The sequence below is a fragment of the Bufo gargarizans genome, chromosome 1 (genome assembly GCF_014858855.1).
Source record: "Bufo gargarizans isolate SCDJY-AF-19 chromosome 1, ASM1485885v1, whole genome shotgun sequence".
Taxonomy (NCBI): Eukaryota; Metazoa; Chordata; class Amphibia; order Anura; family Bufonidae; genus Bufo; species Bufo gargarizans.
The window spans coordinates 754,840,546-754,984,724 of NC_058080.1; the positions used below are offsets into that span (position 1 = coordinate 754,840,546).

At 47.4% G+C, this 144,179-nt stretch overlaps 2 protein-coding genes across 7 annotated transcripts in view; both read right to left on the reverse strand.

The window, feature by feature from the left end:
- Positions 1-4,200, reverse strand: part of IL6ST (interleukin 6 cytokine family signal transducer) — a 32,670-nt gene extending 28,470 nt beyond the window's left edge. For both annotated transcript variants that reach the window (XM_044276690.1, XM_044276689.1), the window contains exon 1: positions 4,066-4,200. The gene's annotated coding sequence lies outside the window, so the exon portion shown is untranslated. The remainder of the gene's footprint in view (positions 1-4,065) is intronic.
- A 38,420-nt stretch (positions 4,201-42,620) lies between these two features.
- ANKRD55 (ankyrin repeat domain 55) lies at positions 42,621-103,981 on the reverse strand. Of its 5 annotated transcripts, none has more exons than XM_044293587.1 (13): positions 103,678-103,981; positions 82,141-82,263; positions 76,982-77,112; positions 71,741-71,850; positions 71,096-71,156; positions 70,728-70,856; positions 69,672-69,856; positions 63,532-63,699; positions 60,452-60,592; positions 59,683-59,823; positions 59,168-59,391; positions 54,701-54,802; positions 42,621-43,118 (listed from the first exon to the last, which is right to left on the reverse strand). In XM_044293587.1, the coding sequence occupies exons 1-13, from the start codon at positions 103,715-103,717 to the stop codon at positions 42,859-42,861; spliced, it is 1,815 nt and encodes a 604-aa protein (XP_044149522.1). In that variant the 5' UTR covers positions 103,718-103,981; the 3' UTR covers positions 42,621-42,858. The 5 variants fall into 5 exon arrangements, with proteins under 5 accessions (XP_044149522.1, XP_044149514.1, XP_044149491.1 ...); XM_044293579.1 differs by adding an exon at positions 100,934-101,054 and having other exon boundaries at positions 59,168-59,823; XM_044293556.1 differs by having other exon boundaries at positions 59,168-59,823.
- Between the last annotated feature and the right edge of the window lie 40,198 nt (positions 103,982-144,179).

Genomic DNA, 144,179 nt, shown 5'->3' on the forward strand with positions numbered 1-144,179 from the left:
TCAAAGCTACGGGGGGTGACGGCGGCCATACTGGTGGTCTCCCGGCCAACGCAACAGATGTGTGGCCATGAGCGAGGAAAAAAATTATAATAATTCTGTGTAAATTACCACGCGGTTTTTCCATTGTAATCAATAGAGAAGATCTGCAAACGTTTACGGTGCGGAATAAATTCTGTGTGAACATACCCTTAAAGTGCCTTTTACGCGAACGATACGGATTAGGTTCGGACGCGTTCAGAAAAACGCGCACCATTTCGCAAGCAATTTCAGTCTGCGATTGCGTTTAGTTTTTTCCACGCGGGTGCAATGCGCATTGATGCGTTTTTCACGCGCGTGATAAAAAAAAAAAACGTAATGCTTACAAACAACATCTCTTAGCAACCATCAGTGAAAAACGCATCGTACCCGCACTTGCTTGTGGATGCTTTGTGTTTTTCACGCAGCATCATTCACTTCTATGAAGCCTGCATTGCGCGAAAAACGCAGAATATAAAACATGCTGCGATTTTCACGCAACGCACAAACAAGGCTCATGTACGCATCACGCGTTGCACCCGCGCGGGAAAACTCGCTAGTGTGAAACGGGCCTAAGGGTACGTCCCCACAGGACGGCTACGCTGCAGAACGGCAAGTATAGGGTTTTACCGCAGCAGTCAAGTGAGCGAGCTCATGCGAAATTTTATCCAGAAATTGCATAAAAACCTCTCAAGAATTCAGTGAGTCAGCGTTACAATGTGTCAGCGCAGCACTGGACAGCAGGACTACAGATCAGGGGCGGATAGGGAACCTAAAGTGGTCCTGGAAAAAAAAAAATAATAAAAATAAAATAAAAGAGGCCTCATTTTGTAGGAGGTGGGTCAACAAAAGTAGGGGGGGGGGGGGGGAGAGAGAGAAAGCAACACCATCGCCCAAAATACCACAATTCCACACAATATTTTACCCCAAAAGCTGTCCCTCTGAGTTGGCCATAACTGGAGGCCATTTTTTCTCTTCCTCTTCCAGTAGTTAAGATAAGGAGCAGGGGGCTTAGGAGGCGAGATGTGGGACATAGTTGAATTCGGGAAGGCATGTCGCTGGCGGGTACATGACAGAGATAATTACCACTGATAGCTTAGTATATACACAGCCAGCAGCAGAGATGGGGGGCTTGGGCGGCCCCCAGGGCATCGGCCCACCGGGAAACTTCCCTGTAAGGTCTATGGGAAGGGATGAGCAATGCAAAGAACAGTCCGACATAAGGAGATCAGCGCAGAGCCTTAAAGGGGTATCCCCATCTATAAGGCAATACCACTGCTTGCTTTCTCTTGGTTTATAGTTGTGCCTGGTTACAGAGCTCCCACAATGCACTGCTCTGTGGCCCCCAGTAATCAGGACACCCCCAGCGGTGAGGACCCGTGTCAGTCTCCCAGTAATCAGGACACCCCCAGCGGTGAGGACCCGTGTCAGTCTCCCAGTAATCAGGACACCCCCAGCGGTGAGGACCCGTGTCAGTCTCCCAGTAATCAGGACACCCCCAGCGGTGAGGACCCGTGTCAGTCTCCCAGTAATCAGGACACCCCCAGCGGTGAGGACCCGTGTCAGTCTCCCAGTAATCAGGACACCCCCCAGCGGTGAGGACCCGTGTCAGTCTCCCAGTAATCAGGACACTCCCCAGCGGTGAGGACCCGTGTCAGTCTCCCAGTAATCAGGACACCCCCAGCGGTGAGGACCCGTGTCAGTCTCCCAGTAATCAGGACACCCCCAGCGGTGAGGACCCGTGTCAGTCTCCCAGTAATCAGGACACTCCCCAGCAGTGAGGACCCGTGTCAGTCTCCCAGTAATCAGGACACTCCCCAGCGGTGAGGACCCGTGTCAGTCTCCCAGTACTCAGGACACCCCCAGCGGTGAGGACCCGTGTCCGTCTCCCAGTAATCAGGACACTCCCCAGCGGTGAGGACCCGTGTCAGTCTCCCAGTAATCAGGACACCCCCAGCGGTGAGGACCCGTGTCAGTCTCCCAGTACTCAGGACACCCCCAGCGGTGAGGACCCGTGTCAGTCTCCCAGTAATCAGGACACCCCCAGCAGTGAGGACCCGTGTCCGTCTCCTAGTAATCAGGACACCCCCAGCAGTGAGGACCCGTGTCCGTCTCCCAGTAATCATGACCTGTGCCCAACTGCTGCAAATGGTAGCCCATAGCAACTGATCAGGCCTCAGAGATAATAGCTGGAATCTTATTGGTTGCTAGGGGCAGCTACGCCTATGTTTATCACCGTGACCAATCACAGAACAGCTCGCATTAATTCATTACAGTTAAAAAATAAAATAAGTTATCTGATTGGTTACAACAGATGATCACTGCTGTGTTTTTGCATTAATTTATATACAGATTACTGAAGGTTATATATTGTGTTCCGCCTGCTGAGAGTAGTAGTACATCTACTAGAATTACAACAGAGCCAAACTTAAAAACGAGTACTAACAATACTACCACCATCATCACTACTGAGAGAACTGCCACCATCACTACCACCACTAAGTAGCACTGTTGCCAACACCACTACTCCTGCAACAGCACCGCTGGGGGGCGACCCCCCAACACGCTGACGCCGCCTCTCCGCTGGGGGGCGACCCCCCAACACGCTGACGCCGCCTCTCCGCTGGGGGGCGACCCCCCAACACGCTGACGCCGCCTCTCCGCTGGGGGGCGACCCCCCAACACGCTGACGCCGCCTCTCCGCTGGGGGGCGACCCCCCAACACGCTGACGCCGCCTCTCCGCTGGGGGGCGACCCCCCAACACGCTGACGCCGCCTCTCCGCTGGGGGGCGACCCCCCAACACGCTGACGCCGCCTCTCCGCTGGGGGGCGACCCCCCAACACGCTGACGCCGCCTCTCCGCTGGGGGGCGACCCCCCAACACGCTGACGCCGCCTCTCCGCTGGGGGGCGACCCCCCAACACGCTGACGCCGCCTCTCCGCTGGGGGGCGACCCCCCAACACGCTGACGCCGCCTCTCCGCTGGGGGGCAACCCCCAACACGCTGACGCCGCCTCTCCGCTGGAGGAGACCCCCTGACACGCTGACGCCGCCTCTCCGCTGGGGGCGACCCCCTGACACCGCCTCTCCGCTGGGGGCGACCCCCAACACGCTGACGTCGCCTCTCCGCTGGGGCAACCCCCAACACGCTGACGTCACCTCTCCTCTGGAGGAGACCCCCAACACGCTGACGTCACCTCTCCTCTGGAGGAGACCCCCAACACGCTGACGTCACCTCTCCTCTGGAGGAGACCCCCCAACACGCTGACGTCACCTCTCCTCTGGAGGAGACCCCCCAACACACTGACGTCACCTCTCCTCTGGAGGAGACCCCCCAACACGCTGACATCACCTCTCCTCTGGAGGAGACCCCCCAACACGCTGACATCACCTCTCCTCTGGAGGAGACCCCCAACACGCTGACATCACCTCTCCGCTGGAGGAGACCCCCAACACGCTGACATCACCTCTCCGCTGGGGGAGACCCCCAACACGCTGACATCACCTCTCCTCTGGAGGAGACCCCCAACACGCTGACATCACCTCTCCTCTGGAGGAGACCCCCCAACACGCTGACATCACCTCTCCTCTGGAGGAGACCCCCCAACACACTGACATCACCTCTCCTCTGGAGGAGACCCCCCAACACGCTGACATCACCTCTCCTCTGGAGGAGACCCCCCAACACGCTGACGTCACCTCTCCTCTGGAGGAGACCCCCAACACGTTGACGTCACCTCTCCTCTGGAGGAGACCCCCAACACACTGACGTCACCTCTCCTCTGGAGGAGACCCCCAACACGCTGACATCACCTCTCCGCTGGGGCGACCCCCAACATGCTCAGCTGGGGGTGTCACCTCTCTGATATCAGGGCCTGTGCCATACGGTCACTCAGCTTTCCCAGGAACTAATGAGACAGTAGTACACAACAGTCCGCGCTGGGAGTTGTAGCCCCACAGCACTGTATAGAAAGCCAGCCCCTCTAATTCCCTATGACCAGCAGCACCAGTAACGGTTACTTTCCGTGATGGAGACGGCGTTCACTTACCGGACTAGTACCCAGAGAAGAGCGCGGCCCCTAGCACCGAGCAGCCGCTCTCCGGGTCTCCTCCACCGAGCAGCCCCTCACCACCGTCTATAACAGAGCAGCGGAGATCGGCACCACGTGACTTCCCAAAGACCCCTCCCCCCACCCGCTGTGCGCGTCACTGTCTGCCGGGAGGGGGGCGTGTGCTTCGCGCTGATTGGCTGCTTCCTCCCTCACAACACACTTCCAGTAAACACGGCCTGGGAATTGGCAGGAGCTCCCGGGATCACAACCTTCACCTGTGGACACTACAGGGCGCCCTGTCAGCAATGGTGTCTACTCACCATCTCTCCCTCCCCGTCGAGGAGTGGAACAGTCCATTCTATCGGCCAATGAGAATGCCGCTTCCATTATTACTGGGGAGGTTAGAAAATGTAAGAAGCGATCTGATTGGTTGTTTGATAACCAGTCCTTAGGAGGCCAACCACTGAGGAGCATACGGAAGAGCCCAAACAGGGCACAGGGGGGTCCTGTCAGCAACTGTGCAGCTAATCCCATGGAGCCTGTCATCAGAGGCCCCAGGCTGCCTGAGAACTGAAATGGTGCCACAATAAATAATACTGCCATACTGTACCCCATCTGGTAGTACTGGGCAGATGGGACCCCCATTCTCATGATTGTTGGGGGTGCCAGCATAGGGTTGCCACCTTTCCCAACAAAATATACCGGCCAAGTTGAAGGGGACATTGGTGTAATAGTAATAGAGTGGGGACATTGGTGTAATAGTAATAGAGTGGGGACATTCTATTGGGGACATTGGTGTAATAGTACTAGAGTGACATACATATTACATACATCCATGTCCTACCTTTGCCACATATTTCTGAAGCCCCTTTTTCTTATAGGATATTCTTCGCCGGAAGAGACTGTTTTCTTACACTCGGTGACGTACCGGGTCCCTTGCAGGAGCGCTGAGGCCTCTTCTTCCGGCAGTGTGTTCGGTGACATCACCGGCACTGATGGGCGGGCTTTAGCGCTGCTCTAGTCAGTAAAACGGCTAGGGCAGCGCTAAAGCCCGCCCCCATCAGAGCCGGTGACGTCACCGAACACACTGCCGGGAGGAAGCTTCTGCTCGGCAATGTGTGTTATTATAAACCAGGCATCCTCAAACTGCGGCCCTCCAGCTGTTGTAAAACTACAACTTCCACAAGGCCCTGCTGTAGGCTGATACCTGTAGGCTGTTCGGGCATGCTGGGAGTTGTAGTTTTGCAACAGCTGGAGGACCGCAGTTTGAGGATGGCCGTTGTAAACAAAAGAGCCCTTTCCCTGGGCGATTTAGCTGAACTGCTCCGAAGCTCAAGTCAGGGGGGCTGCCTGGGTCAAAATGGAGGTATGTCCGGGTTCAGCTCTGAACCCGGACAACCCCTTTAAGCCACACTCCAAAGGAAGGGCTTAACAGCGGGTGTTAAGTCGCTGTCATACTGTGGCTCCCAATAATATTAAAGGAAACCTGTCACCTCAAAAACGCATATAAAACCACCAGCACATTACCTCCTAGTAGCCCCCAGCCTGGGAATAATCATATGTTTGATCGGCTAGTCTGATGCTCCGTAGATTTTAAAAACAATGTTTTAAGCGCCATCAGCGCTATCTTGCCAGTCAGCTTAAAGTCAAGGAGGCAGCGGCTTCAAGTCAAGGTAAGCCCCCTAACCATCCCCTCTTTTGTTAGATTGATAGCCTGCAGTGTGGCCAGGATCGCATAAGTCTCGCGCATGCGCAGTGCGCAGCTGAATCCTGGCTAACAGAGGCAGTCAGAGACAGGATCGCGCTTAACCAAGGAGCGCACTGCGCATGCGAGAGACTTATGCGATCCCACCCTCACTGCAGGCTGTCAATCTAACAAAAGAGAGGACGGTTAGGGGGCTTACCTTGACTTGAAGCCACTGCCCCCTTGACTTCAAGCTGACTGGCAAGATGGCGCTTAAAACATTGTTTTTAAAATCTACGGAGCATCAGACTAACCGATCAAACATATGATTATTAACAGACTGGGGGCTACTAGGAGGTAATGCTGGCGGTTTTATATGTGTTTTTGAGGTGACAGATTCCCTTTAATGCCACCATTAGTGCCCCCAGTAAGATTAATGCCTCCATCAGTACCCCCCCAGTAAGAATAATGCCCCCATTAGTGCCCCCCAGTAAGAATAATGCCCCCATTGGTGCCCCCAGTAAGAATAATGCCCCCATTAGTGCCCCCCAGTAAGAATAATGCCCTCCCATTAGTGCCTCCAGTAAGAATAATGCCCCCATTAGTGCCCCCCAGTAAGAATAATGCCCCCATTAGTGCCCCCAGTAAAAATAATGCCCCCATTAGTGCCCCCCAGTAAGAATAATGCCCCCCATTGGTGCCCCCAGTAAGAATAATGCCCCCATTAGTGCCCCCCCGTATGAATAATGCCCCCATTAGTGCCCCCCAGTAAGAATAATGCCCCCATTAGTGCCCCCCAGTAAGAATAATGCCCCCATTAGTGCCCCCAGTAAGAATAATGCCCCCATTAGTGCCCCCCAGTCAGAATAATGCCCCCCCATTAGTGCCTCCAGTAAGAATAATGCCCCCATTAGTGCCCCCAGTAAGAATAATGCCCCCATTAGTGCCCCCCAGTTAGAATAATTCCCCCCATTGGTGCCCCCAGTAAGAATAATGCCCCCATTAGTGCCCCCAGTAAGAATAATGCCCCCATTAGTGCCCCCCAGTAAGAATAATGCCCCCATTAGTGCTCCCAGCAATTGCGGACAAGAATAGGACATGTTCTATAGGCTCTACAAAAACTAAAAACGCAGTGTTCGCCCGATCAGGCCTGATCTTGTGCGCACACTTGCGTTCAGTCCGCCCCATCGCAGTGACCGATTTTTTTTTTCTGATCACTGCAAAAACACCGTAAAATCGCTGCGGCGCTATAAAGATCACTTTTGAGGGGCATGGCGAGTTTATAGAAGATTTTTTTTGGCACAAGTAAGCAGAATTTAGGAAACACCACTATACAGGGACTATAGAAAATACCACCATACAGGGATTATAGAAAACACCACTATACAGGGACTATAGAAAATACCACTATACAGAGACTATAGAAAATACCACTATACAGGGACTATAGAAAATACCACCATACAGGGACTATAGAAAATACCACCATACAGGGACTATAGAAAATACCACCATACAGGGACTATAGAAAATACCACCATACAGGGACTATAGAAAATACGACTATACAGGGACTATAGAAAATACCACCATACAGGGACTATAGAAAATACCACCATACAGGGACTATAGAAAATACCACCATACTGGGACTTTAGAAAATACCACCATACAGGGACTATAGAAAATACCACCATACAGGGACTATAGAAAATACCACCATACAGGGACTATAGAAAATACCACCATACAGGGACTATAGAAAATACCACCATACAGGGACTATAGAAAAGACCACTATACAGGGACTATAGAGAAATACCACCATACAAGGACTATAGAAAAATACCACCATAAAGGGACTATAGAAATTACTCCCATACAGTAACTATAAAATACCACCATAGAGTAATACTTCTGGGATCTATGGAGTATCTGACTGGTCTGCTTTACAGATCTCAGGGGGGTGATGCCAGCATCATCATGGTAAGGGAGGCCGGGCAAACCCTGCATCAAGTTATGGTAGAGGTGGGAAATCGGGATAAATCATGAGGGTCTGGGGAGTCCATAGTCTACGAGTTTTATAGATTCCCACCAACCACATTTGCACCTAGCTACAAGAAGCTGTCAGTGTGCGATTCCCACCAGTCACTAAGTCGATGTCTCAGGTATGTACTTCTAGAGGTAAGTGATTCACTTTCTTAGCTGAGTGGGTCTGTTTGGTGTACGCGCCCCAGAAATTCACAGGCTCAGTCTGGATATTTTCCCTTGTCACGTTCCAGGCTATGTTGAAAAATTGCCACATGGTGACCCCTTCCAGTAGGTGGCACTAGCAAGACGACTGACTTTCCTGGGGGGAGATACCTTCCCATGGAGCATTGCCACTAAGCCTCCACATACATTGGTTTTCCTTAAAGGGGTTCTCTGGGCTTTTAATATTTATTACCTATCCTCAGGATAGGTCATGAATATCAGATTGGCGAGGATCCTCAGATATCCCGAGGATAGGTCATCAATATTAAAAGCCCCGAGAACCCCTTTAAAAGGGACTTTTTATCAGTTTGTACTTTCTAAAATCAGTACCTGGCACTGTAGGCCAACATTATGAGATGTGATAGCGCTATTTTTTTCTCATACACTGCTCCGTTGCACCGCTGTGCCCCCCTTCTGTTTTGCTGCCCTGTACGCTAATCTATAGCAGGAAGGAGGACACGGCCGCGTTTCTCAGGGGGCGTCTCCTGCTCCCTGGCTGTGGCATGTTGTGCCTTTTCATAGGTAAATACATTGATATCCAATTCATTTTAGTCAAGATGGATGTTTATTACCTTTAAGAGCCATGCTCGACTATAGTTACAATTTTGTATGTCTTGAGAAGGCCAAAGTAAGGTCACTACGAAGGTTTCTGCTCTTTAGTGTTATTCTTCTCATGAATGTACCAGTCTGAGAAGAGGCCTCCTTATCTACTGATAAATTTATGACGGGAGGTAAAGATAAGCTCTATGCAGCTGGTGATAATTACCTATACAATTAGGCATTTATCAATGAAGCAAATATTTAATATTCATGTATTCATTTAATGAGCCTTAGTCCTTAGCATAAGACAATCAGTAGAACATATAGTATATATTATATTATACTGTTATATATTATGAAGACAACATGTATCCAGTATATTATATATATTTCTCATTAGGAGAATCTTTGTCTCTAAAAGAGTGTCTGTGAAGATGTGTGTTTTGTAACAATTATTCACATCTTTGGTGTAACAGGAGATACTGGTATCTCTGTGAGAAAACAAGGAGGTTCAAGTTATTTATGATCCACAAATAAACAGTGTGAGAAACATTCAGAGAGACGCCTAGAGGTCTGTCTCTAATTGCTACAAGTGTCAAATCTAATCCCTATAGCTTTGAATTAAAGCTTTTAAGGTCAAAATGTATATTATACCTTTATTCAGACTTACAGAAGTTAACCCTTTATACTAGGATGCAAATAGCTTACACAGCAGTGCCACCTAGGTATGAGTAGGTGACATTACAACAGTAGCAAAAGTGCATTCTGGGTAAGGTTATGATGTCATTTCTTATCAATAGTCACGCCCATCCGATTATGATTGGAAACTTCCAAACTAGGAAGGTGTGTCTAACTGATAAGTTTGTGTTCATAAACCATACACAGGGGGGAGAAAAGGACAGAAAAGACACACACAAGAAAGAGAGGAAAGAGAAGTTAAGCTCTTTAGAGGGGTCTATCAAGATGAAAGCCATGGTGAGATGCGCTATGATGGACCACCCAGCTTTCCTAGGAGCAGAAGTGAGATTTCTACTAGGAATTGGTAAGAGACACAGAAAATGATATTTCATTTTATTAAGACTAATTTGATAGTGTGGGTGAAATTATACCATCTAGATTGGCGAATAAATACATTAATTAATTGATCATCTCCATATTGAGATGTAGTCTTAGGATATTGTGAGACTTCATTCTACCTGCAGAAGAATCAAGACTCATAATCTAGCAAAGTATACAATAATTGCTTAGATATATATATATATATATATATATATATTTATTGATAGAACATTCTTCGCCAAGCTAATTGATGGATTCCCACAGGAAAGACATATTTAAAAGTCCTTCCCATTTAAGATATGATCTAGCAATGATCCTAGATCCCTGTTATTTGTCTAAATAGTCTTACCAAAGTTATATGTGTGAAAATAGTCCAGGTTGGGGTGGAAGGATACAGTTATCTCTTCTAAGTTATATCCTTGAATGGATTTTCCCATCCTGAAGTCATGTGACGTGTAGTTGGTTAGAGGGGGGCAGAATGTATTTAGCATTCCATATTGATGTCTAGGATTAGACATGCCCGTCCTGATATCATGAGGTTTCCTCTGAACAGCAGTAATGTATATAACTTATGTTCCTATTTGATATCCTAACCTAATAATAGCTTGGTTATAATGTGACAAGTTATTTCCACTCACATGTATTGTTAAGCTTGTAATGCTTTATATTAACGCTATATATATTGTGGGGGATTAGCTCTTCTTAGGGGGTCATTCTCACAGGTTACTTCACCAGACACGGATATAATGTCCAAACAGTGCATTTATTGTGCAACACCAGCAACAACAAAATAATAAACACTCGCCCGTCCAGGCTCTAACTAAACAAATGGATCCCTGACTCACCTAAGTCCCTGTTCACACCCTGTGAACACGTGCGGCTTTCTGAGCCAATGTCCCACAGCCTCCTGGCTGTACAGAGCGCAGTACGCCCACTGCCTCCAGTCCAGTGTCTCTTGGGGAATAGTGGTCTGTCAGCCCTCCTGGCTTGGACCACACAGAGCCTCCAGGCCTCTGTCCACAGGCAACACACTCCCCCTTTTCTGACACTCTGGGAGGTGCCTTATGCCAGGCTGATTACCTCCAGCTTCTCTCACCTGAGGTGGAACAGGGGTGTGGACCGCACTATCCACCCCTTCCTTACCTCCAACCTGCGTGAGACCTGTCACTGTCTCACATATCCCCCCCCTTTGTTCAAGCCTGTGAGGGTGAACACCTGCATAACCACGGGAGGCTGGCGAGAGGGCATCCAGGCCTGGACGTGGGGAACAGCCACCCACCCTGCTCTTTGGCTGCTCCCAATAAGAACCGGCCCAGCTTGGCTTTACAGCCACACTAAGTAACCCAGTGTCAGCGAGCACTAGCTGCCGCTGACATATAAATTTACCGGTTCTTATTTCACCGAGACCAGGAACCTCGGTGACACGTACCTTCCCTTTGTTCTGCCAGACCCAGGACAACAGCGCTTGGTTTATCACCCAAACCATCCTCTTGCCCAATCTAATCTGCCTAAAGGCCTCATGTCCTTTCTTGGACTGCTGCAGTTCTTGCCTGAACCGTTCCCAGTCATGGTCATGTCCCGACACTTTCTCCTTTGCTTCTTTTACGTGCATCTGGGTCACTTCTTCCTTCTTTCCAGCAGTAGTTACCCCAGCTACGATGGCAGTTTCAGAGACCTCTGCTTCTCTAGCGGCTTTTTCCACTTTGGCCGCGGCTCCCTTTGGCTTAACTTTGGTCTCTGCAGCACCTGGGGACTTCATGTCAACCAACACATCGGCCTTAACTTTTTCAGCCTTTGTCTTCTCGAAGTCTCCAGTCTCTTTGACCGCCTTCTCAGACATGGCACCATACACTTGCCCTGTTAACTCCTGCCCCTCTTTCTCACCAAGGCAGGAGGCACCAGGGTCTTCAGCAGACTCCTCGTCTTCTGTCATTTTCTCCAGAGGCTCACCCAGGACACTGTTCTCCTTTTGGGGAGGAGTCAGGACATACAGCCCATCGTAATAGCCCGGATCCAAAAACTGATCGTTCACCTCCTCGTATTTCTTCCCCAGCATGCTGCTGGCTATTTGGAAGGCCTTGTATGCAGAGGGGACATCTTCCAGGCCTGGGCTACACGCTCCCATGGGTCTGTGGTCTTCGGCATCCACATCAGCCCCATCAACTGGTTCAGCAGAAGCATCTTCCATCTTCTCTGCCACAGCCAGCACCACAGCGCCACCATCTCCAGTACCATTTTTAACAGGCTCTGGCTTCATGACGTCTTGCAGAGAACTCTCCTCTTCAGGTTTCTCACCTTCTCCCTCCTGCTCGAGAGTACCCTTAGATTTCTCAAACTCATCTTTTAAGCTCATGAGATTTTCAGTCTCTGCTCGGAGTTGCTTGTTCAGCCTCTCAAATTCAGCATGCTCCTCAAGCGCTTCTTCCAGGGCTCTAGCCAAGGAGAGGGCCATGGTCTCTTTTTCCCAAGCATCAGTCTCTGTTTGGTCACGTTTTTCACCATATCGAGCCGAAATGTATTTCTCTTCAGCTAGGAGCCAGTCACACTTCTCCTGTTTGCAGCTGTACTGTCGGGTCAGGTCATCTATAACTGCCTGGACATGGGCCTCAGACACTAGGCTGATGTCACCCGACATTTTTCCCATCTCGTCAGATATAACTGTCTGGTTGCTACTAGTAACCACCTTTGTTTCACTCTCTGGGTTGCTATCAGTCACAGCACATACGTCACCTATACCGCTCGTGTCATTATTAATTCTGACCTCTAGGGGCACTGCTGAGCTATTCCCCACCTGGGACACTTCCTTCGTAACCAACCAACATTGTGGAGACTGCATTTCCACCTCTGGTCCGTGCGGTACACCCTCTAACCCCATCCTATTTTCCTGCACCTTCAAACACTGAGCTGGAGCTGGGCTTTGCTCCACACTACTTATATGCATGTCTTCAAACCTTTTGATCAAGTCATATAGCACTTCATGAAACATAGCAGATGCAGAAAATAAAGTTTCATTATCATTTACCTTCTTGTCACCATCACTTTGCACTTTACCAGCACCATTGTTTTCAATGGTCAATATTCTTTCCCCATGCAGGTCAAAGTGCAGCTCCCTTAGACCTTCACTTAAAGGGACAAGTACAGGTTCTGCAGGAGTTTCCTCACTATCTGCAGAAGTGTCTACCTTACCCCACAACAACGACACAATATCCCAGCCCAACATCACATCATATATGAACATATTTATAACATCAGGTCCACAATACCCAGTTCTCACTGGAGTCTCACACTGAGTGAGAACCACCGGATAGTCCTTATTATCCGCATGACTGTCCCACACATCTATCATTTGCGGCTCAGTCTCCAGAACCGTGCTCACTGTCACTTTGTCTTTTACACCAGAAAAACACGGAACAGTCTTACCCACAGACGTCACTTGTTCGGCAGCCTTAGGCGATGAGGGAGAGCCAGGAACATCTTCCCCGAGGTCACCGTCCTTCTCCTGGACATTAGGAACCTCCCGCCTTTGATTCCTGGTTACCTGACTTCTGACCATAGGACAATCAGGTTCACACTTTGTGACTTGACGGCATCTCCCGCAGCGCTCTCTTTGTTGCAGGACAGCTGCCTGCCGTCGTGGTTGGTTGCACCTAGCACCCGCATCACGACTCCTCCGGACATCCTTTTCTTCCCGACGGTTGCCCTTGGCAACGGCACACATCACCTTTTTGACTGCTTTTTCAGCCGCATCACCGACACTTTGGACTTTTACAAATTGTTCACTCAGCTTTTCAGGTTTTTTCTCCAGGGCCCACTGCAATGGCGTCCTCAAAGCATCAGCACAGCTGTTACCCTGGGAAACGCTTTGGGTTAGGAGTTCTCTTTGCCTTTCATAATCCTCCATGAGTTTTTCATGCTCCTGCTGCCACTTCAAGTGCCTTTGGGTAGCCTCCAGATTGGCCTGCCTCAGCTGCTCGGTGAGATCCTCCATCCACCCCATAGCAACAGACAGCCCAGGCACCAGAAAAATTTTCAGCAACAAGTCCACTAACAGAGAGCCGGCCTCCAGGTGTCTCACTCTCAAGAGACAATTTCAGCATTCAGTCTCTTTTGCATTGCAGACATTAAAGTTTCTTTCCCAGGGCTGCTGGCCCTTTAAATCCACACAGCAATTTCCTTTGCAACATAGCAGAATTCAGCAGCACCTGCTCTTGCCGTTGCCCCTAGCAACCAGTTATCTCCTTTCAGCAGGGACGCTTGCCCGCATCCGACACCATTTGTGGGGGATTAGCTCTTCTTAGGGGGTCATTCTCACAGGTTACTTCACCAGACACGGATATAATGTCCAAACAGTGCATTTATTGTGCAACACCAGCAACAACAAAATAATAAACACTCGCCCGTCCAGGCTCTAACTAAACAAATGGATCCCTGACTCACCTAAGTCCCTGTTCACACCCTGTGAACACGTGCGGCTTTCTGAGCCAATGTCCCACAGCCTCCTGGCTGTACAGAGCGCAGTACGCCCACTGCCTCCAGTCCAGTGTCTCTTGGGGAATAGTGGTCTGTCATGGTCTTACCTCCTTGCTGTTCCCTTCGTTTGACATGTGCTGGCGGCCATCTTGGTTTCTGGGTTTTCTTGTAGCCTCCCACCCTGCGGCTCCTCCTTCCCACTGGGAGGAGCTGGATGCCTAGCTCATATATATAGGAGGTCTGTGGCTACAGTTCCTTGCTTGGTCCTCCTGTGTTCACATGCTTCCAAGACTGCTGCTGCTTCTGGTTCCTGATCCTGGCCTCGTCTGACTACCCCGTTGGTTCCTGATTCCGGCTTCGTCTGACTACCCCGTTGGTTCCTGATTCCGGCTTCGTCTGACTACCCCGTTGGTTCCTGTTCCTGGCTTCGTCTGACTACCCTTCTGGTTCCTGACCTCTGTCTCCGCAAGACCCTGCTTCGGTTTAGCCATCCGTTCGGACTTTGCTTACGGCTTGCTCTTCAATAAAACCTTCTTATTTTCCACTTATCTCTTGTTGTACGTCTGGTTCATGGTTCCATGACATTAGGACCAAGCCATGAATTCTGACGGTACAGGGCCACCCTCGCTACCTACGCTGGTTGCCAGACTTGATCAGCAGGATCACCTGTTGGGTCGGTTCGCTGTGGCGTTGCAAACCCTGCTTGAACGCACGGCTCATTTAGCTTCCGTTGCCGATGGGTCGGTTGTCGCTCCTGGGCCCGCTCCTACTGCCGCTCCGGTTGTTGCGCCAGAGTCTACCCTGACACCTGTTGCTGCGCCTGTGGTGTTTCAGGGTATGACCGGTTCTGCCCCCCTTCCACAGCGCTTTGGGGGAGAGCCAACTCAGTGCCGAGGTTTCCTTAACCAGGTGGGCATTTACTTCGAGTTGCTGCCACATGCCTTTCCTACTGAGAGATCAAGGGTGGGCTTCTTGATCTCGCTGCTCTCGGACAAGGCCTTGGCCTGGGCCAGCCCTTTATGGGAGAACAACAATCCGGTGGTTGCCGAGTTTTCCGGTTTTGTTGCTTCTCTTCGGAAGGTATTCGATGTGCCGGCTCGTGCTGCCTCTGCTGCGAAGCTCCTTATGTCCATCAGACAGGGTTCACGATCCGTAGCTGAATACGCCATTGAGTTTCGTACCCTGGCAGCAGAGGTGGGCTGGAATAATGAGGCTCTGGTCGCTGCTTTCTCTCATGGTCTCTCGGATGCCTTGAAGGATGAGGTTGCAGCTAAGGACCTACCAGTGGAGCTCGAGTCTCTTATTTCTTTCCTGATTTTGATTGACACCAGACTCAGGGAGAGACCTTCCTTTAAGGAGAGCCTGCGGAGGTCTCCTAACAGATTGGCGCCTACGTTTGCTGTCCCACCCGTGCCTCCCTCTCCTCCCACGCCTCCTGGGGATGACTTGTCTGGGGGTGAACCCATGCAGCGGGGGTTTGCTCGCCTGTCTGAGGGGGAGAGGGTACTCCGGAGACGCGAGGGCCGATGCATGTACTGTGGTCTCGGTGGGCATTTTCGGTTGGCATGTCCGAACCGTCCGGGAGAACGCTCGCACCTGAGGTCCTGTCGGGGGCAGATCTTGGGTGGAGTCTCCTCGTCCCCGGTTTCCCGTGTTGACAAACCACTGATCACGGTTGTCCTCTCCTGGGTCGGGGGCTCGGTGACGACCCAGGCGTTGGTGGACTCTGGTGCTGGTGGTTTGTTCATTGATAGAGTGTTCGTTGCCGCCAATTCCATTCCTCTGCAGCCTCGAGGTTCCCCACTGGCTCTTGAGGCGATAGACGGCAGACCCCTTCTGCCGCCACACGTGACTCATGAGACCCTTCCAGTGGGGATAGCCATTGGTGCCGTTCACAGAGAGTCGGTCTGTCTCCAGGTTATTTCGTCTCCACACTACTCGGTGGTCTTGGGGTACCCCTGGCTCCAGAAGCATAATCCGACTTTCGATTGGAGATCGGTCGAGATCCTCTCGTGGTCACCGCAGTGTGGGGCTAGTTGCATCCATGGGCCTGTCAAGTTGCTGTGTACTTCCTCGGACTCTCTGTTGCCTCCTGAATACGAAGAGTACCGGGATGTATTCGATAAGGTGCGCGCGGTTGCCCTACCTCCGCACCGCCCATACGATTGTGCCATAGAGTTACAATCCGGTGCCGTTCCTCCTCGTGGCAAAGTCTATCCACTGTCGGTAGCGGAGAATGAGGCCATGGAGGAGTACGTGAGGGAGGCGCTTTCACGCGGACACATTCGCAAATCCTCGTCCCCGGCAGGGGCTGGATTTTTCTTTGTGAAAAAGAAGGGCGGCGAGTTGAGGCCTTGCATCGATTACAGGGGTCTCAATCGCATCACGATCAAGAACGCTTACCCGATACCCTTGATTTCCGAGCTGTTCGATCGCCTCAAAGGGGCCACGGTCTTTACCAAACTCGACCTGAGGGCGGCATATAACCTGGTAAGGATCAAGGCGGGCGATGAGTGGAAGACCGCGTTTAACACCAGGACCGGTCATTATGAATCCTTGGTTATGCCCTTTGGGTTGTGCAATGCGCCCGCAGTCTTCCAGGAATTCATCAACGATGTTTTCCGTGACCTGTTGCAGCAGTGTGTGGTGGTCTATTTGGATGACATCTTGGTATATTCTGCATCCATGGAGGCCCACATTCTGGATGTCAGACGAGTGTTGCAACGCTTACGAGAGAACAAGCTGTTCGGTAAGCTTGAGAAATGCGAATTTCACCGATCCCAGGTAACCTTCTTAGGTTACATCATTTCCGCTGAGGGGTTCTCCATGGATCCTGAGAAGGTTTCGGCTGTCTTACAGTGGCCCCAGCCCAGTGGGCTTCGTGCCCTGCAGCGCTTTTTGGGCTTCGCCAATTATTATCGGAAGTTCATCAGGGACTTTTCCATGCTAGCCAAGCCTCTCACGGATCTGACCAGGAAGGGCAGTAATCCTCAGGTCTGGCCGCTCGAGGCCATCCGAGCTTTTGAGGCTCTAAAGTCCGCCTTTGTGTCGGCTCCGATTCTGTCGCATCCCAACCCTGGGTTGCCTTTTGTCCTCGAGGTGGACGCGTCTGAGACGGGAGTAGGCGCCCTCCTGTCTCAGCGTAGAACACCAGAGGGTCCTCTGCTTCCTTGTGGGTTTTACTCCCGGAAACTGTCTTCCGCGGAGTGCAACTATCAGATTGGTGACAGGGAGTTATTGGCCATCGTGCAGGCCCTTAAAGAATGGAGGCACTTGCTCGAGGGCTCGGTGGTTCCGGTTCTCATCCTGACGGACCACAAGAATCTGACCTACCTCTCTGAGGCCAAGAGATTGACACCACGTCAGGCCAGATGGGCTCTGTTCTTGTCACGTTTTAATTACGTGGTCTCCTACCTACCCGGCTCCAAGAACATCAGAGCGGATGCCTTATCACGGCAGTACTCCGAGCTGTCCGGGGAGGAGTCGATTCCGACTACGGTCATACCCCCGAATCAGATCCTGGCCGCTATTCGCACCAGCCTGACTTCTCCTCTGGGTGAGCAGATTTTGGCGGCTCAATCTGGTGCTCCCTCTGGGAGACCCAACGGCAGATGTTTTGTGCCTGAGGAGTTGCGCACTCGGTTGTTGCGAACCTACCATAACTCCAAGGCCGCGGGGCACCCTGGAAAGAATCAGCTGTCCTGGGCGGTTTCACGTCTGTTCTGGTGGCCTTCTCTACGTTCCGACATCGCCGCATATGTAGCGGCATGCTCCGTTTGTGCCCAGAGTAAGTCCCCTCGGCACCTTCCGTTGGGCCTTTTGCAACCCATAGCCACCGGGGAGCGTCCATGGTCACACCTGGGGATGGATTTCATTGTGGACCTCCCTGCATCCCGAGGCCATACGGTCATTCTCATGATTGTGGATCGGTTTTCCAAAATGTGCCACTGTGTTCCTCTCAAGAAGTTACCCTCTGCACAAGAGTTGGCCTCGATTTTTGCCAGGGAGGTCTTCCGGTTGCACGGTTTGCCCAAGGAGATTGTGTCGGATCGGGGGAGTCAGTTTGTGTCCAGGTTCTGGCGCGCCTTTTGCTCCCAGTTGGGGATTCATCTCTCTTTCTCCTCGGCCTACCACCCTCAGTCCAATGGGGCCGCAGAACGATCCAATCAGGCCTTGGAGCAATTCCTTCGTTGCTATGTCTCCGATCACCAAGACAATTGGGTTGACCTCCTGCCTTGGGCTGAGTTTGCCAGGAACACGGCGGTGAACTCTTCCTCTGGGACGTCTCCCTTCATGGCCAATTATGGGTTCCAACCTGCCGTGTTACCGGAGGTATTCTCTCCCCAGGATATTCCGGCTGTGGAGGATCACCTTTCCGTCCTACGTGCTTCTTGGGTACAGATCCAGAGGTCCCTTGAGGTCTCTGCGCAGCGCCAGAAACTCCAGGCTGATCGCAGACGAGCGCCCGCTCCTTCCTACCAGGTCGGAGACCGCGTATGGTTGTCCACCCGCAACCTCAACCTTCGAGTGCCCACTCCCAAGCTGGCGCCTCGCTTTGTTGGTCCCTTCCGAGTGCTTCGCAGGGTAAACCCGGTAGCCTATGCCCTTGCGCTTCCTCCTGGCATGCGGATCTCCAACGTGTTTCATGTCTCCCTGTTGAAGCCACTGGTGTGTAATCGTTTCACTTCCTCGATTCCTCGGCCTCGTCCGGTCCAAGTGGGCAATCGTGAGGAGTATGAGGTGAGCAATATCCTGGACTCACGCCTGGTCCGCGGCCGGGTGCAGTTTTTGGTCCATTGGCGTGGTTATGGTCCAGAGGAGCGTTCCTGGGTTCCCTCCGCAGATGTCCATGCTCCTGCTTTGCTCCGAGCCTTCCACGCACGCTTCCCTCAGAAACCGTTCCTTACTCCGCGGAGGAGGGGCCCTTGAGGGGGAGGTACTGTCATGGTCTTACCTCCTTGCTGTTCCCTTCGTTTGACATGTGCTGGCGGCCATCTTGGTTTCTGGGTTTTCTTGTAGCCTCCCACCCTGCGGCTCCTCCTTCCCACTGGGAGGAGCTGGATGCCTAGCTCATATATATAGGAGGTCTGTGGCTTCAGTTCCTTGCTTGGTCCTCCTGTGTTCACATGCTTCCAAGACTGCTGCTGCTTCTGGTTCCTGATCCTGGCCTCGTCTGACTACCCCGTTGGTTCCTGATTCCGGCTTCGTCTGACTACCCCGTTGGTTCCTGATTCCGGCTTCGTCTGACTACCCCGTTGGTTCCTGTTCCTGGCTTCGTCTGACTACCCTTCTGGTTCCTGACCTCTGTCTCCGCAAGACCCTGCTTCGGTTTAGCCATCCGTTCGGACTTTGCTTACGGCTTGCTCTTCAATAAAACCTTCTTATTTTCCACTTATCTCTTGTTGTACGTCTGGTTCATGGTTCCATGACATGGTCTGTCAGCCCTCCTGGCTTGGACCACACAGAGCCTCCAGGCCTCTGTCCACAGGCAACACACTCCCCCTTTTCTGACACTCTGGGAGGTGCCTTATGCCAGGCTGATTACCTCCAGCTTCTCTCACCTGAGGTGGAACAGGGGTGTGGACCGCACTATCCACCCCTTCCTTACCTCCAACCTGCGTGAGACCTGTCACTGTCTCACAATATTCATTTGCATGTATCATTGTGTTTATTTACTTATATATGTTTATAACCTTGTAACCAATAAATCTGCATATTTTTATAAACCTGTGTATTATTGTATAATGCAGAACTACATGTTTTATCATTAACGTCATCTCACGTCAAAAAGAACTTATTTATCTGAGGAAATAGTCGGACTCAGATGTGAATTGTATCAATTAGTTTGTCTACAATTCACCAGGTCATGATTTTAAAAATTTATGACAAATTTAATAAAAAATTTTTTTTATGGTTAATTATTTTTATGACCATAAATAATAATTCTTAATTGAATTATTACAACCCGACAGGCACACTCTAATTGTAGCGGAGAGCATCACAGCCAAGGAGAAAAAACAGCTCACCTTCTCCCATGGTGTAACGCTCTTAGTATACTGGGCGGCAAAACAGAACAGGGGGCACAGCAGGGCAGTGGAGCTAAAAAAATAAAAATAAATTGCAATATCACATCTCCTAGTCTTGGTCTACAGTGCCAGGTACTGATTTCAGAAAGTACAAACGGATGAAAAGTCTTCCTTAAAGGCTATGTACAATTTGGGACCACTGTCTCTGTGCAGTCTTGAGTTTCTCTGGTAGCAGGATCTGAATTTTCCCTCTGTTCTGTCAGGCAGCTCAGCTGACGGCTCCTTATCTCTGCTCCCTGCCATTTTAAACACTCATTATAGCTCAGTTCTTATCTTACTGATAACAAAGTGTCTTAAATAAGTGTTTAGGACGTCTTAGTAAGGTATTAAATAGTACGACTCACCCAGCTAGATGGGGGATATGCGGATGACACATTGTTATGAGGATAATTGGGAGATCGGTGGATGATGCACTGTTGTGTGACTATAACCCCCCTCATCCTAAAGAATACAACCATGTACTGTAGTACATGGGTTCATTCCTATGGCTGAGGGGGTTATAGTCATATTCAACAGACAGTTAATATTTAAGTTGGCCCTGAGCTGTCAATCACCCAGGGCCTTTAGGTGACAGTGCAGGGGATAGCACAGGGCGACAGAGGCCACTGAAACGTCTTCCTTCCTCCTAGATCATATCAGCGGCGCTCTGTAGCAACATCGCTCATAGCTGGGCTGGAGGGAGGGAGTAGGCTTATTCCCGCCTGCGCTCACCACCAGGGCCGTCTTTAATATTGATTGGACCCTGGGCAAAAAATTAACTTGGGCCCCGTGGATCCTGCCTTCCCACACCTTAGCAGGCAATCACGCCCTCCACCACAACACACACACAAAAAATCCACACCCCTGGTAGAGTACAGTGAATGACTGTAAATACTTCCAGTTCTGAAGACTCCAGCGGCTCAGGATCAGTGCTCTGGGCAGCTGGGCTCAGGCTGGAAGTGGGCACCGCTCTGCAGGAAGGAGACCAGGGCTCGGCTCACCCTAGTGTTACAGTGCACCCCAGCACCCCACAGTATGCAGTATAGCACCCTATAGTATACAGCACCACACAGTATGCAGTATAGCACCCCACACTATACAGTACCCCACAGTATATAGTAGAGCAGTATAGCAGCCCACAGTATACAGCACCCCACAGTATACAACACCTCACAGTATAGCACATCACCGTATACAGCACCCCAAACTATACACGATACAGCCCCCACACTATACAGTACAGCAGTATAGCACTCCACACTATACAGCACCCACAGTATACAGTATACAGACCCCCACAGTATACAGTACAGCAGTATAGCACTCCACAATATACAGCCCCCCCACACTATACAGGCCCCCTACACTATACAGGCCCCCACAGTATACAGGCCCCCCACACTATACAGGCCCCCACACTATACAGGCCCCCACAGTATACAGCCCCCCACAGTATACAGCTCCCCCACAGTATACAGCCCCCCACACAGTATTCAGCCCCCCACAGTATACAGCCCCCCACACTATACAGCCCCCCCCCCACAGTATACATCCCCCCACAGTATACAGGCCCCCCCCCCGTAGACAGGCCCCCCCAGCATACAGGCCCCCACATAGTATACAGCCCCCCACACAGTATACAGCCCCCCACACAGTATACAGCCCCCCACACAGTATACAGACCCCCCACAGTATACAGTCCCACACAGTATACAGACCCCCACAGTATACAGCCCCCCACAGTATACAGGCCCCCACACAGTATACAGGCCCCCCCACAGTATACAGGCCCCCACAGTATACAGCCCACCACACAGTATACAGCCCCCCCACAGTATACAGTCCCACACAGTATACAGGCCTCCCACAGTATACAGGCCCCCACACAGTATACAGCATCCCACTATACAGTAGTTTACAGTATATTAACATAACAGCCTCTGTCACCTTTTTCTGATGTAATCTTCACACAAAAAAGCTCCACAGTTGACTTCTGCAACACTCCTGCTAGGACCTGTGATGACCTCATAGCCATATGACCAGTAATATTGCTAGGTTACTGGTCACATGGTTATGATGTCATCTAAGGTCCTAGATCACAGCTCGATGACTAGACATGCAGGCATGGCATGGCAGCACCCCCTGTGTAGCTGACAGCCTGACACCCGGGGCAGTGGCTAGCAGGGCTCAAGAGGCAGCTGCCTTGGGCCCCCCAGGAGCAACTGGGCCCGGGGAAGCTGCCCCTTTTGCCCCTTGGTAAAGACGGCCCTGATCACCACCAATCAGTAGTATATGTGGGCAGCAGAGGAGAGGGAGAACTGCTCTACTCTCTCCTTCTCTTCTATGGAGTGGACCCAGGCGGCAGCTACGTATTAGGGACGTGCGGGCTGGCAGCATTCAGTTTCACTGAATGTTTAACTGCCGCCGCACTTAAATCGCATGTTCAGGAGTAGGCTAAGTAAAAGCTCCTGCGATTCTGCAATACTGCTGGCCAGCTTGATTTTCTGCACTATCCCTTTATAAGACGCACTGACTTTTTCCTCCCACTTTGGGGGGGAAAAGTGCATCTTATAAAGTGAAAAATATGGTATAGAGCAGCAGCAGGATCACTGGTTGTAGGCTTCTCTGAAGAGGCGGGTTTTCAGGTTTCTTTTGAAGGATTCCACAATAGGTGTGCGTCTGATATGTTGGAGTAGAGAATTCCAGGGTATGAGGGATGCACGGGAGGAATCTTGGAGACGATTGTGAGGAGAGGAGAGCAGAGAAGGAGGTTTTGTGAGGATCGGAGATTGTGTGCAGGAAGGTGCTGAGAGATGAGGTCACAGGTGTACAGAGGCTGTGGCTCCCGGCACAGGTGGTACAGGAAGGACTTGTGCTCCCGGCACAGGTGGTACAGGAAGGACTTGTGCTCCCGGCACAGGTGGTACAAGAAGGACTTTTGCTCCCGACACAGGCGGTACAGGAAGGACTTGTGCTCCCCGCACAGGTGGTACAGGAAGGACTTGTGCTCCCGGCACAGGTTATATAGGAAGGACTTGTGCTCCTGGCACAGGCTGTACAGGAAGTACTTGTCGCCCACATTAAAATGAACCCACTGTCACAGTCTCTCCTGTGACAGGGGTCAGAAGATCTAAGAGACTGGCTGCACGTGATATGATCTGACAGCCTCTATGGTTTCACTTGTTTCTGTGTTTTTGCTGGTTATGACCACACCTCTTGTCTTAGGTGTAGCTTAAGTGGTCAATCCCACTCCTCTATTTAGTCTGGTCGCACCCATCATGCTGTGCAGTTGATAGCTCCTTCTGGTTGTGGAAGTGATAGTGTTTGGTTCTTCTCTGAGTTCCTGCTCGTCCGCGTACTTCGGAGTTAGATGTCTTTTCCCTATTTCTAGATTGTTGTATTCCCCTGTCTTTTGGTGTTGGGCTTGAGGGCTTAAAGGGGACGTTCAGTCTTGGGCTTTTTCTCTACCAACCGGACCACAGTCCCTCCGGTTGGTAGATGAATTTTTCAGAGCTCTAGGTCTTAGCTACGATGACCCGGATTGGATCTCCCTGGCCGAGACCAAGTTACATGGTTTACAGCAGGGAGAGCTTTCTGCTGAGACCTATTGCTCAGAATTTAAGAGATGGGCTATAAATACGGAGTGGAATGATCCAGCTCTTCGTAGCCAATTCTGTCAAGGATTATCCGATAGGCTAAAGGACACGTTGGTCTTTAACAAAAATCCTGAGTCATTGGAAGCGGCTTTGTCCCTTGCTGTACGTATGGATAGACACCTAAGGCCTCTTTCACACGGGCGTCAGTTTTTTGGGCCGGATAAGAGCCGGGTGCGTTGCGGGAAAATGCGCGATTTTTTCTGCGCAAGTGCAAAACATTGTCATGCGTTGCACTCGCGTGAGAAAAATCGCGCATGTTTGGTACCCAAACCCGAACTTCTTCATAGAAGTTCGGGCTTGTGATTGATGTTCTGAAGATTGTATTATTTTCCCTTATAACATGGTTATAAGGGAAAATAATAGCATTCTGAATACAGAATGCATAGTAAACCAGCGCTAGAGGGGTTAAAAAAAATAAAAAATAATTTAACTCACCTTAGTCCACTTGCTCGCGAAGCCCGGCATCTCCTTGTGTATCCTCTGCGCTGAAGTTGAACAGGACCTGGGGTGAGCTGCTCCATTAAATATCGGTTAAGGACCTTCGCTGACGTCACTCCGGTCATCACATGGTACGTCACATGATCTTTTACCATGGTGATTCACCATGGTAAAAGACCATGTGATGACCGGAGTGACGTCATCGAAGGTCCTTAACCGATATTTAATGGAGCAGCTCACCCCAGGTCCTGTTCAACTTCAGCGCAGAGGATACACAAGGAGATGCCGGGCTTCGCGAGCAAGTGGACTAAGGTGAGTTAAATTATTTTTGATTTTTTTTAACCCCTCTAGCGCTGGTTTACTATGCATTCTGTATTCAGAATGCTATTATTTTCCCTTATAACCATGTTATAAGGGAAAATAATAATGATCGGGTCTCCATCCCGATCGTCTCCTAGCAACCGTGCGTGCAAATCGCACGGCATCCGTACTTGCTTGCGGATGCCATCCGATTTTCACACACCCCATTCACTTCTATGGGGCCTGCGTCACGTCAGAATCGGACAATATAGAGCATGCTGCGATTTCAACTGAACGCACAAGTGATGCGTTAAAAACATCGCTCATGTGCACAGCCCCATAGAAATGAATGGGTCAGGATTTAGTGCGGGTGCCATACGTTCGCCGCACGGATCGCACCCGCACGGAAAACTCGCCCGTGTGAAAGGGGCCTAAGAGAGAGATTTAAGGTCCCTCACTCTCGAGACGAACTATTATGTAACATGGTGGCTTCTTCTGACACCTTGGGTGGAGAGATTCCTGAGTTTATGCCTGGTGATGAACCTATGCAGTTAGGGGGAGCTACCACTGAGCCTGCTTCCAAAAGTCTTAGTCATAAGAAGGGCGTATGTTTTTTCTGTGGAAAAGGGGACATTTTGTTAATGTTTGTCCTTACGTTCAGCGTCAAGGTGAAAAAAAATAAGTTTAATTTCCATCTTACTCTTGGTGGTGTGGGTGGGGAGTCAAAAAACTTACTTTTGTCATTTACTGGTACTACCTGATTTCTCCTGTCTGACGAGGAGTCCAAAACTGTGGGAATTGAGGTGTTTATTGACAGTGGGGCAGGGGTTAACCTGGTTGATGGTCAGTTCATCCGTTTGCATGGGTTGACTACAAGTGCTTTAGAGAAAAATATTTCGGTGTTTGCAATAGACTACACACCATTTACTCAGAAATCTTTGTCACAGACGGTGCAGGACATCCGTTTAAGAGTGGGTGATTTTTATCAGGAATCCATTTCGTGTTTTGTGCTGGAGGGTCTGCCTGCTCTGTTGGTTCTGGGTTTACCATGGTTGAGCAAACATAATCCTAGCATTGACTGGCAAACGAGACAGATTCTCAATTGCAGTGATTATTGCATGGACACCTGTCTAAATACATCTCTTTCTGTCTTGACCACTAAAGCTGTTCCCTCTTTCATTTCAGATTTTTTTTATGTATTTTCTGAGAGTGGTTGCCAGAGTTTACCCCCTGAGGGGTTTCGCTCTGGTAGATAGGGTAAGCGGACGCAGTACAGAGGCAAAAGACAAGTTCTTAACACAAAACTTCAGTGTTTTATTCACACTTGAGGAAAATGCACAAAACAATGCATTACTTTGCAGCCTTGGTGTTTACTTCACAAACAATGGAAAGTACATCTTGGTGTTACTTCACACAAATTGGAAAGTTTATATAAGACAAGTCACCTTGATGTCAGTTCTGCCTCTAGCAGTCCACGCCAGGCTTTAGGGGGCCTGTTTCCTCGGCTCATGGGTCTCAGCCCTCCAACCTTGCACCTAACCTCAGATCCCAACACAGAGATCCTGATGCTGAGCCCAGCTGCCTATTTAAGGACAGCCAGGTGCTGCCAAAAATCCGGACTGGCAATTAAAATCCAGTCTGGTATTTGACCCCACCTGGCTGCAAATCATCCCCCCAGCAGCACACGCTGGAAGGAAAATACCTGTTTTCCCAAACCATTTCCCTCACTGTGTCACACCCCACACCGGGAATATGATTGTCCTATCAATATTGGGCAAAGTTGCCCAAATGTAGGTTATATAACCTTTCTGAACCTGAAAAAGCAGCTATGCGAGAATATATTGCCAACAGTTTGGCTAAGGGACATATTAGACCTCCCAAGTTCCCAGTGGCAGAAGGGTTTTTCTTTGTAAAGAAAAAAGACGGAACTCTTAGACCATGTCAAATCAGATTACAGTCTGGGATCCGTACCCCCTTCTTTGTCATCTATTTGGCGGAGAATTCAAAGTAAACAAAAAAAAAAGTGCAACAAGTATAAATGTATGGCTGACAAGAGACGTATGAATGGTCCGGACCTGAGAGTGGTTGATTCTGTGTGGCTGTCTACAAGAAACATTAACTTGAAAGTACCTTTTTGGAAGTTGGGTCCAAGGTTTATTGGTCCATATAAGATCACTGCCATTATTAACCCGGTAGTCATTCGTCTTGAACTTCCTCTGGCTTTGAAGATTCATAATGTGTTCCATAAGTCGTTGTTGAAGAGATATGTCAAACCAGTTGAACCGTCCTCCTTGCCTCCCGCTTCTGTCATGGTGGCCGGTAATCTGGAATTTCAGATTGCCAGGATAGTGGACTCCCGAATTCTCCGTAGATTCCTCCAGTATCTCGTCCACTGGAAGGGTTATGGACCAGAGGAGAGGATGTGGGTTCCAGCGGTCGACGTTAAGGCTAGGTCGGTCCTGGGTGTCCAGAGGCCACACTTAGAAGGGGGGGTACTGCCACGGTCTCTTCCGCGAAAGGGGTCAGAAGATCTAAGAGACTGGCTGCATGTGATGTGATCTGACAGCCTCTTTGGTTTCACTTGTTTCTGTGTTGTTGCTGGTTATGACCACACCTCTTGTCTCAGGTGTAGCTTAAGTGGTCATTTCCACTCCTCTATTTAGTCTGGCCTCACCCATCATGCTATGCTGTTGATAGCTCCTTCTGGTTGGAAGTGCTGGTGTTTGGTTCTCCTCTGAGTTCCTGCTCGTTCGCGTACTTCGGAGTTAGGTGTCTTTTCCTTTTCTAGTTTGTTGTATTCCCCTGTCTTTTGTTGTTGGGCCTGAGGGGGTCTCCTGTTCCTTCAGCTGGAAAGGAGCATGTTGTCTTTTGTCCTGGCACTGTTTCAAGGGTCCTTTGGGGTCGGATTGGGCTCTGGGTTCCTGCCTGTGAGCGTTCCTGCCATCGGAGTCTGTTCGTGCTGATGGTGGTTGGGGCTCAGTTTGGGGATTCTCTAGGTGGTGACCTTTCCCCTTTTCCTGGTTTCCGGGCCTAGTGCCTCTTCCCTTCCCTCCTGTGTTTGGTGTGGAGTTTACCACCCATACCGCACCGTGACACCCACTTTCCTCCCATTCTGCCTGCATTCTCTTGCTGACTAGGGTTGCGGCGGCTTCCAGGGGCAGAACAGAAGAGGCTGAGTCTCGGGTTTGCTGCAAGCAGTAAGGATGGTCAGGCTGTGCTGGGTCACCCGGGCTCCCACAGGCAGGTTCCTTCTGGTTCTGACTCCCCCTCAGCTTTTTCATTGGTAGCAGTGGCCACTCTCTCTAATAGGAACTGATACTAAGCATGGAAAAAATGTGTAATTCCAGTATCGAACCAAACTGGGTATCAAAGTATTGGAAAAGTATTAAGACTTTGATTCCCGATGCAATCCTAATAGCAATGGGTCTCAGAGATTAAGTCTGCACCGATCAGACATTTATGGTCTATCCAGCAGATATGTCATAAATGACCAGATGGGACAATTGCTCTAAGGAGAGCCAGTACCTCTCGTAAACTCGGTTGAGCAGATCTCTTCTACCAAGTACTAGTGGTGCCTGCCTTACCTACTTATGTTCTATGTCTTTATGTCTGGAAACCACCCAAGGTGCTGAGCGTCCATCATTGTGTCACATGCGGTAACGTTAGACCTGTACACATTAACTCATGCTTCGAGAGATTCACCAAGGAGGTGTCTCAAGACTTGGCGTCTGTGGTTGGATGCATATACCACATAACACATTGATTTAGAAATTTTTCTGAGGCTTTCTTAGGTGCTTGACAGAAGAAGACCTGGTTGTGATTCCAGACCACCTTGGAGATGTGTATTGAGGCTATTTGCTTACAGGCAAAGTGCCAAGAAACCTAAATTAGGTCCACCAGACGTGACAAAAGCTGCTGCCCCAAGGATGGCCCAGAACTCCGTCCCCATGTATGGCAGCTCATGTTTTCTTAGTTGCCTGCTTGAGATGTTGACTTTCTACAGCACTCTTCCACCCGCTGAGCAGCAAAAGTCCCCCATTTAAGACAATGGTGCCAAGAGATACATATAACAAGATGTCTCACAAGAACTGCGGGATCCTAAGTGTCCTCTGAGGGGATTTCCAGCAATCTCCACTCCTGTCAGCCATAAGTAAGTTGAGATGCCAGGATGCGGGCTTCAAACTTTCATTTACAGGAATGTATTTCCACACGTCAATTATGTTTGAATCACGGGGTCACTCATTAAGAAGATTACATGTCACTGTTCCTCAGCCTCAGAGCTCAGCCCAGACTAATCGGTTTTGGAAGGCTGCATTATTCCTTTAATTCAATCCTCAGCTTCTGCAGAACTTCATTTTGAATGTGAGGAGGAAGCTCCATCATTGAATGAAGAAGGTGAGGTTCTGCAGCAGGTGAGGTGCGTATCCCATGCCGACCAGAGCATGCCTCCCTTCCATACTTCACCAGCCACAGTGTTTACCAAAGTCTGTCCCCCCAAAACCATCCACAGTGATTCCTCGCCTCCCTGCGCCAGCCACACTTCATACACACACAGCCCCAGGAGCTGTACTTCCTCTTTCTGGTGGTTAGCAAAAAAGGAAGAACTCCTAGCAGAAGCAATGAATAGGAGATAAGCGGCGCCTGTGTAAGGGTGCATTCACATCACCGTTTAGCTTTCCATTCTTCTGATCCGTCAGTACTGCTGCATGCAGTACTTTTTTTCCCGTCTACAAAAACGGATCTCAGACGGAAATGGCTCAAACTAATGACAACTGATGCAACAGGATCCATTTTTTTTCTCTCTTTCTTCTTCTGACGGATCAGAAGAACAGAAAGCAGTGATGTGAACTCAGCCTAAGGGCTCATGTACACGACCGTGTGCCGGCTGGGCCCGTGCTGCGGTCCGCAATGCACAGGCACCAACCATGGGGCCGCTGCATGCAGATAGCGGACCTATTCACTTAAATGGGGTCCGTGATCCGCATCCGACTGTCCGCACCGCAAGAAAGTAGTGCATGCACTACTTTTTTGCTGTGCGGAGACACGGACAGAAAACCCTCGGAAGCACTCCGTAGTGCTTCCGTGGGCTTCCGATCCGTGCCTCCGTTCCGTACCGCATCTCCCGGATTGCGGACCCATTTTCCCTTATGACCAGTGAATACACTTTAATGGGGTTCGGGGTTGCTTTCATCCCTATTATCTCCTAGCAACCATGCGTGAAAATTGCTCCGCATCTGCACTTGCTTCATTTCTATGGGCCTGTGTTGCACGAAAAACGCAGAATATAGAACATGCTGCGATTTTCACGCAACGCACAAGTGATGCGTGAAACTCACCGCTCATGTGCACAGCCCCATTGAAGTGAATGGGTCCGGATTCAGTGCGGGTGCAATGCGTTCACCTCACGCATTGCACCCACACGGAATTTTCGCCCGTGTGAAAGGGGCCTAACAGAAGAGAGTTATGATCTGTAAGAGAACAGAGAGGGAGAAGAAGAGGAAAGAATGAGGAATAGACGGGTATACCCCTGTTCCTGTATACAGCCCCAGACTAGAGCCGATCACCCAGCGCTGCCAGAGGAGACATGTCATGTATGATGAGTGCAGGCCTCCATAAATTACCTGTCTCCTCCGGCTCTTCATGCGCCAGAGTGAAATCTAGGGCAGCTCTAATTATAACTGGTGTGTGCATGCGCGTACGCGAAAATGATATTGCCGATATTTCGCATTGAAAAAAATAATTATGGAGATCGCAAATTCAAATATTACATCTAGTATGTCACTGTCCATGTTGTGGGACTATTTGTGCACTTCTAGTAATTATTTCTTGGCTGCAAATATGAGCTGAAGGTTTTTCAGGTTCGCCTGCCATTAAAATGAATGGGACCCGCCGAAAAACTTGCGGTTTGTGAACATTTGATCGCGTTCGAGAACCGTCCCGACAGATGTTCGTCCATCACTATTCCCCACAAAAGGGGCACCATTGTGTTGGGGAGGCACATAAAGGGCACTTAAGAGGCCACCTGTCACGGGCCTCAAAAACTAAGGAAGAGGGATGGTGACCTCCTAGTAATCCCTAGACCTTTCCCTAACTCCTGCCAGTATGAGCAGATCCTGATGGTGGAAATGCTCATACGCTGGATACCTATGAGAATGCTCGGACTGGGAGAAAACGTCTGTATGTGGGTAAGTAACTGGCTGAGTGATAGAAAACAGAGGGTGGTTATTAGTGGTACACACTCAGATTGGGTCACTGTCACTAGTGGGGTACCTCAGGGGTCAGTATTGGGCCATATTCTCTTCAATATCTTTATTAATCTTGTAGAAGGCTTGCATAGTAAAATATCAATTTTCGCAGATGACACTAAACTTGTTGGAGATTGGAAGCTTGGGGAGAGAAGTGGCAGATGAGGTTTAACACTGACAAATGTAAGGTTATGCACATGGAAAGGAATAATGCAAGTCACCCGTACATACTAAATGGTAAAACACTCGGTAACACTGACATGGAAAAGTATCTAGTAATTTTAACAAACAGCAAACTATGCTTCAAAAACCAGTGTCAGGCAGCTGCTGCCAAGGCCAATAAGATAATGGGTTGCATCAAAAGGGGCATAGATGCCCGTGATGAGAACATAGTCCTACCACTTTACAAATCGCTAGTCAGACCACACATGGAGGACTGTGTACAGTTCTGGGCTCCTGTGAACAAGGCAGACATAGCAGAGCTGGAGAGGGTCCAGAGGAGGGCAACTAAAGTAATAACTGGAATGGGGCAACTACAGTACCCTGAAAGATTATCAAAATTAGGGTTATTCACTTTAGAAAAAAGACGACTGAGGGGAGATCTAATTACTATGTATAAATATATCAGGGGTCAGTACAGAGATCTCTCCCATCATCTATTTATCCCCAGGACTGTGACTGTGACGAGGGGACATCCTCTGCGTCTGGAGGAAAGAAGGTTTGTACACAAACATAGAAGAGGGTTCTTTACGGTAAGAGCAGTGAGACTATGGAGCTCTCTGCCTGAGGAGGTGGTGATGGTGAGTACAATAAAGGAATTCAAGAGGGGCCTGGATGTATTTCTGGAGTGTAATAATATTACAGGCTATAGCTACTAGAGAGGGGTCATTGATCCAGGGAGTTATTTTGATTGCCTCATTGGAGTCGGGAAGGAATTTTTAATTGGCTTCTACCTCACAGTTTTTTTTTTTGCCTTCCTCTGGATCAACTTGCAGGATAACAGGCCGGACTGGATGGACAAATGTCTTTTTTCGGCCTTATGTACTATGTTACTATGCCCTGCAGAAACTGACGAGCCCTAGGATAGCTAGCAGTAGTTGAGATAGCTGGTTCCTTCCCAGATGAAGAAACCCACGTCTCCCTGAGGTCTAGAACCAAAACACACCAGAGAACAATAAACAGTACAGGCAACTAGCACTTAGCTTTGAGATGAATGGAGAAGCAGGAGATCCAAGACAAACAAGCTCTAGCAACTCCAAGAGGAAATATCAACCGCATGGTCAGCAGTGTGAGGCGGACCTAAATAGAGCCTCATCACTGATAGCAAGCAGAACCTGAGGAGAGGTGAGATCCTGCCAAACAACAACATACAAAGAGGAAAACAGAGAGACCTGTCAGATAGCCTCACGTGCAGCAAGTCTATCCGATCTTCTCACCTCTGTCGCGGGAGGGACCGTGACACCACCATATTGTGCTGGGGACATATAAGAGGCCACCATATTGTGCTGGGGACATATAAGAGGCTAACCTATAAGCGGTGTGATGGAGGGGTGCTACAAGGTGGAGCTTAGCGATGCGACTGGTACCACCCACGCATAACTTTTCTGGGGCCCCAGAAATGCTAAATCCTCCTTTGACTACAGTAGCTATTACTGCAGCGACCATGCCGCAGGGGACAGTGAGTGTTACGGTTATGTGCCGAATGAGGGTAGTAGTTGTACTCACAGTTAGCAGAGCCTCCCTCGGCCGGCGTGCAGTGAAGGGGAAGACAGCACTAAATCCTCCGGGGCAATCTCTATTGAAGGGAACACCAGCCAGATGGAAGTTGAGGTGCCCTTGATGGTAATGGGTGTAAGGTGCTTTTGCGGCTGGGCCCCTGTGTTTGTGACGCCAGCACCATAAGGTGCAAATGTTGAGAGTAATAGTAAGGATGAGGAGTCAATTGTAGTAAAACAGTGGAACGTTTACTGAATCAATAGTCTCAGGACAGTTGGTACAGTTCATTTAGATGGTAAAGTTGATAATCCCAATAATATTGTCACGGTCATATTGGTGTTTGACAGTGATGCGGTTGCCATGCAGACTCATTGCTTGTCTCAACGTGTGGTTTGTGGTTTGCATGTGCGCTTCCCCTTTAAGTTGTGTCTCCCTGCTGTGTGGTGTGCATGGGGTTAATATCCTGACTTGGTTAGATCAGGGTGTGGTCTCTTCTAGATATTTAGCCTTTGCTTGTAGCTTGGAGGTGAGTTGTGCTATTCTATCTGCCCAGTCATTGAGGGCCACCTTGTTGGACATTGAGATCTCTTAGCAATGTCATTCCTTTGTCTTCCTTGTATCCTCTATGTACCCAACCTCATTTGTTGTATGTTTGGTGTGGGTTTATGTTCAGGGTTTGTTGTATGTCTTGTTTGTTGTTACATGTCTGGGATGTTGTTGGTGTTTTTCCCTGCATGAGTGCAAGATGTTTCCCTGTGTGTGTTGTCCCTCCGGAAGGGGGTTGGTTTCCCGGAGGGGTGAACCATTTTCCTAGGATGTGCAGTTGCTGGGGTCCTGGTTCCTGTGTGTCAGTACGGACTGCATCTGAAAGGTGTTTGGATGGCAACGCGTCTGTTTGGGTTCTAGGTTACTTCAGCTGTGTTCTTCTTTGGTGTCTTCCAGCAGCTGCAGCAGGTAAGTGGCCACTGGTTACTTACCTGTCATTTCCTTGGTGTTGTTGTCTTTTGTTGCTAGGCCTGTGGGAGACTCTGGTTCATCCGTGTCGTGGATGAACCAGTTGGTCTCTTGTCCCTTTCTCCTTACCTCAGGGTAATTTAGGGATTTCAGGGTTCTGAGGTTCCGGCATATGGGCCCTCCTACCATCTGGGTCGGCTCATACAGAAAGGAGACTAGGGCCAGATTTAGGGATGCTTTAGGAGGTGACCTGCTCCCTGATCCCAACATCCAGGCTTAGTTGCTACGGTATATCTCTGACATTGTACGGTGGGGGGATTTTCCCCACTCCCCACCATGACAAATATCCACTGCAATCCTATGATAGGCTTGGTAATTGTACTTTAAGAAGTTTTCTTCTCTCTATATCTAGTCTTTGCTTTAGCACTCAGGTACTGAATATAATAGTTTCTTTACTTAGGTTGAGCAATCCAATAAGAGTGTTCTCCTGGTGGCAGGCATCAGTCTTCTGCTACATTATTTGATGCAGGATGCTCTCCTGAAATATTCAGGTTCACCATGTCCCGGAAGGCATTCAGTAAAATGGGATAATTATGGCCTTTAATCATCCAGTTGTGTCCAGGTACCTTTAAGTTCTTCCTGGTCACTGGTGCTTGTGAAGTCCCTTGGCTAGACTCAGCTCTAATCTTCACTAGACTTGCTTCATATTCATACACAAAGACTACTTGGTCTGTCATCTCCAGACTTGATCAGGGCCCAGAGGAAAGATAGGTAGCTACATCTTAGAGTGAGCCTGCTCTGCTCCTCCATACACTTGCTTCTCCTCTTTCTCACTCAGACTGACTAACTACTTCCTTCCTGTTCTGTCTAAGTATGACAGCACCACCTAGGGGTGAAGGGTTAGAATAACACCCTAACAGCCTGTTATTGGGATATACAAGGTAAATACATCAATACCGTACATTGCAAATGTCAAATACACAGTTTAAAGTGCCCACACATCTCACTAAGTGGGACACTGCATCACTAAGTAATCCAGCTTCTCGACCAGTCTATGGCAGGCATTGCACAAGCAGAGCCGGTCATGTGCAGAAGTTTCCATGAACACCTCTCCAACCAAATTCTCAGCATGCAGATTCCACTCTAAACTTACCTCTCTGGTGGATTGTCACCAACTTATCTCCTGGCATTGACTGTGGCATTATTAGTAGTGTTGATCACGAATATTTGAATTGTGAATTTTTATCGCAAATATAGGTACTTTGAAATTTCGCAAATATTTAGAATATACTGTAGTGATATATATTTGTAATTTCAAATATTCGAGATTTTTTTATTGCGAATTTTCGTAATGCAAATTTTTATCGAGAATTTTTCAATTGCCAAGTAAAAACATGATTCCTCCCTGCTTCTTGCTTGTGGGCCAATGACGCAAAAAAATGGGAACAATTATGAATATTCTAAAAAAACAAATATATAGCACTATATCGAATATATAAGTTTTTTTGAATATTCGTAATATTCTAAAACAAGAATATATAGCAATATAACGAATATTCGAAAAAAACTAATATATAGAGCAATTTAGCTAATATAGTGCTATAATCTTCTTTGTCTAATAGTTGTAATTTTTTTCCCATCTGAAGTTCAGATTGGAAAAAAATTACAACTATTAAAAAAACATTATATCACTATATTAGCTAAATTGCTCTACATTCGTTTTTTTTTTCGAATATTCGCTGTATTGCTATATATTCTTGTTTTAGAATATTACGAATATTTGAAAAAAACAAATATATTCGATATAGTGCTATGACTCATTCGCCCACAAGCAAGAAGCAGGGAGGAATCCTGTTTTTGCTCAGCAATTGAAAATATTAGCGATAAAAAATTAGCATTACAAAATTCGCATTATGAAAATTTGCATATTGCGTGATTATTACCTTGTCGATTTTTCGAGAGAAAAAATCTTAGAATATAATGAATATTCAAATTTGCCGAATATTCTACCAAATATTCGCGAAATATCGCCAATTTGAATATGACCCCTGCCGCTCATCACTAATTATTAGGCACTGCATTAATTCTGTTCATTGTGTGGCAGTGCACACACATGTAAACACAATATGGCGGTATTATTAGGTACAGTCTAATGCCAGACATTTAAAGATGGCACCCACTCAGTAGCTGAGCGAGCTCCATAGCCACCAGGTGCCTGCTGTTTTATACAGCAGACACCCAGAGACAGAGTACATGATCAGGTGATGATGCTGATCATGGACCCTTTACCCCTCAGATGCCACGACATCTGAGAGGTTGTTTCCCCAGAGAGCTGTGCTTCCAGGGCCCAATTGGCTCCCCCTCACCGAGATGTTCAGCTGTTGTGGCAGCTTCGGGCCCTCTGAAGGCCTACCACAGTAGTGTTCCTATAAAGCCATGCTGGTGACAGGAACTTAGTGATTCTCCCATAGATTGCAATGGTAATTGATTACAGTCTGTGGGAAAAGTGATTAGATGATTGCATGTTCAAGTCCCCTAGGGGGACTAAAAATAAAGGTAAAAAAAATAAACAAAATTAAAAATATAAAAATTCAAATCACCCACCTCTCCCCGTTTTAGAAAATTCGCAGTGTACCAAATGGACGATTGGCTGTTTTTTAGTTCTCCCCAAAAAACTGGAAAAAAATATATATTGCCCCACAAAAATGAGCCCCTACACAGCTGCGTTGACATAATTATAGAAACATTACAGGGATAAGAATATGGTGATGCAAAGAGGAAAAAAATAATTTTTTTCAAAGTTTTTTTTTTTTTTTTAAAGTATTAAACCGCAAGAAAAACTGTATAAAATGTGGTATCGCTGGAATTGTACTGACCCAGAGAATGAAGGGCACAGGTCAGTTTTCTCACATAAGGAACACTGTAAAAATGAAACCCATAAAACAGTGGTGGAATTGCGTTGTATTCCCAATTCCACTCCATATGGATTTTTTTTCTGGCTACTCACTGCATTGTCCTGCAAAACAGAATGGAAAAATAAAAAAGTTATGGCTCCGGGAAGGCAGGGATTGAAAAATGAAAACCAAAAAATGGAAAATCGTTGAAGTAGCTAAAGTAAAATCCCATGTGTCAAATTTGTTGCAGAAACTTTGGTGAAGAATCCCTTCCCTGCATCTGAATGGGGTTGTTTCTGCAGAACATGCGTGATTTTTTTTTTCTGCTGCATGTGATTATACCCTTATTCACACGTCCGCAAGAGTTTTGTGGTCCGCAAATTGCGGAACTGCAAAACACAGACACCGGCCATATGCGTTCCGCATTTTGCGGACCACACTTGGCCGGCACTAGAATAGAAATGCCTATTCTTGTCCGTGGCTGCAGACAAGAAAAGGACATGCTCTAGCTTTTTTGCAGCGGCCACGGAACGGAAGTGCGGCCCCATTGAAATGAATGGGCCTGCACCGGTTCTGCAAAATTGCGGAACGGATGCGGACCCATTCATGCGGACATGTAATTGGTCCCTTAGGGCTCATGCACACAAATGTATTTTCTTTCCGTGTCCATTCTGTTCTTTCAATGGGTCCGCAAAAAAAAAACGGAAGGAACTCTGTGTGCATTTCATTTCCGTATGTCCGTTCCACAAAAAAACAGAGCATGTCCTATTATTGTCTGCATTACGGACAAGGATAGGACTGTTCTATTAGGGGCCAGCTGTTCCGTTCCGCAAAATAAGGAATACACATGGACCTCATCCGTATTTTTTGTAGATCCGTTTTTTACAGACTGCAAAACACATAAGGTCGTGGGCATGAGCCCTTATCCGGGTCCTCCCAGATGGTGCCCACGGCAGGTAATTTTTGTGTTCGGCTGATGTAAGAGTATGGCCTCTTGCACACAAACTTTTTTTTTTCCCGTTTACGTTCCGTTTTTTGCGTTCCATATATGGAACCATTCATTTCAATGGATCCGCAAAAAAAAAACCGGAAGGTACTCCGTATGCCTTCCGTTTCCGTATTTCCGTTCAAAGATAGAACATGTCCTATTATTGTCCGCATAGCGGACAAGGATATAACTGTTCTATCAGGAGCCAGCTGTTCCGTTCTGCGGACCGCAAAATACTGAAAAAGCCATACAGTCGTGTGCAAGAGGCCTATGACGGTTGTATATCACACGATGGCGGGCCGGGGGTTTATCAGCACATCCTGCATCTCAGTTTGTTATGAATTAAGGACATTTTTTGAAATTTTCTAATTATTTTACAAACAAAACACAATTTCCTGGAATCAGCACCCCTCCCCCACTGAATGGGTGACATACATTTTACGATCCATCCCAGAAGGGCTGTAGAAGCAGAGGTTTGATGAGGTTTCTGCAAATGACCATCAGAGGCATGGATTTTTCTTAGGAAGGACTTTCCAGAAATCACAGCCCCCCTCCCCCTTCTCGCTGCCTGGAATTGCCGAAGCAGTTGGTTCACAGACAGCAGAGGTTCCAAGTAAGACCCCTGTCAGGAATACAACCGCAAGCTGTATGCAATATATTGGCAGTGCAACCACCTACCTGACACCTACCGACAAGACCTGATGGGAGCTGCCAGGACCTGAGTATATACAGCTGAATCGTTCTATCTGCTGCTTTGTTATTCCTTACTAAAGCTAGGATCTCTTCTTACTGTCAGTGAATAGAAATGTCAAAGAAAGCACTTGTCTTTGTATTTTTCTAACATGCATTACATGGCCAAAAGTATGTGAACCCACTGCAAACAAATTGTGTAAGGTCACGACTCAACGACGGCAGCCACTAGCCACAGGATTTTGCCACCACAAAATCCAGCCGTGCCGTCAGTCAATACCCCAAGGCTGGGGCTACACCGCCATCTTGTGCAACCAAAGATCATGGTGTAGCGGTGCAGCCATTGATCTGAACGGAGTTGCAGCACGTCTCGCAGGTTGCCACAACACCAGGATCGCAAAAAAAAAAAAAATCCAACACAAATTTTTTGTAATTCTGGGGTCACGGTCGCAGTGGAGTTCAATGGTTGCAGTGCCACGCATGACAAGATTGCCGTCTAGCCGCAGCCTTAGGCCTCTTGCACACGAACGTGCCGTGTTTTGCGGTCCGCAAATTGCAGATCCGCAAAACACGGATGCCGCCCGTGTACCTTCCGCAAATTTGCGGAACGGAGCAGACGGCCCATTATAGAAATGCCTATTCTTGTCCTCAAAACGGACAAGAATAGGACATGATCTATAATTTTTGCGGGGCCACGGAACGGAGCAACGGATACGGACAGCACACAGAGTGCTGTCCGATTCTTTTGCGGCCCCATTAAAGTGAATGGGTCCGCACCCGAGCCGCAAAAAATCCGGCTTGGATGCAGAACCAAAACACGGTCGTGTGCAAGAGGCCTAAGAGCACCGCAGGGAAGAGTTACATCCAGGCCCTGAGCGGCCCAAAGGTCTTCCTGCCACATAAGTAGACAGTTATTTTCGGTAGCACATAGTGGGTCGGGGCCCTGTCATAGATGTTGCATTGGTGCCCGGGAGCTTCACGTCTCTGGCCGATGGTCACTTGGTTAGAATTCCTTCTGTCCCCGGAGGTTTTGAGGATAAGAATAACTTCTTACTACGGATATTGTATCAGGAAATGGCACATCCTGACTTCTCTGTGGAACGCTCGGTTTTCGTGCTACTGATAATTAATGTGATTGTTGTAGGAGACATGGGCCTCATCAGCCCTGAGTGATAGAAAATCTATTAAAGGGGCAGTAAAGAGAAAGGAAACCAATGGTCGTCAAGTTTTATGGCGTAGAGGTTGTTCACACAATATTTTTATTTATTTTTTTGCAATAATTTCAAAAATGTTACCAAAAACAACAAAAACATCTCATGTAAATACACCCCCAAAAAAATAAAATCTGGGTTAAAAATTGGGATCTAGCTCTGTTAAACCCCCTTAGGGGGCTTAATGGGGGGGGGGGGGGTAACAATTTATGTTATCTGTTGCAGGCAGTTTTAGCTTTAACCCTTGTGGGGATTCGCTCTGCAGTATAGAGGCAAAGTACACAGTTCATGAATCAAACAGCGGTGTTTATTCACATATTGGTGTATCACAAAACACAGGTGGCTTGGTGTTTGTTCACACACAAGGAAAGTCCATAAACAATAAAAGTCACCTTTTCCCCTGGGTGTTAATTCACACCCTGTTAGCCATTCAGCCTCAATAAGTCCATAGGCGGCCTGTTCACCTTTAGAGGGGCCTGAGTCCTCCAGCCCGGCTCAAACCTCAAATCCCAGCACAGCCCCCAGTTCACAGCACACAGACTCCTGAGCTCCACTGTCAGAGGGAGGTAAATCCACCACACCTGGCAGTGCTGGCTGGGTTTTATGCCTGGCAAAACCCGGCCTGGAACATGGGGAGTAGTAACCCACCCAGCACTTTGACTACTCCTAGTAAGAGACGTCCCACATCAGCTATGACAACCATGCTAAATCTCAAGGTGTCAATTAGCACTAGCTGCTGCTGACACATAAAATACCGGCTCTTACTTCACCGAGGCCAGGAACCTCGGTGACAAATCCACAATGATTCCAGGTACCTTCTTACACCCTCCAAAGTGGTTGTCCCATCACAAGGCTAGGACGCATCATTTCCTGATCGGTGGGAGGTCTGCCGGAGAATAAGAGGGGCACCTCGGGTGCTGTGTTGCAGTCACGGGGCCACAGTGCTAAACCAGTATTGTGGATCCTACACCTTAAGGATTTATGAAGGTCTCGGCAGTCGGATCCCCTCCAATCAGAGAATTCGTTGGCTTACAATGTAGGTTTTTCCATGAAGAGTACTGTAGGGCTGTTTTTTTATAATATTATTTTTCTTTTTTTTTGTCTTTCTTCGCATACAAATTTGCTCTGGTATTTTAGTTTTTTTACTACTGGAAATCACTTACTCTATGTGTTTTTTTAGTGGCCTTTTTCTTTTCAAGACAAAGGTGTGGATGGCGTGTTTTCTCCAATAGAAAAGGAAATAGAAAAAAAAACCAGTGAAAACCGTCATTGCTAAAAAAGTGACGGACACAAAAAGTGCTGCCAAACTGAAAAAAAAGGGCCGTAGCCAAAAAAAGTTTGTCCTGCATTTTATATTTCCTATAGACTTTCAGCTAACATCTAGAGCTGGGTTTTTGATGCAAGGAATGCCATAAACCTTTGTACGTGTATTGTCTAAAGGGGTTCTCTGGATGCTTAAAGGGGTTGTGCTAGAATGAGTTTTGGCAAACCCCCCCACTTGGTCGGACCTGTAAAGGGAAGCTTAGTTACCCGCTTCCCGGTGCCGGCTCTCCGCTCCTTCTCCTCCAGGCCTGCGATGCTCCGCTGGGCTCCCTCGCTGTAAACATCCGGTTTGACATCACTCCAGCCAATCACTGGCCACGGCAGAGACCGGATTCCCTTGTGTCACGTGACCATTTGTCACAACCTTGCACAGCCCCTTTAATATTGATGGCTTATCCTCAGTATAGGTCATCAATATCCTATCAGTGGGGGTCCGACTCCTGGCAACTGCCGATCAGCTCTAAAGGTGAAAGTGACTGCTGATAAAGAGGGAATTTCTGGCGCTGCAGCTCGGGGACAGAGTTCTTCTTTAACTCATAGGAAAACAAAAGGAAGCTCTTCATAATAAAAGGGGATATTGAGAGGATGGAGACAGATGAGAGGTGAACACCGTCTCGTGCTGAGTGCAAGAAATGCATTGTGTTCTGCTTCCTCTTGGCTTTCCTAGCACCACATTGATGTTGAGGTGACTTACTTAAAGGAATATGGCTGAGCCGGGTCCTCCAGAGCAGAGCTATGGCTCATAGGTGATGGGACACCCATGTTGATTGTCCCTGATAGGACATTATAGGGGAGGTAAAAAAAATATCAATGTTAGGTCATAACTAGAAAAGGATGGGCCCCAAAGAAAATGTTTGAATGCCCCCCTGTGCAACTTATGCAAACCCACCCCCGCATAGCTAGTCAAGATTGCCCATGCTCACCATCCCCCCCACTTGCTCAGTAGTTATGTCCCCTTAGTGCCCCCACACAGTAGAATGCCCCTTTTGTGTCCCCAAGCAGTAGTTATGCCCCTTTAGTGTCCTTACAGTAGGGCTTCCCCCTTAATGCCCCCACATACAGTAGATATGCACCCTTATTGCCCCCTTCACAGTAGTTATGACCCCTTAGGGGTTATCCAATCCCTGTGATGCCCCCAAAATGTCTGGTCACCTCATACAGGTTATACTTACCCTGTTTCCCAGCACCCGAGTTGCTCCTGATGCCGGTATGGCCGCCGCTGCATCTCCCCGTCGCGTGAATCAAAATAGCCGGGTGCCGCTAGGGAGGCTCGTTCCTGTAGCAGCCTGCTATTGGCTGTACCCCTTCCCCCGTCGCTGGATGTTTTGATCCACATGACCGGGAGATGCAGTGCCGGCCGGCAGAGTAAGTATAACCTGTATGAGGTGCCCAAGCATTTTGGGGGGGATTATAGGTGTTGGATAACCCCTTTAAGCCCCCTTGCAGTAGTTAGTTCTTCTGCACAGTTAAAGCTCCCACACACAGTAGATATACCCACTTAGTGCCCCCCCCCCCCCTCACATTAGTGAAGCTCCTGTGGTGTTAATAATATCAAAAACAGTAATACTCACCTAGCCCCATTCCCCTGATGAACAAAGCACACCCTGCTCTCCCCGGCAGTAATGAAGCAGTAATGTCTCAGTGAGCTGAGAGTGCACAGGCTGAGGACAGGCTGGGGAATGATCCTCATCCCAATGCACTTTTCTACTCAGCCCAGCAGGCACCATGATGTCAGTGCATCACTCCTGTAGTGGAGAGCACAGGCCGGGGAATGAGACCTGGGCCACAATAGATGTCTTGGCCCCCCTACCACCACGGTACCCGTAACAGCCACTACAGCGGTTGTTTTACCTCCAGTCCTGAGAGGCAGCTTGCTGTAGCAGAAAACAACCCTCCCCACCCCGACCCCCAAAGCCCTGTCTGCAGAGGAGCCCAGGCAAGTGAAACTCCGTCCTTTAGTTCCAATGCAAAACTCAAAAAGGAATAAGGCAAATATTAGGAACAGAGGGAAAATCTTCTTTGCATATTTCCATTTTATTTAACATTTTTAGAGCAAATATCGGATAGAAAACGGTAACAGTGAAGAACATAAAGAACGTAACGATTTCTTGTAAATCTCTCCAACAATTTCTCATGGAAGATCACAAAAGAGACAACGTAGAAAATGATCCTTTAAAAAAATAGCAAAAAAACCCAAAGTCACGTCCGTCCTCATCCAGGTTACAAATGACTCACACAACGCTTATCTCACAAATCCGACTACAGGGGGCAGACATGGTACGCATGGATGGGGGGGGGGGGGGGCTAGTCGCTGGTGTCAGACTTATTCGGGGAGGACTTAAGGCTTTCTGTTGTGCTCTGCCCCCTCTGACTTGGGATGGCTGGGAGGACACGTGTTGTCCTCAGGGGTTCTCGTCTCAGGACGGGGAGGAAGGAATACAAAGAGTGACTCTGGGGTTTGGAAATGATTAATGGAGATAAGCTGTTTCCAGTTCGTAACGAGTTCGAAGGCAAAGACATTGACTTCTTCACGCCATGAAAGACTGGACCAGTTGGCAGCTGGACTGGAGGAGAAGAAAGAAAGAAATAAAGACAATAAAGTTACATTAGTTACAATCAAACTTTGGTGAATTCTCTTAATGGGGTTGTTCATCTGGGAATGTTTTTTTTTTTTAAAGGGTTAGAAGTAGTGACACTCGCCTCACCAATCCTTGCCACTACTGTTCTGAACTGTTCCAATGCTTCCCAATCCTTACTGGTCTTTACATTCTGGTCCCTCTTGACAAACAGGAATTGACTGCTCAGCCAATCACTAGCTGAAGGTGTGACGGCTGTGGCCAGTGATTGGCTAAGTAGTCACTTCCTCTGTGTCGAGAAGGAGAAAGGAGCAGTGACAGTCAGAAATACAAGATGGGATTGGTAAGGTGTTTTGTAGTGTTGATCAAGCACCAAAAGTGCTCGGGTGCTCGGGCCGAACACATAGGGATGCTCGGGTGCTCTACCGAGCACCCGAGTCTAATGGAAGTCAATAGGAGAACCCGAGCATTAAACCAGGCACCCCCTGCTCTGAAGAGGGGAGGGTGCCTGGTTCATAGGAAAAGGTCAGAAATTGATGGGAACACCACAAAAATGGTTCGGGAACAGCATGGGGAGGATGTCTGGATGCATCTTGGACTCCCAGGTCGCTGCTGGGAACGATGTTGTCCGAATAGTACGTCACTTTTACAGACTGACAATAATACGCACAAAACCAAAGAAAAAAAATCGATTTTAGAGGAAAAATTGTTAGGAAACATTCTTTCCTGTATATTTACTTGTATATAAAGTGCAAGTGCTGCCAACAATTACAAGGAAGAGGCACTCCGATACAACCTGTATATCACATAAAGGAGGGCCTCATTCACATTGTGGTTCAATTGTTCAGGTAGTGGGACTCCGACACTCATAAAGCCTATGCACTAAGTGAAAGGGCTGCCAAAAATTACAAGGAACTGGGATTACAATATACCCTTTGTTACACATAAAGGAGGACATTATATACAGCCTTGAAAAATTATGATTGATGACCTGCTGGTGACCCTCAAAAACATTTGGAGCAAGGGCCTGCTGATCTGACTATCTAAAATATTATGGGAGAGGGCCTGCTGCCGCTTTGGTGACTCTAGATAACCTAGGGCCGATCGCACGTCCCCGTGACGGCAACGATCTATTCGGATGTCTGCCCTATCAACTTTCGATGTTATTTTCAGAGGAAACCTTGGTGACCATGGGTAACGGGGAATCATGGTTCGATTCGGGAGAGGGAGCCTGAGAAACATCTACGGCTACCACATCCAAGCAAGGCAGCATGCGCACAAATTACCTATTAGGTATAATTAGGTGAGGGCCTGCAGGTGAGCTGACCCTAAAAAAGATTTTAGGTGCGGGCCTGAAGGTGAGCTGACCCTGTAAAAGATTTTAGGTGCGGGCCTGCAGGTGAGCTGACCCTGTAAAAGATTGTAGGTGAAGGCCTGCTGGTGAGCTGACCCTCTAAAAAATTATATGCAAGGGCCTGCTGGTGAGCTGACCCTGTAAAAGATTTTTGGTGCAGGCCTGCTGGTGAGCTGACTCTCTAAAAAATTATATGCGCGGGTCTGCTGGTGAGCTGACCCTGTAAAACATTGTAGGTGAGGGCCTGCTGGTGAGCTGACCCTGTAAAAAATTATATGCGAGGGCCTTCAGGTGAGCTTACCCTGTAAAAGATTGTAGGTGAAGGCCTGCTGGTGAGCTGACCCTGTAAAACATTGTAGGTGAGGGCCTGCTGGTGAGCTGACCCTCTAAAAAAGTATATACGAGGGCCTGCAGCTAAGCTGACCCTGTAAAACATTATATGCGACGAATAAGTATGTTGATATGATGGAAGAGGAGAAGGAGGATAAGAAAAGGAAGATTCAACCATATAGCCTTGTTTGTGGTGGAAGGGGTGCATGGGAATACAGTGTGTTTAGTACATTATAAACAACATATTTAAAGTGCCTTTATGTTCATCATCAGCTCAGCTCTCCTCTGGTGGAGTCGAGAAGTGACGATCAATCCAGGCCTTGTTCATTTTTATAAGAGTCAACCTGTCAGCATTTTCAGTTGACAGGCGGATACGCTTATCTGTTATAATGCCACCAGCAGCACTAAATACCCGCTCAGACAAAACGCTGGACGGCAGGGCAGGCCAGCACCTCCAAGGCATAGACCACCAGTTCGTGCCACGTGTCGAGCTTGGACACCCAGTAGTTGTGAGGCACTGAGGGATCACTGAGAACGCTGACACGGTCTGCTATGTACTCCTTCACCATCTTCCAAAATTTTTCCCTCCTTGTGACACTAGGCCGTGCATCAGGGTGAGGCTGCTGGCGGGGTGTCATGAAACTGTCCCAGGCTTTGGAGAGTGTTGCTCTGCCTCTGCTTGAACTTCTGTGTGTTCCCCTTGTCTCCCCTCCTTGGTTGGCCAAGGAACTACGGACTCTGCCGCCAGCGTTGTCAGATGGAAATTTTTGGAGCAATTTTTCAACAAGGACCTTCTGGTATTGCATCGTTTTGCTTGTCCTCTCCACCGGAGTAATGAGAGATGAAAAGTTCTCTTTGTAGCGGGATTCGAGAAGGGTGAACACCCCCGTATTGTCTAAAATGCGTATAACGCACGGGTTGCGGGAAAGGCAGCCTAACCTGAAGTCAGCCATGTGTGCCAGAGTCCCAAAAGACAAGACTTTGCTGTCCTCATCAGGAGGATCACTCTCAATCTCCTCATCCTCTTCCTCCTCTTCTGCCCACCTACGCTGAACAGATGGAATTAAACTTCCATGGGTACTACCCTCTGTAGCGGAGGCAACCCATTTCAAGTGCTGCTGCAGCGTTGAAAGACCGGCTGAAGCTGTCGATGACTTGCAGAAATGTGCACACACGCGGCGCACCTTCACCAGTAGCTCAGGCAAATTGGGGTAGGTTTTGAGAAACCGCTGAACCACTTCTAAGTTTAAGACGTGGGCTAGGCATGGGATGTGTGTGAGCTTGCCAAGCTTCAAAGCCGCCACCAAGCTCCGGCCATTATCAGACACAACCATGCCTGGTTCTAGGTTGAGTGGCGAGACCCAAATCTCAGTCTGGTCTCTTATCCCCTGCCACAGCTCTGCGGCGGTGTGCTGTTTGTCCCCTAAGCATATCAGCTTCAGCACGGCCTGTTGCTGCTTCCCCACTGCAGTGCTACACTGCTTCCAGTTACCGACTGATGACTGACTGGTGCTGCACGTGGATAATTCGGAGGTGGAAGTGGAGGAGGAAAAGTGGTGGTTGGAGCCACTAATGTAGGTGCTGGCGGAAACCCTGATCGACATAGGGACCGCAATCCTTGGCGTCGGTAGCACCTGTGACATCCCAGCACCTTGTGGACACTGTGACAGCCTCAGTGTCCATAAGGCTAAATGGCAACATTTCCAGGGCCAGTAATTTGGAAAGCTGCGCATTTAGTGCTATGGCCTGTGGGTGGGTGACTGCGTATTTGCACTTTCGTTCAAATGCCTGGGGTAGGGAGGGACACGGAAGTGGATGTGACACGGAAGTGGATGTGGTTGCTGATGGTGCATGTGAAGGTCCATGTGCAGGGCAGGAGTCATCTGGGCCTGCGTCTTGGACAGGGGATTGGCCAGCACGTAACACAGGGGAAGAGGAGGCAGTGGTGTGACCCGCAGACACAGATTGTGGACCCAGGCATTCGGCCCACCTATTACGGTGCTTTGATGCCATGTGGCGGATCATGCTGGTGGTGGTGAGGTTGCTAGTGTTCCTGTCCCTGCTCATTTTCGTATGGCACAGGTTGCAAATTACAAATATTTTGTCGTCTGCACTTTCCTCAAAAAAGCGCCATACTGTGGAACACCTACCCCTTGGCAAGGGAGATTTTCGCAAGGGGGTGCTCCGTGGAACTGTTGAGGGCCTGTTTGGTGTGGCCCGCCTTCTCCCTTTTGCCACCCCACTGCCTCTTCTAGCCTGTTGCGGTTCTGCAGATCCCTCCCCTCTGTACTGCTGTCCTTGCTCGACTTTCCACCTTCCCAGGTTGGGTCAGTGACTTTATCGTCCACCACCTCCTCTTTCACTTCCTCACTGTGCTCATCCTCCTGACTTGTTGACCTAACCACTACCTCAGTGATTGACAACTGTGTCTCATCCTCTTCCTCAATTTCTTGAGACAGTAATTGCTGTTGAGTTATTAGCAACTGTGTCTCATCATCATCCACCTCATTAAACAGTAATTGCCATTCCCCACCGTCTTCTTCTTGTGACTGTGGATGCTCAAGAGTTTGGGAATCAGGGCACAAGATCTGTCCCTCTTCAAGATTGCTTGGCGAGAGGGCCAAATCAAGGAATGTCGAGGAAAAGAGGTCATAGGAATATCCGAGTGTGGGATCACTTGTTTAGCCAGACTCTCCATGGTAGGAGGAAGGAGTATCAAGACTGGACTTGGTGGAAGAGAGGGTGGTGCTTAACCGACTGGAAGCATTATCTGCTGTAATCCAACCGACCACCTGGTCGCACTGGTCTGACTTCAAGAATGGTGTCCTGCGCCGCCCTGCAAACTGGAACATGAAGCTAGTTATCGTGGATGACTGTTTTACTTGTGCTCTGGCAGCAGGCACAGTTTCAACGCACCGAGGGCCACGGTCTCTGCGTGCACCATCAGCATCACACCCACTTCCTCATCCCTTACTGCTCGCCTTCTTCATTTTAAATGTGATATGTGCTTGAAAGTCTGTCACACGTACAGTAGTGTAGGATTTGGAAGTGTATGCGTAAAAAAATTTAAAAAGGTATTTGGGATGTGGAAACGTCACACAGGAGATATCCCGCAGATAATGTCAATGCTGTCACCAGCGGCTAATAAAAAATTACAGGGAAGGTCACAGGAATTTGGGATGAGGAAACGTTATACAGGAGAGGTACCACCGGTTAATGTCACTGTCCAAAGCGTCTACGTAAAAAGTACACTGTATGTTACAGATAAAAAATTTAAGCGCACATGTTACACTGGAGATGTGGCACTGGTAATATCACTGTCCGCAGCAGACACCGTCTATTGAAAAAGTACACCGGATGTCACAGATATTTTTGGGATGCGCACACTTTACACAGGAGATGTGGCACGGATAATTTAAGTGTCCGCAGTGGACACCATCTACGGAAAAAGTACACCGAATGTCACTGATATTTTAGGGATGCGCACACTTTACACAGGAGATGTGGCGTGGATAATTTAACTGTCCGCAGCGGCCTATTAGACGCTAGGTCTCTGAAAAGATTTTCTAATAAAAATTTTCCAATAACACTCCCTATACTCTGTCCTTACCTATGCACAGCTCTCCCTAAGACTGAGCAATTTAGCGCAGGTTGCGCTACAAGCATATATTGCTGCTTTCACACACAATAGTCCTTAAAAGGACTTTTGGGTCTCTGAAAAGTTTTTGTAATAAAAATCTTCCAATAACACTCCCTACACTGTCTTTCCCTTCCTATGCTCAGCTCTCCCTAAGACTAAGCCGAACACGTGTCATTGGGTGCTTTATAGCACCCGATGACACGTTCCGGCCAGCCAATCACTGTGATGCCAGTAGCCAACGTGGCTACGGCATTACAGTGCGTGCCAGTACCTCCCTGCATGTTTATTGGCACGTAGCAGCCAAGGAACGTGCGGGGAGGAGACTTGAGCATTGCGCTCGGGCAAATGTGGTACTCGGCTGCTTATGCCGAACTAGTGTTCTGCCCCTTTTTTATATTTATTTCCCACCAGAGAAACCCTTTAACTTTATAATTAAGATTTGATGTTGATGGGATCAATACAACAGAAATGTTGCACATATTCGTGACTGCATTGGAGGAATGTGTAGGAAGTGGTCACCTAGTGTTAGAAGCCGCTTCGAGGATTTTGTTGATTTAGCTGTTTTTGCATTTCTTTATTAGATCTGCTCAGGTGGAATATTAAAAAAAGCTCAATGCTTTAACCCCTTAGTGACCACCCATACGTGTTTTTACGGCGGTCACTAAGGGGCCTTAGGCTGGGCCGCCGTGTTTTTACGGCGGCCCAGTCTAAGCGCTGCACGGCTCCCCCGTGCAGCGGGGAGCGCAGACCAGGCTCTCACATGAGAGCCGGGGCCCTGGCTTTAACAGCCCGGACCGGCAGAAGTGCCGATCCGGGCTGTTTAACCCTTTACATGCCGGGCGCAATGGACGCCCGCTGCATGTAAAGTAATGACAGAGGGAGCGGACTCCCTCTGTCTCCCATCAGCACCCCGAAAATGCGATCGCGGGGTGCTGATGTGTTGGGAAGCTTACCTCGCTTCCAATCAGGGCCCCGAGCCTTGTCTTCATTTCTCTCCAGCAGGCTGTTCCTCTCTGGCGCAGCCTGCTGGTCAATCTTTGAATAACATTGCTATTGAAATGTAATGCATTATAGAGATAATGCATTACATTTTAAAAGCTATTTAAAATACTGTATATTATAGTCCCCTTGTGGGACTTTTAAGTAGTAAAAAAAATAGAAAAAAAATACACATTTATTAAATACAAAAATTCCATAAAATAAAAAAATATGCTTTTTTTCCATTGAAAATCCGCTTTTCAATGAAAAAAATTGCAAAAAGAAAATATCCCCCATATGTTTGGTATTGCCGCGTCCGTAACGACCCGGACTACATAAATATTACATAAATTATCCCCTATGGTGAACGCCGTAAAAATAAAATAAAATAAAAAAGACAGAATTTCTAATTTATTCTTAGTTTCCACCGAAAAATCCGTACTAACAAGCGATCAAAAAGCGGCATTTACTCCAAAATGATACCAATGAAAAATACAAGTTGTCCCTCAAAAATCAAGCCCTCACACAACTCCATAGAAAAAGAAAAAAAAAAGTTATGGGTCTTGTGAAGTGGCAATGCAAAATCATTTTTTGGGTTAATAAAAGTGGTTTTATTGGGAAAAAAAGTTGTAAAACTTAAAAAAAATGATAAGTATTTAGTATCACTGTAATCGTACTGACCCAGAGAATAAAGATATTATGTTATTTGTACCGAAAAATGAACGCCGTAAAATTTATAATGTAAAAACGCAGTGGCAGTATTGCTATTTTTCCCCATCTCCCTCCCAGAAAGAGTTAATAAAAGTTAATCAGAAAGTTATGTGTACCCCAAAATGGTGCTATTAAAAACTACAACTTGTCCCGTAAAAAACAAGCCCTCATAAAGCTATATAGACGAAAAAAAAAAAAAGTTATAGCTCTTGGAACGAGACCATGAAAAAAGGAAGAAAAACGGGGTTAAGGTACAAACCAAGGAGCAAATCAGATCTGATCGGCCTAAGCCATAGTGGACTGGAAGAAAACAGCAGAATTACCAGGTGCAAGACCATCGAGAATATTTGCATCTGTCAAGGACGTTCCCGCGACAGGTGGCAGGAGATCGGTGAGACTGGCAACACGTGGTTTGATCTGCAATGTTTTCCGTTTGGATCATATGACGTCTGTGTTGTTTCTGGTGCTTGCCGCACCTTCTTTCCCCAGGTGTGGCTATTATCGTCATTTAACCTTCTCTATTTATTGTTGTTTCTCCCACCATGCTATGCGGTTCATAGCTTCTGTTGGAGTTGTGGATAGCTGGTGTGTGGATCTCAACTGAGTTCCTGGTGCTGCCATAGCCACTAGAAGTTAAGTGTTTTCTTTCCCTTTTGTATTTTGTTTGGGTTATTTTGTGTGTTGCATTTCCCTGTCATTAGTATTAAGGCCTAAAGGGAGACTCCTGTTCGTCCTTCCTTTTGGAGGAACAGGTTGTCTCAGTCCTGACATTAGTACCAGGCTCCTATAGGGTGAGTTAGACATGGTATGCTATCCTTTGAATAAACCTGTATATCTATGGAATACATTTTATATGTTCAGTGCTAGTACGAGGTAAGCACTTAAGCTCCCCTTAATGGTGGCTATATATATCTGTATGCAATAATCTCCTAAACTCCCTCTGGTATTGGCTGTATATATCTGTATGCAGAAATCTCCTGAGCTCCCTCTAGTGGTGGCCGTATATATCTGTATGTAGTAATCTCCTGAGCTCCCTCTAGTGGTGGCTGCATATATCTGTATGTAGTAATCTCCTGAGCTCCCTCTAGTGGAGGCTGTATATATCTGTATGCAGTAATCTCCTGAGCTCCCTCTAGTGGTGGCTGTATATATCTGTATGTAGTAATCTCCTGAGCTCCCTCTAGTGGTGGCTGCATATATCTGTATGTAGTAATCTCCTGAGTTCCCTCTAGTGGTGGCTGTATATATCTGTATGCAGTAATCTCCTGAGCTCCCTCTGTTAGTGGCTGTATATATCTGTATGCATTAACCTCCTGAGCTCCCTCTAGTGGTGGCTGTATATACCTGTATGCAGTAATCTCCTGAGCTCCCTCTAGTGGTGGCTGTAGATATCTGTGTATGTAGTAATCTCCTGAGCTCCCTCTAGTGGTGGCTGTATATATCTGTATACAGTAATCTCCTGGGCTCCCTCTAGTGGTGACTGTATATATCTGTATGCAGTAATCTCCTGAGTTCCCTCTAGTGGTGGCTGTATATATCTGTATGTAGTAATCTCCTGAGCTCCCCCTATTAGTGACTGTATATATCTGTATGCAGTAATCTCCTGAGATCCCTCTGTTAGTGGCTGTATATATCTTTATGCATTAACCTCCTGAGCTCCCTGTAGTGGTGGCTGTATATACCTGTATGCAGTATTCTCCTGAGCTCCCTCTAGTGGTGGCTGTATATACATCTGTATGCAGTAATCTCCTGAGCTCCCTCTAGTGGTGGCTGTATATATCTGTATGCAGTAATCTCCTGAGCTCCCTCTAGTGGTGGCTGTATATATCTGTATGCAGTAATCTCCTGAGCTCCCTCTAGTGGTGGCTGTATATATCTGTATGCAGTAATCTCCTGAGCTCCCTCTAGTGGAGGCTGTATATATCTGTATGCAGTAATCTCCTGAGCTCCCTCTAGTGGTGGCTGTATATATCTGTATGCAGTAATCTCCTGAGCTCCCTCTAGTGGTGGCTGTATATATCTGTATGCAGTATGCTTCTATGCTCCCATTAGTGGTGACTGTACACAATGATCCCTCAAGTTACAATGGCCTTAGGATGCAATATTTTCAACATACAATGGTCTTTCCTGGGCCATCATAAGTTGAAACCACACTCAGCATACAATGTTTCAGACTCAGATCCAAGCAATTAACATGGCCATGTTTCTGGTAACACACCTCTATTGTTTAGCTTGAAGCTCCTCTTTACAGTACAGTGCGGTACTACATCTCCTGTACTGCCCTATGTCTATGCCAGGATGAGCTACTCATTTGAACACCAGGTGAAGGCAGCTCCATTTTATTCTTCTGGTACACTGTGTATTATACAGGACCCTGAAGAAGTCCCTTTCCTCATCATAAAAAGCAACTTACAGCTTCCAGCGCCTGTTCCTATTATATGTAAGGACTTGCTTTATTGTTTTTAGTTATTGGCTTATTTTTGAAAGTGTAACTGACACTTATTTTCTTTTTCTTCTAATGTTTAGGGACAGTGAAAGGGAATATTTGTCAAATGTACTTTAGGCCTCATACATACGACCGTTTTTTGGGTCCGCATCCGAGCCGCATTTTTTGCGGCTCGGGTGCGGACCCATTCACTTTGGGTCAGCAAAAGATACGGATAGCACTCCGTGTGCTGTCCGCATCCGTTGCACCGTTCCGTAGCCCCGCAAAAAAAATATAGCATGTCCTATTCTTGTCCGTTTTGCAGACAAGAATACGCATTTCTACAATGGGCCGCCCGTTCTGTTCTGCAAATTGCGGAAGGCACACGGGTGGATCCACGTTTGCGGACCGCAAAAAAAGGCACAGTCGTGTGCATGAGCACTTTCTAAAGGACAGTACAAAGCAGCGCTCACTGGAAAGATGGCTGGGGTTAATTCTTTTTCCCTCCCTCCTGTCTCCTATATGTTTTTAGAAATTAACATCTTTATTATGCATACGTATTTGCTCTTCCCTCCTGCTATATTGACACTGATCAGCGCGGCCAGTGCTGACTAAATAATTCTGTATCCCCGGCGCGCTGAGTAACTAACCACCCGCCGAGAGGTGCAAGGCAGATGGTGCAGTCAGCACTGGCTATTAAGGAGGACGCCCCCCCCTTCCCCTCCAGTTTTGTCCCTGGTTGCAACATTTAACTTATAAATAATGAAAAGAAAGTTATTTTGTTTCCTTTCAGCAGATACCGTTGCAGCGTGTTACCGTCTGAGGAGACAGGATTTCCTGAGCCCGCCATGCACTGCTCCTCCATTCTCTGCTCTGCTCTTGATGTTGATTTCTCTCACCCTGAGAATCACCTTCATTGTGTTTGTTTTACTCTTGATAATGCGCTAACCTTGTAAAATGTCACTTCTCCGATGCTGGAGCGATAAAGGGAAAATACGTGAGGGTTTCATATCTGTTCCTAATTTTTACTGCATCTATTTATTATCAGGGACGCTCAACCTGCGACCCTCCAGCCGTTGCAAAACTACAACTCCCAGCATGCCCTAATAGCTGTAGGCTGTCCAAGCATGCTGGGAGTCGGAGTTTTGCAATAGCTGGAGGGCCGCAGGTTGGGCATCCCTGATTTAAATAATTCAGACATAAATCTAAATGATGGTGAATATGAGGAAAGTAAAGTTCCTCTTATCAATACTTGACTTGTTAGAGCAGCGTTTAGTGCTCCAGAGCTGCTGTGTTTACTACAGGATGAGAATTTGTAAGTACGGTCAGCCCTATTGGAGCTATGTAGCTACGTTTTCTGGTCAACCTGTCACTCACCTTTATACCCGTACAGCCCTACCCGATTGCTTGGAGTGTAGCTATAGAGGGACACAACCCCTTTAAATCGTTCCACCACTCATCTCTTAGGATCTTCACCTTCATATTTTGAAGGCTACTAATCTAGCATGAAACACTGATCTGTCCAAGCTGGTTATAAGCTTTATTCCTTCCATTCATTTCATTATGGGGCAGAGTAAGAAGAGATTTATATTACTGCAGTCCTGTAATTTCTCCCTGCTGTGTATGAAAAATGGAGCTCTGATATATTAAAGGGGTTATCTGTGAAAGTATAGTTCATCATTATCTTCGGGATAGGTCATTCATTATGACATCAGTGGGGGTCCAAGTCCCGGCATCCATGGACAGCACCATACATTGTATAGTGACAGTCCTTGGTATTGCAGCTCAGCCCCATTGACTTTAATAGGGTTGAGCTGCAACTAGGCCATGTGACCAATGTACAGTGATGTCACTGGCCTAGGAAAAAGCTGCGGCGCTCACTGCCTCTTCTAATAGCTGATCAGGTGTCACACCCCCAAGGTACCACTTGGAACCGAACCCGAGTTTGAGAAATTGTTTTTTACAGTACTTGGCAAAGTAATAACTTCGGCTCATCGGAGCTCCTGCTCCGTAAAGTATTGGAACAAAGTTTTATGCGAATCGACTTCGGACGTTTCATCCGAAGTCGATTCGCTCATTCCTACTGAGGATACTGAGACATGGCAGACTTTGTCTATTCCCCTCCTACTTACTTCTCTTAACACAGTGATCCGGTAAAGGGGCCAAGCTATTCCGCGTCAGACGCGGTTCTTTAACTCTTGGCTTTTCCTGGGAGAGATGTGCGGAATCATAACCTAAGAATGGAGACAAACAGCAGCTGAAATATCAAATATTAACCAGCAAAACAAACACTGAAGAACGTGAATAATGAGCGCATCCGATGTGGACCGGAGAGACACACAGGCCTAGTGAGCAAACACAGAACTAGCAATCGCACACAGGCCTAGCAATCGCACACAGGCCTGGTAATCAAACACAGGCCTGGTAATTAAACACAGGCCTGGTAATCAAACACAGGCCTGGTAATTAAACACAGGCCTGGTAATCACGCACAGGCCTAGTAATCGCGCACAGGCCTAGTAATCGCGCACAGGCTTAGTAATCTCGCACAGACTTAGTAATCTCGCACAGGCTTAGTAATCTCGCACAGGCTTAGTAATCTCACACAGGCCTAGTAATCACACACAGGTTGTGAGTGCACACAGCCCTACTATTTACACACAGGCCTAATGATCGCACACAGGCCCCCTCAAAATACGGTCAGGTCCCAGTAATCACACACAGGCCTAGTAATCAAACACAGGCCTAGTGATAAAACACATGCTTAGTAATCAAACACAGGCTTAGTAATCAAACACAGGCTTAGTAATCAAACACAGGCCTAGCGATGACACACAGGCCTAGCGATGACACACAGGCCTAGCGATGACACACAGGCCTAGCAATCGCACACAGGCCTAGTGATCACACAGAGGCTTAGCGATCACACACAGGCTTAGTGATAACACCCAGATCATCCACAGATCCCCCATAACAGTGTGTCATCCACAGATCCCCCATAACAGTGTGTCATCCACTGATCCCCCATAACAGTGTGTTATCCACAGATCCCCCCATAACAGTGTGTCATCCACAGATCCCCCATAACAGTGCATCATCCACAGATCCTCCATAAATGTGTGTCATTCACAGATCCCCATAACAGTGTGTCATCCACAGATCCTCCATAACAGTGTGTCATTCACAGATCCCCCCATAACATTGTGTCATTCACATATCCCCCATAACAGTGTCATCCACAGATCCCCTATAACAGTGTGTCATCCACAGATCCCCCATAAGTGTGTCATCCACAGATCCCCCATAACAGTGTCATCCACAGATCCCCCATAACAGTGTGTCATCCACAGATCCCCTATAACAGTAACATCTGCAGCGCCCCCATAAAAGTGTCATCCACAGATCCCCCATAACAGTGTGTTATCCACAGATCCCCCCATAACAGTGTGTCACCCACAGATCCCCCATAACAGTGTGTCATTCACAGATCCTCCATAAATGTGTGTCATTCACAGATCCCCATAACAGTGTGTCATCCACAGATCCTCCATAACAGTGTGTCATTCACAGATCCCCCCATAACAGTGTGTCATTCACATATCCCCATAACAGTGTCATCCACAGATCCCCCATAACAGTGTGTCATCCACAGATCCCCCATAACAGTGTCATCCACAGATCCCCTATAACAGTAACATCTGCAGCGCCCCCATAAAAGTGTCATCCACAGATCCTCCATAACAGTGTGTCATCCACAGATCTCCCATAACAGTATGTCATCCACAGATCTCCATAATAGTGTCATCCACAGATCCCCCATAACAGTATGTCATCCACAGATCCCCATAATAGTGTCATCCACAGATCCCCCATAACAGTATGTCATCCACAGATCCCCCCATAACAGTATGTCATCCACAGATCCCCCCATAACAGTGTGTCATCCACAGATCCCCCATAACAGTGTGTCATCCACAGATCCTCCATAAATGTGTGTCATTCACAGATCCCCATAACAGTGTGTCACCCACAGATCCCCATAACAGTGTGTCATCCACAGATTCCCCATAACAGTATGTCATCCACAGATCCCCCCATAACAGTGTGTCATCCACAGATCCCCCATAACAGTATGTCATCCACAGATCCCCCCATAACAGTGTGTCATCCACAGATCCCCCATAACAGTGTCATTCCCAGATCCCCCAAACCAGTGTGTCATCCACAGATCCCCCACAACAGTGTGTCATCCACAGATCGCCCATAATAGTGTGTCATCCACAGATCCCCTATAACAGTGTGTCATCCACAGATCCCCTATAACAGTGTCATCCACAGATCCCCCCATAACAGTGTGTCATCCACAGATCCCCTATAACAGTGTGTCATCCACAGATCCCCCATAACAGTGTGTCATCCACAGATCCCCCATAACAGTGCGTAGTCCACAGCTCCTTCATGGCACATATAAATGGAACACAAATTTCACATGTAGCTTTTTTATAGCAACAGAAAAGGAAATATTGGCATGTTAATTGGACTTCGTATGTACACAGGCAGTGGCATAGCTATAGGGGTCGCAGCGGTCGCAGTTGCGACCGGGCCCCTAAGCCAGGGGTTCCAGAGGGCCCCTCTTGCCAGTGGTACTGTACTTTTCCTTTTATAAGATGCAGTGCACTCATTAAAGGAAATACTAGTGAGCGAAGCACTCACTAGTATGCAGGAGGAGGAGGTGGGGGTGAAGCTCTGTGAGCGCTGTACTTACCCTCTCCTCCTGCTTACTCTTCTCAGGGCCCGCGCTGCTGTGTCCTGGCTGCCTGCAGCGTCAGGACGTACAGAGCGCACTCGGACTTGACGCTGCAGGAGGTCAGGTGACTGTGCAGCGCGGGACCTGAGAAGAGAACCAGGACAGGGAGAGTGGCGGCAGGAGAGGTAAGTTATTTTATTATTTTACAGTCTGATCTGATGTCTGATATAGAGGTCTTATTGGGGGTCTGGAGAGGTTTAATGGGGAGTCTGGAGGTCTTACTGGGGGTCTGAAGTGGTCTGACTGGGGGTCTGGAGATGTCTCACAGGGGGTCTGGAGAGGTCTAATGGGGGTTCTGGAGGTCTCATTGGGGGTCTGGAGTGGTCTCACTGGGGGGTCTGGAGTGGTCTGACTGGGGGGTCTGGAGGTCTGACTAGGGGTCTGGAGAGGTCTAATGGGGGGGTCTAGAGGTCTGGAGAGGTCTAATGGGGGTATAGACATATGATTGGGGGTCTGGAGAGGTCTAATGTGGGTCTGGAGGTCTGAGTGGGGGTCTGGAGAGGTCTAATGGGGGTATAGACATCTTATTGGGGTCTGGAGGTCTAATGGGGGTCAGAGGTCTAATGGGGGTCTCATCTGAGGTCTGATATTGGGTCGGGGTCTTACATGGAGGTCTAACCGGGGGGGGGGGGTCTGATCTGAGGTCTAAAACTGGGGTCTGACATAGAGGTCTAAAGGGGGTTTGGTCTGAGATGGGGGGTCTCATTTAGGGTTTTATATGGGGGTTTGATCTGAAAGAGGTATTTTTTGTACTGGCGCACAATATAAAGGGGTGTTTTTGTACTGACGCACTATCTGTGTGGTACCAGTATTTTCAGGGGGGCTGTTTCTCCAGGATAACATTGGGGGAACAGCGGACACCGTATTGGAGGTGGCAGGATGGGGTGTTGAGAAGGTGTGAGGATGATGGAAAAGTAGGAAAGTAAGATGTCTGCAGAGACGAGGTGCGGCTGAAAGAAGTCACCATGGTGGTCTGGTCTGACAGGAGAAGAAGAGGAAAGAGAATATCTACATCAGAGAAGTCACTGGATGTAAGAGGTACATATGTGGGGCTGTATTCTCCTGTATGTTCTGTATGTAATGTTTTCCAAGTATGTCTTTAAAGGGATTGTCTGCTTTTTTTTTTGTATGAGCTCTGCTGCCTTCTCTGCTCTAGTTTACCGGCTCATCACTGCAAACGCTACGGCAAGCAGGTGAACAGAGCAGAGAAAGCAGCTCTCATATGAGCGCTGCCCTCTCTTCAAACAGCTGATCGGCGGGGGTGCTGGGGGACCCTTCCGATCTGATATTGATGACCTGAGGATAGGTCATCAGTAGTAAAAAGAGGACAACCCCTTTAACAGTAGGACTGGAGGGAAGGGGTTAGGTTGAGAATTTGGCAATAGGGGGGGGGGCGTTTCAATTTTTGCCTCGGGCAGCAGAAAAGCTACTGTAGGTGCACCAGCACTGAGTGAAGGGGGGGGGGGGGGCCCAAGCTGAACTCTTGCACCAGGGCCCATGAGCCTTTAGCTACGCCCCTGTCAGGTATAACGAAGTATGGCCACTATGAGAGAATAATATGCTATTATGGAGCCATATGGAGCCCCATGTGGGAGAACACAGTTCCTAGCTTCCTACATACAACTCTACTGTTTGCAGGAGGCCTAAGTGTAATGAGACCTCATTAGATACCAGATCCCATAATACCCACCAAGAGATGACTTCCATGTGCATGATATCCTTTCAGGATCAGTGTAATATATGAGACTATATTAGCCAGAATGTTCTGTATTACAGTCATCGATTGCATTACCTGAATGTACATTGTCCATATGAGGAAGGTGAGGAGGACAGAGGCCATCAATATGATTTGACTTTTTGGACAGTACACAATGTTTGGACTTCTCTGGTTGAGGTGAAGTCCATGCCTTATGGGGGGGAATTTGGTTAGCAGCTATATTCCAGGGATTGTCTTGCAAAGCATGACCACTATTTCTGTGGTCGAACAAGTCATGCTCACTCTTGCTCTTCTGAGATCTGTGTGCAAAATGGAATGGGTTACTCTGGGGGATATCCGTCGTCATTTGTGAAGTTGTTAAAAAAGTGTTTCCAAGAGTGATGGGAGGGAGACTCTGCGTTCTTATGGGTGGAAGACCTTTGCAGTTCTGCTTGTTGTCTGGCAGCAGATACTTCTGTGACTCCACCGTCCTTTTTTTGCAGTTGACCAAGCTCACGTGATCGTCTTGGGGATCTTTGCAGTTTGTGTCCAGGATACAGTCAAAGGTGGTGATGATATCATCCACCTCCGAGGTCTCCTCTCCATTATACCTGAGTTTGTCTTTCTGGTGGGCTTTCTGGTCCACCCTCTTCTTCTTACACAAAAAGATTTGATTTAGCACAGTTAGACGTCCTTCTTTCCTCATGGCTTTAGTGCCTGGTGAAGTCAATGGCTGGAAGGGATCTGGTCTACTGCAAGCAGAAAGAACATGTTATGTTAAAGGGATGTCTCATGAAGACGCTCAAGCCCTATTTAGGACATATGGTCGTCAGAGAGGGGAGATCCACCACTTGGGACCTGCCAGGATGGAGGAGTTCCTGTGGCTGGTCATGGCTTTTCCTAGCAAACTACTGTGCATGGAGGAGAGGGAAGATCTGAATCTAAAAAAGTGAAATTGGTGGTAAGCGATGGAACAACCCGAAAAATAGGTGCCTGGTTTATTAAAAAAAATAGCAAAATACTCTGAGGTTGGTCTCCTATTCAGGAACCTCATCTATCATTCAGTGGAGAGAATGGCTAAAAAGAGTGTCTGGAGGATCTGGCACTTCTATGCATGAAATTGATTTCACTGAGAACTGTGTGTAATACTTCATTTCTCCTGTGGTGGTGCTGCAGGAAAACTGAACACTTGCTGCTTCACAGATGATTGCTGGTGATCCCAGCAGCACAGCACCCTGTGACCAGGTTGTCATTAGAGGATCCTTCTAACAAAAAGAGATTGTCCAAAAATGTAGCAGCCTAGCCCTTTAAATTACGAATTAGACTTTCCATTTGTACATCTAATGTAATGCTCAGAGTACTCCAGGTATGTTGCTTTACTTATCTTGTAGCAATCTTAGCTCGATCCTTCCAGAGCTGTCTTTATAATTCTGCTGGCTACTAAGTTCACATCTCCCAGCAACCTCTACTGGTCTAGTGTCTGTATACACAGTGGAGCAGGGTGTGTGCACTTTATGACAGCTGCAATGAATGAGAGCCAGTATAAAGAGAAATGCCATAGATTATAACAGATTTGAGATGGTGATGGGACACTGCCCCTCCCCCAGAGACCAGAGAGTGACAGGGAGCCTTATCTCTGTGTATAAGTTAGTATTCTGGCTTCCAGTAGTACAGTAGAGCTGTCTTTATATTACCCTCTCTCTAACAATAATGAGATAACTGTGCTCATCTGTCCTAGTCTATACAGCAAAGCTGAAGAGTTAGCTGCAGAAAACAGCTTATTGTGACCTCTAGTGGCCAACGACTGTACTGTAGGACTCCAGACAAAAACATAAAAATAACTTAAAGGGCTTCTGTCACCCCACTACAGTGGCGACTCTAGGAACAATATATAGGGGGGGCACAAAGATACCACAGTCAAAAATGGGGGGGCAAAAACAAAATAAGTATATAGAAATAAGATTACAAAATACGAGAGAGTTGCGGTCTGCAGGGATACAGTTATAATAAAACAATTTACTTACAAAAGAAGCTATTGAGTCATCTGCTGTGCCATCCTCTGCTTGCTTCCACGGATTCGTTCCCCTTCTTTCTGTCTCTCGTCAGTGCACAGGCGCACTGTTATGGTGGATCTGTGGAAGACACACTGTTATGGGGGATCTGTGGATGGCACATTATGCCTCTCATTAGCCCTCATTATGCCTCTCATCACTCCCATATCAGCCCCCATATCAGCCCTTATGCCTCATTAGCCCCCATTATAAGCCCTTATGCCCCATTAGCCCCCATTATGCCTCATTAGCCCCCATTATGCCTCATTAGCCCACATTATGCCTCTAATTAGCCCCATTATGCCTATAATTAGCCCCCATTATGCCTATAATTAGCTCCATATGCCTCCAATTAGCCCCCATATGCCTTCAATTAGCCCCCATATGCCTCCTATTAGCCCCCATATGCCTCCTATTAGCCCCATATGCCTCCTATTAGCCCCCATATGCCTCCAATTAACCCCATATGCCTCCAATTAGCCCCATAGACCCCATATGCCTCCAATTAGCCCCCATATGCCTCCAATTAGCCCCCATATGCCTCCAATTAGCCCCCATATGCCTCCTATTAGCCCCCAATTAGCCCCTATATGCCTCCAATTAGCCCCCATATGCCTCCTATTAGCCCCCATATGCCTCCAATTAACCCCATATGCCTCCAATTGGCCCCATAGACCCCATATGCCTCCAATTAGCCCCCATATGTCTCCATTTAGCCCCCATATGCCTCCAATTAGCCCCCATATGCCTCCTATTAGCCCCCATATGCCTCAAATTAACCCCATATGCCTCCAATTAGCCCCATAGACCCCATATGCCTCCAATTAGCCCCCAAATGCCTCCAATTAGCCCCCAATTAGCCCCATATGCCTTCAACTAGCCCCATAGACCCAATATGCCTCCAATTAGCCCCCATATGCCTCCTATTAGCCCCATATGCCTCCTATTAGCCCCCATATGCCTCCTATTATCCCCATATGCCTCCTATTAGCCCCCAAATATGCCTCCAAATGCCCCCATATGCCTCCAATTAGCCCCCAAATATGCCTCCAATTAGCCCCCAAATATGCCTCCAATTAGCCCCATATGCCTCCAAATGCCCCCATATGCCTCCTATTAGCCCCCATATGCCTCCTATTAGCCCCCATAATGCCCCCAGCAGCCACATTTTTTATAAAATAAAATAAAAAAACACTTACCTCTCCTGCTCCTGGACGGACGCCGCCTGCCATTTTCTTCTCAGTCGACTGTGCTCTAAACTGGCGCGCACAGCGTGAGGTCACAGAGCGCCCTCACGCTGTGCGCAGCCCTGCACAGCCGACAGCCGAGGACCAGGAAGTGGTGAGTATAGAGCGTTCACCACTTCCTGGTCCTTCTGTACTAATGAGCGCTTCCATAATGGAAGCGCTCATTAGTATTCACTCAGGGGAATCAGCGGGGGGGCACCTGGGGGGGCAAGGAACAACATAGGGGGGGCAATTGCCCCCCCTCGCCCCCCTCTAGCGACGCCACTACCCCACTAAGCCTTTTTTTTTTGCTTACTTATAATCCCTACACTGCGATTTATGCCTACATAATCTAATTAATCATTTTGGTCCAGTAGATTTTGTTTAAAACATGCTTTTAAAATATGCAAATTACTTTGCTACCAGCAAGTAGGGCGGCTACTTGCTGGTAGCAGCCGCATCCTCTGATCCTAAAGACGCCCCCTCCGCATTGTAATTGACAGGGCCAGGGAACGGGATCGTTCTCTGCTGGCCCTGCCTGTTTGCATTCAAAATCTGGTGCCTGCGCCGCGGCCGTACCTGTCTTCAATCGGCGCAGGCGCACTGAGAGGCGGCCGCTCGCTCGTCCGCTCCATCCTCAATACGCCTCCGTCGGGTGTAGATGTGACGTCATCGGCGCAGGCGCATTGAGGATGGAGCGGCCGAGCGAGCAGCTGCCTCTCAGTGCGCCTGCGCCGATTGAAGACAGGTACGGCCGTGGCGCAGGCGCCAGTTTTTGAATGCAAACAGGCAGGGCCAGCAGAGAACGATCCCGTTCCCTGGCCCTGTCAATCACAATGCGGAGGGGGCGTCTTTAGGATCGGAGGATGCAGCTGCTACCAGCAAGTAGCCGCCCTACTTGCTGGTAGCAAGGTAATTTGCATATTTTAAAAGCATGTTTTAAACAAAATCTACTGGACCAAAATGATTAATTAGATTATGTAGCCATAAATCGCTATGTAGGGATTATAAGTAAGCAGAAAAAAAAAAAAAAGGTTTAGTGGGGTGACAGAAGCCCTTTAAATTAAATGTCTATAATAAAATCCTGATTTTTATAATCTGTCGTTTTCTGAGGATACACACACTTGCGCCAAATAACATATGAATGTTTTTCTGCGGATGGTTGGTATTCAGAGGATGTTACCTGTTTTCCTGAGAAAGCAGCTTGATGCAAGCGGTGTGCCCGCAGTACATGGCATAGGTCAGGGGCGTATTTTCATTGATGTCCCTGGGGTTCATATCTACTCCTAATTTCAGCAGCATCTGCACACAATCTGCTTTTCCGGCGGCTGCAGCCCAATGCAGCGGAGTTCTGCAGCAGAAAATGACAAATACATATGATAAGGAGGAGATATCTCGGCAGTACCGCAGGTGGCAGGCACAGTCCAGACCCATCCCTGTATTTCATGGGTGGCATTCAGAGTGGTGTCTGCAAATATATGAAATACCCTTTCATTCAGAGGTCTCATAGAAGCCCAAGTGCAGGGTACACTTTCAGGGGTGTCCTATATATTACATTCAGTCCTAGCAAGTTATTTGAAGGAAAAGTAACTGTTATTAAGTAAGTGTAAAACATGACCATGTGTGCACTGAGTAAACCATTAAGGAATTAATTAAGGAACTGAGTAAACCATTATATGTACAGTGTGGAATAATCCACCATGTATAATCAGTTCAATGTATAACCAGTATACAGTAATCTCCTGAGCTCCATCTAGTGGTGGTTGTATATATCTGTATGAAGTAATCTCCTGAGCTCCCTCTAGTGGTGTCTGTATATATCTGTATGTAGTAATCTCCTGAGCTCCCTCTAGTGGTGGCTGTATATATCTGTATGCAGAAATCTCCTGAGCTCCCTCTAGTGGTGGCTGTATATATCTGTATGCAGTAATCTCCTGAGCTCCCTCTAGTGGTGGCTGTATATATCTGTATGCAGTAATCTCCTGAGCTCCCTCTAGTGGTGGCTGTATATATCTGTATGCAGTAATCTCCTGAGCTCCCTCTAGTGGTGGTTGTAAATATCTGTATGAAGTAATCTCCTGAGCTCCCTCTAGTGGTGGCTGTATATATATATATGTATGTAGTAATCTCCTGAGCTCCCTCTAGTGGTGGCTGTATATATCTGTATGTAGTAATCTCCTGAGCTCCCTCTAGTGGTGGCTGTATATATCTGTATGCAGTAATCTCCTGAGCTCCCTCTAGTGGTGGCTGTATATATATGTATGTAGTAATCTCCTGAGCTCCCTCTAGTGGTGGCTGTATATATCTGTATACAGTAATCTCCTGAGCTCCCTCTAGTGGTGGTTGTATATATCTGTATGAAGTAATCTCCTGAGCTCCCTCTAGTGGTGGCTGTATATATCTGTATGTAGTAATCTCCTGAGCTCCCTCTAGTGGTGACTGTATATATCTGTATGCAGTAATCTCCTGACCTCCCTCTAGTGGTGGCTGTATATATCTGTATGTAGTAATCTCCTGAGCTCCCTCTAGTGGTGGTTGTAAATATCTGTATGAAGTAATCTCCTGAGCTCCCTCTAGTGGTGGCCGTATATATCTGTATGTAGTAATCTCCTGAGCTCCCTCTAGTGGTGGCTGTATATATCTGTATGCAGTAATCTCCTGACCTCCCTCTAGTGGTGGCTGTATATATCTGTATGCAGTAATCTCCTGAGCTCCTTCTAGTGATGACTATATATATTTGAATTCAGTAAACTTATGAGTTCCTTCTAGTGGTGGTTGTATATATCTGTCATATACAGGTCCTTCTAAAAAAATTAGCATATTGTGATTTTCTGTAATGTACTGATAAACATTAGACTTTCATATATTTTAGATTCATTACACACAACTGAAGTAGTTCAAGCCTTTTATTGTTTTAATATTGATGATTTTGGCATACAGCTCATGAAAACCCAAATTTCCTATCTAAAAAAATTAGCATATTTCATCCGACCAATAAAAGAAAAGTGTTTTTAATACAAAAAAAAGTCAACCTTCAAATAATTATGTTCAGTTCTGCACTCAATACTTGGTGGGGAATCCTTTTGCAGAAATGACAGCTTCAATGCGGCGTGGCATGGAGGCAATCAGCCTGTGGCACTGCTGAGGTGTTATGGAGGCCCAGGAGGCTTCGATAGCGGCCTTAAGCTTATCCAGAGTGTTGGGTCTTGCGTCTCTCAACTTTCTCTTCCCAATATCCCTCAGATTCTCTATGGGGTTCAGGTCAGGAGAGTTGGCAGGCCAATTGAGCCCAGTAATACCATGGTCAGTAAACCATTTACCAGTGGTTTTGGCACTGTGAGCAGGTGCCAGGTCGTGCTGAAAAATGACATCTTCATCTCCATAAAGCTTTTCAGCAGATGGAAGCATGAAGTGCTCCAAAATCTCCTGATAGCGGCTGCATTGCCCCTGCCCTTGATAAAACACAGTGGACCAACACCAGCAGCTGACATGGCACCCCAGACCATCACTGACTGTGGGTACTTGACACTGGACTTCAGGCATTTTGGCATTTCCCTCTCCCCAGTCTTCCTCCAGACTCTGGCACCTTGATTTCCGAATGACATGCAACAGTCCAGTGCTGCTTCTCTGTAGCCCAGGTCAGGCGCTTCTGCCGCTGTTTCTGGGGAATGCGGCACCTGTAGCCCATTTCCTGCACACGCCTGTACACGGGGGCTCTGGATGTTTCTACTCCAGACTCAGTCCACTGCTTCCGCAGGTCCCCCAAGGTCTGGAATCGGTCCTTCTCCACAATCTTCCTCAGGGTCCGGTCACCTCTTCTCGTGCAGCGTTTTCTGCCACACTTTTTCCTTCCCACAGACTTCCCACTGAGGTGCCTTGATACAGGACTCTGGGAACAGCCTATTCCTTCAGAAATTTCTTTCTGTGTCTTACCCTCTTGCTTGAGGCAGGGGCGTAGCTAGAAATGACTGGGCCCCATAGCAAAAAAAATTATGGGCCCCCCCCTCCCGGATCTCCCACCCCCACATACCTATCGGACCTCCCACCCCTTCCAGAGCTCCCACCCAAACACCCCTCCAGGACCTCCCACCCGAACATCCCCCTAAGTGTCGTCCACAGACCCCCCCCCTTCAGTGTCGTCCACAGACCCCCCCCCTTCAGTGTCGTCCACAGACCCCCCCCTTCAGTGTCGTCCACAGACCCCCCCTTCAGTGTCCTCCACAGATCCCCCCCCTTCAGTGTCCTCCACAGACCCCCCCTTCAGTGTCGTCCACAGACCCCCCCTTCAGTGTCCTCCACAGACCCCCCCTTCAGTGTCCTCCACAGATCCCCCCCTTCAGTGTCCTCCACAGATCCCCCCCTTCAGTGTCCTCCACAGATCTCCCCTTCAGTGTCCTCCACAGACCCCCCCTTCAGTGTCCTCCACAGATCCCCCCCTTCAGTGTCCTCCACAGATCCCCCTTCAGTGTCCTCCACAGATCCCCCCCTTCAGTGTCCTCCACAGATCCCCCCTTCAGTGTCCTCCACAGATCCCCCCCTTCAGTGTCCTCCACAGAATCCCCCCCTTCAGTGTCCTCCACAGATCCCCCCTTCAGTGTCCTCCACAGATCCCCCCCTTCAGTGTCCTCCACAGATCCCCCCCTTCAGAGTCCTCCACAGATCCCCCCTTCAGTGTCATTCACAGACCCCCCCTTCAGAGTCCTCCACAGATCCCCCCCTTCAGTGTCCTCCACAGACCCCCCCTTCAGTGTCCTCCACAGATCCCCCCTTCAGTGTCCTCCACAGATCCCCCCCTTCAGTGTCCTCCACAGATCTCCCCTTCAGTGTCCTCCACAGACCCCCCCTTCAGTGTCCTCCACAGATCCCCCCCTTCAGTGTCCTCCACAGATCCCCCTTCAGTGTCCTCCACAGATCCCCCCCTTCAGTGTCCTCCACAGATCCCCCCTTCAGTGTCCTCCACAGATCCCCCCCTTCAGTGTCCTCCACAGAATCCCCCCCTTCAGTGTCCTCCACAGATCCCCCCTTCAGTGTCCTCCACAGATCCCCCCCTTCAGTGTCCTCCACAGATCCCCCCCTTCAGAGTCCTCCACAGATCCCCCCCTTCAGTGTCCTCCACAGATCCCCCCTTCAGTGTCCTCCACAGATCCCCCCCCCTTCAGTGTCATTCACAGATCCCCCCTTCAGTGTCATTCACAGATCCCCCTCCCCTTCAGTGTCATTCACAGATCCCCCTCCCCTTCAGTGTCCTCCACAGATCCCCCCTTCAGTGTCCTCCACAGACCCCCCCTTCAGTGTCCTCCACAGACCCCCCCTTCAGTGTCCTCCACAGATCCCCCCCTTCAGTGTCCTCCACAGATCCCCCCCTTCAGTGTCCTCCACAGATCTCCCCTTCAGTGTCCTCCACAGACCCCCCCTTCAGTGTCCTCCACAGATCCCCCCCTTCAGTGTCCTCCACAGATCCCCCTTCAGTGTCCTCCACAGATCCCCCCCTTCAGTGTCCTCCACAGATCCCCCCTTCAGTGTCCTCCACAGATCCCCCCCTTCATCCCCCCCTTCAGTGTCCTCCACAGATCCCCCCTTCAGTGTCCTCCACAGATCCCCCCCCTTCAGTGTCCTCCACAGATCCCCCCCTTCAGAGTCCTCCACAGATCCCCCCCTTCAGTGTCCTCCACAGATCCCCCCTTCAGTGTCCTCCACAGATCCCCCCCCCTTCAGTGTCATTCACAGATCCCCCCCTTCAGTGTCATTCACAGATCCCCCTCCCCTTCAGTGTCATTCACAGATCCCCCTCCCCTTCAGTGTCCTCCACAGATCCCCCCTTCAGTGTCCTCCACAGATCCCCCCCCTTCAGTGTCCTCCACAGATACCCCCCTTCAGTGTCCTCCACAGATCCCCCCCCCTTCAGTGTCATTCACAGATCCCCCCCTTCAGTGTCCTCCACAGATCCCCCCCCTTCAGTGTCCTTCCACAGATCCCCCCCTTCAGTGTCCTCCACAGATCCCCCCCTTCAGTGTCATTCACAGATCCCCCCCCTTCAGTGTCCTCCACAGATCCCCCCCTTCAGTGTCCTCCACAGATCCCCCCTTCAGTGTCATTCACAGATCCCCCTCCCCTTCAGTGTCCTCCACAGATCCCCCCCTTCAGTGTCCTCCACAGATCCCCCCTTCAGTGTCATTCACAGACCCCCCCTTCAGTGTCCTCCACAGATCCCCCCTTCAGTGTCCTCCACAGATCCCCCCTTCAGTGTCATTCACAGATCCCCCTCCCCTTCAGTGTCCTCCACAGATCCCCCCCCCCCCACCAAGAGCCGCTTCCTACCTAATTTATTAACTGCACTTACTTGCCTCTGTGGAAATTGAAGAGAAGCGCCGTAATCTCGCACAGGCGCACTGGCAGAGGCCAGGAAGATGCCTCTGCCAGTGCGCCTGTGCGAGATTACGGCACTTCTCTTCAATTTCCACAGAGGCAAGTGCAGTGCGGTCTGCGGCGCTGGTGCCAGCCTGGCTCCACCTCCGCTACGCCCCCGTTCCGGCCCCCTCCACCGCGTCCGCCTACCTCATGTTCCGGCAGTGCCACTCACTGTCCTCTCCTGTCTCCTCCTTCCTTAGCTTCCGCCTTCCCCCCAGCCAGGCTCGAGCCGCGGACCGCCCGCGCCCCGCCCACTACACTGTTGGCTGCCTGTGTCAGTGTATTAATAAAAAAAAAAAAGGATGCGGTCCGGACGGGCCCCCAGTGGCGTAGGGCCCCATAGCCACTGCTATGGTTGCTATGGCGATCCCTACGCCACTGGCTTGAGGGTGACAATGATGGCCTTCTGGACAGCAGTCAGGTCGGCAGTCTTACCCATGATTGCGGTTTGGAGTAATGAACCAGGCTAGGAGTTTTTAAAAGCCTCAGGAATCTTTTGCAGGTGTTTAGAGTTAATTAGTTGATTCAGATGATTAGGTTAATGGCTCGTTTAGAGAACCTTTTCATGATATGCTAATTTTTTTAGATAAGAATTTTGGGTTTTCATGAGCTGTATGCCAAAATCATCAATATTAAAACAATAAAAGGCTTGAACTACTTCAGTTGTGTGTAATGAATCTAAAATATATGAAAGTCTAATGTTTATCAGTACATTACAGAAAATAATGAACTTTATCACAATATGCTAATTTTTTTAGAAGGACCTGTATGTATATATATATATATATATATATATATATAAAAATAAATAATAATAATAATAAATTGATCAGACAAGAGTTTGGGACCCCAATACTACACAATGCACCCCTCCAGATCCGTTGACATGCGTGAACGTTCTCATTATCACAGTACCTGTCATCCACATCGAGGGCCTGCAGATTGCATTCTGCTACTCTGGCCAGCTCGCAGATGATGTCACTGTATCCTGCAGCAGCGGCTATGTGCATGCATGTCTTCCCATTTTCATCATCATAGTTGATGGTGGATTGCCCCTGCTCATGATCCAGGATTATAGAGCACAGAACTCTGTTTCCACTCTGAAATCACAGCTGTCAATAATCATTTTGCATGTCGTTACCAGGTTAAAACAAAAATGACCTATTAGAACATAAGGACGTGATTCTTGGGGGTCCCTCACTCAGGACCACCCACTATTACCCAGTTTGTTTTCTGAAAGCATGCACAATTTGTTGCGCAGTCTCCTCATGGGGGGTCTGACAAGTTTGTGTATGAGTTGCTATTTTTCCAATAGATGCATTGCTCTGAGGCCACTGTAGCCAAACATGTGGGTACCATAGAGGGGGCCCACGGAGAAAGGGTTCCAGCCCTGGTTGGACTCATCCACTTTGCTATTGGGTGGCGTGAGGGTTGAAAATACTTTTGAACTAATTAATGCTGCATCCTCTTGCATACAGAGGGCCAGGCACACTGCACCTGCATGGTAGTTAGCTAGCAAGTGGGGGTGAGTGCACTACCCTAGGCCCTAAGGAAAGAGGCTGGAGGAGCAACACCCACATCAGTGGAGGGTTGAACAGGAGCAGCCAAACATAGCACTTCCTAGCTGTCCTTGCATGTTGAGATCATGTACACCATTCACTAGCCAAAAATATTCCCCCTTACTAGAAAGTAGGAATTCATCCAACGGTCATGGAAAGGGGACGAATGGGAAACAAACATGAGGCCCACGGTCCTGGGTGGCAAAACCAAGCAACAGAAGGAAGCTCAATTTAATCTTTGCTATGGAGCCTCCTCTCTATGCCTTTGCTCATAACCATATCTAATAAATTGGTGGTTACTCGGACAGGAAGTCTGGGCAACCTGAACTGACAGGAGTATATAGCTACTGCAATGAAGTTCACCATTCAGTGTTGCACCTTCTGCAGGTAGATAAACCCCCTTTCGCTGTACCTGGACCGCCCAGTGAAGAGCTGTTTTAAAATCTTTGTCCACCAACGTCGGATCGGCTCCTTTTTGCAGCAAGTTCTGCACATGTTGTTGCCGGTTGTGAAATGCTGCCCAGTGCAGTGACGTCATCCCCTGTCATAGATGAGAGGAACATCAAGAACGTTCACAGGATTTCAGTGATGAATGTCCTTCTCCGAAACACTTCTAATGTAATATCGGCTAATGAGATGCATTTCATCATTGTGATCATGGAAATGATATAATTACTGCACATATTTCACCTGCTTCCATCCCTCACCATTTACTATTACAGAAAAAAACATAATCAGGACATCTTTTAGGTCTAAAAAAAAAAAAATAAGTCCCCGTACCTCGTTGTCCTGGTGGTTAATCTCACTCAGAGTCGACTGCTGGAGGAGAACTGATAAAAGTCTGCAGAAGAAAAAGACAAAAGTAGTTCCCTATGTCCAACAGTCATACACATAGGGGATCTGCTCTGGGGTCTTTATACAAGGGAGCCTATATAAAGGTCTGGGGTCTGTATACAGAGGGTTCAAGCCCCGGATCTGTATAAAGGACTGTCTGGTCTGGGGTCTGTATTTGGGACAGGTTATGGTCTTGGGTCTATATTTTTACTGTTCTTGCACAGGAGCCCCCCTGTACATGACTAGGAACATGGAGCATGAACAGACCTAGACAAACACTAAGGGAGACCCCTGGACAAATATTGTAAGGGGTCAGCCTCTCCTTTCTAAAGTTAGGGTCCCTTCTTTTTTATACATAGTGGATTATGTTAGTCAAGATAATAATAAAAACATTGCACGGTCTGCCGGCTACCCTCAGACATCTGGTCAGCTGGTGGAGGCCCATGAGCGATTGCCCCATTTACCCTTCCTGTGATCAGTCCATGAGTAAGAATCGTGGTATCTCAGGGTGTATTGTGGCCCAAAGATTTGCCCCAGGCTCGCTTAGTCTTGCGGGGCTCATTGTGTGGCTGGATGTATCATGTGTCTTACCTGACATCGGCCTCCGCAGTGGCGGCATGTAGAGGAAGTCTGCCATTTTTATCAGGGATGTTCTGCTTGGCTCCGTTCCTGAGCAAACTCATGCAGCCCTCCAGCCACCCCTGCAAGGAGAAGACATGAAGTATGGAAAATACTGTTGGATAACAGGGTCTTGTCTGAGAATTCTCAGTGTTGTTGCGTACCCGCTTCCCAGAATTCCAGAGGAGCGTTGCCTGGTCTGTAAGACTCCTCATGCCACTTAGGCGCTCTCCATAATGCAGTATTGTATTTCCCAATGTTGTTTGAGTCAGACATCTTGCCTGATCTCCATTCTAACCCTTAGCTGCCTGCCCTGATCTCGGACTGTTTCACGGATTGCACAAACTCTGCCAGCCCTGATCTCGGCCTGTTCCTTGGGGCTCTGAACCAGTGTCTCTTGACCCCTGTGGATTAGCAGTCACTGGAACAGAGAACCTTCAGTTCTACACTTATTTTCTGCACTACATGTAGAAGAGCTTTTAAAACCTTAATTTTAGCATCATTGGGCCTGGCAGCAAGCATTCACTTCCCTGCAGTGCCCCCACTGGAGAATGTAAGAATTACACCATTCCCATTGAAATCGGTAGGCTCCTCATGAACTGCACAGATGTGTCGGGTCCTCCATGGAGACGCGTTTCCATTGTAGCTGCTTTTTGGACAAGAGCACTACCCTTTCCCCCTATTTTTACACAGACTCCAAATAGGGTCTGTAAAAATGAGTTTTCTACACTAGACAGTCATGCTTAGAAAAGCTATTAGCAAGAAATTAGCGCTCATTAAGCCTCACATGCACAGGAGTGTAGCACGGGAAGTTTTGGTGATCGCCATGCACACCCTGCCCCCAATGCCAGTTTTGCAATTCAGATGGCAGAGCGGGCACTCTGTGTCACTGGAGTTGCACTTTGTACTAAGCACTTTGAACATCAACATTTCATCGTATACAAGATCTGCGGGCCCTTGGAGACTCCTCGTCTGCAGCAAAGAGAATGAATTGCATTGCATGGTCTTTAGAAGCCGCCACCTTTGCATTAAATATATGAATATGTTATATAGACACCCCCGAGGGACCTATTCATGTGTAACGTATGAACTAAATCAGTGGTCTCCATCATGGGGTCTCTAGCTCAGTGGCGTAGCATGGGGGGCAGAGGGGAGGTTGCCCCAGGCACCAGACTAGAGGGGGGCGTCCGGCCAAAGAGTTAACGTTGGGTGAACAGAACCCCCAGAATCAGTATGGTGTCATAAGCAATCACTATGAGGTGGTATTATGTGTTCATAGTCTTGGCGGTATTATTTGTCTCTTACAGTGTTTAGTGTTATTATTGATAATGCTGGTTTTGGTATGGTGTTTTTTTTATTCAGTATGGTGGTAATACTGTGATCCTATGTGGTCATGGTGTAGCGGTATTATTTAGTCTTTATATAGTGTTATCATTGGTAATGTTGGTCTTGTGGGATGTGTCCACAGATTAGGGGTTGCAATAATTGGCTTGCCCTGGGAGTCGGCAACCCACGCTGTGCCACAGCTCCAGTTGGAACAAGGCTACAACTCCCAGCATGCGAGGAATTGTAGGTTCGTTATAGCTGGAGAGCCGCATTGCAGTAGATAATAATTGACGCTGTACACCTATGTGCCTGCGCTGTAAGGATAAAGTTGCGGCGAGAGGAAGGTCTAATTATGTCCCCTCATGTTCTCCCCTAGTGACAGCCATGCACTGCAAACAGCCATTGATCACTGAGCTTCTTGCTTACTTTACCACGCTTGTTTTCGCCAGGTGTCTAGGTAACGTTATCATAGAGCTAAGTGCCTATCAGCACACGGCAGCTGTCTCAGCCATACACCTGGGCATGCTACACACATTTCTGAATGCATCAGCAAAGCGAATTCTGCAGCAAACACTATTTAGTTTTCTTTTTTTTTATAGGTATATTCTGTGCTGCATAATATGTATTTACTTCTGAATATACACAGTTCAAACTCTGTGCTGATCACATTCTATTATAGCGTTATGGCAGTTGGAGCTTCGTTTTTTTCTAAAACAGAGCTCTAAATCCCCTGTAAAGCGGCATAATAAAATCTTGCTGCCTGCAGCCACCACTAGGGGGAGCGTGATCGCTTACCGCATACAGATATATACAGCAACAACTAGGGGGAGCTCAGGAGATTACTACAGATATGTGCATGACCACCAAAGGGAGCTCAGGAGATTACTGCATACAGATATATACAGCCACCACTAGGGGAGAGCTCAGGAGATTACTGCATACAGATATATACAGCCACCACTAGAGGGAGCTCAGGAGATTATTGCATACAGATATATACAACCACCACTAGAGGGAGCTCAGGAGATTACTACATACAGATATATACAGCCACCACTAGAGGGAGCTCAGGAGATTATTGCATACAGATATATACAACCACCACTAGAGGGAGCTCAGGAGATTACTACATACAGATATATACAGCCACCACTAGAGGGAGCTCAGGAGATTACTACATATAGATATATACAGCCACCACTAGAGGGAGCTCAGGAGATTATCACATATAGATATATACAGCCACCACTAGAGGGAGCTCAGGAGATTATCACATATAGATATATACAGTCACCACTAGAGGGAGCTCAGGAGATTTTACATACAGATATATACAGCCACCACTAGAGGGAGCTCAGGAGATTATCACATATAGATATATACAGTCACGACTAGAGGGATCTCAGGACATTACTACATACAGATATATACAGCCAACACTGGAGGGAGCTCAGGAGATTACTACATATAGATATACACAGCTACCACTAGAGGGAGCACAGGAGATTACTGCATACAGGTATATACAGCCACCACTAGAGGGAGCTCAGGAGATTACTACATACAGATATATACAGCCACCACTAGAGGGAGCTCAGGAGATTACTGCATACAGATATATACAGCCACCACTAGTGGGAGCTCAGGAGATTACTACATACAGATATATACAGCCACCACTAGAGGGAGCTCAGGAGATTACTACATACAGATATATACAGCCACCACTAGAGGAAGCGCAGGAGATTACTACATACAGATTTATACAGCCACCACTAGAGAGAGCTCAGAAACTTATGGTATACAGATTTATGCAAACACCACTAGAGGGATCTTAGGAGATTAATGCATACAGATATATACAGCAACCGCAAGGGGGAGCTCAGGAGATTACTACATACAGATATATACAGCCACCACTAGAGGGAGCTCAGGAGATTACTACATACAGATATATACAGCCACCACTAGAGGGAGCTCAGGCACTTACAGCATACAGATATATACAGCCACCACTAGAGGGAGCAGGAGATTATGCATACAGATATATACAGCCACCACTAGAGGGAGCTCAGGAGATTACCATACAGATATATACAGCCACCACTAGAGGGAGCTCAGGAGATTACCATACAGATATACAGCCACCACTAGAGGGAGCTCAGGAGATTACTACATACAGATATATACAGCCACCACTAGAGGGAGCTCAGGAGATTACTATACAGATATATACAGCCACCACTAGAGGGAGCTCAGGAGATTACCATACAGATATATACAGCCACCACTAGAGGGAGCTCAGGAGATTACTACATACAGGTATATACAGCCACCACTAGAGGGAGCTCTGGAGATTACTGCATACAGATATATACTGTACAACCACCAAGGGGAGTTCAGGAGATTACTACATACAGATATATACAGCCACCACTAGAGGGAGCTCTGGAAATTACTGCATACAGATATATACAGCCACCACTAGAGGGAGCTCAGGAGGTTACTGTATACAGATATATACAGCGCCCACTAGAAAGAGCTCATTAGATTACTGCATATAGGTATATACAGCCACCACTAGAGGGAGCTCAGGAGATTACTGCATACAGCCACCACTAGAGGGAGTTCAGGAGATTACTACATACAGGTATTTACAGCCACCACTAGAGGGAGCTCAGGAGATTACTGCATACAAATATATACAGTCACCACTAGAGGAATGTCAGGAGATTACTACATACAGATATATACAGCCACCACTAGAGGGATCTCAGGAGCTTACTACATAGAGATATATACACAGGAACCACTAGAGGGAGCTCCGGAGATCGCTGCATACAGATATATACAGCCACCACTAGAGGGAGCTCAAGAGATTACTTCATACAGATGTATTCAGCCACCACTAAAGGGAGCTCAGGAGATTACTGCATACAGGTATATACAGCCACCACTAGAGGAAGCTCAAGGAGATTACTTCCTACAGATATATTACAGCCACCACTAAGACGGAAGACTCAGGAGATTACTGCATACAGGTATATACAGCCACCACTAGAGGGAGCTCAGGAGATTACTGCATACAGGTATATACAGCCACCACTAGAGGGAGCTCAGGAGATTACTACATACAGATATATGAAGCCACCACTAGAGGGAGCTCGGAGATTACTACATACAGATATATACAGTCACTACTAGAGGGAGGTCAGGAGATTACTGCACTACAGATATATACAGCCACCACTAGACGGTAGCTCAGGAGATTACTGACATACAGGTATATACAGCCACACTAGGGGGAGCTCAGGAGATTACTGCATACAGATATATACAGCCACCACTAGACATACGCTCAGGAGATTACTGCATACAGATATATACAGCCACCACTAGAGGGAGCTCAGATTACTGCATACAGATATATACAGTCATTACTAGAGGGAGGTCAGGAGATTACTGCATACAGATATATACAGCCACCACTAGAGGGAGCTCAGGAGATTACTACATGCAGATATATACAGCCACCACTAGAGGGAGCTCAGGAGATTACTGCATACAGATATATACAGCCACCACTAGAGGGAGCCCAGGAGATTACTGCATACAGATATATACAGCCACCACTAGAGGGAGGTCAGGAGATTACTGCATGCAGATATATACAGGCACCACTAGAGGGAGCTCAGGAGATTACTACATACAGATATATACAGCCACCACTAGAGGGAGCTCAGGAGATTACTGCATACAGATATATACAGTCACCACTAGAGGGAGTTCAGGTGAGGTGGCTACAACTGGGGGTAGCGGTGTCCCATTGCAGAAACAAGGTGCACCCATTACATCTTTTTACTGTTTCTAAGTTCAATGTTGTTCTACCAGATACGTTGCTAAGGACAGGCTTGTTCTCCCACAGGCGTCTTGTGTATTGATATTCGCTCCCATTTTCAGCAGCAGCTTCACAGTATCAACCTGGCGTCCGGACACAGCGTGCATCAAAGGAGTGCAACCTGTGGAAACAGCAGCACAGTGTATTTAAGGAATACAATCACCATGTGCAAGGTTTATCTAGGAGCTTGTTGAATGCTTCTATTCACTGACAGTAAGCAGAAATCAAGTGTTGGGGAACTGAAACACAAAGCATGGTAGAAAATTGCAGAACTTTTCATTTAACAATAATTGAAGGTCTTTTCTGGTTTTACATCGATGTCTGTGAGAAGCGGCGCCTCTGTAGACTCAATGGACCCCTGTTCTACAAATAGGCGCTTATCTCCCAGAGGCTTCCATAGGCACAGCGGGAGTTTGTTATTGGAGAATATTTGAAGATATTGTCTGCGCTGACGTAAGTTGCACATCGTTTGATAAATTTGATGCATCTTTAAACCTAACACTTTTGTCTATAGATTTTACTCCAGTTTCTTTACGAGAATAAGATTGTTCCTTTTTATGCAACTTTTTGCTGTTGATAAATCTTGTGTACTCCTAATTAACATAGCTAACCATGCCTTCTTTTTAAAATAGGCAAGAACAGCATAAAATCTTCAACAGTGGTAAATTTTTGGTTTGCACCAAGATTTGCAGCTTTTTTCCTCACAGAATCCTACAGGAAATGCAATGATAAATTCCCCTCATAGGGCAGAAAAGTGTTTCTATGCCAGTCTAAGTACAAAGTCGGCTAGTGTAAGATGCGCCAAATTATTAAGAGACTTATTAAAAATCATGATGGGTCAGGCATACAGAAATATGCAGCCACCACTAGGGGGAGCTCAGAAGATTACTGCATACAGATGTATACAGCCACCACTAGGGAGAGCTCAAGAGATTACTGTATACAGATATATACAGCCACCACTAGGGGGAGCTCAGGGGATTACTGCATACAGATATATACAGCCACCACTAGAGGGCGCTCAGGAGGTTACTGCATACAGGTATATACAGCCACCACTAGAGAGAGATCAGGAGCTTACTGAGTACAGATATATTCTGCCACCACTAGACGGAATTTATGATTTTACTGCATACAGATATATACAGCAACTACTAGGGGAAGCTCAGAAGCTTACTGCATACAAATATATACAGCCACCACTAGAGGGAGCTCAGAAGATTACCGTATACAGATATAAATAGCTGCCATTAGAGGGAGCTGAGGAGATTACTGCATACAGATATATACAGCCACCACTAGAGGGAGCTCAGGAGATTACTACATACAGATATATACAGCCACCACTAGAGGGAGCTCAGGAGATTACTGCATAGAGATATATACAGCCACCACTAGAGGGAGCTCAGGAGATTACTACATACAGATATATACAGCCACCATTAGAGGGAGCTCAGGAGATTACTGCATACAGATATATACAGCCACCACTAGAGGGCGCTCAGGAGGTTACTGCATACAGGTATATACAGCCACCACTAGAGAGAGATCAGGAGCTTACTGAGTACAGATATATTCTGCCACCACTAGACGGAATTTATGATTTTACTGCATACAGATATATACAGCAACTACTAGGGGAAGCTCAGAAGCTTACTGCATACAAATATATACAGCCACCACTAGAGGGAGCTCAGAAGATTACCGTATACAGATATAAATAGCTGCCATTAGAGGGAGCTGAGGAGATTACTGCATACAGATATATACAGCCACCACTAGAGGGAGCCCAGGAGATTACTACATACAGATATATACAGCCACCACTAGAGGGAGCTCAGGAAATTACTGCATACAGATATATACAGCCACCAGTAGAGGGAGCTCAGGAGATTACTGCATACAGACATACACAGCCACCACTAGAGGGAGCTCAGGAGATTACTGTATACAGATATATACAGCCACCACTAAAGGGAGCTCAGGAGATTACTGCATACAGATATATACAGCCACCACTAGAGGGAGCTCAGGAGATTATTGTATACAGATATATATAGCCACCACTAGAGGGAGCTCAGGAGATTACTACATACAGATATCTACAGCCACCACTAGAGGGAGCTCAGGAGATTACAGCATACAGATATCTACAGCCACCACTAGAGGGAGCTCAGGAGATTACTACATACAGATATATACAGCCACCACTAGAGGGAGCTCATGATATTACTTCATACAGACATACACAGCCACCACTAGAGGGAGCTCAGGAGATTATTGCATACAGATATCTACAGCCACCACTAGAGGGAGCTCAGGAGATTACTACATACAGATATATACAGCCACCACTAGGGGGAGCTCAGGAGATTACTGCATACAGATATATACAGCCACCACTAGAGGGAGGTCAGGAGATTACTGCATACAGATATATACAGCCACCACTAGAGGGAGCTCAGGAGATTACTGCATACAGATATATACAGCCACCACTAGAGGGAGCTCAGGAGATTACAGCATACAGATATATACAGCCACCACTAGAGGGAGCTCAGGAGATTACTGCATACAGATATATACAGCCACCACTAGAGGGAGCTCAGGAGATTACTGCATACAGATATATACAGCCACCACTAGAGGGAGCTCAGGAGATTACAGCATACAGATATATACAGCCACCACTAGAGGGAGCTCAGGAGATTACAGCATACAGATATATACAGCCACCATTAAGGGGAGCTTAAGTGCTTACCTTGTACTAGCACTGAACATATAAATTGTATTCAAAAAGCTCCCCCTAGTGGTGACTGCAGACAGAAGAATGCTATATTTTATCTCTATGCAGGGGATTTGGAGCTCTGTATCCGTAACATTGAGCTCTGACTGCTATAAAAATATAACAGGAAATAAATCAGGGCGTCATTTTGAACCTATGCAGATTATAAAAGGTAAATGGTGTTGAAATGTGGACATTCACTTTACGCTGCAGTCACTGATCATCGGTGCAGAACCAAAATGCGGGCGACATTGCAGGTGAGCGCAACCGTAATGCTTTACATAAGAGGCCACAAGCGCGTTTCTGCTAGGAGGTGATACTAATATTCCAGGACCTGCCTTATACCAGGGCCAGTCACATGCTGAATCTGCAATCTGGGCAATGACACCCTGACAACTGTGCATACAGCACTCTAGTGCCATGATGTACTCTGTGTCTGTTAAGGCATGCTGGGAGTTGTAGTTTTATAACAGCTGGAGAACCACTGTCCTATAGACTCTCTACCAGATGCATCTACACTAAGACGGCATCATGGAGAATAGATGTAGACATTTGGACTCCCAGCTACTTAACCAGCCGCTCAAGATGTTAGCTCCTTGGCCTGAGATGCCAAATTCCATTTGTTCTCACCCAACATAAAGCCTCATGCAGACGTCCGTGGAACACGATCCGTGAGATACCGGACTGGCATTGCAGGAGCGCACGGCGTCACTGTTTGCTATGGCGCCGTGCATTCCTGCAATGCCAGTCACGTATCTCACGGACCGTGTTCCACGGACGTCTACATGAGGCTTATGTCTGACTAAATGCCCTAAGGCGATGCTCTCTGGCCTTGGGGGTGAGTGTCACTTTATGGCTTTATCACTCAGAACGCTGTGATATATTGAATCTCCTTGTGTAATGCAGAGATGGAGACGTTCCCTGTAGTGATGTATCTGGTGCATCATCCTCTGCTGTCCTGCACTGGTTTTCAGGAGGCCAATTAGAACTAAGCCTCTTCTGTTCACGGGCCCCACAGCACCTGCTTGGCCTGCCTCTATATTATGCACAGCCTTGGTGTCTCTTTCATAATTTTTGCATTTCTTCCATCCCATCATAGATCCCGACGACCCTAGTATAAATCCTCGCACATACTGCTGTAGCCTGCCCTCCCCACAGCCAAGCCTATGGTTTGATAGTCCCTCCTGCCCTCTCCAGGTATCCTGTCTTACTATTGTACCACTCACCTGTCCCAGATCCAGTGCCATGCGTTGCCCCACAGCCTCAGGCTGGCTCAGTCTTTTCTCCATGTGCACTGGCATGCATCGATGACTATGGGACGTCACCTCATTGGCTTATTCTCTAGTGTTCCTGCTATCTGCCACCAGCTGATCTGCATCAGCCATCCCCAACTCTGCTACAATACTCTGCTATAGCAGTCTTCAGTTCTACTGCATTATCAAGTCTACTATACCAGTCTTTAACTCTGCTCATCAACAAATCTACTACACCCATCGTTAACTCTGATGCATTGTCAACTCTGCTATACAGGACTTCAACTCCACTGCATCATCATCAACCCTGCTATACCTTGTCTTCAACTCTGCTGCATGATCAGCATTGGCAGTCTCCAGTACACTGCTTCATGCTGAACTCCAACTCTACTGTATCATTAGCTTGTCTATACTGGTGCTCAACTCTGCATCATCAACTCTGTTATAACTCTATGCTATAACTATCTCAAGTATACTGCTACAACTCTGCTATACTGGACCTCAATACACTGCTACAACTCTGCTACCTCACTCTACATTGGTCTCCCGTTGAACTTTCATACACTTGTCTTTAGAGTAAGTCTGTTTCTCAGGTCTTCAGTCAATTTTGCTGCATCAACCCTGCTACATCAGTCTTCTGATTAACTCTGCTGCATCAGGTCTACAGCTCCACTATATCAGTTTTGCTGCTCTGCTGCAGCAGTGCCCCCTGTGGGACATCTGCTCCACCTCACCAGGTGAAAACCTAAGACTTACCACTGCCCTTATTCTTGTTGCCCCCTTTTACCCCCCGGGTGGTCCTAGGAGGTGCAGCTCTGGAGCACAAACTGCTTCTTTAGCAGATACTATGCAGCCCTGGTGTTGTCCTCTCCAGTCATGTTTTTAAACAACATGTTCAGTAAAGTTATATCTATCGGGGAAAAATGAGTGTCAAAAAGGAGAGTATCTTCACTGACTGGGAAATGCGAATTATTCATGGACGCCAATGAGTGCCGGACTGCAGGGGGTACCGGACTATTGGTAGCTGGCTGATGTTAAGGTATTTTACAGTGTCTCTGGATCTATAGGAATGATTGTGCCCCACCCCCACAATGATGTCTGACTCACATACCTTCATTATCGCAGTATTCTAGGATTGAAGGGTCTTCGCGGATGATTGCCGTCAATGTATTGACATCGCCATTAGCTGACGCTTGATAGACCACAGACAAGTCAATCTCTTCTGATGAGTCACCTGCAAACACAGAGGACAAAACCCTGACACAAAGCATCCGTGATCAGCCTGCAGATCATCTCAGCCTGCAGAAGGTAAAGAATATTTTTCTATTATTAAAACTTTCAGTGGGGCGGCCATATTGGAGGCACATCTTTCTGTATTGTCTCTGTAGGGGCAGCCATATTGGAGACACACTTTCATCCTGTATTGTCTGTATATACAGGGCAGCAGGGTCTGTCCATTTTTAGCAGCCGCACTAAATGAGAGTTAATGGACGGTGAAATGTCTATAGACTATTACAGGATGTAGGATGTAGGATAGAGAGATGATGGATGGAGGATAGAGGGACTATGGAGGTAGGATAGAGAGATGATGGAGGATAGAGGGATTATGGATGTAGGATAGAGAGATGATGGAGGCAGAATAGAAGGACGATGTGTACAGGATGGAGGGACCATGGATGTAACATAGAAGGACTATGGATGTAGGATAGAGGGACTATGTATGTAGGATAGAGAGATGATGGATGGAGGATAGAGGGACTATGGAGGTAGGATAGAGAGATGATGGAGGATAGAGGGATTATGGATGTAGGATAGAGGGACTATGGACGTAGGATAGAGGGATGATGGATGGAGGATAGATGAACTATGGATGGAGGATAGAGGGATGATGGATGAAGGATAGAGGGATGATGGATGAAGGATTGAGGGATAATGGATGTAGAATAGAGGGACTTTGGATGTAGGATACAGGGACTATGGAGGCAGAGGAAAGCATGATGGGTACAGGATGGATGGACCATGGATGTAAGATAGAAGGACTATGGATGTAGGATAGAGGGACTATGGATGTAGGATACAGGGACTATGGATGTAGGATAGAGGGAATATGGATGTGGGATAGAGGGACGATGGAGGCAGAATAGAAGGACGATGTGTACAGGATGGAGGGACCATGGATGTAGGATAGAGGGAATATGGATGTAGGATAGAGGGAATATGGATGTAGGATAGAGAGAATATGGATGTAGGATAGAGAGACTATGGATGGAGGATAGACGGACTATAGATATAGGATAGAGAAATGATGGATGAAGGATAGAGGGACTATGGATATAGGATAGAGGGATAATGGATGGAGAATAGAGGGATGATGGATGGAGGATAGAGGGAATATGGATGTAGGATAGAGGGACTATGGATTTAGGATAGAGGGACTATGGATGTAGGATAGAGGGATAAAGGATGTAGGATAGAGGGGCAATGGATGGGAGATAAACGGTCAATGAATGGGTGATAGTCTCAATAGCTCCATTATCTTCAGTCTCAATAGATGGATGGGGTATAAAGGGATGATGGATATGAGATAGAGGGATGAGGGATTGGGGATAGAGAGAAGATGAATACAAGATAGAGCAGTAATGGCGAACCTTTTAGAGACCGAGTGCCCAAACTGTAACCTAAAACCCACTTATTTATCGCAAAGTGCCGACACAGTAATTTACCCTGAATACTACAGTCCAGTATAGTATACAGTATGTTCCATGTACTTTATCATTTAGCTATAATCGCCTGCCTGCATTCAGTGCGCTGCCTGCGCTGTTCATAGTGCGCCTGCGCTGATGAATGGCAGGAAAGGTCTAAGGCATATTGGTACACCATAGACTTCCAGGGCGCAGGTGCCCACAGAGAGGGCTCTGAGTGCTGCCACTGGGATAGAAGGAGGATGAAGTGGGATAGAGGGGATGAAGGATGGTGATAAAGGAACAATGGATGGGGATGGAGGAATAATCAATGTGGGATAGAGGGATGAAGGATTTGGGATAGAGGGACGATGGATGGATGATAGAGGGACTATGCATGTGTGAAAGAAGGACGATGGGTGCAGGACAGAGGGATGATGGATGTGAGATAGAAGGATGATGGATGTAGAATGGAGGGACTATGGATGTAAGATGGAGGGATGATGGAAGTGGGATAGAAGGATGATGGATGTAGAATGGAGGGACTATGGATGTGGGATAGAGGGATGATGGATGCTGGATAAAGGGACGATAGATGCAGAATGGAGGGATGATGGATGCAGAATGGAGGGATAATGGATGCAGGACAGAAAGGTGACATTTTCATAGTCAGGTGTTTCAGATGACCTGATTCTTCTGTCTAGGGGAGGATTGTACAGCAGACCGCCGGGACCAGCATGTAGCCGCCCCTCCGCTGCTCATCCTCCTGATCTGAGCTGCATTCAAGTGTTGTTACAGGAAAGACACAATCAACCACTTCTAAGAATTTCTCATCAGCTTTCACAGATGTGAGAGTCACAAACGGAGTTTCATAATTGAATAAAACTGTGAATGCTGTGAAACTGACGACGCAGAAAACTGACCTCATTATACATAAGAGGCGAACAAATGCTAAACTAAGCACAAAAATAACAAGATGGCCTCCACAGCAGTAAGAAGATATCGACAAGAGGACGATCAAGTGCCTGGTGTCAGATAACCGTATTCTCACAGAAGTCACAACAAGTCATTAAAAATCCTACCGCTCCAAGATATAAAAAAGTAATACATTATAATTATAGCAAATAAAAAAGTCAAAACAGTCCTCCGAACGTATGCATCAATCGTCCCATGTACATTTTTGTCATATGGTTGTTCTTCCCAAGAAGGATCAGGCAAAGTGAATATTTTTCCTGATTTCCCAAACTTTTCGTTCTCCAGAAGTGTCTGTCAGTGGCTTTATTACCCTCTCCCCCATTGAATACACACAGGGAGCATTAATACAACAGCAGAAAAAAAACAAAACAATTAAAAACGGATGCGCTGTCAATTTTTTGCATCAGTGTGTGCATCCATTTTCTGGCCATCTATCAGTTTTTATCACCCGATTTGCAGCCGTTTTTAATGCCCCCCCCCCCCCCACTGTGCCCCCAGACATCAAATGGCCCCCATAGTGCCCCCCAGTATGATGAATTCCCTCTCCTAGTATGATTAAAGGGTTATCCCATCTTAGACAATGGGGGCATATCGCTAGGATATGCCCCCATTGTCTGATAGGTGCAGGTCCCACCTCTGGGACCCGCACCTACAAGTTGAACAGAGCCGGGGAGAGTTGTGGCTGGAGGACCCCGGGTTTCCCTGGGTCTGTCCACCACCAGGCGCAGCTTCCATTGAAGTGAATGGGAGCGCACCGCGCATGCGTGGCCGCCGCTCCCATTCATTTCTATTGGACCGACGGAAATAGCCGAGGCTATTTTCGGTGGCTCCATAGAAATGAATTTAGGGCGGCTGCGCAGTGCGCTCTCCTCCACTTTCTCCACTCCGTTCTCCTTGTAGGTGCGGGTCCTAGCGGTGGGACCCGCACCTATCAGACAATGGGTGCATATCCTAGCAATATGCCCCCATTGTCTAAGATGGGATAACCCCTTTAATGCCCTCATTAGGGGCCCCCACTATGATTAAAGACCTCCATAGCTTCCCCTGTATTATTAATGGCCCCCGTGGTGCCCTCCAGTATGATTTATGCTCCCAGTATGATTAATGCCCCCATTAGTGACCCCCATTATGATTAATGTCCACTTTAGTGTCCCCCAGTAGGAATAATGCTCCCATTGGTGGCCCATATTCAGCTGGTGCGTGGGAAAAAATATGACCTCATTCACTTGCACGAGTGGGAACACTTACTGCAGGCAGCAGGACCTGACGCTTAGGTCCTGCTGCCTCCAGTGAGGAGCGAGTGCCCCCAGGCATGCAAGTGGATGAGGTCATTTTTTCCTCCATGTATATATACCTGTATGTATTTTTTTTATTTTAACCCCTGAAAGACCCTTTGCACCCATATTTAATGGCCTTTAGCCTCTTTCACATGAGCGGGTTTTCTGTCCGGACCAAGTCCTGACCCATTCATTTTGATGGGTCTGTGCACATGAGCACTGTTTATCACTGATCATCTCTGCGTTCAGGAAAAATCGCAGCGGGTTCTATATTGGGTGTTTTTGACACAGCTCTGGCCCCATAGAAGTGAATGGGACACCCGCATGCAATGCGTTTTTTCACTGATGGTTGCTTGGAGATGCTGAGGGTTATTGTTTTCCACTGACCAGACCCTGACTCCGTACCGCTTGTGTGAGATAAGCCGGGTGCAGTCCTGTCTAAACGGCCGTTAAAAATGGTCCCATTGATTTCAACGGAGTCCGCCTGGCTGTGAACATGGCCAAAAATAGAGACGATTTTTTACTGTCCGTGAAAAAAAACATCTATGTGAATAGCCCCAAGAACAAAATTGCTTCTGAAAATGGCAGTTACAAGGCCATTAGTTTATACATTCATGTGAATTTGGCCGGTCCGAAGGCATATATGTAAGGTGGAGCCAAGAGGGTGTCGGTAGAGATGGCGGTCTTTCGGCTGACCGCTATCAGATATGTATGGCTGCCCTAAGACCTGTAAGATCAAATCTAGCTGACCTGTCTGCATTATAACCCTAGGATACATTATATTAGATGTCTCCATTTAAGTCTCTAGACAACGGTGCTTCAGATGGTTTTGGTGTAGAGGCCAAAGAAGAAGACAAGACTAAAGCAATCTGTCAGGAAGCAGATGTCAAGACCTATGGAGGTACGAGGCTTTCTAGTAACGCACAATTCATTACCTTATCTATTCCAGGAAAATCTAATCTGTTGTCATTGGTGACTTCCCCCAGCAGCTGACGTCTCCAGATTTAATTAGGTCCTTGTTACAGCGCCGGTCCCTGAGGTTTGACTGCCTCTGTTCTCTCTGTATATTACAGTCTATAGGTCTGCCCTCTTGACACCTTATTATAACAGTAAAAGGGAGTCAGTCACCATGAAAATGTAGCGCAATCTGACAGCACCATGTTGTAGAGCAGGAGGTAATACCCCAGAGTTGCGGGTATTACTATTTTGTGCTTTGGTTACTGTATTTTACATATTTCTGATGCACTGTGAATGTAATGACATGTTATGCACTTGGTTCACCAACAGATGGCGTATGGTTAGCAATGTTCGGAAACAGAAATGGAACTGATCATTCCATTCCTCCCCCTCTTGGTAGGGGTGGGCTAGTCCGACTTCCTGCCAAGGGTGGGGCTGAGCTTGGGAGTCGTTAAGGCGGAGAGGGGATGTGTGAGGACCTTCTACTGCCTGGGAGTAGGGAAGCAGCTCTTAGAGCACCCTCTTCCAAGAGTTAGAGAGGACCTTTCACTAGAATAAAAAATCTAAACTAACTATACAGACATGTAGAGCGGCGCCCAGGGATCTCCCTGCACCTACTGTTATACCTGGGCGCCGCTCCGTTCTCCCGGTATAGCCTCCGGTATCTTCATAGTTAGGCTCCACCCAGTTGAACCTGCCGGCGTCTCATTCTCCCATGCTGTAGCGCTGGCCAATCGCAGCGCTCAGCTCATAGCCTGAGAGAGAAAAAAAGCCTCTCAGGCTATGAGCTGAGCGCTGCGATTGGCCAGCACTACAGCATGGGAGAAGGAGACGCCGGCAGGTTTCACTGGGTGGAGCCTAACTATGAAGATACCGGAGGCTATACCGGGAGAATGGAGCGGCGCCCAGGTATAACAGTAGGTGCAGGGAGATCCCTGGGCGCCGCTCTCCATGTCTGTATAGTTAGTTTAGATTTTTTATTCTAGTGAAAGGTCCTCTTTAAGTGGGGTGCAGCGCAGTGACTTGCTACAACCAGCTTCTGCTGACTCTGCTGTGAAGTGAGGGAAAACAGGCTGAAGACTCATCATCGAACAACTATCGCTAGGTCAGTGTCAACTAAGTGCCGAATCATCACCAACCAACCTGCCACCCTACCTCCTCAGTTGGTGTCAGAAGAGAATTGCACTAAAGCTGGCTGCTACCATTTGTACTTTCAAGTTCTAAGTTGCACTTAATAAAATAACTTTGTTACGTTCAAGTCTGGCCTCATTCTTCAGTGCTACAACTTTGGCTACTTTCACACTGGCGTTTCTGGGTCCGCTTGTGAGATCCGTTTTTAAGGCTCTCACAAGCGGCCCAAAATGGATCAGTTCAGCCCCAATGCATTCTGAATGGATAAGGATCCGTTCAGAATGCATCAGTTTGGCTCCAATCAGTCTCCATTCCGCTTTGGAGGCGGACACCAAAACGCTGGTGTCCGCCTGACGATGCGGAGCCAAACGGATCCGTCCTGACTTACAATGTATCCGTTTTGACTTAGACTTTTTTTAAAAAGAATAATGCAAATGGATCCGTTCTGAACGGATACAAGCGTTTGCATTATAGGTGCGGATCCGTCTGTGAAGATACAAGATGGATCCGCACCAAACGCAGGTGTGAAAGAAGCCTTTCTCTGCAACGGACCCCAGAGAGCGACGGTCTGAAGTAGGACACCGTGACACAACTACAGTACATCAGGGCCGCTACCACTCCCATCGTCTAACCAGCTCCAACCGGGACTGTCATAGAGGGAAGCCTGTCAATCACTGATAGGACCGCCTTCTCATAGAGGGAAGCCTGTCAATCACTGATAGGATCGCCTCCTCACAGAGGGAAGGCTCTCAGTCATTGATAGGACCGCCTCCTCAGAGGGAAGCCTGTCAGTCATTGATAGGACCGCCTCCTCATAGAGGGAAGGCTGTCAATCACTGATAGGACCGCCTCCTCATAGAGGGAAGCCTGTCAGTCATTGATAGGACCGCCTCCTCATAGAGAGAAGCCTGTCAGTCATTGATAGGACCGCCTCCTCATAGAGAGAAGCCTGTCAGTCATTGATAGGACCGCCTCCTCATAGAGGGAAGGTTGTCAATCATTGATAGGACCGCCTCCTCATAAAGGGAAGCCTGTCAATCACTGATAGGACCGCCTCCTCATAGAAGGAAGCCTGTCAGTCATTGATAGGACCACCTCCTCATAGAGGGAAGCCTGTCAATCACTGATAGGACCGCCTCCTCATAGAGGGAAGCCTGTCAGTCATTGATAGGACCGCCTCCTTATAGAGGGAAGCCTGTCAATCACTGATAGGACCGCCTCCTCATAGAGGGAAGCCTGTCAATCACTGATAGGACCGCCTCCTCAGAGGGAAGCCTTTCAATCACTGATAGGACCACCTCCTCATAGAGGGAAGCCTGTCAGTCATTGATAGGACCGCCTCCTCATAGAGGGAAGCCTGTCAGTCATTGATAGGACCGCCTCCTCATAGAGGGAAGCCTGTCAATCACTGATAGGACCGCCTCCTCAGAGGGAAGCCTTTCAACCAGTGATAGGACCACCTCCTCATAGAGGGAAGCCTGTCAGTCATTGATAGGACCGCCTCCTCATAGAGGGAAGCCTGTCAGTCATTGATAGGACCGCCTCCTCATAGAGGGAAGGCTGTCAATCTCTGATAGGACCACCTCCTCATAGACCGAAGGCTGTCAATCACTGATAGGACCAACTTCTAATAGAGTACTCCCCTACATAACGGAAACAGGACGGATCTGTTTTGCAGTCCATAGACTTCTATTATGCCGCTAAAGGCATTGAGTTTTGCATAACGTCATAGAATTAGGTTATGGTCCGTGGTAACGGAATCCATAACGCAATTTACCTTTTACCACCAAACCAAGTGTAAACGAATTTCATAAGAGGAAATTTGCTCATCTCTTATGCTGACTAATATTTCTGCCCTCCCTGTTCATACAGAGACAGTTCAGATTCCCTTCCCTCTATGATAGCGGTCCCCAACCGCCGTCTTTAACGCGGTACTAATGAAGCGCTTCCATTATGGAAGCGCTTCATTAGTACACGAGGACCAGGAAGCGGTGAAGGATCTGTACTCACCGCTTCCTGGTCCTTGGCTCGGCTATCGCCTGTGCAGGGCTGCGCACAGCGTGAGGTCGCTGTGTGACCTCACACTGTGCGCCGCGATACACAGCCGACAGCAGAATGAAGAGGATCGCGATGGTGACCAAGAGCAGGAGAGGTAATTGTTTTATTTTATTTTATTTGCACTGGGGGCTGACATGGGGGGCTGATAGATGGCTAAAGGTTGGGGGGTTGATCTGAGGCATTGGGGGTCTGATCTGAGGTCTGATTAACATTGGGGGTCTGATTGCTGGTCTGACCTGAGGTGTAATGAAAAATATTTTTTTCTTATTGTTCTACTCTAAAACCTAGGTGCATCTTATAGGGTGAAAAATACGGTACAGTGCAGCACAGACCAGTGCAGCATAGACCCTAGTCAGTTTATATAGTCGTTATATCGTGTTATATATTTTAATATGCACCTTGTGTTTTGTTATGCGAGTGAATCAGTCAGTGCCAACTAGCACCAGCTAAGCCCCGCCCACCCCTAAGCCCCCCCCCCCAGAACTCCCCCACCCGGTCCCTGGGAAAGTTGTCTAGCATGAAACTGGTCCTTGGTGCAAAAAAGGTTGAGGACCACTGCTCTATGAGGTATTTGTCACGTTCAGCTACAACAATTGTCTTAAAGGTTAACTCCATCAAAAATGTATATATTTTTTTGTGACCATTTAAAGCTATTTTTACATGTCAAATGAATTTCGCAAAAACTCTGTAGTACAGAGTGAATCATGTGAAGACAAAGCGGGTAGAGCAGGGATCAGCAACCTCCATCACTCCAGCTGTTAGGAAACTACAACTCCCAGAATGCTTCATTCACTTCAATAGGAGTAAGAAGAACAGTCAAGCATGCTTTCATGCTGAGAGTTGTAGTTTTACAGCAGCTGGAGTGCCGAAGGTTGCTGATCCCTGTGCTAGAGGAAGAGAGAGAGCTGTTTCTAAAAAGATTAATCTTCTAGAGGAAGAGACAGCCGCTAGTGAAGGACTAATCTGCTAGAGGAGGAGACAGCCGCTAGTGAAGGACTAATCTGCCAGAGGAGGAGACAGCCGCTAGTGAAGGATTAATCTGCCAGAGGAGGAGACAGCCGCTAGTGAAGGATTAATCTGCCAGAGGAGGAGACAGCCGCTAGTGAAGGATTAATCTGCCAGAGGAGGAGACAGCCGCTAGTGAAGGATTAATCTGCCAGAGGAGGAGACAGCCGCTAGTGAAGGATTAATCTGCCAGAGAAGGAGACAGACACTAGTGAAGGATTAATCTGCCAGAGGAGGAGACAGACGCTAGTGAAGGATTAATCTGCCAGAGGAGGAGACAGCCGCTAGTGAAGGATTAATCTGCCAGAGGAGGAGACAGCCGCTAGTGAAGGATTAATCTGCCAGAGGAGGAGACAGCCGCTAGTGAAGGATTAATCTGCCAGAGGAGGAGACAGCCGCTAGTGAAGGATTAATCTGCCAGAGAACGAGACAGCCGCTAGTGAAGGATTAATCTGCTAGAGGAGGAGACAGCCGCTAGTGAAGGATTAATCTGCTAGAGGAGGAGACAGCCGCTAGTGAAGGATTAATCTGCCAGAGGAGGAGACAGCCGCTAGTGAAGGATTAATCTGCCAGAGGAGGAGACAGCCGCTAGTGAAGGATTAATCTGCTAGAGGAGGAGACAGCCGCTAGTGAAGGATTAATCTGCTAGAGGAGGAGACAGCCGCTAGTGAAGGATTAATCTGCCAGAGGAGGAGACAGCCGCTAGTGAAGGATTAATCTGCCAGAGGAGGAGACAGCCGCTAGTGAAGGATTAATCTGCCAGAGGAGGAGACAGCCGCTAGTGAAGGATTAATCTGCCAGAGGAGGAGACAGACGCTAGTGAAGGATTAATCTGCCAGAGGAGGAGACAGCCGCTAGTGAAGGATTAATCTGCCAGAGGAGGAGACAGACGCTAGTGAAGGATTAATCTGCCAGAGGAGGAGACAGACGCTAGTGAAGGATTAATCTGCCAGAGGAGGAGACAGCCGCTAGTGAAGGATTAATCTGCCAGAGGAGGAGACAGCCGCTAGTGAAGGATTAATCTGCCAGAGGAGGAGACAGCCGCTAGTGAAGGATTAATCTGCCAGAGGAGGAGACAGCCGCTAGTGAAGGATTAATCTGCCAGAGAACGAGACAGCCGCTAGTGAAGGATTAATCTGCTAGAGGAGGAGACAGCCGCTAGTGAAGGATTAATCTGCCAGAGGAGGAGACAGCCGCTAGTGAAGGATTAATCTGCCAGAGGAGGAGACAGCCGCTAGTGAAGGATTAATCTGCTAGAGGAGGAGACAGCCGCTAGTGAAGGATTAATCTGCTAGCGGAGGAGACAGCCGCTAGTGAAGGATTAATCTGCCAGAGGAGGAGACAGCCGCTAGTGAAGGATTAATCTGCCAGAGGAGGAGACAGCCGCTAGTGAAGGATTAATCTGCCAGAGAAGGAGACAGCCGCTAGTGAAGGATTAATCTGCTAGAGGAGGAGACAGCCACTAGTGAAGGATTAATCTGCTAGAGGAGGAGACAGCCGCTAGTGAAGGGTTAATCTGCTAGAGGAGGAGACAGCCGCTAGTGAAGGATTAATCTGCTAGAGGAGGAGACAGTCGCTAGTGAAGGATTAATCTGCTAGAGGAGGAGAAAGTTAGTTATAAATAGTTAAGGTGGGTTTAGACAGGCTGATGGAGCGGGAAGTGTTCCTTCCTGACATTCGGCTGCTTGTTCAGTGAAGGAGACCGGTGCATTCGAATGCAGCTATCTCCCTCCCAGTATAAGGACGAGGGATCGCTAGGCTGCACTACTGAATCATCCTAAAACAACAGGAGATGGATGACTTGTCATTCCCCTTGCACCTGTTCTCCCCAAAAGGGGTCATTGACCTGCAGAGGAGGTTGTCTCCCCCTAAAGTGAAGATGGATCAGAGACAACAACCCAGCTGACCTATTAGGTGTGCATATGCACATAACCAGTTTGCCTCATCATCTTGTAGTAGGAGCGTTACCTTGCATAGTAGACAGATGTAGAATGTAGTGGACATGTAAGGGACAATGTAGAAGGTCGCCGTGTCCTTGTGTTACAGTGATACCAAGTGTTACTGCACATGCTGTGACTGTGGCTGGGATTGATCCTGGTGCTGAGCTGTGAGATTACATTGTAACGTACTGAATGTGTCTGTAGAAGTCTATAATTGACTCGATGATGATAACAACACAGAAGACTAGAAGTGAGTTTCATTCTCCTGGAATTAATTCATTGAGGTTTCCTCCTACGATCATTTTATTAGATTATTTTCATCGATAAACTGACACAATGTTAATGAAGCAGCGAGTAAGCAGCATAATGTGGGCAATGGCAATCGTATCCAGTCTAGACAATGCTGTGTGAGCCAAACCCATCAGCAGCAGCTGCACCAATGTCTCTGCTGGTTTGTTACAATGTATCAGTCTGGAGTCCGGGCTGTTTAGCTCACAGAGCATTGTCTAGACTGGAAAGAACTGTGCTAGTTTGTTACAATGTATCAGTCTGGAGTCCGGGCTGTTTAGCTCACAGAGCATTGTCTAGGCTGGGTACAACTGTGCTAGTTTGTTACAATGTATCAGTCTGGGGTCCGGGCTGTTTAGCTCACAGAACATTGTCTAGACTGGATACAACTGTGCTAGTTTGTTACAATGTATCAGTCTGGGGTCCGGGCTGTTTAGCTCACAGAACATTGTCTAGACTGGATACAACTCTGCTAGTTTGTTACAATGTATCAGTCTGGAGTCCAGGCTGTTTAGCTCACAGAGCATTGTCTAGACTGGATACAACTCTGCTAGTTTGTTACAATGTATCAGTCTGGAGTCTGGGCTGTTTAGCTCACAGAGCATTGTCTAGACTGGATACAACTGTGCTAGTTTGTTACAATGTATCAGTCTGGGGTCCGGGCTGTTTAGCTCACAGAACATTGTCTAGACTGGATACAACTGTGCAAGTTTGTTACAATGTATCAGTCTGGAGTCCAGGCTGTTAAGGGTACTTTCAAATTAGCGGCAGAGGAGTCAGGCAGGACAACAGCCTGTTAGATCCGTCCTGCCCCATTGACTATATGGGGACGGGGGCAGAGTTCCGGCGGCAGCACAGCAGCGCACAGCGAGAGGCAGTCGGACTTTTAGTCCAAGTGCCTCTCGCTGTGCGCAGCCGTGCTGCCGCCGGAACTTTGCCCCCGCCCCCATATAGTCAATGGGGATGGAGCGGCAGTCCAGGGGCACACGTGAACTAGCGGCAGGACGGATCTAACAGGCTGTTCACCCACCGGAACAGCCTGCCGGACTCCCCTGCCGCTAGTGTGAAACTAGCTTTAGCTCACAGAGCATTGTCTAGACTGGATACAACTCTGCTAGTTTGTTACAATGTATCAGTCCGGAGTCCGGGCTGTTTAGCTCACAGAGCATTGTCTAGACTGGATACAACTGTGCTAGGTTGTTACAATGTATCAGTCTGGAGTCCAGACTGTTAAGGGTACTTTCAAATTAGCGGCAGAGGAGTCCAGCAGGCTGTTTCGGCAGGACAACAGCTTGTCGGATCCGTCCTGCCGCTAGTTCGCGTGTGCCCCCGGACTGCGGCTCTGTCCCCATTGATTGGAGTCTGGGCTGTTTAGCTCACAGAGCATTGTCTAGACTGGATACAACTGTGCTAGGTTGTTACAATGTATCAGTCTGGAGTCCAGGCTGTTAAGGGTACTTTCAAATTAGCGGCAGAGGAGTCCAGCAGGCTGTCGGATCCGTCCTGCTGCTAGTTCGCGTGTGCCCCCGGACTGCGGCTCTGTCCCCATTGATTGGAGTCTGGGCTATTTAGCTCACAGAGCATTGTCTAGACTGGATACAACTCTGCTATTTTGTAACAATGTATCAGTCTGGAGTCTGTTTAGCTCACAGAGCATTGTGCTTTCCATTCACCTTTTTGGGAGTTCTGAAAACAGCAGATCAAGCGTGCTGAGCTGTTTTTTTGCACTCCAATAGAAATAAATGGAGAGCACACCGAACATGCACGGCCACCTCTTCATTCATCTCTTTGGGATTGCCGGAAATAGCATAACCAGTAGTGTTGGGCGAGCATGCTCGGCCGAACACTAATTTTACTCGAGCATCGCAATGCTTGTCACATCGCGGTGTTCGGCCGAATACAACGTGTGCTCGAGCGCGAAGCTCGAGTCTCCTCCCCGCACATTTGTTGGCTGCTACACAGCCAATACACGTGCAGGTAAGTACTGCCCTCACTGTAATAGCAGTAGCCATGTTGGTTACTGGCATTACAGTGATTGGCTGGCTGAAACGTGTCATCGGGTGCTATATAGCACCCGTAGACACGTGTTCGGCTCAATCTTAGTCAGGGAGAGCTGGAGAGCAGAAGGGAGAGATAGTGTAGGGAGTGAAATAGGAATATTTTAGTTTTTATACTTGTTATAGACCCAAAAGTCCTTTTAAGGACTATAGTTGTATCTGGCAGCAATATATATTTTTAGCGCAAGCTGCACTAAATAGCTTGCAATTGTTTGGCCGCTGCAGACAGCGACATTATCTGCGCTACATCTCCTGTCTAATGTGTGTGCAGCCTAAAAATATCAGTGACATCCAGTGTACTTTTTCCGTAGACGGTGTCCGCTGCGGACAGCGACATTACCTGCGCTACATCTCCTGTATAACATTTGCCCATCCTAAATATCAGTGACATTTATTCACTGTATTTTTTTTATTAGGCATTGAAGACAGCGACATTACCTGCGCTATACCTCCCGTATAACGTGTGCGCATCCTAAAAATATCTGACATTCTGTGTACTTTATTTGCGCATACACTTACAAAACCTGCGCTACTGTACGTGTGACATACTTGCAAGCATATATACCATTTAATATGTGCAAGGAGAGCAGTAAGGGACGGGGAAGTGGCCGCGCTGCTGATGGTGCATGTAGAGTCCGTGGCCCTAGGCGCAGTGAAACTGTGCCTGCTGCCAGAGCACAAGAAGCACACTCATCCATGATACCTATCTTCATGTCCCAGTTTGCAGGGCGGCGCAGGACATCACTCTTGAAGTCACAGGTAGAGGGTCAGCTCAGCAGCGGGCCCTCACCCATAATGTTTTAGAGCAGGCATCCTCAAACTGCGGCCCTCCAGCTGTTGTAAAACTACAACTCCCACAATGCCCTGCTGTAGGCTGATACCTGTAGGCTGTTCGGGCATGCTGGGAGTTGTAGTTTTGCAACAGCTGGAGGGCCACAGTTTGAGGATGCCTGTTTTAGAGGTTCACCAGCAGGCTCTTGCTCCAGATGTTTTAGAGGGTCACCAGCAGGCTCTTGCTCCAGATGTTTTAGAGGGTCACCAGCAGGCCCTTGCTCCAGATGTTTTAGAGGGTCACCAGCAGGCCCTTGCTCCAGATGTTTTAGAGGGTCACCAGCAGGCCCTTGCTCCAGATGTTTTAGAGGGTCACCAGCAGGCCATCAATCATATTTTTTCAAGGTTGTGTATGGTAAAGTAAATATACAGGAAAGAATGTTTCCTAACAATTTTTCCTCGAAAATCTATTTTTTCTTCGGTTTGGTGCGTATTATTGTCAGTCTGTAAAAGTGGCGTACTACTCGGACAACATCGTTCCCAGCAGCGACCTGGGAGTCCAAGATGCATCCAGACATCCTCCCCAGGGTGTTCCCGAACCATTTCAGTGGTGTTTCCATCAATTTCTGACCTTTTCCTATGAACCAGACACCCTCCCCTCTTCAGAGCAAGGGGTACCTGGTTTAATGCTCGGGTTCTCCCATTGACTTCCATTGTGCTCGGAGCACCCCGAGGTGTTCTACCTGAGCACCTGAGCACTTTGGTGCTCGATCAACACTAATAACCAGCGCTCGGATATTTTTTGAAACTCCCATAGAAGTGAATGGCAGGTGGCCATGCTTGCAGTCTCGTTCACTTTGGGAGCAATGTTCTGAATATAGGTGCAGGTACCACCCAGCGATACGTCTCAGATGAGACAACCCCTTTAACCTTAACCAGGCAAATTTTAATTTTTATCCCTTGTCTTCCAAGAGCCATAACTCTTTATGAGGGCATATTTTATTTATTTCTTTTTTATACATTTTTTAATGCCACCATTTAATTTACAATTTCTTTCTTTTTTTCCCCTTTTAGGTGGGGGGCAAGGTGACGGAAATTCTGATTGTTATTTCTGTTACAGCACTCACTGCGTGTAATACATTTTGTTTTACTTTACTAATTCGGACAGTTTTAGGTGCGGCGATACCAGTTATGTTTACATTTTTCTTGCTTCTTTTTATATGTAAAATTTGGAAAAAAGTGGGTGATTACAATTTTTTATATTTTTGTGTTTTATAAACACGTGTTTAATGTGATGCTGTCATTTTTGGTCCCTTCTCATCGCTTATTCAATAGACTGAAATAATATAAACCCCTTTTAAATGTGACGTTGCCTTCGCTCTCTATTATGTCTCTGGAAGACTTTTCACTATAATCTGGAACATCACCAGAGGGTTTTGTGACTTCTCAGCTGCGATGAGGCTCACGATGAGGTTAACCGTCTTAGATGGACTGAACATTATACACAAGGCCATTTCTTCTTTAAACTATTGCTACAAAGCCAAAAGTATATATTGAAAGGGTTTTCTAGGAGTTAAATATTGCTGACCTATCCTCAGGGTAGGTCATCAATATCTGATCGGTGGGAGTCTGACTCCCGGCACCCCAGCCAATCAGTTGTTTGAAGAGGCCTCGTCTGAGCACTGCAGCTTCTTCATCCTATGCACAGCACAGCGCCATACACTGTATAGTGGCTATGCTTGGTATTGCAGCCAAGGGCAATTCACTTGAATGGGACTGAACTGCACAAAGGCCATGTGACCAATGGATGTGACATGCCCCACTGATCAGATGTTTATGACCTATCTAGGTCATCAGTAGTTAAATCCCCTTTACGATTGTCCTAGAACAAAAGAGACGCTTAGGAACCTGCAATCTATATCCTCCAGAGGACAGATCTGTGACACCCCTGAATGTAGGAGAAGGAGACGTTGTCTAAAATAAAGAATCCGAATGAAACAGTGAAATACAGCGCAGGCGAAGCAGACTGTTCTGCATTGCAGATGTGAGTCTGTGAGAGAGGTGCCATCTTGTGTGAATAATACGTCTCTTCTCCGGAGCCTCTGCAGGGGGACGGGAAAGATAATAAATCAGGATGACCATATATATATATCTCCATAAAGAATGACATTAACATATATCCTGCTGTTGTGCTTTGCTGTCACCCACAGCGATGGATAATGTCAGGACCAAAAGTTTTGGCGTTGTGTGAAACTGTTGAAATTTCTCAGAATTGTCTCTAATCTATAAATCACATGCCTTTTGCTGGAATTATACATGTCTTGTAGTGAATCTCTGACTTTCATAATCATATTGTTTTTAAGTTCAAAATTCTGTTTTGATTGATTTATTAATATGTCATTACAGCAATCAGAACTCAGCTCTTTCTGATACAGAGCTCCAAATCCCCTCCATAGAGATGGTTGCATTATAAAATTCTAAAGCCATCACGAGGGTATTACTACATACAGATATATATACAGCCACCACTAGAGGGAGCCCAGGAGATTACTACATACAGATATATACAGTCACCACTAGGGGGAGCTCAGGAGATTACTACATACAGATATATACAGCCACCACTAGAGGGAGCCCAGGAGATTACTACATACAGATATATACAGTCACCACTAGGGGGAGCTCAGGAGATTACTACATACAGATATATACAGCCACCACTAGAGGGAGCTCAGGAGATTACTACATACAGATATATACAGTCACCACTAGGGGGAGCTCAGGAGATTACTACATACAGATATATACAGCCACCACTAGAGGGAGCCCAGGAGATTACTACATACAGATATATACAGCCACCACTAGAGGGAGCTCAGGAGATTACTACATACAGATATATACAGCCACCACTAGAGGGAGCTCAGGAGATTACTACATACAGATATATACAGACACCACTAGAGGGAGCTCAGGAGATTACTGCATACAGATATATACAGTCACCACTAGAGGGAGCTCAGGAGATTACTGCATACAGATATATACAACCACCACTAGAGGGAGCTCAGGAAATTACTATATACAGATATATACAGCCACCACTAGAGGGAGCTCCAAATATTACTGCATACAGATATATACAGCCACCACTAGAGGTAGCACAGAAACTCCCTGACAATATTATTATTTAACTCTATGACCATTTAGGGAGAACAGTGTATCAGAAAATCAGAGATCCACAACCTATAAAAAGTTATTAAGAAATTACATAGCAAAGATAGTTTAACCTTTTTAGAGTAAACTACAAAACGGTGCTTGAATTTGGAAATTTTAAAGAGTTGTCCAGGATTTTAATATTGATGGCCCATCCTGAGGATAGGTTGTGACTGAGTTCTCTAGTGTCAGATCCACCCAGCTTCGGGATGGTAAGTATATTAGAAACTTTCTTTCACAGGACAGTTATGTGTCACACTCACGTACTGAACTGATTTTGGGTAATGATTTTACTTTGTCATGTGGTTAGGATCCCAGATGTGGTGAGAGGAATGTCTGACCACGTCTAGAATTTGTCAGATTTTATAGACCACCACTTCAAGAATATGTCAGATCTTATAGACCACCACTTCTAAAATACAGGTATGTCAGCTCTAATAGACCATAACGTCTACAATGTCAGATCTTTTAGACCACCACTTCCAGAATGTATTAGATCTTATAGACCACCACTTCCAGAATGTGTCAGATCTTATAGACCACCACTTCCAGAATGTGTCAGATCTTATAGACCACCACTTCCAGAATGTGTCAGATCTTATAGACCACCACTTCCAAATGTGTCAGATCTTATAGATCACCACTTCTAGAATATGTCAGATCTTATAGACCACCACTTCTAGAATATGTCAGATCTTATAGACCACCACTTCTAAAATACAGGTATGTCAGCTCTAATAGACCATAACATCTACAATGTCAGATCTTATAGACCACCACTTCCAGAATGTGTTAGATCTTATAGACCACCACTTCTAGAATGTGTCAGATCTTATAGACCACCACTTCAAGAATATGTCAGATCTTATAGACCACCACTTCCAGAATGTGTCAGATCTTATAGACCACCACTTCCAGAATGTGTCAGATCTTATAGACCACCACTTCCAAATGTGTCAGATCTTATAGACCACCACTTCTAGAATATGTCAGATCTTATAGACCATCACTTCCAGAATGTGTCAGATCTTATAGACCACCACTTCCAGAATGTGTCAGATCTTATAGACCACCACTTCCAAATGTGTCAGATCTTATAGACCACCACTTCTAGAATATGTCAGATCTTATAGACCACCACTTCTAGAATATGTTAGATCTTATAGACCACTACTTCTAGAATATGTCAGATCTTATAGACCACCACTTCTAAAATACCGGTATGTCAGCTCTAATAGACCATAACGTCTACAATGTCAGATCTTATAGAATATGTCAGATCTCATAGACCACCAGTTCTGTAACTTGTCAGATCTCATAAATTACCACTTCTGGAATATGTAAGACATCATAGACAATCGACTTCTGGAATATGTAAGCTGTCATGAACAGCTCCCGAATGGCAGATCTGTCTGGTAATGCATTTATACATATAGCCTGTACGATATTTCTGCAGTAATGAACATCTTTAACATTGAGAACTGTAGAAAACTGGGTGATAACCCCTGAGGGACCTTTCATGGTGGTGTCATTGTTACCCAACTTTACCTGTGTCCTGAATGGCAAATCTTCCTTGTTCTGCATTGATGGGTATCCCATTTATCAGATTCTCATGATTATGGATTTAACATTCAGAACTGTTACAAAGCTGCGGAAACCCCAGCTGATTCTGTAGTGGAGATGAAATTAGTTGTCACCCAACTTTCCCAGCTTTCTGAATGGGTAATCTGCCTAGTAATACAAGTGATACATAAACCCTTTACTATAATTCTGCAATAATAGACAGATTTAACATTCAGAACTGTTGGAAAGTTGAGTAATAACCTCTGTGGGACCAGTAGTGGTGGCAAAATTCATTGTCACCCAACTTTTCCAGGTTCCTGAATGTTAAATCTGCCCAGTAATACATTGACATGTAGCTCTTGTACTATATCTTTGCAAGTTTCACATTTAGAATCATAGGGAAGTTGAGTGACTGACCCTGTGGAACAGAAATGTCAGCCATCTTTCCCGGGCTCCTGAATGGCTAGTAATGCTTTCATTCATATTTCTGCAACATTCCTGCAATATTAGACAGATTTACTGTTCAGAATGGCCACCAAATTGGTTATCACCCAACTTTCCTAGGCTCCTGAATGGCAGATCTGCCCTGCTAACATCTTTGAGCAAAAATCAGTTGTCACCCAACTTTCCTAGACAACAGTTTAAAGTGCTGTGGGTTACGTGGCCAGGACAGACACAAGGTGGCCTTGTAGATTGTCAGATCCTATGGTCAGGACGCAGTATCTGTGAATATATGCAGTATCACAGGCCGCCATAGATACAATCATGTATGACCAGGTCATGGCTGCAGTATAAAGCATCAGAGGCTCGGTGACGCAGCGCCGCGGCCTCAGGTTGCTGCAGTCACTTTCTGCTGAATCCCCGCACTGTAATTGACAGCTCAGCTCCATCTGGATTTCCATAGCAACCTGTGCATGTCAAATTGCTTCCTCTATAGTGTTTGTTCTGCCAGAAGCGACTCTGCACTTACCTTACAGTGAGGTGCAGGAGGCCCCAGTGATACAATGTATCTGCATTACTACGTTATTTGTAAACAATGTCACTGCAACATTGTAACAAATGAACTCCCTGGGGGTCAGGTGCAATCATGGCTGTAGGCTCAGCTGCAATACCAGGTGATGCCCATGGACAAGAGGGGCGCTGTTTGAAATCAAGGCAGAAAAGTGTGACTTAGGAATTAGGGAATATATTCATGTGAAATATAAATAATATAACGCTAAGAATTATTAACGATCATTAGGAGCCAATTGATTCAGAAGAATCGATTCGTCTCATCAAGCAGGGTTATCCACCTGCACCTGGGCGTCCCCAAAGATGAGGATGCTCCCCCTGCCACTTGACTGACCGGGCCTGAAAATCTCGCTGCTACCCCGAGTAGTGGTGCAAACGCAGAGGCTCTGCTTCTGCTATTAGAGCGGCGACTGCGCATGTCCTGCTACGTATCAGCGCATGAACAGTCGCTGCTCCAAGAGCAGAGCCTTTGCGCTTGCGTTGCTACTTGGGGTACTAGTGTGTTTTGTCAATCAAGCGGCAGGGGGAGCACCCTCGGCTTCGTGGACACCCCATAGCAGGTGGAGAACCCTACTTACGAATCGATTGGCTCATCTCTAATGATGATATTGAAAGGGCATCTGTCAGCAGTTTTGTGCCTATGACACTGGCTGACCTGTTACATGTGCACATGGCATCTGAAGGCATCTGTGTTGGTCCCATGTTCATACGTGTCCGCATTGCTGAGAAAAAGGAGGTTTTACTATATGCAAATGAGCCTCTAAGAGCAACGGGGGCGTTACCATTACACCTAGAGGCTCTGCTCTCTCTGCAACTGCCGCGCCTTCTGCACTTGGACTGACGGCCAGGCAGTGTAAACGTCGTCACACCTGGTCCTGGCAATCAACATGCAGAGGGCTCAACAGTTTTAGAGAGAGCAGAGCCTCTAGGTGTAACGGTAACGCCCCCGTTGCTCCTAGAGGCTCATTTGCATATATTAAAACATCATTTTTCTCAGCAATGCGGGCACATAGGAACATGGGACCAACACAGATGCCTTCAGCTGCCAAGCACCCATGGAACAGGTCAGCCAGTGTCATAGGTGCAGATCTGCTACCCTTGAAGAACCGCTCCTGAGGCAAACAAGTCATTTTGCCTGCAGCAGCCACTGCAGGCGAACGGTAGTATTACACGATGACCATTCAGATGAACGGTTTCTTAGAGGCACTCTGCTCATAGAGAGCGGAGCCCCTCCTGTATCATCCACGGGCCCTAATGGGGCATAGAGACAGGAGTTTACCTGATTTACCAAATTTAGGCTAGTTTGTGTCCAGCCGAACAGCGTACGGATTTCCGCCGGACGCCATTATATGAAATGGGGCTGGCGGACATTGCGTCCGGATCCGGGAGGCTGTTCTCTGCCGGAAGGTGTGAAAGTAGCCGAAGAAATGGAGTGGGGACTGGACGGTCAGCCTTGCTGCGCTGGAGTCCTGGGTTCGAATCTGACCGAGGACAACATCTGCATAGAGTTTATACATTCTCCCCAAAAACATACCGATAGGGAAATCACATGAGGGACAGAGACTGGTGACAATCTGTGTGCAGCGCTGTGGACTATGTTGGCGCTATCTAGAAATGCTGCACGTCTTGCTGTAGCCCATTGGAAGCACAGCACATTTACAACCAGAGTCCATCTTCTTCCACCAGGCTGGTAATGAATGAGTTAATGCTCGACTCACCTTTATGTTGATCGAATACGGAGGAATTGCTGAAATCCATGATTCCGTCCGAAGGGAGGATGATGATGATGATGATGTCGGCTGCCGGGAAGGATGGGAGATCTCACTGCAATAGATGCATGTGCTCACAGCATCGTCTGCCCACCATTGCTCTATGGACGCCGCAGCCAGGGACACGGGAGATCAGACGCATTTCACAGCAGGCTCACGGCCAGCACAGGGCAGGCCCGGCGGCTGCATCTGTGGGGCATTGTGCTGGCTGAATCATAGCTTTTGTTATAGCCGGAGCGGAGGGAATCCAGGAACCAGAGATCTCACAGGAGGGAACGATAGCCTGGGAGGTGCAGACTGAGCATGTGCGGCTGCCTGAGCGCCACGCTCTGCACTCAGCAGACACACCGAGGACTCCCAGGCAAGGATCAGGCTGATGTGGCCATGTCACAGGGTGCGATGCAAGTGGCCGCAGAATCACAACATTTGCATCAGTTAAGCCTCATTCACACGTCGGTGTTTGGTCAGTGATTGCGAGCCAAAACCAGGGTTGGAGCCTCCACGAAGATAAGATATAAGAGAAAGATCTGCACCTGGCCAAACACTGGGGCGCGTTTACTACGACCGGCTTTTTAGGCTACTTTCACACTAGCGGCACGGACCTCACCATCGGGTGAACAGCCTGTCGGATCTGTCCTGACGCTAGTGAACGTGTGCCCCCGGACTGCCGCTCCGTCCCCAGGCGCGGCAGCGCACGGCGAGAGGCTGCCGGAATAAATGTCGGACATGTCGTAGTTTTATTCTGGCAGCCTCTTGCCGTGCGCTGCCGTGCCTCCGCCCCCATTAAAGTCAATGGGGACGGAGCGGCAGTCCGGGGACACACGTTCACTAGCGGCAGGACGGAACCGACAGGCTGTTCACCCGACGGTGAGGTCCGTGCCGCTAGTGTGTGAAAGTAGCCTTACGTCGGTCTCAGTTTCCCCCTTCCGCTGCAGTTAGATTTGTCTAATTTATGACGGGGTGTGCGCCTCGTCATAAATTAAGCGGACCTGCGGCAGTCCTTACGCCAGGCGTTAACGTTAGTAAATTTGCCCGGCGCTGTCCGCCCCCGTCACGCCCAACTGCCGGACACCGCGTAAAACCAGCCGTGCGACTAAATATTGTCACGCAGTCGGTTAGAAAAGGGGACTTACGGCTATTTTACAGTCCCTTAGTAAAGGTGAATAAGGCATAACGTAAGGAATATGCAGCAGATTTCACACTTTGCATTGGAAATCTATGGCAGCGACTTGAATATAGCAAAAAATGTTAGAATAGTAAGATCGGGGGCAAATGGGCGCAATCTCACAGCAAATCTGCAGATTTCACTCTCTGCTTTGCAAACTCTATGGCAACGACCTGGAAGAAATCTGCAACATAAAGAACACCCTAAAATCCGTGCAGATTATTTCTATCCCCTAAAAAATGCTAATCACTAACACTGTACAGCTCCGAAAATCCGGGACAAATCCGTCATGATGACCATAATAACATAGAACGGTGGACGCGAAATTAACCCAATAAACCCCCAATCGATGAGACCATGTACCATACAGCTGCATATGTCACCCACTGCCTCCCATGTAGGTCTCTGTTCACATTGCATTTGGAGAATCTCCTAACATAGATTTATTGCCCCGACATGTGCCCCTATATACCATAACGTGTGGCATACAGCTTATGCAGCGCAGGAGCCTACACTTTCCTATATGATAAAATTAAGAGGTAGATCATGGCACTACTATGGGGTTGTTATGAGAGGGGCTCCCAGCAATGAACTCTTCCTGTTTCCTGAACACTAGCATTTTTCGGCACGGCCACTAGGGGAGAGCTCACTGCAAAAAGATCTTACGACTTACATTGTTTTAATGGTATCCATATAAATTAATAGGCACTGAGCTCCCCCTAGTGGTGGCTTCAGGAAGCCAGTTTGTTGGTGTACTTCCTTTCGATGGAAAAGTATAGTTGGTTGCAGTATCAGAATGCTCCTGCCCTGTACTCTGCAAACATATGCCAAAAAGAATCTTGAGCCAAGGATGCCTATGGCAATGTTTGGTGTATGCGTTGATTTTCTAAAAATTCAAATGACGAGTGCAGAGGGTAAATGTTGCAATGGTGCCCCACTACTGCCCCGCTCCTCCGGGCACGCACGTTACTCCTCTTGTCCCAGCAGCCAGGACCCACTGACCCTCCGCTACCCTCCATCAGCAGGTCCAGCCGCAGGCGTCCTACGTGTGAAAGTAGCCTAACCTACCTGAATGATTTAGTAAAATATGAATTAGCCAAATTCAATGCTGAAATGGGAAATGTATATTATTATATAGACCCGACCAGTACTATTTCAGAGATTTGTCATGTGCTCACTCATTTGGGGGGAGATAGGAGATCTAGATGTTGGGAATGTGGAGAGTAGGAACATATATCCAATGAAGGTCACTCTGAAATCCACCCTGATCCATGATCTAAACTACAGTACTCCACTGATAATGAACATTTTACGAAAACGTGACCAAATGGTATTTACTAAAATTGAGACAGGTTTCTTGCAGCAGATCGACTTGCCATCGTCCCATTCAAAAAGCCTTCAAGCAGTTAATGAGGAGTAAACCCACTGGAATAATTCAGACCCCAAAAAAAACTGTTTTCGAAATACCCCAAGACAAAATACAACTCTTACCTTGCCAGTAGGAACAAGAGAATAAAAGCGAGGTTATATTATAATAGATGTCATGGGATTGGCCAGATATGGACCATTCGTAGCAAGACTTTTCTAAAATGGACATGTCCCTGTAAAAATTGCCCTTCTATAGGATGAAGAGACACAAGTAAATCTGGGCATAGTGTTATCAAAAGTAAATATTCACCAAGGAGGGGTGAGGATCAATGGTAGAAACATGTCTGTCCTCCTTGCAGATGTAGAGGAAGAAAGGCCAACACCTGAGAGGAATGGAAAGACAATTGTGCAACAAATGGAGATAACCTTAAATATTTTATAAGAGAAATAAATATTTCTGGTCATTCACAAGACATGATGATGAATGTGGATTTACTACTACCCTTGAGTATCAGGTTCCCAGTTGAGATGCTCGCTGTGAGACACTCTCCTGTTCCGCTGTCCACTGGGGCCTCCAGGGGTCCGGCCTGTGGGGAGAGGTCGGGGGGTGCTTAGTGGGTCTGCTGGCACTCCATCCCAGCGGGCCTCTGGGTCCCCTGCCTTGACCTCGGGGGGTCCCATTGGAGTAGCGGGACAGGTCACACATGCGTCTGCGGAGCCTGCGACTCTGATTCCTTTGCGGACGGATGCGGTGGTGCGTCAGCATCGGTGCCGGAGGGGAAGACCGCCGGTGTCCCGGCTGATGGCAACACGCCGCGGCCGGTCCTGTCTCCGGTATTGCCTGCGGGTTCCGTTCCGGCGTCCGTGCCGGCGCGGTCCCGTATCCGTGCTAGGCCAATCGAGCATCCGGGTGCACGCTCCAGAGGAGGTTCGCAAAGGGATACGCGCCCGAGCGTACGCGCATCTTATGTGCTAAGCTGGCCGCTGGCAGGAAAAGAACCTGTGCGCAAATTCAAAGTAGATTAGGGGATAGGTCGCACAAGTGTTAGGGATTAGGATCATCATGTGACCTATGAGGAATCGACACCTGGCACTCTGTGATTGGCTAGCAGGTACTTAAAGGGTCATCTCCCTGGCTGGTCAGTGCCCACGGTTGTTCTGACAATCTGGGTGTATGTTGGTGATCGCTTCTCTCCAGCTTACCTGTGTATGACCTCTGCTTTCCTTGACCCTTCTCTAGTGACATCCCAATCTATCTCGTGTATGACCTCGGATGAGACCCTGGATATTTTCTGACGTCTCATCCCTCGGTACCACGCTTCTCGGACTGATATAACGTGTATGAACTTTGGCCTGGTCACGGACTGCTTCCCTGGTCTCTCCCTGCAGAGGTTCTTATTCGGCTTGATTACCTGTGTATGATCACTGGCTTTTGACTGAATTATCGTCGACTCAGTAAATCCACTGTCGTTTAAAATATCTGTCTGGTTGCTTGGGATTCTGCACCATTACACTCGCCCCCTGTCAGAGAGACGAACCGTCAGATACCCCCAACATTGTGCCAAGAGGTCAAAACTTATTATTTGAAATGTTGAATTCTGGTGTTTGCACAGAAAACCAAAGTTGTTGGACAGCTTGGGCTACTTTCACACTAGCGTTCGGCTGTCCGCTCGTGAGCTCCGTTTGAAGGGAGCGGACCCGAACGCCTCCGTCCAGCCCTGATGCAGTCTGAATGGAGCGGATCCGCTCAGACTGCATCAGTCTGGCGGCGTTCAGCCTCCGCTCCGCTCGCCTCCGCACGGACAGGCGGACAGCTGAACGCTGCTTGCCGCGTTCGGGTGTCCGCCTGGCCGTGCGGAGGCGTGCGGATCCGTCCAGACTTACAATGTAAGTCAATGGGGACGGATCCGTTTGAAGATGCCACAATATGGCTCAATCTTCAAGCGGATCCGTCCCCCATTGACTTTACATTGAAAGTCTGGACGGATCCGTCCGAGGCTATTTTCACACTTAGCTTTTATATGCCAAAATAATGCAGACGGATCCGTTCTGAACGGAGCCTCCGTCTGCATTATTATGATCGGATCCGTTCAGAACGGATCCGATCGAACGCTAGTGTGAAAGTAGCCTTAGACATCTAGTGAAAAGAAGGTCAGTTCCCTCAGGTTTTGTGTTATCACCAACTACAGGCAAGACCCTTATCCACTGCCAACACTTTAGGAATGCTAACTGTGCTGGGAAAGACAAAATACTTCTTAACACTGGACTTGGTTAATGGGTAGTGGGAAGTGCCAGCAGAAGAAAACGACCAAAAACAGTGTTTATTCTACCACTGGTGCTGTGTGACTTTAGGAGAATCCCTTATGGACTTATAAATTCTTAGAGAACATTTCACTGTTTGATGGAGAAATGTTTAGATCTTGATCCTGTCCTTATATATTTAGATGACGTCTAAATATATGTAGAGCATCTAGAGCGATATCTAAATTGGTCTATAATAAAGAAATTACATTTGTTCAAAACCAGACAAGCATTTCATAAAACATGATGATGATCATGGATCTACTAATATACTTAAGCATGAGATTCCCACAGGAGAGGCCCACCCTGATAGAGAAAGTTACTGTCAGATACCCCCAAAATTATACCGAGGGGTTAAAAAGATATTAACTCAAATGATGAATTCTGATTTCAAAAGCCATGGTCCTTGGGCTGTGCAGTAAACTTAGTAAAAAATGATGGTTCCCTCGGGTTTTGTGTTGATTATCACAAACTAAATGTGAATACAATTGCTGAGAATTGAGGAATCCTTGACAGGCAAAATACTTCTCAACATTGGACTTGGCTAATGTGTTTTCGGAAGTGGAAGAAAAAGATCAAAAACTGCATTTATTCTGCCACTGGGACTGTGTGTATTTAGGAGCAAACCTTATGGACTTACAAATACTCCGGAACATATCAGTGCTTTTTGGAGAAATGCTTAGGTGATCTTAATTTGTGAATCTGCTCTTTTAGATTTATATGACATAATAGTCTTTTCCTTATCACTGAAGAGCATCTGAAGCAGTTGTCCAGGTTCCCATAGTCAAAAATTAAAACCAAAGAAATGTAATTTGTTCAAAAGCGTTGTTACAATGGTGGTTGACTTATCGTCATTGTTCTCACAGGCATTGACTTCTTGTGGTTTTGTATTTGTGCTGTTGTGTTCAGTGGTGGTTCATGTGTAACACCCCAGAGAGCTCCCTGAGATAGAGAAGAAAGCCTGGATCTTGTCTCGGCTGAGACATTGATCCCCATCCCCAGCCTGAGCCCTGCAGCCTCAGCTGGATGAAGCAAGCAGACAAACTCCAGTTCCAGGAAGAAAGCATATCCTGAGAAGATAACTGTGAGTAAAGTCCAGAGACCTAGGAGAAGCCAAATTCCTCCTCAGCTAGTCAGTCCCCATACAGCAGAAGATAGAAAGTGCAGAAGCCAAATTCCTGCCACACAGTATAGAGCTACAAAGCAGACGTCTTTTCCTGCAAGCTCCAGGTTGATAGTGCAGAAGATAAATTCCTGACAACCATTGCTGAAAGCCTGCTGGGACTTAAAGGGAACCTGTCACCGGGATTTTGTGTATAGAGCTGAGGACATGGGTTGCTATATGGCTGCTAGCACATCTGCAATACCCAGTCCCCATAGCTCTGTGTGCTTTTATTGTGTTAAAAAACCCCGATTTGATACATATGCAAATTAACCTGAGATGAATCCTGTATGTGAGATAAGTCAGGGACAGGACTCATCTCAGGTTAATTTGCATATGTATCAAATCGTTTTTTTTACACAATAAAAGCACACAGAGCTAATGGGGACTGGATATTGCGGATGTGCTAGCGGCCATCTAGCAACCCATGTCCTCAGCAGAAAATCCCGATGACAGGTTCCCTTTAACACAAAAGCTGTATCTTGCTTGGATGAAAGTTACAACCAGTAAAGACAAGTTTGAACTTTACCAAAGGTCTGGATCTCAATTTCTGCAGCAAATTCCTCTATTACTCCTACTATCACTACACTCAATTTATTGCAAGTGAGCCAGGATCCAGGAGTCCAGCCATACCCAGGTAGGAGACACCGTTGACACCATTATTACCACCATACAGAGACATTACACCACTCTGGCATTCCTAACCTGGGGCGTGAGTTATACCATCCTTGGAGGGCCCTGTGACAGTACCCTGCGCACGCTGCATTTGGCGTCACAAACAAAACTATAGACTATTATACCCATATCCTGACCCATTGCATAATTGGGCGTCAGTTTAACCGTACCACGGTCCTGCACATTGCAAATTTGGCATCACGAACAGGATCGGATCGAATTGTGTGCCTATCCCTGCTACAACAGAATCGGATCCAATTGTTTGTCTTAACAGGATCAAATTGCATGTCTAACACTGCTACAAGGCCTGAGGATTGTGTAAAACCCTAAAAATTTACTTTATTGACTTAATTCCTGTGCCAGAAAGTGCTAGCACCAGCACTCCAAAGGTTAATTCACCATATTCGTGTAATGGCGCCGCTTCTTAATGCCCTTTAGAAGCGGGAAAACTCAAGAACGCCCTCTCAAGAGCGCGAAAATGCTGAATACGCCCCCCTAGAAGCGGGAACTCTCAAGCCTGCCCACCAAAAACTTTGCAATGTGAGCCAAGGGAGTGAAGACTTCTCCATCTGGGCTCCACCCTTATTCCCTGTGCTGAGTGAGAAAGAAGACGCAGGAAACATGGCGCTCCCATCACCCAAGTGGGACCAAATGGCGGTTCAGGGAGAGCTAGTGTACGAGGCTACCTTACCAGAGATTCGGGTCTCCCAGCTCGTGAAAAGAGTGTCCCCGGAGGCTGCGCATGCCGCTTCTGATGTAGAGACGGCCGCCGCTGTACAAGTCAAGATGGCCTCCTCTTCCGCGGATGATGACATCTCATCCCCAGTCCAGACCTCAGAGACTATGGATTCCTCTGCAACGGCTGGATGCGGAGACAAGATGGGCGCCGGCGATGAACCTGCTCCCGCGGAAGACACCGCCGACCAAGTCACCCAGGCCTTGGACCAACCTGCACCGCTGACGGCACTTGAAGCCCCAGATGACCACCAAGAGGCACCGGAACCGGCCGCCCGGCCGCTACATCAGGTAGGAGCAGTCGCGCTCCCTGAGGCCCAGGCCCGGTCCAAAGCTACCCCTGCATCATGCCCAGTGGACTCTGATACCCCTGATAGGCCCAAGCCAGCTCCGCCACGCACACATGCTGGTGCGGCGGAGGCGGCTGGAGTTTCTACTCCGCCGCCCAGAACCAACACCTCCAGAGCGGGACGCCTCAATCCTGAAGTCCCATTAGAGATCACCGCTCATGCCCAGTTTGCGTGGGAATACAAGTCGGCTATTGAAGAGTGGGTCAAACAAGTGCTAGATGACCCCCGGCTAGGTGACCCGAAATTAGTCAGGCGCACAGGGATGGTCCTTTGCTTTGCTGTAGAGAGAGGAGTGGGCTTCCTCCAAGACAGCCATTCAGGGGCCGAGATATTTGTGGGCGGCCATTCTGTCAAGCGCTCTTATTTGCTCCAGGCCCGTGTCACGGCGGACAGGAACTCAGATACACACCATAATACACAGGTGTATAGGCTAGATGCTGGGGACAGGTCACCTCCTAGCACATCCCTGACTTCTCTCCCTATGCTGCTAAGCCCACTTTCAGACCTTGATGGTAGGTAAGAAGTGTCCTCGTGCCTGGGCTGCAAACACCCTAGAATCACTGAGATGGTGAAAGGGGAAAAGGGGCAGAAGACACACAAATAGCCTAGACCGCAAACAACACAAACAGAAATGAAACTTATCTGAGCTGAAACAGACAATCCTTCCTTCCTGAATCCAAGACCAGAATGAATACTATAACCCGCACGGCCCTCTGGGATAGAAGACAATTTAAGCCAATGACCCCACCCAGAGCACCTGAAGGAAGGCGGATCCAGCATGATCCCAAAACAAACAAAAAGGTTAGACACGTGCTGCTAATCTGACAGACCTCCGCACACTGTCCGAGCAAGGCATGACAGCCCGTCACAACCTGTACGTGGGGGATCAGGTGGAATACATCCCCATGCGCTCCATCCAAGGCCCTTTTGCCACCGGTGTGACCCTGCTGGCCAAACCTTTGTCCCCTGCAGTTACCCCAGAGACCTGGCAGGAAGACCCCGGCTCTGCGGAGAGAGTACGCTGCCTACAAGAGATCCCGGACAGCAGGATGAGGTTCAGAGAACAGCCCTAGCCAGAACCGGAGCCCCTCATCCCTGACCTGGCCGCACCACCAACACTACGGGTGGGCCAGATCAACAATTCAGTACTGACATTCAACCCCAGGGTGCAGCCATACGTACTGCCCTGGAAACTGCCCCAGGCACCCCCAGTTTGCCTACCAGAGCCCCTTCAGCTGGAGGTATTGACCACATCTGCACCAGCTAGGGATCCCGGTCTGCAACATGTCACAGCTGCATTCACCAGGCTGTCTGCTCAGCCATCAACAAAAGCCACCACAAGAGGGCAGTGGCGCACCACTACTGCTGCAACCCTGAGCTACCAGAAGCAGGAGCGCCCCCTAATGCGCTTCAGTAGCTCAAGCAGCGATGAGGACCTGGATGTGTCTTCAACACCTGAACTTTTTGGGAGCCACGTCATGGACTGGTCTTGACGGGTGAGGACCCGTTGGCATTGTTTTAATGTTTTTCTTTACAGGTTGCCTTATTTCATCCTCACCCTGATGGTCATGTGCAGTTAGGACTCCCCCCATAATCATTTAACCCCTTACATCCAAGTTTGCACATTGTTTTATCCCCTTTCTTAGGTTACTTGATTGCCTTATGGAACTATGGTTCTTAGGCCTCATGCACACGACAGTTTTTTTTCACGGTCCGCAAAAACGGGGTCCGTGATCCGTGACCGTTTTTTCGTCCGTGGGTCTTCCTTGATTTTTGGAGGATCCACGGACATGAAAAAAAAAGTCGTTTTGGTGTCCGCCTGGCCGTGCGGAGCCAAACGGATCCATCCTGAATTACAATGCAAGTCAATGGGGACCGATCCGTTTGATGTTGACACAATATGGTGCCATTTCAAACGGATCCGTCCCCATTGACTTTCAATGTAAAGTCTGGAGTTCTTTTATACCATCGGATTGGAGTTTTCTCCAATCCGATGGTATATTTTAACTTGAAGCGTCCCCATCACCATGGGAACGCCTCTATGTTAGAATATACTGTTGGATATGAGCTACTTCGTGAAACTCAGATCCGACAGTATATTCTAACACAGAGGCGTTCCCATGGTGATGGGGACGCTTCAGGTTAGAATACACTACAAACTTTGTACAAGACTGCCCCCTGCTGCCTGGCAGCACCCGATCTCTTACAGGGGGATATGATAGCACAATTAACCCCTTCAGGTGCGGCACCTAAAGGGGTTAATTGTACTATCATATTCCCCTGTAAGAGATCAGGGCTGCCAGGCAGCAGGGGGCAGACCCCCCCCCTCCCCAGTTTGAATATCGTTGGTGGCACAGTGTGCGCCCCCCATCGGGCCCCCCGTCCTCCCTCTAATGTTAGAAATCGTTGGTGGCACAGTGTGCGCCCACCATCGCCCCCCCCTCCCTCCCTCTATTGTAATAAATCGTTGGTGGCACAGTGTGCGCCCACCATCGCCCCCCCTCCCTCCCTCTATTGTATTAAATCGTTGGTGGCACAGTGTGCCAACCACCATCGGCCCCCCCCCTCTATAGCAGTAACAACATTGGTGGCAGTGTGCGGCCTCCCATTCCCCCCCCCCATCATTGGTGGCAGCGGAGTTCCGATCGGAGTCCCAGTTTAATCGCTGGGGCTCCGATCGGTAACCATGGCAACCAGGAAGCTACTGCAGCCCTGGTTGCCATGGTTACTTAGCAATAGTACAACAGTATAAGATTCATACTTACCTGCTTGCTGCTGCGATGTCTGTGAACGGCCGGGAGCTCCTCCTACTGGTAAGTGACAGGTCTGTGCGGCGCATTGCTAAAGAACTGTCACTTACCAGTAGGAGGAGCTCCCGGCCGGTCACAGACATCGCAGCAGCAAGCAGGTAAGTATGAATCTTATACTGTTGTACTATTGCTAAGTAACCATGGCAACCAGGGCTGCAGTAGCTTCCTGGTTGCCATGGTTACCGATCGGAGCCCCAGCGATTAAACTGGGACTCCGATCGGAACTCCGCTGCCACCAATGATGGGGGGGGGGAATGGGAGGCCGCACACTGCCACCAATGTTGTTACTGGTATAGAGGGAGGGGGGGCCGATGGTGGTTGGCACACTGTGCCACCAACGATTTATTACAATAGAGGGAGGGAGGGGCGATGGTGGGGGCACACTGTGCCACCAACGATTTATTACAATAGAGGGAGGGAGGGGGGGCGATGGTGGGCGCACACTGTGCCACCAACGATATTCAAACTGGGGAGGGGGGGGGTCTGCCCCCTGCTGCCTGGCAGCCCTGATCTCTTACAGGGGAATATGATAGTACAATTAACCCCTTTAGGTGCTGCCTGCCGAGATCGGGTGCTGCCAGGCAGCAGGGGGCAGTCTTGTACAAAGTTTGCAGTGTATTCTAACTAGAAGCGTCCCCATCACCATGGGAACGCTTCTGTGTTAGAATATACTGTCGGAAATGAGTTTTCACGAAGTGAAAACTTAGATCAGAAAAAGCTTTTATGCAGACGGATCTTCGGATCCGTCTGTATGAAAGCAACCTACGGCCAAGGATCACGGACACGGATGCCAATCTTGTGTGCATCCGTGTTCTTTCACGGACCCATTGACTTGAATGGGTCCGTGAACCGTTGTCCGTCAAAAAAATAGGACAGGTCATATTTTTTGGACGGACAGGATACACGGATCACGGCCTCGGCTGCAAAACGGTGCATTTTCCGATTTTTCCACGGACCCATTGAAAGTCAATGGGTCCGCGAAAAAAAACGGAAAACGGCACAACGGCCACGGATGCACACAACGGTCGTGTGCATGAGGCCTTAATATGCTGCTTTTATGTGTTTTACATGACATTTTATACCGCCTAATGGATTAACAATTGACTTTTGCCTGTTTCCAGAGGATTCTACATCAAGTACTTCAAGTAAAAGGACTCAAGTCATATTTGAGCATAATATTGCACTAATAAATGCATAACGTATTTGCACTGTTTTTCCAAAATGTTTACTGCAACGTAAAAAGCTTGCACCCAAAGAAAAGACTCAAACGTGTACCTGAGCTCTGTGATTTATACTGTTCTAATCTTGCATACATTTTGCCTAATGTTTACATGTTATGTAACGTTCAAGTATAATATGCCCATTGTGTGTATTCTCTTTTAGGTGCCGCAATGTGACCTCATGCACTTACTGTGAAATTGCACTTAACTTATGCACTTAACCAGATTTGTAGCAACTTACTCTTGTGTGCCTTGCTTTACAGCTCTTGTTCTCTCCCCCTTTAAACGGACTGCCTATATGGACGCTTAATACTAATGGCCTACACCCGGTGTTATATACCCATAGGTACCCAGGGTAGGACCAAGTGGTAAGTCCTGGCAGGTCTAGTTACTACACGGGTAACCCCGCTGCTTCGGGAATGGTTAGAGGAGTTTTTGACCCCTCCTTCTCGCTTGTTATGTGTTCAGGATTGCTCCCATCCTAAGGTGTCTTCCAGGAGTTTCATGGGATTATCATAAGCTCCTCCTGTGACTGCCAGAAGTGCATGGAGACGCTAATACCTCCCCTTCTGTGCCTTTGCCTAAGGTATGGTACCTCAAGCCTTAGAGCCAATTTAGCTACCCATAGTCACCATAGTGATTGTGCTATAAGCCTTACATTTTGACTTTGGTGCAGGGAAGGGAATACAGAATAAAGCCACCCTTCCATTTGCGGGCATTTCATTACATAATGGTGGGATTACAGAGTAAAGACACCCCCACCCTTTCTTTGGTGTTAAGATCCGAAACACTTCAAAGTCAGTCAGTAAACAGTGCTTAGTGCAGACCTTTGGTTCACTGGTTATACCGAGATGGAAACTGTTACTTAGGACACCCTACTCATGCAGGCAGGAACCTTAGCGTTATATGTTTGTCTTCGTATGTCTTATGTGTAATTCATGCAGCACTTTGTATTTATTTGGGTACCCTAGAGCTGGTTCCTCCCCTCCTAAGCATAAACCGAGGGCAGCTTAACTTGAAGTAAGGGGGAATGTAACACCCCAGAGTTGTGTTACGAAACTCTTCTACCCCGCTACAATCTGTTAAGAGCTTTCACCTTGTCATCTGATGTCATTTTACATTATATCCTCACAAATGTGCCTAAACCATGTTAAATACCATTATTGCTGTAATTTCAATGTTCACCAGCAGGTGGCAGCAACGTGTTAGCAAGGACTTAGGTTCAGTTTAGTACATCTAAGCTGAAATAGTTTATTCCAGCTTAGCTCCCCCTGTGTGAGCAGAGTGGGCTGTGCCCACATCCTGCAGCTTAGGTGGAGAAGGACATTAGAGGGAGTGTGCCAGCCACCCCTGTTGCAGAAGGCTGTGTGTGTTAGGAGCTCCCTGAGATAGAGAAGAAAGCCTGGATCTTGTCTCGGCTGAGACATTGATCCCCATCCCCAGCCTGAGCCCTGCAGCCTCAGCTGGATGAAGCAAGCAGACAAACTCCAGTTCCAGGAAGAAAGCATACCCTGAGAAGATAACTGTGAGTAAAGTCCAGAGACCCAGGAGAAGCTAAATTCCTCCTCAGCTAGTAAGTCCCCATACAGCAGAAGATAGAAAGTGCAGAAGCCAAATTCCTGCCACACAGTATAGAGCTACAAAGCAGACGTCCTTTCCTGCAAGCTCCAGGTTGATAGAGAAGAAGATAAATTCCTGCCAACCATTGCTGAAAGCCTGCTGGGACTTAAGACAAAAGCTGTATCTTGCTTGGATAAAAGTTACAACCAGTAAAGACAAGTTTGAACTTTACCAAAGGTCTGGATCTCAATTTCTGCTACAAATTCCTCTATTACGCCTACTATCACTACACTCAATTTATTGCAAGTGAGCCAGGATCCAGGAGTCCAGCCGTATCCAGGTAGGAGACACCGTTGACACCATTATTACCACCATACAGAGACATTACACCACTCTGGCATTCCTAACCTGGGGCTGCAATTGGCGTCACGAACAAAACTATAGACTATTATACCCATATCCTGACCCACTGCATAATTTGGCATCAGTATAACCGTACCACGGTCCTGCTCATTGCACATGTTCTCACTGTTCCTTGCGTCCTGGCCTTGACTACTTGTGGGTGTGAATTAGGCCATTGTACTTTGTATCTCACCTCTTTTGCAGAACCGTTTTGTTCTGCAAGGGTGTCTCTGTCTTTGTGTGTGTAGACTTGTCTGACCCATGTGTGTCACAACCAGACAGCTGAGAAGCTCTGACAGAGGCCTTTCAGAACCTCCCCCTTGAGTTTCTTTGTTGTGGTATTAAGTTACTCATCTCGTTAGCCTCTCTCAGCTGTCATGTGTTGGACTAATTGCTTCCCTTTAAATTCCTCCCCAGAATGCTTTTCTGGGCGGCCTATACTTCTTCCTGGAGTGTGTGTGCATGCTCATCTGGTTCTCCTCTCTTCTACAAAGTTAAGTGTGGAACATTTATCTGTTATTTTCTGTTTGCTGGATCCCAGGTGACCCTGACTCCCTCCGTATCTTGTCTAGGGAGCTGGTGGTCGTGTCCCCTCACTATTGTAGGGTGCTCAGGGGTTATTTAGTCAAGGTACGTGGATATGCAAACCTCCACCATTCGGATCTTTGCATAGGCTGAGCAGCCAGGGAAAGTGCCAGGTCTTCTGCAGGGGTCTCCCTTTTGTTCCTTAGCTTTTGGATCCAGCGACTCATTTATGCATGTTGTTTTGCCTTGTTTCCTGTACACCGTCCGTGACATTGTGTTAGTTTGATTTGCTATATAGTTCCTGAGTTCGTGTCCTGTCCCTAGCTGTGCAATCAGATTCGTTTGGGCCTTTGCTTGTTCTGTCTGTGTCTAGATTCTGTATAGTCTGTTCCTTTGATTATGTTTGGATCTGTTCACTGTCTGTTGGTTGTCTGACTTTATCTGTTTTCCTAGTTCTGTTTGCCATGTTCTTGAGTGTGTTCTGTGGGTGGTCTCTAATCTGTCTTAGTTCAGTTTGCCAATGAATTCCTTAGTTCTAGTTCTTGTCTGCAACTGGACCTGCCATGTCTGAACTGTGCCCTCTAGTTCTGTGCCTGTTCCATCTAGCTATGTTTCTGCACACAAATCTGCTACTGTATGTCTGAACAGTGTCCTGAAGTCTTTTCCGTGGATTTTGCATGTTATTTGCCTGTCTGTCCTCAGTCTGCATCTGCCTGGTTCTGTTTATGATCTTGCTTGGGCTTACGGTACCTTGCACTTGTGATTCTGACCTGTTGTGTCAGATGCCAACTTCACTTGGTGGCCCCTCTGCAGTGAAGTCCAGATCCCTGTACAGGGGTTAAATGGTGAATACCAGGGGACTTCCAGGATACCATCCTCAGGTCGAGCCCAAAGTCAAACCAGTTAGTTGGCACAGTGGTTCCATAATCATTGTCCGTAACAGCAGTCTAGAGTATTTGGGACATTCGGCTTTCCAAGATGGAGTACAACTAACCGAAAAGTAAAATTTATTCAGTTCAACAATGGCCTTTCCCAAAAACTTTGTGAGAAACTTAGAGCTTTTCTGGGCCTAGTGGGTTGTTATAGAAGGTTCATAATTTTTTTTTGCAAAGGTTGCTGGTCCATTCCATGAATAAGTGAGAGGAGCACCTCAAAATTGACTTATACCCAGTGAATTTGTGGTCGTAACAGACAATAATCCATTATAGTGTCTGGATAATGCAAAGCTTGGAGCACTGGATAAAAGTTGGATGGCCCAGCTGGCCAAAGACAAATTCTCATACCCATCATTCAGGAAAGCAAAATGGCAATACAGCTGCCCTGTCAAGAGTCACCTAAAAATAGTTGTTAGAGAAAAAAGGTGAAATCCTAGTTCTTCCAAAGTTTCTTCCATCACCAGTCGCTTCAATAACTCAATATTGTTGGGCAAGACAAATGCAAACTGGGACTGTGTTCAAAATACACATATTGCTGTGGCTAAAGTGACACAATGGATTCCCAGAGCTCAGTGGCCGTCCAAAGTGGAGAGAAATGGTCAAACAGTAGAGGACACAGACTGCTAAAGAAGTGTTCCAGCTAAAAAAAAATAGTTTTCAGGGGTCTGAATGGCTTAAAAATACAAAAGAACAGATTCCCCTCCACCGATCCTGCACCATTGCCATTTCCACACACAGGAAATGCCTCACAATGCCCTTGAAGTGGTGACCGGCCTCAGTGGACTTGAAGGAAATGTGTCACCCAAAATATTTCCTGCCAGTTAAAACCAGATATAAGCACATCTCCTTTTTTTCTAATCTCTTTTTATTCCCTGGTTGCAGATTCATTTATTCTGTTTCCTGAACATGATCATGGGGCGGCCATCTTTGCTGAGCTGTTCATAACAGCATTTACACACCATAAAAAAAAATTGCTTTATGGCAGCCGCCTGGGCCATAAGACGGAGGAGACAATGGACAGGAGGAGACCCTATTGACTTACACGGGAAAGTTTTCTAGGCATGCTGTGTGACCTGTGCAGAGGTCATTGTACAGGGAGGGAATAGATAAGCTGTGACAATCACCTATAGTGAATGGTGGACCCTGTCTTATCAGTGCTGTGATTGGTTGCTATGAAATATGTGCTGTAAATGGTTGTTATGAAATATGTGCTGTGATTGGTTGCTATGAAATATGTGCTGTGATTGGTTGCTATGAAATATGTGCTGTGATTGGTTGTTATGAAATATGTGCTGTGATTGGTTGCTATGAAATCTGTGCTGTGATTGGTTGTTATGAAATATGTGCTGTGATTGGTTGCTATGAAAGCTGTGCTGTGATTGGTTGCTATGAAATCTGTGCTGTGATTGGTTGCTATGAAATATGTGCTGTGATTGGTTGTTATGAAATATGTGCTGTGATTGGTTGCTATGAAATATGTGCTGTGATTGGTTGTTATGAAATATGTGCTGTGATTGGTTGCTATGAAATCTGTGCTGTGATTGGTTGTTATGAAATATGTGCTGTGATTGGTTGCTATGAAATCTGTGCTGTGATTGGTTGTTATGAAATCTGTGCTGTGATTGGTTGCTATGAAATATGTGCTGTGATTGGTTGCTATGAAATATGTGCTGTGATTAGTTGCAATGAAATATGTGCTGTGATTGGTTGTTATGAAATATGTGCTGTGATTGGTTGCTATGAAATATGTGCTGTGATTGGTTGCTATGAAATATGTGCTGTGATTGGTTGTTATGAAATATGTGCTGTGATTGGTTGCTATGAAATATGTGCTGTGATTGGTTGCTATGAAATATGTGCTGTGGTTGGTTGTTATGAAATATGTGCTGTGATTGGTTGCTATGAAATATGTGCTGTGATTGGTTGCTATGAAATATGTGCTGTGGTTGGTTGTTATGAAATATATGCTGTGATTGGTTGCTATGAAATATGTGCTGTGATTGGTTGCTATGAAATATGTGCTGTGATTGGTTGCTATGAAATCTGTGCAGCGATTGGTTGCTACAAAAACCTAGTCAGTTTTCTTTTAGATGTTTTTCATGAATCTGCCCCTTTAGGTTAGTAAGGCTCCATTCAGACGTCCGTATGCGTTTTGCGGATCCGATCCATGTATCCGTGGATCCGTAAAAATCATACGGACGTCTGAATGGAGCCTTACAGGGGGGTGATCAATGACAGGGGGGTGATCAGGGAGTCTATATGGGGTGATCAGGGGTTCATAAGGGGTTAATAAGTGACCGGGGGGGGGGGGGGGTGTAGTGTAGTGTGGTGTTTGGTGCTACTTTACACAGCTACCTGTGTCCTCTGGTGGTCGATCCAAACAAAAGGGACCACCAGAGGACCAGGTAGGAGGTATATTAGACGCTGTTATCAAAACAGCGTCTAATATATCTGTTAGGGGTTAAAAAAAAATCCCATCTCCAGCCTGCCAGCGAACGATCGCCGCTGGCAGGCTGGAGATCCACTCGCTTACCTTCCGATCCTGTGAACGCGCGCGCCTGTGTGCGCGCGTTCACAGGAAATCTCGGCTCACGCGAGATGACGCGTATATGCGTCGCTGAGCGCAGAGCTGCCGCCTCCGGACCGCGATCCTGCGTTATGCGGTCCGGAGGCGGTTAAACCTGTACACAATGGGGTGAAGGCGACATCGCAGCAAGAAGAAGCTTTTTGTGTGTTGGAATTTGCAAGGACTGGGTCTGATGTGACGGGACAACGAGATGTTCAGAATAAATCTGGTAAATGTGCTCCACATGGAAACTGCAGTTTGCGCTGGGTGAAGCAGATTTATGTCTTGGGGAAAGCCCGGGCCGCCCTTAGACGTCAGAAGATTCAGTGAACAGGATTCAAAACGCTTACAAGCAAAGATCTAGAAAGTCAACCAAGACGAGTGGTATGGAAATACAAGTGACACAGACCAGGTTATGGCGGATCTTGTGAAAACATCTGCGCTGTAAACCATATAGAATACAAATTCTTCAGGAGCTGAACTCTAAATGCTGTGACTTTTGCATTGACTTGCAGGGTCAGTTGGAAGAGCATGGATGTGCTGACAGGCTGGGGTTCAGCAATGAGGCTTCTTTCACCTCAGTGAGAAGGTTAATCACCACAAGCACATGAATCAAGGTCTATAGTCCCTTCTTTTTTGCTGAGGATCCTGTCTCTGGCCTCCTCCTACAAAAAAAGCTAAGGCTTATGTCACAGATAGAGGAAGATCTGCCAGCAGGATGATGCTCCTCCTCATTTCCACATAGAAGTTCAATGATACCTGAATGAAACTCTACCAGAACATTGAATCATGTGAGCCAGAATAAACTGCTCACCAATGTTGCACCGGCCTCCACGATCACCAGATCTATCGCCCTACAATTTCTTTCTGTGGGGCTATATCAAGAACTCTGTATCTGTCCTATCTCTGTAAAACCTATGTTAAATACAATGTTTCCTGTAATTTTTCAGGTACACCAGCAGGTGGCAGCAATGCATTGGTAAGGTACTAGTTTCAGTTCAGTATATCCAGGCTGAAATGGATTATTCCAGTTTAGCTCCCCCTCTGTGGAGGTGCGGACTGTTCCCACATCCTACAGCATGGGAAGAAAAAGGAAGTTAGAGTTAGTGTAGCCAACCCCCTGCTAGGGGTAGGGTGTGTGTGAGGAGTTCCCCTGCATAGGGAAGACAGCAAGGATCTTGTCTCATCTGAGACATTGATCACATACCCAGTGTGAGAACCTTCAGCCTCAGCAGGATGCAGAAAGCAGACAACCTCCAGATGGAAGAAAGCATTCCCTGAGAAATCATCTGAGAGAGTTAAGTTCAGAGACCTAGGGGAAGCCATATCCTCCTGAGCTAGTCTGTTCCCGCAAAGCAGAAGTCCTGAGAAGTGCAGAAGATTAATCCCTGCCACAGTTACAGAGTTACCAAGCAGACAACTTATCCTGCAAGCTCACATTTAAAGTGCAGAAGTGTTTATTCCTGCCAACCATTGCTAAAACCTGCTGGGACCAGAGACCAAAAGCTGTATACTGCTTGGATACAAGTTATCTTCAGTAAAGAAACGTTTGAACTTCATCTAAAGGTCTGGACATCATTTCTGCTGCAAAATTCCTCTATTATTCCTACTATCACTACACTCAAATTTATTGCAAGTGAGCCAGGAGTCCGGCCGTACCCAGGTAGGAGACACCATGACACAACTCCCACAAAACTATAGAGACATTATAGGCCATTACACCACTCTGGCATTCCTAACCTGGGACGTATCTGCATAAGTGGCGTCAGCGTTACCCGTTCCTGGTCACTGCATATTTCAATAAAAACACAATTATAAAAAAAAAAACTAATTAGGGGACATCTAATAACCAGGTATAAATATATCAGGGTAAGTACAGAGATCACTCCCATCATCACAGGATAGGTAGGACTATACAGTAAGATTGGGTGAGGCTCAAAAAGTGGCTACTCACCTATTACTGTTGTTCTTTAAAGGTCTTGGTCGCTGCACGCCATCCTTCCAGTACCCGCGCGACCCATATCAGATGCAGAAGATGATTATGCCAACAAGGAAAGGAAAAACTGGAACCTCTGGCGGCGCTTCCAAGAGACGAAAGGAGTCTAAGGGCGTATAGGAAGAGGACTTTATAGGTGCAGAAGACTACGCATTTCGGGATAGCACTGATCTCTTCGTCAGGTAAGATACACAGTATTTTCTTACAGGTAAACATCAGATAAAAGAGGTTTTTGGCAGTAAGAAGAGATGGAGAGGGACCGGAGGAGGGGTTGGAGAAGGAGGCAAAAAAACGAAACGGAGATAGAACTGAGTAAGGCCACATGTACACGGCCATGGCCGTATTGCGGCCCACATACAGCAGGTCCTCAATATGCGGGCACCGGCCGTGTTCTCCCCGCATCACGAATGCGGACCCATTCACTTAACTAGGTCCGCAATCTGGAGCTGAGGTGCAGAAGGGAGGCACGGAACCCCACAGAAGCACTACGGAGTGCTTCCGTGCTGTTTCTGTCCGTGCCACAATTTGCGGTCCCCAATGCACGGAACGGCCACACAACGGCCGTGTGCATGAGGCCTAAGGCTACTTTCACACTTGCGTTGTTAATTCCGGTATTGAGATTCAGCAGAGGATTGCAATACCAGAAGTAAATGGATCCGTTTTGATTTTGCACATCAGGAGGCATCCGTTCCATTAGAATGCAGTAGTGTGAAATAAAAACGGAAATAAACGGATCCGTCACTAAATACATTGAAAGTCAATGGGGATAGATCTGTTTTTTTTAGGCTCCATAAAAAAACTGATCCGTCACCATTGACTTACATTGTTTTCAGTGCCGGATCCATTTTTTTTTTCTCCTTTTTTATGATCGGACAAAAAAACGCAGCTTGCAGCGGTTTTGTGTCTGGTCACACAACGGAATGCTGCCGGAACGGAAGCCATCCTGAAGCATCCTGAACGGATCTATTTCCATTCAGAATGCATGAGGACTAAACGGAAATGTTTTTTTTCCGGTATTGAGATCTTCTGCCGGATCTCAACACTGGAAAACAACAACGCAACTGTGAAAGTAGCCTCACATCCATAGTAAGGTATTAAAATCTAAATAGGTCAAAAAGCTACATAAAAATCCTAAAATAAAACGCTAAATACATGGCTAATATATAACAAACTATGGTTGAAAAAAGGGAAGAAATTACATTAGTGCAAAAACAAAAGAAAAGAAAATTCATATTTCAAGTTAATTAAAAACATGGTCATTACAAGACATAACAGCATAAAGGAGTTAATGTCTAAAGAATGTTTTACTCAATTTATGTTCAATGCTATTACAAAACATGGCCACAGGAGGGCAGTGCAATACCTAAAATTGAAGAAATAAAGGTCAAATGGTTTATAAAAAAAAAAAAGAAGAGATCGCTGTAAATGTGTAGTAATATTTCTATATTTTTATTGGATTGTTTCTCTGATCTTTTTGAGGTGATTTGGTTGGATGGTCTGCAATTTGCATATCCAGAAGTAGTGTTGATCGAACATGCTCGGCCCAACACCAGTTCGGCTCGAATACTGGCCGAATACCGCGTGTGCTCGAGCGCGATGCTCGAGTCTCCTCCCCGCACGTTTGTTCGCTGCTACACAGCCAATAAACGTGCAGGGAAGTACTGCCACTCACTGTATTGCCGTAGCCATGTTGGTTACTGGCATTATAGTGATTGGCTGTCCGGAAAGCGTCATCGGGTGCTATATAAGCACCCGATGACACATGGGACGGACAATCTTAGTCAGGGAGAGCTGTGCGGTAGAAGGGACAGAGCTGTGCTGTAGGGAATTGAATTTTATTTTTTTGTTAGGCAGGGTTGGTGTTAGAGACCCAAAAGTCCTTTTAAGGACTATAATTGTGTCTGGCAGCAATATATATTTTTGGTGCAACCTGCGCTAAATAGCTTGCAATTGTTTGGCCGCTGCAGACAGCGACATTATCTGCGCTACATCTCCTGTTTAACGTGTGCGCAGCCTAAAAATATCTGTGACATGCAGTGTACTTTTTCCGTAGACGGTGTCCGCTGCGGACAGTTAAATTATCCACTGCCACATCTCCTGTATAAAGTGTGCGCATCCCTAAAATATCAGTGACATCCAGTGTTCTTTTTCCGTAGACGGTGTCCGCTGCGGACAGTTACATTACCTGCGCTACATCTCCTGTATAACGTTTCCGCATCATAAATATCAGTGACATTCAGGTTAATTTATTTGCGCATACACTTACAATATGTGCGCTACTGTACGTGTGACATACTTTCAAGCATATATACCATTTAATATGCAGAAGGCGAGCAGTAAGGGACGGGGAAGTGGCCGTGCTGCTGATGGTGCATGCAGAGGCCGTGGCACTGACTGCGGTGAAACTGTGCCTGCTGCCAGAGCACAAGAAACACACTCATCCACGATACCTAGCTTCATGTCCCAGTTTGCAGGGCGGCGCAGGACACCACTCTCGAAGTCACACCAGTGCGACCAGGTGGTCGGTTGGATTGCAGCAGATAATGCTTCCAGTCGGTTAAGCACCACCCTGTCTTCCAAAAAATCCAGTCTCAGTAGCCAAGAGTCTGGTCAACAGAATCCTCACCCTGATACTCCTTCCACCCACCATGGAGAGTCTTGGCAAACAAGGGATCCCACACTCGGATATTCCGAAGGAGCTCTTTTTATCGCCATTCCTTAATTTGGGCCTTTCGCCAAGCCCGCTTGAAGAGGGACATGAGGAGATATTGTGCATTGATTTCCAAACTCTTGAGTCACAAGAAGATGACGGTGGGGAACAGCAATTAGTGTTTCACGAGGTGGATGATGATGATGAGACACAGTTGCCAATAAGTCAACCGCAATTAGTGTCTCAAGAGGTTCATGATGAGGAAGAGACACAGTTGTCAATAACTGAGGTCAACAAGTCAACAGGATGACCAGAGTGAGGAAGTGGAAGAGGAGGTGGTGGATGATGAAGTCACTGACCCAACCTGGGGAGGTGGCAAGCCGAGCGAGGACAGCAGTACAGAGCTGGAAGAGGCAGTGGGGTGGCAAAAGGGAGAAGGCGGGCCACACCAAACAGGCCTGCAACTGTTCCCCCGGAGCACTCCCTTGCGGCAATCTCCCTTGCCAAGGGGTAGGTGTTCCACAGTCTGGCGCTTTTTTGAGGGAAGTGCGGATGGCAAAAGAATTGTCATTTGCAACCTGTGCCGTACCAAAATGAGCAGGGGCGTGAACACTAGCAACCTCACCACCACCAGCATGATCCACCACATGGCATCAAAGCACCGTAATAGGTGGGCCGAATGCCTGGGTCCACAATCAGTGTCTGTGGGTCACACTACTGCCTCCTCTTCCCCTGTGTTACGTGCTGGCAAATCCCCTGTCGCCATGCACCTGGACCTTCGCAAGCACCATCAGCTAGCACATCCACTTCTGTGTCCCAGCGCAGCGTACAGATCCCCAGCCACCCACCCACAGGCCATAGCACTAAATGCGCACCTTTCCAAATTGCTGTCCCTGGAAATGTTGCCATTTAGGCTTGTGGGCACTGAGGCTTTCCGCAGCCTGATAGCGGTGGCGGTCCCTCGTTACTCAGTCCCTAGCTGCCACTATTTTGCCTGGTGTGCCGTCTTCGCCCTACACCAGCATGTGTCCCGTACTATCACCCGTGCCCTGACCAACGCAGTTAGAGGGAAGGTCCACTTGACCACGGACACATGGACAAGTGCTTTTGGCCAGGGACGCTACATTTCCCTGACGGCACACTGGGTGAACGTTTTGGAGGCTGGGAGTGAGTCGTACCCTGGGATGGCACAGGTGCTACCACCGCCAAGGATTGCGGGCCCTACCCTACTTCCATCAGGATTTCTGCCACCACCTACATTAGTGGCTGCAACCCCCCTTCTCCTCCTCCACCTCCACTTCCACCTCTGAATTATTATCTTGCAGCACCATTCAGGCATCAGTCGGTAGCTGGAAGCAGTGTAGCACTGCAGTGGGGAAGCAGCAACAGGCCGTGCTGAAACTAATTTGTTTAGGTGACAAACAGCACACCGCCGCAGAGCTGTGGCAGGGTATAAGGGACCAGACTGAGCTGTGGCTCTCACCACTCAACCTACAACCAGGCATGGTTGTGTCTGATAATGTCCGTAACTTGCTGGCGGCTTTGGAGCTCGGAAAGCTCACACACATCCCATGCCTAGCCCACGTGTTCAACTTAGTGGTTCAGTGGTTTCTCAAAACCTACCCCAATTTGCCTGAGCTACTGGTGAAGGTGCGCCGCATGTGTGCCCATTTCCAACAGACGCGTGTGTGCGTCTGTCAACGCTGCAGCAGCGCTTGCAATTGCCAGCTCACCGACTGTTGTGCGACGTGAGCAGGCGCTACAACTTCACATTCCACATGTTGGCCAGGCTTTGTGAGCAGCAGAGGGCAGTAGTGGATTACAAGCTGCAACATGGTCGTCGCCTTTCCAGTCAGCTTCCGCTCTTCACAAGCGACGAGTGGGCATGGATGTCTGACCTCTGTGAGGTTTTACACAACTTTGAGGAATCAACACAGATGGTGAGTGGTGATGCCGCTATTATCAGTGTAACCATCCCACTTCTGTGTCTACTGAAACGCTCGCTGCTCACAATGAAGGACGACGCTTTGCTTGTGGAAGAGGTGGAAATGGGGGCAGACAGTACACAGGGTGATAGCCAGACCACCCTCAGTTCGTCTTCTCAGCACGAATTGGATGATGATGAGGAGAAGGAGGAGGAGCAGGAGACGTTTGCCTCCGCTACAGAGGGTAGTACCAACAGCAGGTTTATTCCATCTGTTCAGAGTGGATAGGCCGAAGAGGAGGAAGAGGATGAGGAGATTGAGAGTCATCCACCTGATGAGGACAGAGAAGTCTTGTCTGTTGGGACTCTGGCACACATGGCTGACTTTATGTTATGCTGCCTGTCTCGTGACCCTCACGCATTTTCGCCAACACGGATTGCTGGTTGTTCACCCGCTACAAAGAGAACTTCCCATCTCTCATTCCTGTGGTGGAGAGGACTAGCAAAATGGTGCAATACCAGAAGGTCCTTGTGGAAAAATTGCTCCAAAAATTTCCAGCTGACAACGCTGGCAGCAGAGTACGTAGTTCCTTGGCAAACCGAGGAGGGGAGATGAGGGGAACAGAGAGCAGTTCCAACAGAGACAGGGCAACACTCTCCAAGGCCTGGGACAGTTTCATGACATCCCGCCAGCACCCTCATCCTGATGCGCAGCCTAGTGTCACAAGGAGGGAAAGATGGAAGATGGTGAAGGAGTACGTAGCAGACCGTGTCAGCGTCCTCAGTGATCCCTCTGTGCCTTACAACTATTTGGTGTCCAAGCTGGACACGTGGCACAAACTGGCGCTCTATGCTTTGGAGGTGCTGGCCTGCCCCGCCACCAGCGTTTTGTCAGAGCGGGTATTTAGTGCTGCCGGGGGCATAATAACTGATAAGCGCATCCGCCTGTCAACTGAAAATGTTGACAGGTTGATCAACACTATCTAGAAGACTTCTTGTTTTTTTTTGAGGACTTCAAAATTATGATAAGTATTTGGAGTAATGTGGCTGATGGGAACAATTGTATGTAGAGTATGTAGTGTAGTGCGGTAGTGCACAGCGCTTTCATAACTCATGTTTCTAATGTCATGCCTATGCTGGTCCAGTCTATCATGTAGTTCTTGTTGTATTGACCTACATATTGCAGGCTGCAGGTGCCCTCGACCAGATGGATCACATAGTTGGATTTACAGTTCAGACAATGTTTGATCTGAAAAGTAGTGCCATTCATTCAACTCAGTGATTTAATTACGTGGCATTTGATTACGTTACAACATTGACCTGCAGTAAAGGTACTGCTGGGTGTTACCAGAAGGAGGTGTGTCTGACTCTGTCCAATCAGTGCTGCTAGTGTCAGACTGTGCAGGGACACACCCCAAACTGGTAACACCCATCTGTACCCTTACTGCAGACTGCTAGCAATTCATTCTTAACTTCTAGCAGGAATAATAGAGGAAGGCACAACATAAAGTTATAAGAATTCATGCTCCAGAATGGTTATTACATGGGGGATGCAAGTAGTGACATATCAGGAGAGGTAATAATAATAAAAAAAGAAAATGGCTGCACACCATTATACATGCAAACAATAGAGCTAAGAAATGGGGATCATTCTAAATAAAAGTGGTATAATACCTACTATAAATGAGCCAATGGAAGCTGTTAGCGCACATATTTGATCAAACGTGTGTCGGGCCCATCTACCAGGCGTCAAGGTGGCTTCCGCAGATGGGTCCCTAACACTAATATACTGCCTCACTTTGGACTTACCCAAGCCTACAATGTTCAGGGCAGTGTAGAGACCAGCTGCATACGTACTCTGCTCAGAAGTCCCAGGTAGATGGCCGTGTTCAGTCTAAAAGAGGCGCTACCCTCAATTAATACTACACAGAAATTTAGACTAGAACCTTCAGAATCTCAGGTGCATATCCATGAAGCAAACATGATTATAAAAAAGAAAATGGCTGCACACCGTTATACATTTCAATAACAACCAAGAGGGTATATGTGATTCCCTAAATAAAATATGTTTATTGAAATTCATTAAAAAAGTGTACATGACACTAATACAAACAGTAAATTTAGTGAGAATTTCCAAAGTTTACCGCCTCTATAACGCCCAATAGCAATAAGACTACAGCAATCATAAATGAGTGTTAGGTCAACGTACTATGTGCATGACTATATAAGACTACAGGATATGCAATCCTTGCTATGTTCAACTACACAGATGTCAGTATGTAGATCTGATTGAGATAAAGTGACTAATGCATATAAATAAACCACATCTGAAGTTTGTCTGTACCTGTGTGGTGGCGATATGGATGAGGGTGCCGCTCCACAGTAGTTTTGTCCAGATATGTGCCCCCTCACAGTATTTATGCCCTCACTGTACAACTTTCACAGCAGTTATGCCCACATTGTGCCCCCTTAACGTACTTATCCCTTCATTGTGCCCCCTTCACAGTTGTAATGCCCTCTCTGTACCCCTTCAGAATAGTTATGCCCTCACTGTGGCCCCATAACAGTTGTAATGCCCTCTGTGCCCCTTCATAATAGTAATGCCTATTGTGCCCCCTTTACAGTAGTAATGCCCATTGTGCCCCCTTTACAGTAGTAATGCCCTCTGTGACCTCTTCACAGTAGTAATGCCCATTGTGCCCCCTTAATAGTAGTAATGCCCTCTGTGTCCCTTTGTAGTATTGCCCTCTGTGCCCCCTTTATAGTAGTAATGCCCTCTGTGCCCCCTTTGTGGTAGTTAAGCCCTCTGAGCCCCCTCTGTAGTAGTAATGCCCTCTGTGCCCCCTTTGTAGTAGTATTGTCCTCTGTGCCCCCTTTGTAGTAGTATTGTCCTCTGTGCCCCTTTGTAGTAGTAATGCCCTCTGTGCCCCTTTGTAATAGTATTGTCCTCTATGCCCCCTTTGTTATAGTCTTGTCCTCTGTGCCCCATTTATGGTAGTAATGCCCTCTGTGCCCCTTTGTAGTAGTAATGCCCTCTCTGTGCCCCCTCTGTGTTAAAAAAAATAAAAAACACAGTACCTACTCACCTAGTCCCTGTAGCTCACAGTCCTCTCTTCACTGCAGACACAGATCGCTCTGCAGCCCTGTGTGGGAGGAGCTTATGCAGATTCCCGGGCTGCAGGCTCCTCCCACACAGGCCTGGCAGCGCGATCCGTGCCTGAAGGCTGAATGGTGGAGCGGGGAGAAGTCTTCCTGCTTCACCATTCTATGTTGGAGAGACGGAGCGCGGGGAGCTGAGCGGCGAGTGACAATGAGCACTCCAGCAATGAGCGCTGCCATCTGTATTAATGCTTCTGGGCTCTGGCACCCCGTGAGAGCTGGCACCCGGGCCGGACCACCCCCACTTAGCACGTCACAGTGAAGGGATCATTACGATCCCGAAAAATGTAGGTCTTCTGCACCAATAAAGTCCTCTTCTTCTACGCCCTTAGACTTCTCTTGGAAACGCCGGCCTCTACATAACTTAGGCGCTGGTCGTGCGACTTGCTTAACTCTAAGACAGCTCCTTTGCTGGCGTAGAGTTAAGTCATTTTCCAAAAACAGGCGTAGAAAATGATAAACGAGAAGGGCCGACCCACTCCCTTCCCCACCCACGCCATGCCCCCTTTTTCTGTCACCTCGGAAAAGTGTCGTGAGCGGAGAAAAGTCGCAGATTTGGCTGCAAATTCCCTTTGCGACAAAAGTATGCGAAAAAGTGGCGTACTTCGCTTGATAAATGACCCCTATAGTGTTTCTTTGCTTTTGCTTTGTAGCCTAAGGCCTCCTGCACACGACCGTATGGTTTTGCGGTCCATTTTAAATGGATCAGTTTTTTCCATTTTTTTTGTTTCAGTAGTGTTTCCGTTCCGCTTCTGTTCTGTTTTGCCGTTCCGTTTTTCCATTTGGTTTCCATGATCCGTTTTTTGTGGCTCAAAAAACGGAAACAGAAGCATACAATAATGTTTAAACAGCAAGTACATTAAAAAAATTTGGGCTGGGCATAAAATTTTCAATAGATGGTTCTGCAAAAACGGAACGGATACGGAAGACATATGGATGCATTCCGTATGCATTCCGTTTTTTTTTGCGGACCTATTGACTTGAATGGAGCGTGATTTGCGGCCAATAGTAGGACATGTTCTATGTTTGAATGGTCCGTATACGGAACGCAAAAAGGCCTAACACTGGGTTGTCATTGATGTGACTGTAATTGCACACTGTGTCAGCAGGTGGCGCTATGTCCTCAATATTTCTTATCTCTGCCCCTGCCGCCACTGAAACCTTCCCTCTCCTATTAGTTTGGTTATTGGAGGATCGGCTTCCTTTTAGGGCTCATGCACAAGACCGTTGGATGTTTTGCGGTCCGCAAAACACGGATACCGGCCCTGTGCATCCCTTGCATTTTGCGGAACGGAATGTCCGCCCCCTAATAGAACAGTACTATCCTTGTCCGTAAGGCTACATGCACACGACCGTATGTGTTTTGCGGTCCGCAAATTACAGATCCGCAAAAAGCAACGGATGACATCCGTAGGCCATCAGTTTTGTGTTTTTTTTGCGGATCCATTGTAACAATGCCTAAAATGGACAAGAATAGGACATGTTATATTTTTTTTTCGAGGCTACGGAACGGACATACGGACGCGGATTGCACATGGTGTGCTGTCCGCATTTTTTGCGAACCCATTGAAATTAATGGGTCTGCATCCTCTCTGCCAAAAAAAAAAAACAGAACGGACGCGGAAACAAAATACGTTCGTGTGCATGAGGCCTTAGGCAGACAATAACAGGACATGTTCTATTTTTGGGCGGAATGGAAATACAGACATACGGACACAGAATGCCATTTTTTCCCCCCGGCCCCATTGAAGAGAATGGTTCTGCATACAGGCTGCAAAAAAGAAATAAATAAAGAAAACAGAACGGACACGGAAAAAAAAGATCCGTTCGTGTGCACGAGCCCTTATAAAGAGTCCAGAAATAAGCTTGTGAAGATACCAAAAGGTTAATTTGGGATTTCTGAGAGGATGATAGGAGTGGTGACAATCTCCGTACCGTGCTGTGGAATATGTTGGCGCTATGTAAATGAAGAAAAAAAATATTACTTCTTCTTCTTATTAATAATAATATTATTACAACTGCTGATAGCTCAGGAATGTCGGGGGATGAATGAGAAAAGTCCAGGTCCTCGGGCAGCAGCTCGTAAGATGAAGCCGGGTACAGCGGGATCATCTGAGGCTGTGTTCAGAGGGGCATATGGGGGCTTGTGGTCGTCACTCACTGGGGTGCTCTGGCGTGGCAGTATTATTGTGACATTGTTAAGGGAAACAGTGGGTAAGACTCCATGGGGGCCAGTAGTGGACTGGATGTCTGGTGACATACGGTCATGGTAACAGTGGGACATGATTGGCTGCTCAAATATCGCCAGGACCAACATGGTCACAACATGGTCCTTCAGATGTCACCAGGGGACTATTAGCTGACGCTATGGGACTGTAATGACTGGCTTGGACCCCCGCTTGCTTGATGACTGAGGCACTGCCTGCAGGAGAGGTCCAGTACATTAGAGGTAGGATGGAGGACGGGAACCTTACTGCTTCACCCATGGCTTAGGCAGGATGCTGAATCTCCTTAAAGGGCTTTTCTGCAACTTTGATACTGATGACCTAGCCTTAGTATCTGATCGGTGGGGGTCCGACACCCGGGACCCCCGCCGGTCAGCTGTTTGAGGCGGCACCGGCGCTCCTGTGAGCACAGCGCTGTATATCGTATAGAGGCTGTACTTGGTATCGCACTCAGCCCCATTCACTTCAGTGGGACTGAGCGCGATACCAAGCACACCCCACTATACAATGTACGGCACATGTGCTTGGAGAGCACGAAGAAGGCTGCAGCGCCCACGAGAGCGCCGGTGCCTTCTCAAACTGCTGATTGGCGGGGGTCCCAAAGGATAGGTCATCAGTATCAAAATCTTGGAAAACCCCTTTAAAGAGACCAGTCCTGTGTGGAGATTTACAGGCAATGCTCCATGGGAAACAAATATGCAATACCTCCCCAAGAAAGAGAACCATCTCCTATTGGAAGCGGCTCCCTATCAATCAAGATTCAATTTCCCAACAAATATCCAACTTTCCTTCCAGATTTCTGGCCTCGCTATATTCCCTTGTCAAATGCCAAAGCTTGTCGGGAAGTTGGATCTTGACTCGTAGGGAGCCCCTTCCACAGGGTGGCGCTGGCGAGATGGTTCTGCTTTACCCGTCCGATCCCTGATTGCCAGTATCGATGAAGCTGTTTTCCCAGTCGCTGCCTTTCGGTGCTCCTCTCCTGTGTCCCTGTGATGACCCGTGTAGGCTCCGCTGGCGTGTGCCACTGTGCAGGTCTTGGCACGTCAGTTCGTGTTTTCAGTAATGTAATACAGGATTGAAAGACAATAGATCAGAAACGGATTGAGGACTACGTGCCCGCCACTTATTTACTCAATGGTGGAAGTAACGAGTCATTACCATGAGGTATATGTCAGACTGAGGGCTTGTCTAGACCACGAACCGGGTGTATTCTGAAGGCTCACCTCCACCTGTCTGCGCAACCACCTGTCTGCACCGTCCAGTGCGATAAAGGGGCCGGGGGCTAAGACAAACCAGCCGACCACCAGGATCAGAGCATGGGCCACCAGGGAGTATGGACATTTACCACAGATGATTAGAGGCTGGTTACTGAGTTCACTATACACAGTGTTATGCTGCAGTGCTAATTGAAGAGGCATCATTGGTTAAAGGAGGTCACTGGTTTCAACCATCAACCTAATCATAATAATCTCTGAAACATGAGACATCCAGCCATAGACCACCTGGGATTAGAACCCCATCATACACAGGCCCTTACGTGTTGAACTGGAGCTATGTGTCTCCCTCCATCATCGCAGAACCGGTACATGTCCATGCTGCATATTATATCTAATCCCATCCAAAGACAAAAAGTTAAAATATAACCTTCCACTAGGGGGAGCTCAGGAGATTACTGCATACTTTGTTATTTTTGAGCTATATGTATATATCTATATGCAGTAATCTCCTGAGCTCCCTCTAGTGGTGACTGTGAATATCCATATGTAGTAATCTCAATGAGCTCCCTCTAGTGGTGGTTGTATATCTGTATGTAGTAATCTCTTGAGCTCCCTCTAGTGGTGGGTAAGTTCTTGGTAATGTCACTGTTGTGCCATATTTCCTCCACTTGATGATGACTGTCTTCACTGTGTTCTATGGTAGATCTAATGCCTTGTAAATTCTTTTGTTGTACCCTTCTCCTGACTGACACCTTTTAACAATGAGATCCCTCTGATGCTTTGGAAGCTCTCTGTGGACCACGGCTTCTGCTGTGGGATGCGACTAAGAACATTTCAGGAAAGACCAACTAGAGCAGCTGAACCTTATTTGAGGTTAATCAGAGGCACTTTAAATGATGGCAGGTGTATGCTGACTCCTATGTAACAGGATTGTGAATGTGATTGCTTAATTTTGAACACAGCTACATCCCCAGTTATAAGAGGGTGTGCACACTTATGCAACCACATTATTCTTTATTTTTATATTTTTTCTTCCCTCCACCTAAAAGATTTCAGTTTGTTTTTCAATTGAGTTGTACAGTTTATAGGTCACATTAAAGGTGGAAAAAGTTCTGAAATGATTTATCTTTGTCTAATTTTTTACATTTTAACAGGGGTGTGTAGACTTTTTATATCCACTGTATATACTGTCATTGTATATAATAGCATTGTATAATACTGTTGAGCGGGCTCAGACAATAAAATCTTTTAGTCCTCATCCTAGGTGAGCCCCTTCTGGGTTCGGGCCTTGAAGCAGTTGCTTCCCACGGCTTCCACTATAGCTACGCCCCTGGGTATATCTGTATGCAGTAATCTCCTGTGGCTGTATATATCTGTATGCAGTAATCTCCTGAGCTCCCTCTAATGGTGGCTGTATATATCTGTATGCAGTAATCTCCTGTGGCTGTATATATCTGTATGCAGTAATCTCCTGAGCTCCCTCTAGTGGTGGCTGTATATTTCTGTATGCAGTAATCTCCTGAGCTCCCTCTAGTGGTGGCTGTATATATCTGTATGCAGTAATCTCCTGTGGCTGTATATATCTGTATGCAGTAATCTCCTGAGCTCCCTCTAGTGGTGGCTGTATATTTCTGTATGCAGTAATCTCCTGAGCTCCCTCTAGTGGTGGCTGTATATATCTGTATGTAGTAATCTCCTGAGCTCCCTCTAGTGGTGGCTGTATATATCTGTATGCAGTAATCTCCTGAGCTCCCTCTAGTGGTGGCTGTATATATCTGTATGCAGTAATCTCCTGAGCTCCCTCTAGTGGTGGCTGTATATATCTGTATGCAGTAATCTCCTGAGCTCCCTCTAGTGGTGGCTGTACATATCTGTATGCAGTAATCTCCTGAGCTCCCTCTAGTGGTGGCTGTATATATCTGTATGCAGTAATCTCCTGAGCTCCCTCTAACGGTGGCCGTATATATCTATATGTAGTTATCTCCTGAGCTCCCCCTAGTGGTGGCTGTATATATCTGTATGTAATAATCACCTGAGCTCCCTCTAGTGGTGGGTGGCTGTATATATCTGTATGCAGTAATCTCCTGAGCTCCCTCTAGTGGTGGCTGTATATATCTGTATGCAGTAATCTCCTGAGCTCCCTCTAGTGGTGGCTGTATATATCTGTATGCAGTAATCTCCTGATCTCCCTCTAGTGGTGGCTGTATATATCTGTATGTAGTAATCTCCTGAGCTCCCTCTAGTGGTGACTGTATATATCTGTATGCAGTAATCTCCTGAGCTCCCTCTAGTGGTGGCTGTATATATCTGTATGTAGTAATCTCCTGAGCTCCCTCTAGTGGTGGCTGTATATATCTGTATGTAGTAATCTCCTGAGCTCCCTCTAGTGGGGGCTGTATATATCTGTATGCAGTAATCTCCTGAGCTCCCTCTAGTGGAGGCTGTATATATCTGTATGTAGTAATCTCCTGAGCTCCCTCTAGTGGTGGTTGTATATATCTGTATGTAGTAATCTCCTGAGCTTCCTCTAGTGGAGGCTGTATATATCTGTATGCAGTAATCTCCTGAGCTCCCTCTAGTGGTGGCTGTATATATCTGTATGTATTAATCACCTGAGCTCCCTCTAGTGGTAACTGTAGATATCTGTATGCCTTACTTTCCTAAGCTCCCCTTAGTGGAGACTGTAGGCCACATTGATCAATTGACTAGTAATTATAGTGATTAATACATGTACTAAGTTCGAATAAAGAAGACACTTGATATATTCTGTATGGGCTATATTTTTACAACATTCTTTAAATGTTTTGTCTGGGTTAGAAAACTAATTTCCATACACCCTATTAGTGAATACAGGGGGGGGGGGGGGATGGGTCCTCTATTCAGGGTCCTCATCTCTTTGCTAGAGCAAACAGTGGTAACACAGAGTGTCTCTCTCTCTCTCTCTCGAGGACCTGTCCTACGTTACACAGGAATGGACGCAGTGTAATCCTTAATTTCTCCTGTGGGGGTGCTGCAGGGATATTAAACACTTACTGGCAGGTTTCCCTACAGATCACAGCTGATAATTGTGATCTTCTTATTGTTAAGAGACCGTTCAAGCAGAAAAGGAGAACCCCAGGTCTTCACTTAATCATTTAGTGCTGTCAATATCCAGAAAAATGACCAGCCCCAGCTGAATTCTGCCATGTTTGGCAGAAAATAGCAAACTGGTACAACTCCCGATTGCTGGTATTCTTGAGAACGATGCCAAATTATCAACGAATCAGGAATCTGTATGGCGCTATGGAGTATGTTAGCGCTATATAAGCAACAAGAAATAAAAACTGCCTGCAACAAAAGAGTAAACTACCTGCTGCTCAGCACTATGATCTTCCAGCCCATGTGAGAATCCAGAGGACACAGAAGGTTGTGTTTTCGAACACCTCCCTTGAGGGCAAGCTGCAAAAGACAATGAATCAGTCATTTAACCACAAAAGAAGAAAACTAGAGATCAAAGTACAAAAGGATTCGTCCTGAAAATGGGAACAAGATCTTCATCGTTCTCATGAGAACCCTGCTCAGCGAGATGGGAAGCTCGCCCGCTTGTGAAAGGGACCCACAATGAGGCACCGGTGCTGAATGTCACAAAGGTCTTACAATAAGGGGAAATAATGCTGTCCGACATAGAACGGCAGCCAATCAGGACGGGACAAAGCTGCAACTTCATTCATTTACCTCTATGTCTATGCAGAGGATTCTCAACATAGATAACACCTGTATGCACGCTATCTGACATCATCACCGAAGTCAGACTGACTGTTCCTGGGCTGCTACATCTACAAATTCACTGGGGGGACAAGTATAAATCTCAGCCCAGTGTATAACACTGGAGTCCCTGAATCTCGTTCAGGCTGCTTCTTGTAGATGTAAGTTTTTTTTGGCAGCCATCATGTTTAACTTCCTAGCAGTTGGGCTGGAATGTGCACACTGCTGCGACATGCTGCACGCTGCTGCACAGGGCACAGTCTGCAGCCTGTCCTGGGCGATCTTTGCTTACTGCTGGTGACAGGCTGCTGCAGCCTCTCCTGGGCGATCTTTGCTTACTGCTGGTGACAGGCTGCTGCAGCCTCTCCTGGGCGATCTTTGCTCACTGCTGGTGACAGGCTGCTGCAGCCTCTCCTGGGCGATCTTTGCTCACTGCTGGTGACAGGCTGCTGCAGCCTCTCCTGGGCGATCTTTGCTCACTGCTGGTGACAGGCTGCTGCAGCCTCTCCTGGGCGATCTTTGCTCACTGCTGGTGACAGGCTGCTGCAGCCTCTCCTGGGTGATCTTTGCTCACTGCTGGTGACAGGCTGCTGCAGCCTCTCCTGGGCTATCTTTGCTTACTGCTGTTTGCTGGTGACAGGCTGCTGCAGCCTCTCCTGGGCGATCTTTGCTCACTGCTGGTGACAGGCTGCTGCAGCCTCTCCTGGGCGATCTTTGCTCACTGCTGGTGACAGGCTGCTGCAGCCTCTCCTGGGCGATCTTTGCTCACTGCTGGTGACAGGCTGCTGCAGCCTCTCCTGGGCGATCTTTGCTCACTGCTGGTGACAGGCTGCTGCAGCCTCTCCTGGGCTATCTTTGCTTACTGCTGGTGACAGGCTGCTGCAGCCTCTCTTGGGCGATCTTTGCTTACTGCTGGTGACAGGCTGCTGCAGCCTCTCCTGGGCTATCTTTGCTTACTGCTGGTAACAGGCTGCTGCAGCTTCTCCTGGGAGATCCTTGCTCACTGCTGATGACAGGCTGCTGCAGCCTCTCCTGGGTGATCTTTGCTTACTGCTGGTGACAGGCTGCTGCAGCCTCTGCTGTGCAATGCTGTCAGCTTCTGCACACAGTGCAGTCTGCAACCTCTCCTAGTCCATTCTCTGTGCCTTAGACTTGCATCTGTGGCACCACAGATTCTCGCTCAGAATTTGAAATGCTTCCTTTTTTTTCTTGGTCCTATGCATTCTGCAGGTGGTTTCTTAATCCCCTCCAGGTTGTTCCCTATACTGGATGTATGCTGTCTCTGCTCCTCTGTGCAGTTGGATGAAGGTTGTGTACTGCCTGTGTCATGCATGCTACTGTACAGGGCTCAGCCTGCAGCCTCTCTTGGGCCTTGCCCTGCATCTATGTCTCTCTCATCCTATTTAGAATGTTCTATATACGCTATAGTATTTCATAAATGTGACGTGTCAGCGCCTCACTATATGATATTTGGTTAAGGTGGACAGCACCTGTTTAGCACTCCATTGACATAACAAAAAAGCCAGTGGAGATAATATATCCAAATTCATATCACTTTATTATATAAAATATAGAGAGAAAGGGCAAGATGGAAAAAGTATACAGAGAAGCAAAGGGCATATATACCACTGGACTATCATGTATCCTCACTTGGCCATTGGACGATCGGCTCGTATTCATGTAGCGTCTGTAGCTGGATCTCGGCAATAGATAGTGCTACATATTCTACTCCATAACAGTGTTCCATATTAGGCCCATGTTTTACATAGTTAGTAGCCAACTCGCCCGAACATATCAGAATCGTCATGTTTGTCGGTATATAGGTAGATAAACAATGACCACATATATTATATAATCTTTTCATAAAAAAACATTTATCTAAAAATAGTAACAGTACCAGTATCAATATTTTTAGCCTACCCCTTTATGGGGCTTGTTCAGGAGTAGTCTTAAGTTCACACATATTTTTCTTGCCGTGGATTTTGTCACGGATTCCACGCCTACAATCGACACAGAAGCTGCATGCAATCCATCTCCCATTGATTTTAGTCGGGAAGCTACTTGGTAAGGCTATGTTCACACAGCAATTTTTGCCCATAAATTTCAGCACAGATTGTGCTCTGAAAACTGTGTGGTGTCTGTGCGGACGCCGCCTTCCATTGTTTTCAATGGGAGTCTAAACCTCGGTTCATGCAGCCATGGATTATTTTCATGTAGCTTTCCATACAGCAAAAAGAATGGACGTGTCCACTGGTATCGCGGTTGCAACGAGGACAACACTGCAAACTGCTTGTGGAATCGATCCATTAAATGGTAGATCCATCACATTCAAATTAAAAATCCTTGGGGGATTTTGCCAATAGTCAAATTGCCTGTGTGAACATATCCTCATTTTTCATGGTGCAATTTTGCATCGAATTTACTCCCAAAGTCCCCATTGAAATGGACAGGATGAAAAATCGCGTCTAAAACTGCTTGGAATTTGAACTCAGCTAGAGCAACATGTGTGCTTACAGAAACAGCGCCTGCTATAGGTTGTGCATGGTATTGCAGCTCAGCTCCATTAAAGCGTGTCTCAGTTTTCAAAAAAAGAAAGCATAATAGCTGTGCCACTTTGTACAATAATAACTGTGAAAGGAACACGTCTTTTTTTGGGGCTTCCCTAATGTCTTTTTCAGACAAATTATTCCCCTCTTCAGCTGCACAGCTAGTTGCATCTCTCTCAGAAGTAGGGGACGTCTCCCTTCTGTGAAGTCTGCGCTGTCACATGCTGTCCCTTACTTCCCACTATATTTGTTTTCAGCTCTGCAGCTCACAGAACAGATAAGGAGGGGGTAATCAAACCTACAGGCACACAGAAGCAGTGTTCTGAGACTTCCTCTCCGCCATCTTCTGAGTCTCTGTTACAGATCTTACCTGCCTACAGGCAGTGGACTGCAGATTAGGTGGACGTGAGACCCCTAGTGGCCATGACTTTACAGCTTTTTTTTCAGGTGGATGGAGACAGATTTTTTTAAATGAAGTGACTTATACATTTTTTCAAATTTACACTATTCTCTGTTAAATGAAATAAAATTGTGTGAATCTACAGTAGTGACTCCTTAAAGTAAGGCCTCATGCACACGACCGTTGTTGTGTTCCGTTCCGCAAAATGGGGTTCCGTTGTTCCGTGATCCGTTTCCATTTTTGTTTCTGTGTGTCTTCCTTTATTTTTGGAGGATCACTGGACATGAAGGAAAGTTAAAAAAAAGTCTAAGTCAAGTTTGCCATGCAAATGATAGGAAAAAAAACGGACGCGGACGACAATCTTGTGTGCCTCCGCGTTTTTTCACGGACCCATTGACTTGAATGGGTCCACGAACCATTTTCCGAGAAAAAAATAGGACAGGTTATATTTTTTTGACGGACTGGAACCATGGATCACGGACGCGGATGACAAACGGTGCATTAGCCGAGTTTTCAACGGACCCATTGAAAGTCAATGGATCCGCAGAAAATCACAAAAAACGGAACAACGGACACGGAATGAAACAACGGTCGTGTGCATGAGGCCTAAATGGGACTGAACTGCAATTCAACAGACAACCCGTGGACAGGCGCGGTGCTGTTTTTGGAGGAAAGCAGCCATGTTTTTCTAATTCTAGACAATCCCTTTAAGAACATCCATTCTGTTATTATCTTGGATCTTAAAATACGGCATCACATGGTGAAACGTAGGAGGGATTCCATGCCAGAACAGTTGTAACCAGGATTGAGTCCACTTTATTCTACCGGTGAGATAGTAAATAACTCCAGTGTGAATGGCGCATTAAATCATCCTCGCATTATATTCCCTCTTGGCCGGTGTTACACGGTGATCGGCCCGCCACTCATTACAGAGCTCTGTTTACATCCACGTAGATTTATGTGAGCTCGCCTGCGTTCTCAGGGCTTTATTCTCACACCAGAGCTGAGCCCCTCACTGCAGATAAAAGTTCTCAGTTTGTCCAGCAGTGATAGGAAACAGCTGCTTCCGAGCTTAAGATCTGCATTTCCAAGGTATCTGCGCTGGAGATAACCGCGAATGGCATAAACACCAGTCAAATATGAAACGCTAGAAGGTAGCTTGTAACCAAGAGATCCCTGCAGCCTGAATCCACCGCTTCTCCTGCTATGCGACTGGCGAGAAAGGTCCAAGGAGGACGAAACGTCGTCATCTTGTCACCTTCTGTATACAGGAATTAATAATGAAGTGACCATAAAGGGGTTATGCTTTATAATTAAAGTTTTTTTTTCGAGCCGTCTCTGGATAGGTCATCAGTATCTGATCGGTGGGGTCCGACACCCGATAATCTGTTTGAGAAGGAACCGGCTTTCGCAGCTTTACCTAGGCCATGTGACATCACGTTCATGTTGAATAGCAAGCACGGCTGCGGTACAATGTACGGCGCTGTGACTTGGTAAGCTGAGAGAGGGCCGTGGCGCTACTGGGTCCTGGGTGACGACCTATCCAGAGGTCATCAGTATAAAAGCCCAGAGTCAGGCATTTATGACCACATGCAAAGAAGTATCTCCCGGGGAAAGAGAATCATCTACGCTAGCGCCACCTTGTGGAAGTGGCTCCTTGTGAGTCAAAGTCCAACTTGGGACACAAGGGAAAATAGCCAAGCCAAATATCCATCCGTAGACAGCGGTATCAGGGTGCCTTCTCGTCAGTATGGAGTAGGTGTCACCGCCAGTTCTGTGAGAAGGTCTGGCAGACGTTCTTCTCTACCTCTTGCATGACGTTCTTTGTTTTGGTTTCACTTTGTCATCTCCTTTCCTTCTCCCAGGTGTCACCTATTTAGACTAATTGTCTCCCTTTATATTCCCTCCCATACTGCCTCATTTTGCGGTTTATACTACTTCCTGGATGAGGTGTTCACTGCTGGAGGCTGCTGCTGCTGTTTGCTAAGATAAGTCTTTTTCTTTATTTGTGTTTCCTTGCTGGCTTGATTCTAGGTGACCCTGACTCCGTCCGTATTAAGTGCAGGGAGCCGGTGGTCGTGTCCCCTCACTATTATAGGGTCTTCAGGTGTCACACAGTCTTAGGTACTTGGGCATGCAATCGTCTACCATTCAGACCCTTGCATGGGCATAGCAGTCAGGGAGAGCTCTTAGGGTTTTATAGGGCTCACCTATATGCTCCTTAGTTTGGGATCAAGCCAGTCGGTCGTTTATTTATAAGTTCCAGCTATCTGCAACATCATCCGTGACAGTAGGATTCTGCCCGCAACTCAGGCAGGATGCTGAATCTTCCTAAAGAGACCATCTGTGTATGGAGACTTAGGCGATGACAAGAAAAATAGCCAAGCCAAATATCCAGCCGTAGACAGCTTTTTCAGGGTGCTCGGTACGGAGTAGGATACTGGCCAGCCGAGTGTGAAGGAACTATTTTCACAAGGTGGTGCTAGCAAGATGGTTCTCTTTCCTTTGAAGATACCAGCTTGGTGTGTTAGACCAGGAGTGATGGAGACGGTTCTTGCTCACGAGACCACTGCAGCCAGTCAATGGCCTAACATGTGCAAGAAAGCCATGTCGCTGATAGAGTCAGTTGAAATCCAACAGGAGAGTCAGAGGCCCCCAACACATTAGATGATAGACCAATGTGTGTCACAGGAAAGGGGCACGATTCAGGCCTTCCTAACTCGATATCCAGGACGGTAACAGGTTCCTGCTTATGTTCTTCTACTGGCATACATGAATTCCCATACTGGTGAAGAGTCAGGGGGGTGTAGCTTCTC

Coding starts and splice junctions, on each gene's coding strand:
- ANKRD55 (XM_044293556.1), bottom strand. CDS start 103,717: ATGGATTTCAGCAATTCCTCCGTATTCGATCAACATAAAG. Junction 69,857..70,727: donor CTCTTCACTGGGCGGTCCAG/GTACAGCGAAAG, acceptor CTGTGATTTCAG/AGTGGAAACAGAGTTCTGTG. Junction 60,593..63,531: donor CTGCTTTCTCAGGAAAACAG/GTAACATCCTCT, acceptor CATTCATTGCAG/CTGTCATAAAGTGCACACAC.